The following is a 144,179-nucleotide window of genomic DNA, read 5'->3' on the forward strand; positions in this document are numbered from 1 at the left end:
GGCATAGACCCCACACACACACGGCATAGACCCCACACACACATGGCACAGACCCCACACTCACACGGCATAGACCCCACACACACACGGCACAGACCCCACACACACACGGCACAGACCCCACACTCACACGGCATAGACCCCACACACACACGGCACAGACCCCACACTCACACGGCATAGACCCCACACACACACGGCACAGACCCCACACTCACACGGCATAGACCCCACACACACATGGCACAGACCCAACACACACGGCATAGACCCCACACACACACGGCACAGACCCCACACACACACGGCATAGACCCCACATACACACGGCACAGACCCCACACTCACACGGCACAGACCCCACACACACACGGCACAGACCCCACACACACACGGCACAGACCCCACACACACGGCATAGACCCCACACACACATGGCACAGACCCCACACACACACGGCATAGACCCCACACACACACACGGCACAGACCCCACACACACACGGCATAGACCCCACACACACAGGGCACAGACCCCACACACACACGGCACAAGACGCCACACACACACACGGCATAGACCCCACACACACACGGCACAGACCCCACACTCGCACGGCACAGACCCCACACACACACGGCATAGACCCCACACTCACACGGCACAGACTCCACACACACACGGCACAGACCCCACACTCACACGGCACAGACTCCACACACACACGGCACAGACCCCACACTCACACGGCACAGACTCCACACACACACGGCATAGACCCCACACACACACGGCATAGACCCCACACTCACACGGCACAGACCCCACACTCGCACGGCATAGACCCCACACACACACGGCATAGACCCCACACACACATGGCACAGACCCCACACACACACGGCACAGACCCAACACTCACACGGCACAGACCCCACACACACACGGCATAGACCCCACACACACACGGCATAGACCCCACACACACACGGCATAGACTCCACACTCACACGGCACAGACCCCACAAACACACACGGCATAGACCCCACACTCACACGGCACAGACCCCACACTCGCACGGCATAGACTCCACACACACACGGCACAGACCCCACACACACACGGCACAGACCCCACACTCACACGGCACAGACCCCACACACACACGGCACAGACCCCACACACACATGGCACAGACCCCACACACACATGGCACAGACCCCACACACACACGGCATAGACCCCACACACACACGGCACAGACCCCACACACACATGGCATAGACCCCACACTCTCACGGCACAGACCCCACACACACACGGCATAGACACCACACACACATGGCACAGACCCCACACACACACGGCACAGACCCCACACACACACGGCACAGACCCCACACTCACACGGCATAGACCCCACACTCACACGGCACAGACCCCACACACACACGGCACAGACCCCACACACACATGGCACAGACCCCACACACACACGGCACAGACCCCACACACACACGGCACAGACCCCACACACACACGGCATAGACCCCACACACACACGGCACAGACCCCACACACACACGGCACAGACCCCACACACACACGGCATAGACCCCACACACACACGGCACAGACCCCACACACACACGGCATAGACCCCACACACACACGGCACAGACCCCACACACACACGGCACAGACCCCACACACACACGGCATAGACCCCACACACACACGGCACAGACCCAACACACACACGGCATAGACCCCACACACACACGGCATAGACCCAACACACACACGGCACAGACCCAACACACACACGGCATAGACCCCACACACACACGGCACAGACCCAACACACACACGGCATAGACCCCACACACACACGGCACAGACCCCACACACACACGGCATAGACCCCACACACACACGGCACAGACCCCACACACACACGGCATAGACCCCACACACACACGGCACAGACTCCACACACACACGGCACAGACCCCACACACACACGGCACAGACCCCACACACACACGGCATAGACCCCACACACACACGGCACAGACCCAACACTCACACGGCATAGACCCCACACTCACACGGCATAGACCCCACACACACACGGCACAGACCCCACACTCACACGGCACAGACCCCACACACACACGGCACAGACCCCACACTCACACGGCATAGACCCCACACACACACGGCACAGACCCCACACACACACGGCATAGACCCCGCACACACACGGCACAGACCCCACACTCACACGGCATAGACCCCACACACACACGGCACAGACCCCACACTCACACGGCACAGACCCCACACACACACGGCACAGACCCCACACACACACGGCATAGACCCCACACACACACGGCACAGACCCCACACTCACACGGCATAGACCCCACACACACACAGCACAGACCCCACACACACACGGCACAGACCCCACACACACACGGCATAGACCCCACACACACACACACGGCACAGACCCCACACACACGGCACAGACCCCACACACACACGGCACAGACTCCACACTCACACGGCACAGACCCCACACACACACGGCACAGACCCCACACACACACGGCACAGACCCCACACACACACGGCACAGACTCCACACTCACACGGCATAGACCCCACACACACACGGCACAGACTCCACACACACACGGCATAGACCCCACACACACACACACGGCATAGACCCCACACACACACGGCACAGACCCCACACACACACGGCACAGACCCCACACACACACGGCACAGACCCCACACACACACGGCACAGACCCCACACTCACACGGCACAGACCCCACACACACACGGCACAGACCCCACACTCACACGGCATAGACCCCACACACACACGGCACAGACCCCACACACACACGGCATAGACCCCGCACACACACGGCACAGACCCCACACTCACACGGCATAGACCCCACACACACACGGCACAGACCCCACACTCACACGGCACAGACCCCACACACACACGGCACAGACCCCACACACACACGGCATAGACCCCACACACACACGGCACAGACCCCACACTCACACGGCATAGACCCCACACACACACAGCACAGACCCCACACACACACGGCACAGACCCCACACACACACGGCATAGACCCCACACACACACACACGGCACAGACCCCACACACACGGCACAGACCCCACACACACACGGCACAGACTCCACACTCACACGGCACAGACCCCACACACACACGGCACAGACCCCACACACACACGGCACAGACCCCACACACACACGGCACAGACTCCACACTCACACGGCATAGACCCCACACACACACGGCACAGACTCCACACACACACGGCATAGACCCCACACACACACACACGGCATAGACCCCACACACACACGGCACAGACCCCACACACACACGGCACAGACCCCACACACACACGGCACAGACCCCACACACACACGGCACAGACCCCACACACACACGGCACAGACCCCACACTCACACGGCATAGACCCCACACACACACGGCACAGACCCCACACACACACGGTACAGACTCCACACTCACACGGCACAGACCCCACACACACACACACGGCATAGACCCCACACACACACGGCACAGACCCCACACTCACACGGCACAGACCCCACACACACACGGCATAGACTCCACACTCACACGGCATAGACCCCACACACACACGGCATAGACCCCACACACACACGGCATAGACCCCACACACACACGGCACAGACCCCACACACACACACACGGCACAGACCCCACACACACACACGGCATAGACTCCACACACACACGGCACAGACCCCACACACACACACACGGCACAGACCCCCCACACACACACGGCACAGACCCCACACACACACGGCACAGACCCCACACACACACGGCACAGACCCCACACACACACGGCACAGACCCCACACTCACACGGCATAGACCCCACACACACACGGCACAGACCCCACACACACACGGCACAGACTCCACACTCACACGGCACAGACCCCACACACACACACACGGCATAGACCCCACACACACACGGCACAGACCCCACACTCACACGGCACAGACCCCACACACACACGGCACAGACCCCACACTCACACGGCATAGACTCCATACACACACGGCACAGACCCCACACACACACGGCACAGACCCCACACACACACGGCACAGACCCCACACACACACACACGGCATAGACCCCACACACACACGGCACAGACCCCACACTCACACGGCATAGACCCCACACACACACGGCATAGACCCCACACACACACACACGGCATAGACCCCACACACACACGGCACAGACTCCACACTCACACACGGCACAGACCCCACACACACACGGCACAGACCCCACACACACACACACGGCATAGACCCCACACACACACGGCACAGACCCCACACACACACGGCACAGACCCCACACACACACGGCACAGACTCCACACACACACGGCATAGACCCCACACACACACGGCAAAGACCCCACACACACACGGCACAGACTCCACACACACACGGCATAGACCCCACACACACACGGCAAAGACCCCACACACACACGGCACAGACCCCACACACACACGGCACAGACCCCACACACACACGGCACAGACCCCACACTCACACGGCATAGACCCCACACACACACGGCACAGACCCCACACTCACACGGCACAGACCCCACACACACACGGCACAGACTCCACACACACACACACGGCATAGACCCCACACACTCATGGCATAGACCCCACACACACACGGCATAGACCCCACACTCTCACGGCATAGACCCCACACACACACGGCACAGACCCCACACACACACGGCACAGACCCCACACACACACGGCACAGACTCCACACACACACACACGGCATAGACCCCACACTCTCACGGCATAGACCCCACACACACACGGCACAGACCCCACACACACACGGCACAGACCCCACACACACACGGCACAGACTCCACACACACACGGCATAGACCCCACACACACACGGCACAGACCCCACACACTCATGGCATAGACCCCACACTCTCACGGCATAGACCCCACACACACACGGCACAGACCCCACACACACACGGCACAGACCCCACACACACACGGCACAGACCCCACACACACACGGCACAGACCCCACACACACACGGCACAGACCCCACACTCACACGGCATAGACCCCACACTCACACGGCATAGACCCCACACTCTCACGGCACAGACCCCACACTCACACGGCACAGACCACACACTCTCACGACACAGACCCCACACACACACGGCATAGACCCCACACACACACGGCACAGACCCCACACACACACGGCACAGACCCCACACACTCATGGCACAGACCCCACACACACGCGACACAGACCCCACACACACACACGGCATAGACTCCACACACACACGCGACACAGACCCCAGACACACACACGACACAGACCCCACACACTCCCGGCACAGACCCCACACACACACACGGCATAGACTCCACACACACACGCGACACAGACCCCACACACACACACGGCACAGACCCCACACACACACGGCATAGACTCCACACACACACACGGCATAGACTCCACACACACACGCGACACAGACCCCACACACACACACGGCATAGACTCCACACACACACGCGACACAGACCCCACACACACACACGGCACAGACCCCACACACACACGGCATAGACCCCACACACACACGGCACAGACCCCACACACACACGGCATAGACCCCACACACTCATGGCATAGACCCCACACACACACGGCACAGACCCCACACACACACGGCATAGACCCCACACACACACGGCACAGACCCCACACACACACGGCATAGACCCCACACACTCATGGCATAGACCCCACACACACACGGCACAGACCCCACACTCACACGGCATAGACCCCACACACACACGGCATAGACCCCACACACACACGGCATAGACCCCACACACACACGGCACAGACCCCACACACACACGGCACAGACCCCACACACACACGGCACAGACCCCACACACACACGGCACAGACCCCACACACACACGGCACAGACCCCACACACACACGGCATAGACCCCACACTCTCACGGCACAGACCCCACACACACACGGCATAGACCCCACACACACACGGCACAGACTCCACACACACACGGCACAGACCCCACACACACACGGCACAGGCCCCACACACACACGGCACAGACCCCACACACACACGGCATAGACCCCACACACACGCGACACAGACCCCACACTCACACGGCATAGACCCTACACACACACGGCATAGACCCCACACACACACGGCATAGACCCCACACACACATGGCATAGACCCCGCACACACACGGCACAGACCCCACACACACACGGCATAGACCCCACACACACACGGCATAGACCCCACACACACACGGCATAGACCCCACACACACACGGCATAGACCCCACACACACACGGCATAGACCCTACACACACACGGCATAGACCCCACACTCACACGGCACAGACCCCACACTCACACGGCACAGACCCCACACTCACACGGCATAGACCCCACACACACACGGCACAGACCCCACACACACACGGCATAGACCCCACACACACACGGCACAGACCCCACACACACACGGCATAGACCCCGCACACACACGGCACAGACCCCACACACACACGGCATAGACCCCACACACACACGGCATAGACCCCACACACACACGGCATAGACCCCACACACACACGGCATAGACCCCACACACACACGGCATAGACCCTACACACACACGGCATAGACCCCACACACACACGGCACAGACCCCACACACACACGGCACAGACCCCACACTCACACGGCACAGACCCCACACTCACACGGCATAGACCCCACACTCACACGGCATAGACCCCACACACACACGGCATAGACCCCACACTCACACGGCACAGACCCCACACACACGCGACACAGACCCCACACTCACACGGCATAGACCCCACACACACACGGCATAGACCCCACACACTCATGGCACAGACCCCACACACACACGGCACAGACCCCACACACACACGGCATAGACCCTACACACACACGGCATAGACCCCACACTCACACGGCACAGGCCCCACACACACACGGCACAGACCCCACACACACACGGCATAGACCCCACACACACACGGCATAGACCCCACACTCACAAGGCACAGACCCCACACACACACGGCACAGACCCCACACACACACGGCACAGGCCCCACACACACACACACGGAACAGACCCCACACACTCATGGCATAGACCCCACACACACACGGCATAGACCCCACACTCACACGGCACAGACCCCACACACACGCGACACAGACCCCAAACTCACACGGCACAGACCCCACACTCACACGGCACAGACCCCACACACACACGGCATAGACCCCACACTCACACGGCATAGACCCCACACACACACGGCATAGACCCCACACTCACACGGCACAGACCCCACACACACACGGCATAGACCCCACACTCACACGGCATAGACCCCACACACACACGGCACAGACCCCACACACACACGGCATAGACCCCACACACACACGGCACAGACCCCACACACACACGGCATCGACCCCACACACACACGGCATAGACTCCACACTCACACGGCATAGACCCCAGACACACACGGCATAGACCCCACACACACACGGCACAGACCCCACACACACGCGACACAGACCCCAAACTCACACGGCACAGACCCCACACTCACACGGCACAGACCCCACACACACACGGCATAGACCCCACACTCACACGGCATAGACCCCACACACACACGGCATAGACTCCACACTCACACGGCACAGACCCCACACACACACGGCATAGACCCCACACACACACGGCACAGACCCCACACACTCATGGCATAGACCCCACACACTCATGGCATAGACCCCACACACACGCGACACAGACCCCACACACACGCGACACAGACCCCACACTCACACGGCATAGACCCCACACACACACGGCACAGACCCCACACTCACACGGCACAGGCCCCACACACACACGGCACAGACCCCACACACACACGGCACAGACCCCACACACACACGGCACAGGCCCCACACACACACGGCACAGACCCCACACACACACGGCATAGACCCCACACACACACGGCACAGGCCCCACACACACACGGCACAGACCCCACACACACACGGCATAGACCCCACACACACACGGCACAGACCCCACACACACACGGCACAGGCCCCACACACACACGGCACAGACCCCACACACACACGGCATAGACCCCACACACACACGGCACAGACCCCACACACACACGGCACAGGCCCCACACACACATGGCACAGACCCCACACACACACGGCACAGACCCCACACACACAGGGCATAGACCCCACACACACACGGCACAGACCCCACACACACACGGCACAGACCCCACACACACACGGCACAGACCCCACACTCACACGGCACAGACCCCACACTCACACGGCACAGACCCCACACACACACGGCACAGACCCCACACTCACACGGCACAGACCCCACACACACACGGCACAGACCCCACACTCACACGGCACAGGCCCCACACACACACGGCACAGACCCCACACACACACGGCATAGACCCCACACACACACGGCACAGACCCCACACACACACGGCACAGACCCCACACACACACGGCATAGACCCCACACTCACACGGCACAGACCCCACACACACACGGCACAGACTCCACACTCACACGGCACAGACCCCACACACACACACACGGCATAGACCCCACACACACACGGCACAGACCCCACACTCACACGGCACAGACCCCACACACACACGGCATAGACTCCACACTCACACGGCATAGACCCCACACACACACGGCATAGACCCCACACACACACGGCATAGACCCCACACACACACGGCACAGACCCCACACACACACACACGGCACAGACCCCACACACACACACGGCATAGACTCCACACACACACGGCACAGACCCCACACACACACACACGGCACAGACCCCCCACACACACACGGCACAGACCCCACACACACACGGCACAGACCCCACACACACACGGCACAGACCCCACACACACACGGCACAGACCCCACACTCACACGGCATAGACCCCACACACACACGGCACAGACCGCACACACACACGGCACAGACTCCACACTCACACGGCACAGACCCCACACACACACACACGGCATAGACCCCACACACACACGGCACAGGCCCACACTCACACGGCACAGACCCCACACACACACGGCATAGACTCCACACTCACACGGCATAGACCCCACACACACACGGCATAGACCCCACACACACACGGCATAGACCCCACACACACACGGCACAGACCCCACACACACACACACGGCACAGACCCCACACACACACATGGCACAGACTCCACACACTCATGGCACAGACCCCACACACACACGGCATAGACTCCATACACACACGGCACAGACCCCACACACACACGGCACAGACCCCACACACACACGGCACAGACCCCACACACACACACACGGCATAGACCCCACACACACACGGCACAGACCCCACACTCACACGGCATAGACCCCACACACACACGGCACAGACCCCACACACACACACACGGCATAGACCCCACACACACACGGCACAGACTCCACACTCACACACGGCACAGACCCCACACACACACGGCACAGACCCCACACACACACACACGGCATAGACCCCACACACACACGGCACAGACCCCACACACTCACGGCATAGACCCCACACTCTCACGGCATAGACCCCACACACACACGGCACAGACCCCACACACACACGGCACAGACCCCACACACACACGGCACAGACTCCACACACACACGGCATAGACCCCACACACACACGGCACAGACCCCACACACTCATGGCATAGACCCCACACACACACGGCATAGACCCCACACACACACGGCACAGACTCCACACACACACACGGCACAGACCCCACACACACACGGCACAGACCCCACACACACACGGCACAGACTCCACACACACACGGCACAGACCCCACACACACACGGCACAGACCCCACACTCACACGGCATAGACCACACACACACACGGCATAGACCACACACTCTCACGGCATAGACCCCACACACACACGGCACAGACCCCACACACACACGGCACAGACCCCACACACACACGGCACAGACTCCACACACACACGGCACAGACCCCACACACACACGGCACAGACCCCACACTCACACGGCATAGACCACACACACACACGGCATAGACCACACACTCTCACGGCATAGACCCCACACTCTCACGGCACAGACCCCACACTCACACGGCATAGACCACACACTCTCACGGCATAGACCACACACTCTCACGGCATAGACCCCACACTCTCACGACACAGACCCCACACACACACGGCATAGACCACACACTCTCACGGCACAGACCCCACACACACGGCACAGACCCCACACTCACACGGCACAGACCCCACACACACACGGCACAGACCCCACACTCTCACGGCACAGACCCCACACACTCATGGCACAGACCCCACACACACACGGCACAGACCCCACACTCACACGGCACAGACCCCACACACACGCGACACAGACCCCACACACACACACGGCATAGACTCCACACACACACACGGCACAGACCCCACACACTCATGGCATAGGCCCCACACACACACGGCACAGACCCCACACACACACGGCACAGACCCCACACACACACGGCATAGACCCCACACACTCATGGCATAGACCCCACACACACACGGCATAGACCCCACACACACACGGCACAGACCCCACACTCACACGGCACAGACCCCACACACACACGGCACAGACCCCACACTCACACGGCATAGACCCCACACACACACGGCATAGACCCCACACACACACGGCATAGACCCCACACACACACGGCACAGACCCCACACACACACGGGACAGACCCCACACACACACGGCATAGACCCCACACACACACGGCACAGACCCCACACACACACAGCACAGACCACACACACACACGGCACAGACCCCACACACACACGGCACAGACCCCACACACACACGGCATAGACCCCACACACACACGGCACAGACCCCACACACACACGGCATAGACCCCACACACACACGGCACAGACCCCACACTCACACGGCACAGACCCCACACACACACGGCACAGACCCCACACACACACGGCATAGACCCCACACACACACGGCACAGACCCCACACTCACACGGCACAGACCCCACACACACACGGCACAGACCCCACACTCACACGGCACAGACCCCACACACACACGGCACAGACCCCACACACACACGGCATAGACCCCACACACACACGGCACAGACCCCACACACACACGGCATAGACCCCACACACACACGGCACAGACCCCACACACACACGGCATAGACCCCACACACTCATGGCATAGACCCCACACATACACGGCACAGGCCCCACACACACACGGCACAGACCCCACACACACACGGCACAGACCCCACACACTCATGGCACAGACCCCACACACACACGGCATAGACCCCACACACACACGGCATAGACCCCACACACACACGGCACAGACCCCACACACACACGGCACAGACCCCACACACTCATGGCATAGACCCCACACACACACGGCATAGACCCCACACACACACGGCACAGACCCCACACACACACGGCATAGACCCCACACACACACGGCACAGACCCCACACACACACGGCATAGACCCCACACACTCATGGCATAGACCCCACACACTCATGGCACAGACCCCACACACACACGGCACAGACCCCACACACACACGGCATAGACCCCACACACACACGGCATAGACCCCACACACACATGGCATAGACCCCACACACACACGGCATAGACCCCACACACACACGGCATAGACCCCACACACACACGGCACAGACCCCACACACACACGGCATAGACCCCACACACACACGGCACAGACCCCACACACACATGGCATAGACCCCACACACACACGGCATAGACCCCGCACACACACGGCATAGACCCCACACACACACGGCACAGACCCCACACACACACGGCATAGACCCCACACACACACGGCATAGACCCCACACACACACGGCATAGACCCCACACACACACGGCATAGACCCCACACACTCATGGCATAGACCCCACACACTCATGGCACAGACCCCACACACACACGGCATAGACCCCACACACACACGGCATAGACCCCACACACACACGGCATAGACCCCACACACACACGGCATAGACCCCACACACTCATGGCACAGACCCCACACACACACGGCATAGACCCCACACACACACGGCACAGACCCCACACTCACACGGCACAGACCCCACACACACACGGCACAGACCCCACACACTCATGGCACAGACCCCACACACACACGGCACAGACCCCACACTCACACGGCACAGACCCCACACACACACGGCATAGACCCCACACTCACACGGCATAGACCCCACACACACACGGCACAGACCCCACACTCACACGGCACAGACCCCACACTCACACGGCATAGACCCCACACACACACGGCATAGACCCCACACACTCATGGCACAGACCCCACACACACACGGCACAGACCCCACACTCACACGGCACAGACCCCACACACACACGGCATAGACCCCACACTCACACGGCATAGACCCCACACACACACGGCACAGACCCCACACTCACACGGCACAGACCCCACACTCACACGGCATAGACCCCACACACTCATGGCATAGACCCCACACACACACGGCACAGACCCCACACTCACACGGCATAGACCCCACACTCACACGGCATAGACCCCACACACACACGGCATAGACCCCACACACACACGGCACAGACCCCACACACTCATGGCATAGACCCCACACTCACACGGCATAGACCCCACACACACACGGCACAGACCCCACACTCAGGGCACAGACCCCACACACTCATGGCATAGACCCCACACACACACGGCATAGACCCCACACTCACACGGCATAGACCCCACACACACACGGCATAGACCCCACACACTCATGGCACAGACCCCACACACACACGGCACAGACCCCACACACACACGGCATAGACTCCACACACACACGGCACAGACCCCACACACACACGGCATAGACTCCACACACACACGGCACAGACCCCACACACACACGGCATAGACTCCACACACACACGGCATAGACCCCACACACTCATGGCATAGACCCCACACTCATGGCACAGACCCCACACACACACGGCACAGACCCCACACACACACGGCACAGACCCCACACACACACGGCACAGACCCCACACACACACGGCACAGAGCCCACACTCACACGGCACAGACCCCACACACACACGGCATAGACCCCACACACACACGGCATAGACCCCACACACACACGGCATAGACCCCACACACACACGGCACAGACCCCACACTCACACGGCACAGACCCCACACTCACACGGCACAGACCCCACACTCACACGGCACAGACCCCACACACACACGGCATAGACTCCACACACACACGGCACAGACCCCACACACTCATGGCATAGACCCCACACTCATGGCACAGACCCCACACACACACGGCACAGACCCCACACACACACGGCACAGACCCCACACACACACGGCATAGACCCCACACACACACGGCACAGACCCCACACACACACGGCATAGACCCCACACACACATGGCACAGACCCCACACTCACACGGCATAGACCCCACACACTCATGGCACAGACCCCACACACACACGGCACAGACCCCACACACACACGGCATAGACCCCACACACACACGGCATAGACCCCACACACTCATGGCATAGACCCCACACTCATGGCACAGACCCCACACACACACGGCACAGACCCCACACTCACACGGCACAGACCCCACACTCACACGGCACAGACCCCACACTCACACGGCACAGACCCCACACACTCATGGCATAGACCCCACACTCACACGGCATAGACCCCACACACTCATGGCATAGACCCCACACTCATGGCACAGACCCCACACACACACGGCACAGACCCCACACTCACACGGCACAGACCCCACACTCACACGGCACAGACCCCACACTCACACGGCACAGACCCCACACACTCATGGCATAGACCCCACACTCACACGGCATAGACCCCACACACTCATGGCATAGACCCCACACACACACGGCACAGACCCCACACACACACGGCATAGACCCCACACACACACGGCATAGACCCCACACACTCATGGCATAGACCCCACACTCATGGCACAGACCCCACACACACACGGCACAGACCCCACACTCACACGGCACAGACCCCACACTCACACGGCACAGACCCCACACACTCATGGCACAGACCCCACACACACACGGCATAGACTCCACACACACACGGCACAGACCCCACACACTCATGGCATAGACCCCACACTCATGGCACAGACCCCACACACACACGGCACAGACCCCACACACACACGGCACAGACCCCACACACACACGGCATAGACCCCACACACACACGGCACAGACCCCACACACACACGGCATAGACCCCACACACACATGGCACAGACCCCACACTCACACGGCATAGACCCCACACACTCATGGCACAGACCCCACACACACACGGCATAGACCCCACACACACACGGCATAGACCCCACACACTCATGGCATAGACCCCACACTCATGGCACAGACCCCACACACACACGGCACAGACCCCACACTCACACGGCACAGACCCCACACTCACACGGCACAGACCCCACACACTCATGGCATAGACCCCACACTCACACGGCATAGACCCCACACACACACGGCACAGACCCCACACACACACGGCATAGACCCCACACACACACGGCATAGACCCCACACACTCATGGCATAGACCCCACACTCATGGCACAGACCCCACACACACACGGCACAGACCCCACACTCACACGGCACAGACCCCACACACTCATGGCACAGACCCCACACACACACGGCACAGACCCCACACACACACGGCATAGACCCCACACACACACGGCATAGACCCCACACACTCATGGCATAGACCCCACACTCATGGCACAGACCCCACACACACACGGCATAGACCCCACACACACACGGCACAGACCCCACACACACACGGCACAGACCCCACACACACACGGCATAGACCCCACACACACACGGCATAGACCCCACACACTCATGGCATAGACCCCACACTCATGGCACAGACCCCACACACACACGGCACAGACCCCACACTCACACGGCACAGACCCCACACTCACACGGCACAGACCCCACACACTCATGGCATAGACCCCACACTCACACGGCATAGACCCCACACACACACGGCACAGACCCCACACACACACGGCATAGACCCCACACACACACGGCATAGACCCCACACACTCATGGCATAGACCCCACACTCATGGCACAGACCCCACACACACACGGCACAGACCCCACACTCACACGGCACAGACCCCACACACTCATGGCATAGACCCCACACACTCATGGCACAGACCCCACACACACACGGCATAGACCCCACACACACACGGCATAGACCCCACACACTCATGGCACAGACCCCACACACTCATGGCATAGACCCCACACTCATGGCACAGACCCCACACACTCATGGCACAGACCCCACACACACACGGCACAGACCCCACACACACACGGCATAGACCCCACACACACACGGCATAGACCCCACACACTCATGGCATAGACCCCACACTCATGGCACAGACCCCACACTCACACGGCACAGACCCCACACTCACACGGCACAGACCCCACACTCACACGGCACAGACCCCACACTCACACGGCATAGACCCCACACACACACGGCACAGACCCCACACTCACACGGCACAGACCCCACACACTCATGGCATAGACCCCACACTCACACGGCACAGACCCCACACACACACGGCACAGACCCCACACTCATGGCACAGACCCCACACTCATGGCACAGACCCCACACACACACGGCACAGACCCCACACTCACACGGCACAGACCCCACACTCACACGGCACAGACCCCACACTCACACGGCATAGACCCCACACACACACGGCATAGACCCCACACACTCATGGCACAGACCCCACACACACACGGCACAGACCCCACACTCACACGGCACAGACCCCACACTCACACGGCACAGACCCCACACTCACACGGCACAGACCCCACACACACACGGCACAGACCCCACACACACACGGCACAGACCCCACACTCACACGGCACAGACCCCACACACACACGGCACAGACCCCACACTCACACGGCACAGACCCCACACTCACACGGCACAGACCCCACACTCACACGGCACAGACCCCACACACACACGGCACAGACCCCACACTCACACGGCACAGACCCCACACACACACGGCACAGACCCCACACACACACGGCATAGACCCCACACTCACACGGCACAGACCCCACACTCACACGGCATAGACCCCACACACACACGGCACAGACCCCACACACACACGGCACAGACCCCACACACACACGGCATAGACCCCACACTCACACGGCACAGACCCCACACTCACACGGCATAGACCCCACACTCACACGGCACAGACCCCACACTCACACGGCATAGACCCCACACTCACACGGCACAGACCCCACACTCACACGGCATAGACCCCACACTCACACGGCACAGACCCCACACACACACGGCACAGACCCCACACTCACACGGCACAGACCCCACACACACATGGCACAGACCCCACACACACATGGCACAGACCCCACACACACACGGCATAGACCCCACACACACATGGCATAGACCCCACACACTCATGGCATAGACCCCACACACACACGGCACAGACCCCACACACACATGGCATAGACCCCACACACACACGGCACAGACCCCACACTCACACGGCACAGACCCCACACTCACACGGCATAGACCCCACACACACACGGCATAGACCCCACACACACACGGCACAGACCCCACACACACACAGCATAGACCCCACACACACACGGCACAGACCCCACACACACACGGCACAGACCCCACACTCACACGGCACAGACCCCACACTCACACGGCATAGACCCCACACACACACGGCATAGACCCCACACACACACAGCATAGACCCCACACACACACGGCACAGACCCCACACACACACGGCATAGACCCCACACACACATGGCACAGACCCCACACACACATGGCACAGACCCCACACACACACGGCACAGACCCCACACACACATGGCATAGACCCCACACACACACGGCACAGACCCCACACACACACGGCATAGACCCCACACACACACGGCATAGACCCCACACACACATGGCACAGACCCCACACACACATGGCACAGACCCCACACACACATGGCATAGACCCCACACACACACGGCACAGACCCCACACACACACGGCACAGACCCCACACACACACGGCATAGACCCCACACTCACACGGCATAGACCCCACACACTCATGGCATAGACCCCACACACACACGGCATAGACCCCACACACACACGGCATAGACCCCACACACACACGGCACAGACCCCACACACTCATGGCATAGACCCCACACACACACGGCATAGACCCCACACACACACGGCATAGACCCCACACACACACGGCACAGACCCCACACACACATGGCATAGACCCCACACACTCATGGCACAGACCCCACACACACACGGCATAGACCCCACACACACACGGCATAGACCCCACACACACACGGCATAGACCCCACACACACACGGCATAGACCCCACACACACATGGCATAGACCCCACACACACACGGCACAGACCCCACACACACACGGCATAGACCCCACACACACACGGCATAGACCCCACACACACACGGCATAGACCCCACACACACACGGCACAGGCCCCACACACACACGGCATAGACCCCACACACACACGGCATAGACCCCACACACACACGGCACAGACCCCACACACACACGGCATAGACCCCACACACACACGGCATAGACCCCACACTCACACGGCATAGACCCCACACACTCACGGCATAGACCCCACACTCACACGGCACAGGCCCCACACACACACGGCACAGACCCCACACACACACGGCATAGACCCCACACACACACGGCATAGACCCCACACTCACACGGCACAGACCCCACACTCACACGGCACAGACCCCACACACACACGGCACAGACCCCACACACACACGGCATAGACCCCACACACACACGGCACAGACCCCACACACACACGGCACAGACCCCACACACACACGGCACAGACCCCACACTCACACGGCACAGGCCCCACACACACACGGCACAGACCCCACACACACACGGCATAGACCCCACACACACACGGCACAGACCCCACACACACACGGCATAGACCCCACACACACACGGCATAGACCCCACACACACATGGCACAGACCCCACACTCACACGGCACAGACCCCACACACACACGGCACAGACCCCACACACACACAGGGCATAGACCCCACACACACACGGCACAGACCCCACACTCACACGGCATAGACCCCACACTCACACGGCACAGACCCCACACTCACACGGCATAGACCCCACACACACACGGCACAGACCCCACACACACACAGGGCATAGACCCCACACACACACGGCACAGACCCCACACTCACACGGCATAGACCCCACACTCACACGGCACAGACCCCACACTCACACGGCATAGACCCCACACACACACGGCACAGACCCCACACTCACACGGCATAGACCCCACACACTCACGGCACAGACCCCACACACACACGGCATAGACCCCACACACACACGGCACAGACCCCACACTCACACGGCATAGACCCCACACTCACACGGCATAGACCCCACACACTCACGGCACAGACCCCACACACACACGGCACAGACCCCACACACACACGGCACAGACCCCACACACACACGGCATAGACCCCACACTCACACGGCACAGACCCCACACTCACACGGCACAGACCCCACACTCACACGGCATAGACCCCACACACACACGGCACAGACCCCACACACACACGGCATAGACCCCACACTCACACGGCACAGACCCCACACTCACGGCACAGACCCCACACACACTCACACGGCATAGACCCCACACACACACGGCACAGACCCCACACACACACGGCATAGACCCCACACTCACACGGCACAGACCCCACACACACACGGCATAGACCCTACACACACACGGCATAGACCCCACACACACGCGACACAGACCCCACACACACACGGCACAGACCCCACACTCACACGGCACAGACCCCACACACACGCGACACAGACCCCACACACACACGGCACAGACCCCACACACACACGGCACAGACCCCACACACACACGGCACAGACCACACACACACACGGCATAGACCCCACACACACACGGCACAGACCCCACACACACATGGCACAGACCCTACACACACACGGCATAGACCCCACACACACACGGCACAGACCCCACACTCACACGGCACAGACCCCACACTCACACGGCACAGACCCTACACACACACGGCATAGACCCCACACTCACACGGCACAGACCCCACACACACACGGCATAGACCCCGCACACACACGGCATAGACCCCACACTCACACGGCACAGACCCCACACACACACGGCATAGACCCCACACACACACGGCACAGACCCCACACTCACACGGCACAGACCCCACACACACACGGCATAGACCCCACACTCACACGGCATAGACCCCACACTCTCACGGCACAGACCCCACACACACACGGCATAGACCCCACACTCACACGGCACAGACCCCACACACACACGGCACAGACCCCACACTCACACGGCATAGACCCCACACACACACGGCATAGACCCCACACTCACACGGCATAGACCCCACACACACACGGCATAGACCCCACACACACACGGCATAGACCCCACACTCACACGGCACAGACCCCACACTCACACGGCACAGACCCCACACACACACGGCACAGACCCCACACACACACGGCACAGACCCCACACACACACGGCACAGACCCCACACACACACGGCACAGACCCCACACTCACACGGCACAGGCCCCACACACACACGGCACAGACCCCACACACACACGGCATAGACCCCACACACACACGGCACAGACCCCACACACACACGGCATAGACCCCACACACACACGGCATAGACCCCACACACACATGGCACAGACCCCACACTCACACGGCACAGACCCCACACACACACAGGGCATAGACCCCACACACACACGGCACAGACCCCACACTCACACGGCATAGACCCCACACTCACACGGCACAGACCCCACACTCACACGGCATAGACCCCACACACACACGGCACAGACCCCACACTCACACGGCATAGACCCCACACACTCACGGCACAGACCCCACACACACACGGCATAGACCCCACACACACACGGCATAGACCCCACACACACACGGCATAGACCCCACACACACACGGCACAGACCCCACACTCACACGGCATAGACCCCACACACTCACGGCACAGACCCCACACACACACGGCACAGACCCCACACACACACGGCACAGACCCCACACACACACGGCATAGACCCCACACTCACACGGCACAGACCCCACACTCACACGGCACAGACCCCACACTCACACGGCATAGACCCCACACACACACGGCACAGACCCCACACACACACGGCATAGACCCCACACTCACACGGCACAGACCCCACACTCACGGCACAGACCCCACACACACTCACACGGCATAGACCCCACACACACACGGCACAGACCCCACACACACACGGCATAGACCCCACACTCACACGGCACAGACCCCACACTCACACGGCACAGACCCCACACACACACGGCATAGACCCTACACACACACGGCATAGACCCCACACACACGCGACACAGACCCCACACACACACGGCACAGACCCCACACACACACGGCACAGACCCCACACACACACGGCACAGACCACACACACACACGGCATAGACCCCACACACACACGGCACAGACCCCACACACACATGGCACAGACCCTACACACACACGGCATAGACCCCACACACACACGGCACAGACCCCACACTCACACGGCACAGACCCTACACACACACGGCATAGACCCCACACTCACACGGCACAGACCCCACACACACACGGCATAGACCCCGCACACACACGGCATAGACCCCACACTCACACGGCACAGACCCCACACACACACGGCATAGACCCCACACACACACGGCACAGACCCCACACTCACACGGCACAGACCCCACACACACACGGCATAGACCCCACACTCACACGGCATAGACCCCACACTCTCACGGCACAGACCCCACACACACACGGCATAGACCCCACACTCACACGGCACAGACCCCACACACACACGGCACAGACCCCACACTCACACGGCATAGACCCCACACACACACGGCATAGACCCCACACTCACACGGCATAGACCCCACACTCTCACGGCACAGACCCCACACACACACGGCATAGACCCCACACACACACGGCATAGACCCCACACACACACGGCACAGACCCCACACTCACACGGCACAGACCCCACACACACACGGCACAGACCCCACACACACACGGCATAGACCCCACACTCACACGGCACAGACCCCACACACACGCGACACAGACCCCACACTCACACGGCATAGACCCCACACACACACGGCATAGACCCCACACTCACACGGCATAGACCCCACACTCTCACGGCACAGACCCCACACACACACGGCATAGACCCCACACACACACGGCATAGACCCCACACTCACACGGCATAGACCCCACACTCTCACGGCACAGACCCCACACACACACGGCACAGACCCCACACTCACACGGCACAGACCCCACACACACACGGCACAGACCCCACACACACACGGCATAGACCCCACACTCACACGGCACAGACCCCACACACACGCGACACAGACCCCACACTCACACGGCATAGACCCCACACACACACGGCATAGACCCCACACACTCATGGCACAGACCCCACACACACACGGCATAGACCCCACACACACACGGCACAGACCCCACACACACACGGCATAGACCCCACACTCACACGGCACAGGCCCCACACACACACGGCACAGACCCCACACACACACGGCATAGACCCCACACACACACGGCATAGACCCCACACTCACACGGCATAGACCCCACACACACGGCACAGACCCCACGCACTCATGGCATAGACCCCACACACACGCGACACAGACCCCACACTCACACGGCATAGACCCCACACACACACGGCACAGGCCCCACACTCACACGGCATAGACCCCACACTCACACGGCATAGACCCCACACACACACGGCACAGACCCCACACACACGCGACACAGACCCCACACTCACACGGCATAGACCCCACACACACACGGCACAGGGCCCACACACACACGGCACAGACCCCACACACACACGGCATAGACCCCACACACACACGGCACAGGCCCCACACACACACGGCACAGACCCCACACACACACGGCATAGACCCCACACACACACGGCACAGGCCCCACACACACACGGCACAGACCCCACACACACACGGCATAGACCCCACACACACACGGCACAGGCCCCACACACACACGGCACAGGCCCCACACACACACGGCACAGACCCCACACACACACGGCATAGACCCCACACACTCATGGCATAGACCCCACACACACACGGCATAGACCCCACACACACACGGCACAGACCCCACACACACACGGCACAGACCCCACACACACACGGCACAGACCCCACACTCACACGGCACAGACCCCACACTCACACGGCACAGGCCCCACACACACACGGCATAGACCCCACACACACACGGCACAGACCCCACACACACACGGCACAGACCCCACACTCACACGGCACAGACCCCACACACACACGGCACAGACCCCACACTCACACGGCACAGACCCCACACTCACACGGCACAGGCCCCACACACACACGGCATAGACCCCACACACACACGGCACAGACCCCACACACACACGGCATAGACCCCACACACACACGGCACAGACCCCACACACACACGGCACAGACCCCACACACACACGGCATAGACCCCACACTCACACGGCACAGACCCCACACACACACGGCACAGACTCCACACTCACACGGCACAGACCCCACACACACACGGCACAGACCCCACACACACACGGCATAGACCCCACACACTCATGGCATAGACCCCACACACACACGGCATAGACCCCACACACACACGGCACAGACCCCACACACACACGGCATAGACCCCATACACACACGGCATAGACCCCACACACTCATGGCATAGACCCCACACACACACGGCACAGACTCCACACACACACGGCACAGACCCCACACACACACGGCACAGACTCCACACACACACGGCACAGACTCCACACACACACGGCACAGACCCCACACACACACGGCACAGACCCCACACACACACGGCACAGACTCCACACACACACGGCACAGACTCCACACACTCATGGCATAGACCCCACACACACACGGCATAGACCCCACACACACACGGCACAGACTCCACACACACACGGCACAGACCCCACACACACACGGCACAGACTCCACACACACACGGCACAGACCCCACACTCACACGGCACAGACCCCACACACACACGGCACAGACTCCACACACACACGGCACAGACCCCACACACACACGGCACAGACCCCACACACACACGGCATAGACCCCACACACACACGGCACAGACCCCACACACACACGGCACAGACCCCACACACACACGGCACAGACTCCACACACACACGGCACAGACTCCACACACTCATGGCACAGACTCCACACTCACACGGCACAGACTCCACACACACACGGCACAGACCCCACACACACACGGCACAGACTCCACACACACACGGCACAGACTCCACACACACACGGCACAGACCCCACACACACACGGCACAGACCCCACACACACACGGCACAGACTCCACACACACACGGCACAGACTCCACACACTCATGGCATAGACCCCACACACACACGGCACAGACCCCACACACACACGGCACAGACTCCACACACACACGGCACAGACTCCACACACACACGGCACAGACTCCACACACACACGGCACAGACCCCACACACACACGGCATAGACCCCACACACACACGGCATAGACCCCACACACACATGGCACAGACCCCACACACACACGGCACAGACCCCACACACACACGGCACAGACTCCACACACACACGGCACAGACTCCACACACACACGGCACAGACTCCACACACACACGGCACAGACCCCACACACACACGGCACAGACCCCACACACACACGGCACAGACCCCACACACACACGGCACAGACTCCACACACACACGGCACAGACCCCACACACACACGGCATAGACTCCACACACACACGGCACAGACCCCACACACACACGGCATAGACTCCACACACACACGGCACAGACCCCACACACACACGGCACAGACTCCACACACACACGGCACAGACTCCACACACACACGGCACAGACTCCACACACACACGGCACAGACTCCACACACACACGGCACAGACCCCACACACACACGGCATAGACCCCACACACACACGGCACAGACTCCACACACTCATGGCATAGACCCCACACTCACACGGCATAGACCCCACACACACACGGCACAGACTCCACACACACACGGCATAGACCCCACACACACACGGCATAGACCCCACACACACACGGCACAGACTCCACACACTCATGGCATAGACCCCACACTCACACGGCACAGACCCCACACTCACACGGCATAGACCCCACACACACACGGCACAGACCCCACACACACACGGCACAGACCCCACACACACACGGCATAGACCCCACACACACACGGCACAGACTCCACACACACACACACGGCACAGACCCCACACACACACGGCATAGACCCCACACACACACGGCACAGACCCCACACACACACGGCACAGACCCCACACACACACGGCACAGACCCCACACACACACGGCACAGACCCCACACACACACGGCACAGACTCCACACACACACACACGGCACAGACCCCACACACACACGGCATAGACCCCACACACACACGGCACAGACCCCACACACACACGGCATAGACCCCACACTCACACGGCACAGACCCCACACACACACGGCACAGACCCCACACACACACGGCACAGACCCCACACACACACGGCATAGACCCCACACTCACACGGCACAGACCCCACACACACACGGCACAGACCCCACACTCACACGGCATAGACCCCACACTCACACGGCACAGACCCCGCACACACACGGCACAGACTCCACACACACACGGCACAGACCCCACACACACATGGCATAGACCCCACACTCTCACGGCACAGACCCCACACTCTCACGGCACAGGCCCCACACTCACACGGCATAGACCCCACACTCTCACGGCACAGGCCCCACACACACACGGCACAGACCCCACACACACACGGCACAGACCCCACACACACACGGCATACACCCCACACTCTCACGGCATAGACCCCACACTCTCACGGCACAGGCCCCACACACACACGGCACAGACCCCACACACACACGGCACAGACCCCACACACTCACGGCACAGACCCCACACACACACGGCATAGACCCCACACTCTCACGGCATAGACCCCACACTCTCACGGCACAGGCCCCACACTCACACGGCATAGACCCCACACTCTCACGGCACAGGCCCCACACACACACGGCACAGACCCCACACACACACGGCACAGACCCCACACACACACGGCATAGACCCCACACTCACACGGCACAGACCCCACACTCTCACGGCATAGACCCCACACACACACGGCACAGACCCCACACACACACGGCATAGACCCCACACTCTCACGGCACAGGCCCCACACTCACACGGCATAGACCCCACACTCTCACGGCACAGGCCCCACACTCTCACGGCATAGACCCCACACACACATGGCATAGACCCCACACTCTCACGGCATAGACCCCACACACACACGGCACAGACCCCACACACACACGGCACAGACCCCACACACACACGGCATAGACCCCACACTCTCACGGCACAGACCCCACACACACACGGCATAGACCCCACACACTCATGGCATAGACCCCACACACACACGGCATAGACCCCACACACACACGGCACAGACCCCACACACACACGGCACAGACCCCACACACTCATGGCATAGACCCCACACACACACGGCATAGACCCCACACACACACGGCATAGACCCCACACACACACGGCACAGACCCCACACACACACGGCATAGACCCCACACACACACGGCACAGACCCCACACACACACGGCATAGACCCAACACATACACGGCATAGACCCCACACTCACACGGCATAGACCCCACACACACACGGCACAGACCCCACACACACACGGCATAGACCCCACACTCACACGGCACAGGCCCCACACACACACGGCACAGACCCCACACACACACGGCATAGACCCCACACACACACGGCATAGACCCCACACACACACGGCATAGACCCCACACTCACACGGCACAGACCCCACACTCACACGGCATAGACCCTACACACACACGGCATAGACCCCACACACACACGGCACAGACCCCACACACACACGGCACAGACCCCACACACACACGGCATAGACCCCACACTCACACGGCACAGACCCCACACTCACACGGCATAGACCCTACACACACACGGCATAGACCCCACACACACACGGCACAGACCCCACACACACACGGCACAGACCCCACACACACACGGCACAGACCCCACACACACACGGCACAGACCCCACACACACACGGCATAGACCCTACACACACACGGCACAGACCCCACACACACACGGCACAGACCCCACACACACACGGCACAGACCCCACACACACACGGCACAGACCCCACACACACACGGCATAGACCCTACACACACACGGCATAGACCCCACACACACACGGCACAGACCCCACACTCACACGGCACAGACCCCACACACACGCGACACAGACCCCACACTCACACGGCACAGACCCTACACACACACGGCACAGACCCCACACACACACGGCACAGACCCCACACACACACGGCATAGACCCTACACACACACGGCATAGACCCCACACACACACGGCACAGACCCCACACTCACACGGCACAGACCCCACACACACGCGACACAGACCCCACACTCACACGGCACAGACCCTACACACACACGGCATAGACCCCACACACACACGGCATAGAGCCCACACTCACACGGCACAGACCCCACACTCACACGGCACAGACCCCACACACACACGGCATAGACCCCACACTCACACGGCATAGACCCCACACACACACGGCATAGACCCCACACACACACGGCATAGACCCCACACACTCATGGCATAGACCCCACACACACGCGACACAGACCCCACACTCACACGGCATAGACCCCACACACACACGGCACAGACCCCACACTCACACGGCATAGACCCCACACTCACACGGCACAGACCCCACACACACGCGACACAGACCCCACACTCACACGGCATAGACCCCACACACACACGGCACAGACCCCACACACACACGGCACAGACCCCACACACACGGCACAGACCCCACACACACACGGCACAGACCCCACACACACGGCACAGACCCCACACACACACGGCACAGACCCCACACACACACGGCATAGACCCCACACACACACGGCACAGACCCCACACACACACGGCATAGACCCCACACACACACGGCATAGACCCCACACACACACGGCACAGACCCCACACACACACGGCACAGACCCCACACACACGGCACAGACCCCACACACACACGGCACAGACCCCACACACACACGGCACAGACCCCACACACACGGCACAGACCCCACACACACACGGCACAGACCCCACACACACACGGCACAGACCCCACACACACACGGCACAGACCCCACACACTCATGGCATAGACCCCACACACACACGGCACAGACCCCACACACACACGGCACAGACCCCACACACACGGCACAGACCCCACACACACACGGCACAGACTCCACACACACACGGCATAGACTCCACACACACACGGCATAGACCCCACACACACACGGCATAGACCCCACACACACACGGCATAGACCCCACACTCACACGGCATAGACCCCACACACACACGGCATAGACCCCACACACTCATGGCATAGACCCCACACACACACGGCATAGACCCCACACTCACACGGCATAGACCCAACACACACACGGCACAGGCCCCACACACACACGGCACAGACCCCACACACACACGGCATAGACCCCACACACACACGGCACAGGCCCCACACACACACGGCACAGACCCCACACACACACGGCACAGTCCCCACACACACACGGCACAGACCCCACACACACACGGCATAGACCCCACACACACACGGCATAGACCCCACACTCACACGGCATAGACCCCACACACACGCGACACAGACCCCACACACACACGGCACAGGCCCCACACACACACGGCACAGACCCCACACACACACGGCATAGACCCCACACACACACGGCACAGACCCCACACACACACGGCACAGGCCCCACACACACACGGCACAGACCCCACACACACACGGCATAGACCCCACACACTCATGGCATAGACCCCACACACACACGGCATAGACCCCACACACACACGGCACAGACCCCACACACACACGGCACAGACCCCACACACACACGGCACAGACCCCACACTCACACGGCACAGACCCCACACACACACGGCACAGACCCCACACACACACGGCACAGACCCCACACACACACGGCACAGACCCCACACACACACGGCACAGACCCCACACACACACGGCATAGACCTTACACTCACACGGCACAGACCCCACACACACACGGCACAGACCCCACACACACACGGCATAGACCCCACACACACACGGCATAGACCCCACACACACACGGCATAGACCCCACACACACATGGCATAGACCCCACACACACACGGCACAGACACCACACTCACACGGCACAGACACCACACTCACACGGCACAGACCCCACACTCACACGGCATAGACCCCACACTCACACGGCACAGACCCCACACACACACGGCACAGACCCCACACACACACGGCACAGACCCCACACACACACGGCATAGACCCCACACACACACGGCACAGACCCCACACACACACGGCATAGACCCCACACACACACGGCATAGACCCCACACACACATGGCATAGACCCCACACACACACGGCACAGACCCCACACACACACGGCACAGACCCCACACACTCAGGGCACAGACCCCACACACACACGGCACAGACCCCACACACACACGGCATAGACCCCACACACTCATGGCATAGACCCCACACACACACGGCACAGACCCCACACTCACACGGCACAGACCCCACACACACACGGCATAGACCCCACACACACACGGCACAGACCCCACACACACACGGCATAGACCCCACACACACACGGCACAGACCCCACACACACACGGCATAGACCCCACACACACACGGCACAGACTCCACACACACACGGCATAGACCCCACACACACACGGCATAGACCCCACACTCACACGGCACAGACCCCACACACACGGCACAGACCCCACACACACACGGCATAGACCCCACACACACACGGCATAGACCCCACACACACACGGCACAGACCCCACACACTCATGGCACAGACCCCACACACACACGGCATAGACCCCACACTCACACGGCACAGACCCCACACACACACGGCACAGACCCCACACACACACGGCATAGACCCCACACACACACGGCATAGACCCCACACACACACGGCACAGACCCCACACACACACGGCACAGACCCCACACACACATGGCACAGACCCCACACACTCATGGCACAGACCCCACACACACACGGCACAGACCCCACACACACACGGCACAGACCCCACACACACACGGCACAGACCCCACACACACACGGCACAGACCCCACACACACACACGGCACAGACCCCACACACACGGCATAGACCCCACACACACACGGCATAGACCCCACACACACACGGCACAGACCCCACACACACACGGCATAGACCCCACACACACACGGCACAGGCCCCACACTCACACGGCACAGACCCCACACACACATGGCACAGACCCCACACACACACGGCACAGACCCCACACACACGGCATAGACCCCACACACACACGGCACAGACCCCACACACACGGCATAGACCCCACACACACACGGCACAGACCCCACACACACACGGCATAGACCCCACACACACACGGCATAGACCCCACACACACACGGCATAGACCCCACACACACACGGCACAGACCCCACACACACACGGCACAGACCCCACACACACACGGCATAGACCCCACACACACACGGCATAGACCCCACACACACACGGCACAGACCCCACACACACACGGCACAGACCCCACACACACACGGCATAGACCCCACACACACACGGCACAGACCCCACACACACACGGCACAGACCCCACACACACACGGCATAGACCCCACACTCACACGGCACAGACCCCACACACACACGGCACAGACCCCACACACTCATGGCATAGACCCCACACACACACGGCACAGACCCCACACACACACGGCACAGACCCCACACACACACGGCACAGACCCCACACACACACGGCATAGACCCCACACTCACACGGCACAGACCCCACACACACATGGCATAGACCCCACACACATATGGCACAGACTCCACACTCACACGGCACAGACCCCACACACACACGGCATAGACCCCACACACACACGGCACAGACCCCACACACACACGGCACAGACCCCACACACACATGGCACAGACACAACACACTCATGGCATAGACCCCACACACACACGGCACAGACCCCACACTCACACGGCATAGACCCCACACACACATGGCACAGACCCCACACACACACGGCACAGACCCCACACACACACGGCATAGACCCCGCACACACACGGCACAGACCCCACACACACACGGCACAGACCCCACACACACACGGCACAGACCCCACACACACACGGCACAGACCCCACACTCACACGGCATAGACCCCGCACACACACGGCACAGACCCCACACACACATGGCACAGACCCCACACACACACGGCACAGACCCCACACACACACGGCATAGACCCCGCACACACACGGCACAGACCCCACACACACACGGCACAGACCCCACACACTCACGGCACAGACCCCACACACACACGGCATAGACCCCACACACACACGGCACAGACCCCACACTCACACGGCACAGACCCCACACACACACGGCACAGACCCCACACACACACACACGGCATAGACCCCACACTCACACGGCATAGACCCCACACACACACGGCACAGACCCCACACACACACGGCATAGACCCCACACACTCATGGCACAGACCCCACACACACACGGCATAGACCCCACACACACACGGCATAGACCCCACACACACACGGCACAGACCCCACACACACACGGCACAGACCCCACACACTCATGGCACAGACCCCACACACACACGGCACAGACCCCACACTCACACGGCATAGACCCCCCACACACACGGCACAGACCCCACACACACACGGCACTGACCCCACACACACACGGCACAGACCCCACACACACACGGCACAGACCCCACACACACACGGCACAATCCCCACACACACACGGCACAGACCCCACACTCACACGGCATAGACCCCCCACACACACGGCACAGACCCCACACACACACGGCACTGACCCCACACACACACGGCACAGACCCCACACACACACGGCATATACCCCACACACACACGGCATAGACCCCACACACACACGGCATAGACCCCACACACACACGGCACAGACCCCACACTCACACGGCATAGACCCCACACACACACGGCACAGACCCCACACATACACGGCATAGACCCCACACACACACGGCATAGACCCCACACACACACGGCACAGACCCCACACTCACACGGCATAGACCCCACACACACACGGCACAGACCCCACACACACACGGCACAGACCCCACACACACACGGCACAGACCCCACACACACACGGCACAGACCCCACACACACACGGCACAGACCCCACACACACACGGCATAGACCCCACACACACACGGCACAGACCCCACACACACACGGCATAGACCCCACACACACACGGCACAGACCCCACACTCACACGGCACAGACCCCACACTCACACGGCGTAGACCCCACACTCACACGGCATAGACCCCACACACTCATGGCATAGACCCCACACTCTCACGGCACAGACCCCACACACACACGGCATAGACCCCACACACACACGGCACAGACCCCACACACACACGGCATAGACCCCACACTCACACGGCACAGACCCCACACACTCATGGCATAGACCCCACACTCTCACGGCACAGACCCCACACACACACGGCATAGACCCCACACACTCATGGCATAGACCCCACACACATACGGCATAGACCCCACACACACACGGCATAGACCCCACACACACACGGCATAGACCCCACACACACACGGCACAGACCCCACACTCACACGGCATAGACCCCACACACACACGGCACAGACCCCACACACACACGGCATAGACCCCACACACACACGGCATAGACCCCACACACACACGGCACAGACCCCACACACACACGGCACAGACCCCACACACACACGGCATAGACCCCACACACACACGGCATAGACCCCACACACACACGGCACAGACCCCACACTCACACGGCACAGACCCCACACACACACGGCATAGACCCCACACTCTCACGGCACAGACCCCACACACACACGGCATAGACCCCACACTCACACGGCACAGACCCCACACTCTCACGGCACAGACCCCACACACACACGGCATAGACCCCACACACACACGGCACAGACCCCACACACACACGGCACAGACCCCACACACACACGGCACAGACCCCACACACACACGGCATAGACCCCACACACACACGGCATAGACCCCACACACACACGGCACAGACCCCACACACACACGGCACAGACCCCACACACACACGGCATAGACCCCACACACACACGGCATAGACCCCACACACACACGGCATAGACCCCACACTCACACGGCACAGACCCCACACTCACACGGCACAGACCCCACACTCACACGGCACAGACCCCACACTCACACGGCACAGACCCCACACTCACACGGCACAGACCCCACACTCACACGGCACAGACCCCACACACACACGGCACAGACCCCACACTCACACGGCACAGACCCCACACTCACACGGCACAGACCCCACACTCACACGGCATAGACCCCACACTCACACGGCACAGACCCCACACACACACGGCACAGACTCCACACTCACACGGCACAGACCCCACACTCACACGGCACAGACCCCACACTCACACGGCATAGACCCCACACTCACACGGCACAGACCCCACACACACACGGCATAGACCCCACACACACGGCATAGACTCCACACTCACACGGCACAGACCCCACACACACGGCACAGACCCCACACACACACGGCACAGACCCCACACACACACGGCACAGACCCCACACACACGCGGCACAGACCCCACACACACACGGCATAGACCCCACACACACACGGCACAGACCCCACACACACACGGCATAGACCCCACACACACACGGCACAGACCCCACACACACACGGCATAGACCCCACACACACACGGCATAGACCCCACACACACACGGCACAGACCCCACACACACACGGCATAGACCACACACACTCATGGCATAGACCCCACACACACGCGACACAGACCCCACACACACACGGCATAGACCCCACACACACATGGCACAGACCCCACACACACGCGACACAGACTCCACACACACACGGCATAGACCACACACACTCATGGCATAGACCCCACACACTCATGGCATAGACCCCACACACACGCGACACAGACCCCACACACACACGGCATAGACCACACACACTCATGGCATAGACCCCACACACACGCGACACAGACCCCACACACACACGGCATAGACCCCACACACACGCGACACAGACCCCACACACTCACGGCATAGACCCCACACACACACGGCATAGACCCCACACTCACACGGCACAGACCCCACACTCACACGGCACAGACCCCACACTCACACGGCACAGACCCCACACACACGCGACACAGACCCCACACACACACGGCATAGACCCCACACTCACACGGCACAGACCCCACACTCACACGGCACAGACCCCACACACACACGGCATAGACCCCACACACACACGGCACAGACTCCACACTCACACGGCACAGACCCCACACACACACGGCACAGACCCCACACACACACGGCACAGACTCCACACTCACACGGCACAGACCCCACACACACACACACGGCATAGACCCCACACACACACGGCATAGACCCCACACTCTCACGGCATAGACCCCACACACACACGGCACAGACCCCACACACACACGGCATAGACTCCACACACACACGGCATAGACCCCACACTCTCACGGCATAGACCCCACACACACACGGCACAGACCCCACACACACACGGCATAGACTCCACACACACACGGCATAGACTCCACACACACACGGCATAGACCCCACACACACACGGCACAGACCCCACACACACACGGCATAGACCCCACACTCTCACGGCATAGACCCCACACTCACACGGCACTGACCCCACACACACACGGCATAGACTCCACACACACACGGCATAGACCCCACACACACACGGCATAGACCCCACACACACACGGCACAGACTCCACACTCACACGGCATAGACCCCACACACACACGGCACAGACCCCACACACACACGGCATAGACCCCACACACACACGGCATAGACCCCACACACACACGGCATAGACCACACACACTCATGGCACAGACTCCACACTCACACGGCATAGACCCCACACTCACACGGCACAGACCCCACACTCACACGGCACAGACCCCACACACACACGGCACAGACCCCACACACACACGGCACAGACCCCACACACACACGGCACAGACCCCACACACACACGGCATAGACCCCACACACACACGGCACAGACTCCACACACACACGGCATAGACCCCACACACACACGGCATAGACTCCACACTCACACGGCACAGACTCCACACACACACGGCACAGACCCCACACACTCATGGCACAGACCCCACACACTCATGGCACAGACCCCACACGCACACGGCACAGACCCCACACTCACACGGCACAGACTCCACACACACACGGCACAGACCCCACATACACACGGCACAGACCCCACACACACACGGCACAGACTCCACACTCACACGGCACAGACCCCACACTCACACGGCATAGACCCCACACACACACGGCATAGACCCCACACACACGGCACAGACCCCACACTCACACGGCACAGACCCCACACTCACACGGCATAGACCCCACACACACACGGCATAGACCCCACACACACGGCACAGACCCCACACTCACACGGCATAGACCCCACACTCACACGGCACAGACCCCACACTCACACGGCATAGACCCCACACACACACGGCACAGACCCCACACACACACGGCATAGACCCCACACACACACGGCATAGACCCCACACACACACGGCACAGACCCCACACACACACGGCACAGACCCCACACACACACACGGCACAGACCCCACACACACACGGCACAGACCCCACACACACACGGCATAGACCCCACACACACACAGCATAGACCCCACACTCACACGGCACAGACCCCACACACACACGGCACAGACCCCACACACACACGGCATAGACCCCACACACACACAGCATAGACCCCACTCACACACGGCATAGACCCCACACACACACAGCATAGACCCCACACACACACAGCATAGACCCCACACACACACGGCACAGACCCCACACTCACACACGGCATAGACCCCACACACACACAGCATAGACCCCACACTCACACGGCATAGACCCCACACACACACGGCACAGACCCCACACACACACACGGCATAGACCCCACACACACACGGCATAGACCCCACACACACACGGCATAGACCCCACACACACACGGCACAGACCCCACACACACACGGCATAGACCCCACACACACACGGCACAGACCCCACACTCACACGGCACAGACCCCACACACACACGGCACAGACCCCACACTCACACGGCATAGACCCCACACACACACGGCATAGACCCCACACACACACGGCACAGACCCCACACACACACGGCATAGACCCCACACACACACGGCACAGACCCCACACTCACACGGCACAGACCCCACACACACACGGCACAGACCCCACACTCACACGGCACAGACCCCACACACACACGGCATAGACCCCACACACACACGGCACAGACCCCACACACTCATGGCACAGACCCCACACACACACGGCACAGACCCCACACTCACACGGCACAGACCCCACACTCACACACGGCATAGACCCCACACACACACAGCATAGACCCCACACACACGGCACAGACCCCACACACACACGGCACAGACCCCACACACACACACGGCATAGACCCCACACACACACAGCATAGACCCCACACATACATGGCATAGACCACACACACACACGGCGCAGACCCCACACTCACACGGCACAGACCCCACACACACACGGCACAGACCCCACACACACGGCACAGACCCCACACACACGGCACAGACCCCACACTCACGTAGCACAAGACGCCACACACACACACGGCACAGACCCCACACACACACACGGCACAGAACCCACACACACACACGGCATAGACCCCACACACACACGGCATAGACCCCACACACACACGGCATAGACCCCACACACACGGCACAGACCCCAGACACACACGGCACAGACCCCACACACACACGGCATAGACCCCACACACAAACGGCACAGACCCCACACACACACGGCATAGACCCCACACACACGGCACAGACCCCAGACACACACGGCACAGACCCCACACACACACGGCATAGACCCCACACACACACGGCATAGACCCCACACACACACGGCATAGACCCCACACACACACGGCATAGACCCCACACACACGGCACAGACCCCAGACACACACGGCACAGACCCCACACACACACGGCATAGACCCCACACACAAACGGCACAGACCCCACACACACACGGCATAGACCCCACACACACAAACGGCACAGACCCCACACACACACATGGCATAGACCCCACACACACACACGGCACAGACCCCACACACACACACGGCATAGACCCCACACACACACGGCACAGACCCCACACACACACACGGCATAGACCCCACACACACACAGCATAGACCCCACACACACACGGCACAGACCCCACACACACACACGGCATAGACCCCACACACACGGCACAGACCCCACAAACACACGGCATAGACCACACACGCACACGGCACAGACCCCACACACACACACGGCATAGACCCCACACACACACGGTATAGAGTCCACACTCACACGGCACAGACCCCACACACACACGGCATAGACCCCATACACACACGGCACAGACCCCACACACACACGGCATAGACCCCACACACACACGGCATAGACCCCACACACACACGGCATAGACCCCACACACACTCACACGGCATAGACCCCACACACACACAGCATAGACCCCACACTCACACGGCATAGACCCCACACACACACGGCATAGACCCCACTCTCACACGGCATAGACCCCACAGACACACGGCATAGACCCCACACACACACGGCACAGACCCCACACACACACGGCACAGACCCCACACACACACGGCACAGACCCCACACACACACGGCATAGACCCCACACACACACGGCACAGACCCCACACTCACACGGCATAGACCCCACAAACACACGGCACAGACCCCACACTCACACGGCACAGACCCCACACACACGGCATAGACCCCACACACACACGGCACAGACCCCACACACACACGGCATAGACCCCACACACACACGGCACAGACCCCACACTCTCACGGCACAGACCCCACACTCACACGGCACAGACCCCACACACACACGGCACAGACCCCACACACACGGCACAGACCCCACACACACGGCACAGACCCCACACTCACGTAGCACAAGACGCCACACACACACACGGCACAGACCCCACACACACACACGGCACAGAACCCACACACACACACGGCATAGACCCCACACACACACGGCATAGACCCCACACACACACGGCATAGACCCCACACACACGGCACAGACCCCAGACACACACGGCACAGACCCCACACACACACGGCATAGACCCCACACACAAACGGCACAGACCCCACACACACACGGCATAGACCCCACACACACGGCACAGACCCCAGACACACACGGCACAGACCCCACACACACACGGCATAGACCCCACACACACACGGCATAGACCCCACACACACACGGCATAGACCCCACACACACACGGCATAGACCCCACACACACGGCACAGACCCCAGACACACACGGCACAGACCCCACACACACACGGCATAGACCCCACACACAAACGGCACAGACCCCACACACACACGGCATAGACCCCACACACACAAACGGCACAGACCCCACACACACACATGGCATAGACCCCACACACACACACGGCACAGACCCCACACACACACACGGCATAGACCCCACACACACACGGCACAGACCCCACACACACACACGGCATAGACCCCACACACACACAGCATAGACCCCACACACACACGGCACAGACCCCACACACACACACGGCATAGACCCCACACACACGGCACAGACCCCACAAACACACGGCATAGACCACACACGCACACGGCACAGACCCCACACACACACACGGCATAGACCCCACACACACACGGTATAGAGTCCACACTCACACGGCACAGACCCCACACACACACGGCATAGACCCCATACACACACGGCACAGACCCCACACACACACGGCATAGACCCCACACACACACGGCATAGACCCCACACACACACGGCATAGACCCCACACACACTCACACGGCATAGACCCCACACACACACAGCATAGACCCCACACTCACACGGCATAGACCCCACACACACACGGCATAGACCCCACTCTCACACGGCATAGACCCCACAGACACACGGCATAGACCCCACACACACACGGCACAGACCCCACACACACACGGCACAGACCCCACACACACACGGCACAGACCCCACACACACACGGCATAGACCCCACACACACACGGCACAGACCCCACACTCACACGGCATAGACCCCACAAACACACGGCACAGACCCCACACTCACACGGCACAGACCCCACACACACGGCATAGACCCCACACACACACGGCACAGACCCCACACACACACGGCATAGACCCCACACACACACGGCACAGACCCCACACTCTCACGGCACAGACCCCACACACACACGGCACAGACCCCACACTCTCACGGCACAGACCCCACACTCACACGGCACAGACCCCACACTCTCACGGCACAGACCCCACACACACACGGCACAGACCCCACACTCTCACGGCACAGACCCCACACTCTCACGGCACAGACCCCACACACACACGGCATAGACCCCACACACACACGGCATAGACCCCACACTCACACGGCACAGACCCCACACACACACGGCATAGACCCCACATACACACGGCACAGACCCCACACTCACACGGCATAGACCCCACACACACACGGCATAGACCCCACACTCACACGGCACAGACCCCACACACACACGGCATAGACCCCACATATACACGGCACAGACCCCACACACACACGGCATAGACCCCACACTCTCACGGCACAGACCCCACACACACACGGCACAGACCCCACACTCTCACGGCACAGACCCCACACACACGGCACAGACCCCACACACACACGGCATAGACCCCACACACACACGGCACAGACCCCACACACACATGGCACAGACCCCACACACACACGGCATAGACCCCACACTCTCACGGCACAGACCCCACACTCTCACGGCACAGACCCCACACACACACGGCACAGACCCCACACTCTCACGGCACAGACCCCACACTCACACGGCACAGACCCCACACACACACGGCATAGACCCCACACACACACGGCATAGACCCCACACACACACGGCATAGACCCCACACTCACACGGCACAGACCCCACACACACACGGCATAGACCCCACACACACGCGGCATAGACCCCACACACGCGGCATAGACCCCACACACACACGGCATAGACCCCGCACACACACGGCACAGACCCCACATACACATGGCATAGACCCCACATACACACGGCATAGACCCCACACACACATGGCATAGACCCCGCACACACACGGCACAGACCCCACACTCACACGGCATAGACCCCACACACACACGGCATAGACCCCACACACACACGGCATAGACCCCACACACACATGGCATAGACCCCGCACACACACGGCACAGACCCCGCACACACACGGCATAGACCCCGCACACACACGGCATAGACCCCACACACACACGGCACAGACCCCGCACTCACACGGCACAGACCCCACAGACACACACACGGCACAGACCCCACACACACACGGCACAGACCCCACACACACACACACGGCACAGACCCCACACACACACGGCACAGACCCCACACTCACACGGCACAGGCCCCACACACACACGGCACAGACCCCACACACACACGGCATAGACCCCACACACACACGGCACAGACCCCACACACACACGGCATAGACCCCACACACACACGGCATAGACCCCACACAGACACGGCATAGACCCCACACACACACACACGGCACAGACCCCACACACACACGGCATAGACCCCGCACACACACGGCATAGACCCCGCACACACACGGCATAGACCCCGCACACACACGGCATAGACCCCACACTCACACGGCAAAGACCCCACACACACACGGCACAGACCCCACACACACTCACACGGCACAGACCCCACACTCACACGGCACAGACCCCGCACACACACGGCACAGACCCCGCACTCACACGGCACAGACCCCACACACACACGGCACAGACTCCACACTCACACGGCATAGACCCCACACTCACACGGCACAGACTCCACACACACACGGCATAGACTCCACACTCACACGGCACAGACTCCACACTCACACGGCATAGACTCCACACACACACGGCACAGACTCCACACACACACGGCATAGACCCCACACTCACACGGCACAGACCCCACACTCACACGGCACAGACCCCACACACACACGGCACAGACTCCACACTCACACGGCATAGACCCCACACTCACACGGCACAGACTCCACACACACACGGCATAGACTCCACACTCACACGGCACAGACTCCACACTCACACGGCATAGACTCCACACACACACGGCACAGACTCCACACTCACACGGCATAGACTCCACACTCACACGGCATAGACTCCACACTCACACGGCACAGACTCCACACACAATAGGCATAGACTCCACACTCACACGGCACAGACTCCACACACACACGGCATAGACCCCACACTCACACGGCACAGACCCCACACACACACGGCACAGACTCCACACTCACACGGCATAGACTCCACACTCACACGGCACAGACTCCACACTCACACGGCACAAGACCCCACACACACACGGCACAGACCCCACACACACACGGCATAGACCCCGCACACACACGGCACAGACTCCACACACACACGGCACAGACCCCACACACACACGGCATAGACCCCACACACACACAGCACAGACCCCACACACACACGGCATAGACCCCGCACACACACAGCACAGACCCCACACTCACACGGCACAGACCCCACACACACACAGCACAGACCCCACACACACACGGCATAGACCCCACATACACACGGCACAGACCCCACACACACACGGCATAGACCCCGCACACACACAGCACAGACCCCACACTCACACGGCACAGACCCCACACACACATGGCACAGACCCCACACACACATGGCACAGACGCCACACACACACGGCACAGACCCCACACTCACACGGCATAGACTCCACACTCACACGGCACAGACCCCACACACACATGGCACAGACCCCACACTCACACGGCATAGACTCCACACTCACACGGCACAGACCCCACACACACACGGCACAGACTCCACACACACACGGCATAGACCCCACACACACATGGCACAGACCCCACACACACACGGCATAGACTCCACACTCACACGGCACAGACCCCACACACACACGGCATAGACCCCACACTCACACGGCATAGACTCCACACTCACACGGCACAGACCCCACACACACACGGCATAGACCCCACACACACATGGCACAGACCCCACACACACACGGCACAGACCCCACACTCACACGGCACAGACCCCACACACACACGGCATAGACCCCACACACACACGGCATAGACCCCACACACACACGGCACAGACCCCACACTCACACGGCATAGACCCCACACTCGCACGGCACAGACCCCACACACACACGGCATAGACCCCACACACACACGGCACAGACTCCACACACACACGGCATAGACCCCACACACACACGGCACAGACCCCACACACACGGCACAGACCCCACACACACGGCACAGACCCCACACTCGCACGGCACAGACCCCACACTCTCACGGCACAGACCCCACACTCTCACGGCATAGACCCCACACACACACGGCACAGACCCCACACACACGGCACAGACCCCACACTCTCACGGCACAGACCCCACACACACACGGCATAGACCCCACACACACACGGCATAGACCCCACACACACACGGCATAGACCCCACACACACGGCACAGACCCCACACACACACGGCATAGACCCCACACACACACGGCACAGACCCCACACACACACGGCATAGACCCCACACACACGGCACAGACCCCAGACACACACGGCATAGACCCCACACACACGGCACAGACCCCACACACACATGGCATAGACCCCACACACACACGGCACAGACCCCACACACACACGGCATAGACCCCACACACACGGCATAGACCCCACACACACACACGGCATAGACCCCACACACACGGCACAGACCCCACACACACACACGGCATAGACCCCACACACACGGCATAGACCCCACACACACACACGGCATAGACCCCACACACACGGCACAGACCCCACACACACATGGCATAGACCCCACACACATGGCATAGACCCCACACACACACACGGCATAGACCCCACACACACACGGCACAGACCCCACACACACACGGCACAGACCCCACACACACACGGCATAGACCCCACACACACACGGCACAGACCCCACACACACACGGCACAGACCCCACACACACACGGCACAGACCCCACACTCACACGGCACAGACCCCACACACACACGGCACAGACCCCACACACACACGGCACAGACCCCACACACACACGGCACAGACCCCACACACACATGGCACAGACCCCACACACACACGGCACAGACCCCACACACACACGGCACAGACCCCACACTCTCACGGCACAGACCCCACACACACACGGCACAGACCCCACACACACACGGCACAGACCCCACACACACACGGCACAGACCCCACACACACACATGGCACAGACCCCACACACACACGGCACAGACCCCACACACACACGGCACAGACCCCACACACACATGGCACAGACTCCACACACACACGGCACAGACCCCACACACACACGGCACAGACCCCACACACACACGGCATAGACTCCACACACACACGGCACAGACCCCACACACACATGGCACAGACCCCACACACACACGGCACAGACCCCACACACACATGGCACAGACCCCACACACACACGGCACAGACCCCACACTCACACGGCACAGACCCCACACACACGGCACAGACCCCACACACTCACACGGCACAGACCCCACACTCACACGGCACAGACCCCACACTCACACGGCACAGACCCCACACACACACGGCACAGACCCCACACACACACGGCACAGACCCCACACTCACACGGCACAGACCCCACACACACATGGCATAGACCCCACACACACACGGCACAGACCCCACACACACACGGCACAGACCCCACACACACACGGCATAGACCCCACACACACACGGCACAGACCCCACACACACACGGCACAGACCCCACACACACACGGCACAGACCCCACACACTCACACGGCACAGACCCCACACACACACGGCACAGACCCCACACACACACGGCACAGACCCCACACTCACACGGCACAGACCCCACACACACACGGCATAGACTCCACACACACGGCATAGACCCCACACACACACGGCACAGACCCCACACTCACACGGCACAGACCCCACACTCACACGGCATAGACCCCACACACACACGGCATAGACCCCACACACACACGGCATAGACCCCACACTCACACGGCACAGACCCCACACACACACGGCACAGACCCCACACACACACGGCACAGACCCCACACTCACACGGCACAGACCCCACACACACACGGCACAGACCCCACACACACATGGCACAGACCCCACACACACACGGCATAGACCCCACACTCACACGGCACAGACCCCACACTCACACGGCACAGACCCCACACACACACGGCACAGACCCCACACTCACACGGCACAGACCCCACACTCACACGGCACAGACCCCACACACACACGGCACAGACCCCACACACACACGGCACAGACCCCACACACACACGGCACAGACCCCACACACACACGGCATAGACTCCACACACACGGCATAGACCCCACACACACACGGCACAGACCCCACACTCACACGGCACAGACCCCACACACACACGGCACAGACCCCACACACACACGGCATAGACCCCACACACACACGGCATAGACCCCACACACACACGGCATAGACCCCACACACACACGGCATAGACCCCACACTCACACGGCACAGACCCCACACACACACGGCACAGACCCCACACACACACGGCACAGACCCCACACTCACACGGCACAGACCCCACACACACATGGCACAGACCCCACACACACATGGCACAGACCCCACACACACACGGCACAGACCCCACACACACATGGCACAGACCCCACACACACATGGCACAGACCCCACACACACACGGCATAGACCCCACACTCACACGGCACAGACCCCACACTCACACGGCACAGACCCCACACTCACACGGCACAGACCCCACACACACACGGCATAGACTCCACACACACACGGCATAGACCCCACACACACACGGCATAGACCCCACACACACACGGCATAGACCCCACACTCACACGGCACAGACCCCACACACACACGGCACAGACCCCACACACACACGGCACAGACCCCACACTCACACGGCACAGACCCCACACACACATGGCACAGACCCCACACACACATGGCACAGACCCCACACACACACGGCACAGACCCCACACACACATGGCACAGACCCCACACACACATGGCACAGACCCCACACACACACGGCATAGACCCCACACTCACACGGCACAGACCCCACACTCACACGGCACAGACCCCACACTCACACGGCACAGACCCCACACTCACACGGCACAGACCCCACACACACACGGCATAGACCCCACACTCACACTGCACAGACCCCACACTCACACGGCACAGACCCCACACACACACGGCACAGACCCCACACACACACGGCACAGACCCCACACTCACACGGCACAGACCCCACACACACACGGCATAGACCCCACACTCACACTGCACAGACCCCACACTCACACTGCACAGACCCCACACTCACACGTCACAGACCCCACACACACACGGCATAGACCCCACACACACATGGCATAGACCCCACACACACACACGGCATAGACCCCACACTCACACGGCACAGACCCCACACACACACGGCACAGACCCCACACACACACGGCATAGACCCCACACACACACGGCATAGACCCCACACACACACGGCACAGACCCCACACTCACACGGCATAGACCCCACACACACACGGCATAGACCCCACACACACACGGCATAGACCCCACACTCACACGGCACAGACCCCACACACACACGGCACAGACCCCACACACACACGGCATAGACCCCACACTCACACGGCACAGACCCCACACACACACGGCACAGACCCCACACTCACACGGCACAGACCCCACACACACACGGCATAGACCCCACACTCACACGGCACAGACTCCACACACACACGGCATAGACCCCACACTCACACGGCACAGACCCCACACACACACGGCACAGACCCCACACACACACGGCACAGACTCCACACACACACGGCATAGACCCCACACACACACGGCACAGACTCCACACACACACGGCATAGACCCCACACTCACACGGCACAGACCCCACACACACACGGCACAGACCCCACACACACACGGCACAGACTCCACACACACACGGCACAGACCCCGCACACACACGGCACAGACCCCACACACACACGGCACAGACCCCACACACACACGGCACAGACTCCACACACACACGGCACAGACCCCGCACACACACGGCACAGACTCCACACACACACGGCACAGACCCCACACACACACGGCACAGACCCCGCACACACACGGCACAGACCCCACACACACACGGCACAGACCCCACACACACACGGCACAGACCCCGCACACACACGGCACAGACCCCACACACACACGGCATAGACCCAACACACACACGGCATAGACCCCACACACACATGGCACAGACCCCACACACACACGGCACAGACCCCACACACACACGGCATAGACCCCACACACACACGGCACAGACCCCACACACACACGGCACAGACCCCACACACACACGGCATAGACCCCACACTCTCACGGCACAGACCCCACACACACACAGCACAGACCCCACACACACACGGCACAGACCCCACACTCACACGGCACAGACCCCACACACACACGGCACAGACCCCACACACACACGGCACAGACCCCACACACACACGGCATAGACCCCACACACACACGGCACAGACCCCACACACACACGGCACAGACCCCACACACACACGGCACAGACCCCACACACACACGGCACAGACCCCACACACACACGGCACAGACCCCACACACACACGGCACAGACCCCACACACACATGGCACAGACCCCACACACACATGGCACAGACCCCACACACACATGGCACAGACCCCACACTCACACGGCACAGACCCCACACACACACGGCACAGACCCCACACACACATGGCACAGACCCCACACACACACGGCACAGACCCCACACACACACGGCACAGACCCCACACTCACACATGGCATAGACCCCACACACACACGGCACAGACCCCACACACACACGGCACAGACTCCACACACACACGGCACAGACCCCACACTCACACGGCACAGACTCCACACACACACGGCACAGACTCCACACTCACACGGCACAGACCCCACACACACATGGCACAGACTCCACACACACATGGCACAGACCCCACACACACGGCACAGACCCCACACTCACACGGCACAGACCCCACACACACACGGCACAGACTCCACACACACACGGCACAGACCCCACACTCACACGGCACAGACTCCACACTCACACGGCACAGACCCCACACACACATGGCACAGACTCCACACACACATGGCACAGACCCCACACACACACGGCACAGACCCCACACTCACACGGCACAGACTCCACACTCACACGGCACAGACCCCACACACACACGGCATAGACCCCACACACACACGGCACAGACCCCACACTCACACGGCACAGACTCCACACTCACACGGCACAGACCCCACACACACACGGCATAGACCCCACACACACACGGCATAGACCCCACACACACACGGCATAGACCCCACACACACACGGCATAGACCCCACACACACACGGCATAGACCCCACACACACACGGCATAGACCCCACACACACACGGCACAGACTCCACACACACACGGCACAGACCCCACACTCACACGGCACAGACTCCACACTCACACGGCACAGACCCCACACACACACGGCATAGACCCCACACACACACGGCATAGACCCCACACACACATGGCATAGACCCCGCACACACACGGCATAGACCCCACACACACACGGCACAGACCCCACACACACACGGCACAGACCCCACACACACACGGCACAGACCCCACACTCACACGGCACAGACCCCACACACACACGGCACAGACCCCACACACACACGGCATAGACCCCACACACACACGGCACAGACTCCACACTCACACGGCATAGACCCAACACACACACGGCACAGACCCAACACTCACACGGCACAGACCCCACACTCACACGGCACAGACCCCACACACACACGGCACAGACCCCACACACACACGGCATAGACCCCACACACACACGGCACAGACTCCACACTCACACGGCATAGACCCCACACACACACGGCATAGACCCCACACACACACGGCATAGACCCCACACACACACGGCACAGACTCCACACTCACACGGCATAGACCCCACACACACACGGCACAGACCCCACACACACACGGCACAGACTCCACACTCACACGGCATAGACCCCACACACACACGGCACAGACCCCACACACACACGGCACAGACTCCACACTCACACGGCATAGACCCCACACACACACGGCACAGACTCCACACACACACGGCATAGACCCCACACACACACACACGGCACAGACCCCACACTCACACGGCACAGACCCCACACACACACGGCACAGACCCCACACACACACGGCACAGACCCCACACACACACGGCACAGACCCCACACACACACGGCACAGACCCCACACACACACGGCACAGACCCCACACACACACGGCACAGACCCCACACTCACACGGCATAGACCCCACACACACACGGCACAGACCCCACACACACACGGCACAGACCCCACACACACACGGCACAGACCCCACACACACACGGCACAGACCCCACACACACACGGCACAGACCCCACACACACACGGCACAGACCCCACACTCACACGGCACAGACCCCACACTCACACGGCACAGACCCCACACACACACGGCATAGACTCCACACTCACACGGCACAGACCCCACACACACACGGCACAGACCCCACACACACACGGCACAGACCCCACACACACACGGCACAGACCCCACACTCACACGGCACAGACCCCACACTCACACGGCACAGACCCCACACACACACGGCATAGACTCCACACTCACACGGCATAGACCCCACACACACATGGCATAGACCCCGCACACACACATGGCATAGACCCCACACACACACGGCATAGACCCCACACACACACGGCACAGACCCCACACACACACGGCACAGACCCCACACACACACATGGCATAGACTCCACACTCACACGGCATAGACCCCACACACACACGGCACAGACCCCACACACACACATGGCATAGACTCCACACTCACACGGCACAGACCCCACACACACACGGCACAGACTCCACACACACATGGCATAGACCCCACACACATACGGCACAGACCCCACACACACGGCATAGACCCCACACACACACGGCATAGACCCCACACTCACACGGCACAGACTCCACACACACACACGGCATAGACCCCACACACACACGGCACAGACTCCACACACACACGGCACAGACCCCACACACACACATGGCATAGACTCCACACTCACACGGCACAGACCCCACACACACACGGCACAGACTCCACACACACATGGCATAGACCCCACACACATACGGCACAGACCCCACACACACGGCATAGACCCCACACACACACGGCATAGACCCCACACTCACACGGCACAGACTCCACACACACACACGGCATAGACCCCACACACACACGGCACAGACTCCACACACACACGGCACAGACCCCACACACACACGGCATAGACCCCACACTCACACGGCACAGACCCCACACTCACACGGCACAGACCCCACACACACACGGCATAGACCCCACACACACACGGCACAGACCCCACACACACGGCACAGACCCCACAGACACACGGCATAGACCCCACACACACACGGCACAGACCCCACACACACACGGCACAGACCCCACACACACACGGCATAGACTCCACACACACACGGCACAGACCCCACACACACGGCACAGACCCCACAGACACACGGCACAGACCCCACACACACACACGGCACAGACCCCACACACACACGGCATAGACCCCACACACACACGGCACAGACCCCACACACACACGGCACAGACCCCACACACACACGGCATAGACCCCACACATACATGGCACAGACCCCACACACACACGGCACAGACCCCACACACACACAGCATAGACCCCACACTCACACGACACAGACCCCACACACACGGCACAGACCCCACACTCACACGGCATAGACCCCACACACACACGGCACAGACCCCACACACACACGGCACAGACCCCACACTCACACGGCATAGACCCCACACACACACGGCACAGACCCCACACACACGACACAGACCCCACACACACGGCACAGACCCCACACTCACACGGCATAGACCCCACACACACACGGCACAGACCCCACACACACACGGCACAGACCCCACACTCACACGGCACAGACCCCACACACACACGGCACAGACCCCACACACACGGCACAGACCCCACACACACGGCACAGACCCCACACTCACGGCACAGACCCCACACACACGGCACAGACCCCACACTCACACGGCACAGACCCCACAGACACACGGCATAGACCCCACACACACACGGCACAGACCCCACACACACACGGCATAGACCCCACACATACATGGCATAGACCCCACACATACACGGCATAGACCCCACACACACACGGCACAGACCCCACACTCACACGGCACAGACCCCACACACACACACGGCACAGACCCCACACACACACAGCATAGACCCCACACATACATGGCATAGACCCCACACACACACGGCACAGACCCCACACACACACAGCATAGACCCCACACATACATGGCATAGACCCCACACACACACGGCACAGACCCCACACACACACACGGCACAGACCCCACACACACACGGCACAGACCCCACACTCACACGGCACAGACCCCACACACACACGGCACAGACCCCACACACACACAGCATAGACCCCACACACACACGGCACAGACCCCACACACACACGGCACAGACCCCACACACACACGGCACAGACCCCACACACACACGGCATAGACCCCACACACACACGGCATAGACCCCACACACACACGGCATAGACCCCACACACACACAGCATAGACCCCACACACACACGGCATAGACCTTACACTCACACGGCACAGACCCCACACACACACGGCACAGACCCCACACACACACGGCACAGACCCCACACTCACACGGCACAGACCCCACACACACGGCACAGACCCCACACACACACGGCACAGACCCCACACACACGGCACAGACCCCACACACACGGCACAGACCCCACACTCACGGCACAGACCCCACACACACGGCACAGACCCCACACTCACACGGCATAGACCCCACACACACACGGCACAGACCCCACACACACACACATGGCACAGACCCCACACACACACGGCACAGACCCCACACATACATGGCATAGACCCCACACACACACGGCACAGACCCCACACACACACGGCACAGACCCCACACACACACGGCACAGACCCCACACACACACGGCATAGACCCCACACACACACACGGCACAGACCCCACACACACACACGGCATAGACCCCACACACACACGGCATAGACTCCACACACACACGGCACAGACCCCACACACACACACGGCATAGACCCCACACACACACGGCATAGACTCCACACACACACGGCACAGACCCCACACACACACACGGCATAGACCCCACACACACACGGCATAGACTCCACACACACACGGCACAGACCCCACACACACACACGGCATAGACCCCACACACACACAGCATAGACCCCACACACACGGCACAGACCCCACAAACACACGGCATAGACCACACACGCACACGGCACAGACCCCACACACACACACGGCATAGACCCCACACACACACAGCATAGACCCCACACATACATGGCATAGACCCGACACACACGGCACAGACCCCACACACACGGCACAGACCCCACACTCACGCGGCACAAGACGCCACACACACACACGGCACAGACCCCACACACACACACGGCATAGACCCCACACACACACATGGCATAGACCCCACACACACACGGCACAGACCCCACACACACACGGCACAGACCCCACACACACGCGGCACAGACCCCACACACACGCAACACAGACCCCACACGCATGCGGCACAGACCCCACACACACGCAACACAGACCCCACACGCATGCGGCACAGACCCCACACACACGCGGCATAGACCCCACACACACACGGTATAGAGTCCACACTCACACGGCACAGACCCCACACACACACGGCATAGACCCCATACACACACGGCACAGACCCCACACACACACGGCATAGACTCCACACTCACACGGCATAGACCCCACACACACACGGCATAGACTCCACACTCACACGGCATAGACCCCACACACACACGGTATAGAGTCCACACTCACACGGCACAGACCCCACACACACACGGCATAGACCCCACACACACACGGCATAGACCCCACACTCACACGGCACAGACCCCACACACACACGGCATAGACCCCACACACACGCGGCATAGACCCCACACACACGCGGCATAGACCCCACACACACACGGCATAGACCCCACACACACACGGCATAGACTCCACACTCACACGGCACAGACCCCACACTCACACGGCACAGACCCCACACACACACGGCACAGACCCCACACTCACACGGCACAGACCCCACACACACACGGCACAGACCCCACACTCACACGGCACAGACCCCACACTCACACGGCACAGACCCCACACACACACGGCATAGACTCCACACACACACGGCACAGACCCCACACTCACACGGCACAGACCCCACACACACACGGCACAGACCCCACACACACACGGCACAGACCCCACACTCACACGGCACAGACCCCACACTCACACGGCACAGACCCCACACTCACACGGCACAGACCCCACACTCACACGGCACAGACCCCACACTCACACGGCATAGACCCCACACACACACGGCACAGACCCCACACACACATGGCACAGACCCCACACTCACATGGCACAGACCCCACACACACACGGCATAGACCCCACACTCACACACACGGCACAGACCCCACACACACACGGCATAGACCCCACACATACATGGCATAGACCCCACACACACACGGCACAGACCCCACACACACACACGGCACAGACCCCACACTCACACGGCACAGACCCCACACACACACGGCACAGACCCCACACTCTCACGGCACAGACCCCACACTCACACGGCATAGACCCCACACACACACGGCATAGACCCCACACACACACAGCATAGACCCCACACACACACGGCACAGACCCCACACACACACGGCACAGACCCCACACACACACGGCATAGACCCCACACACACACAGCACAGACCCCACACTCACACGGCACAGACCCCACACACACACGGCACAGACCCCACACACACACGGCACAGACCCCACACTCACACGGCATAGACCCCACACACACACGGCATAGACCCCACACACACACGGCACAGACCCCACACTCACACGGCACAGACCCCACACACACGGCACAGACCCCACACACACACGGCACAGACCCCACACACACGGCACAGACCCCACACTCACGGCACAGACCCCACACACACGGCACAGACCCCACACTCACACGGCATTGACCCCACACACACACGGCACAGACCCCACACTCACACGGCATTGACCCCACACACACACGGCACAGACCCCACACTCACGGCACAGACCCCACACACACGGCACAGACCCCACACTCACACGGCATTGACCCCACACACACATGGCACAGACCCCACACACACGGCACAGACCCCACACTCACACGGCATTGACCCCACACACACACGGCACAGACCCCACACACACGGCACAGACCCCACACTCACGGCACAGACCCCACACACACGGCACAGACCCCACACTCACACGGCATTGACCCCACACACACACGGCACAGGCCCCACACACACACACATGGCACAGACCCCACACACACACGGCACAGACCCCACACATACATGGCATAGACCCCACACACACACGGCACAGACCCCACACACACACGGCACAGACCCCACACACACACGGCACAGACCCCACACACACACGGCATAGACCCCACACACACACACGGCACAGACCCCACACACACACACGGCATAGACCCCACACACACACGGCACAGACCCCACACACACACACGGCATAGACCCCACACACACACAGCATAGACCCCACACACACGGCACAGACCCCACACACACACGGCACAGACCCCACACACACACGGCACAGACCCCACAAACACACGGCATAGACCACACACGCACACGGCACAGACCCCACACACACACACGGCATAGACCCCACAAACACACGGCATAGACCACACACGCACACGGCACAGACCCCACACACACGGCACAGACCCCACACTCACGCGGCACAAGACGCCACACACACACACGGCACAGACCCCACACACACACACGGCATAGACCCCACACACACACATGGCATAGACCCCACACACACACGGCACAGACCCCACACACACACGGCACAGACCCCACACACACGCGGCACAGACCCCACACACACGCAACACAGACCCCACACGCATGCGGCACAGACCCCACACACACGCAACACAGACCCCACACGCATGCGGCACAGACCCCACACACACGCGGCATAGACCCCACACACACACGGTATAGAGTCCACACTCACACGGCACAGACCCCACACACACACGGCATAGACCCCATACACACACGGCACAGACCCCACACACACACGGCATAGACTCCACACTCACACGGCATAGACCCCACACACACACGGCATAGACCCCACACACACACGGTATAGAGTCCACACTCACACGGCACAGACCCCACACACACACGGCATAGACCCCACACACACACGGCATAGACCCCACACTCACACGGCACAGACCCCACACACACACGGCATACACCCCACACACACGCGGCATAGACCCCACACACACGCGGCATAGACCCCACACACACACGGCATAGACCCCACACACACACGGCATAGACTCCACACTCACACGGCACAGACCCCACACTCACACGGCACAGACCCCACACACACACGGCACAGACCCCACACTCACACGGCACAGACCCCACACACACACGGCACAGACCCCACACTCACACGGCACAGACCCCACACTCACACGGCACAGACCCCACACACACACGGCATAGACTCCACACTCACACGGCACAGACCCCACACACACACGGCACAGACCCCACACACACACGGCACAGACCCCACACACACACGGCACAGACCCCACACTCACACGGCACAGACCCCACACTCACACGGCACAGACCCCACACTCACACGGCATAGACCCCACACTCACACGGCATAGACCCCACACTCACACGGCATAGACCCCACACACACATGGCACAGACCCCACACTCACACGGCATAGACCCCACACACACACGGCACAGACCCCACACACACACGGCACAGACCCCGCACACACACGGCACAGACCCCACACACACACGGCATAGACCCCACACACACACGGCATAGACCCCACACACACATGGCAAAGACCCCACACACACACGGCACAGACCCCACACACACACGGCATAGACCCCACACACACACGGCACAGACCCCACACACACACGGCATAGACCCCACACACACACGGCACAGACCCCACACACACACGGCACAGACCCCACACACACACGGCACAGACCCCACACACACACGGCATAGACCCCACACACACACGGCACAGACCCCACACACACACGGCACAGACCCCACACACACATGGCACAGACCCCACACTCACACGGCACAGACCCCACACACACACGGCACAGACCCCACACACACACGGCACAGACTCCACACACACACGGCACAGACCCCACACTCACACGGCACAGACCCCACACTCACATGGCACAGACTCCACACACACATGGCACAGACCCCACACACACGGCACAGACCCCACACTCACACGGCACAGACTCCACACTCACACGGCACAGACCCCACACACACACGGCATAGACCCCACACACACACGGCATAGACCCCACACACACACGGCATAGACCCCACACACACACGGCATAGACCCCACACACACACGGCATAGACCCCACACACACACGGCATAGACCCCACACACACACGGCACAGACCCCACACACACACATGGCACAGACCCCACACGCACACGGCACAGACCCCACACACACACGGCATAGACCCCACACACACATGGCATAGACCCCGCACACACACGGCATAGACCCCACACACACACGGCACAGACCCCACACACACACGGCACAGACCCCACACTCACACGGCACAGACCCCACACACACACGGCACAGACCCCACACACACACGGCATAGACCACACACACACACGGCACAGACTCCACACTCACACGGCATAGACCCAACACACACACGGCACAGACCCAACACTCACACGGCACAGACCCCACACTCACACGGCACAGACCCCACACACACACGGCACAGACCCCACACACACACGGCATAGACCCCACACACACACGGCACAGACTCCACACTCACACGGCATAGACCCCACACACACACGGCATAGACCCCACACACACACGGCATAGACCCCCCACACACACTGCACAGACTCCACACTCACACGGCATAGACCCCACACACACACGGCACAGACCCCACACACACACGGCACAGACTCCACACTCACACGGCATAGACCCCACACACACACGGCACAGACCCCACACACACACGGCACAGACTCCACACTCACACGGCATAGACCCCACACACACACGGCACAGACTCCACACACACACGGCATAGACCCCACACACACACACACGGCACAGACCCCACACTCACACGGCACAGACCCCACACACACACGGCACAGACCCCACACACACACGGCACAGACCCCACACACACACGGCACAGACCCCACACACACACGGCACAGACCCCACACACACACGGCACAGACCCCACACACACACGGCACAGACCCCACACTCACACGGCATAGACCCCACACACACACGGCACAGACCCCACACACACACGGCACAGACCCCACACACACACGGCACAGACCCCACACACACACGGCACAGACCCCACACACACACGGCACAGACCCCACACACACACGGCACAGACCCCACACTCACACGGCACAGACCCCACACTCACACGGCACAGACCCCACACACACACGGCATAGACTCCACACTCACACGGCACAGACCCCACACACACACGGCACAGACCTCACACACACACGGCACAGACCCCACACACACACGGCACAGACCCCACACACACACGGCACAGACCCCACACTCACACGGCACAGACCCCACACACACACGGCATAGACTCCACACTCACACGGCATAGACCCCACACACACACGGCATAGACCCCACACACACACGGCACAGACCCCACACTCACACGGCACAGACCCCACACTCACACGGCACAGACCCCACACACACACGGCATAGACCCCACACACACACGGCACAGACCCCACACACACGGCACAGACCCCACAGACACACGGCATAGACCCCACACATACAAGGCATAGACCCCACACACACACGGCACAGACCCCACACACACACGGCATAGACCCCACACATACATGGCATAGACCCCACACACACACGGCACAGACCCCACACACACACGGCACAGACCCCACACACACACGGCACAGACCCCACACACACACGGCACAGACCCCACACACACACAGCATAGACCCCACACACACACGGCACAGACCCCACACTCACACGACACAGACCCCACACACACACGGCACAGACCCCACACACACGGCACAGACCCCACACACACACGGCACAGACCCCACAGACACACATGGCACAGACCCCACACACACGGCACAGACCCCACACACACGGCACAGACCCCACAGACACACACGGCACAGACCCCACACACACGGCACAGACCCCACACACACGGCACAGACCCCACACACACACGGCACAGGCCCCACACACACACGGCACAGACCCCACACACACACGGCATAGACCCCACACTCACACACACGGCACAGACCCCACACACACGGCACAGACCCCACACACACGGCACAGACCCCACACACACGGCACAGACCCCACACTCACACACACGGCACAGACCCCACACACACGGCACAGACCCCACACACACAAACACGGCATAGACCCCACACACACGGCACAGACCCCACAGACACACACGGCATAGACCCCACACACACACACGGCACAGACCCCACACACACACGGCACAGACCCCACACACACACGGCACAGACCCCACACTCACACGGCATAGACCCCACACACACACGGCACAGACCCCACACACACACGGCATAGACCCCACACTCACACGGCATAGACCCCACACATACATGGCACAGACCCCACACACACACGGCACAGACCCCACACACACACGGCACAGACCCCACACAAACACGGCATAGACCCCACACACACACGGCACAGACCCCACAGACACACACGGCATAGACCCCACACACACACACGGCACAGACCCCACACACACACGGCACAGACCCCACACACACACACGGCACAGACCCCACACACACACAGCATAGACCCCACACATACATGGCATAGACCCCACACACACACGGCACAGACCCCACACACACACGGCACAGACCCCACACACACACGGCACAGACCCCACACTCACACGGCACAGACCCCACACACACACGGCACAGACCCCACACACACACGGCATAGACCACACACACACACGGCACAGACTCCACACTCACACGGCATAGACCCAACACACACACGGCACAGACCCAACACTCACACGGCACAGACCCCACACTCACACGGCACAGACCCCACACACACACGGCACAGACCCCACACACACACGGCATAGACCCCACACACACACGGCACAGACTCCACACTCACACGGCATAGACCCCACACACACACGGCATAGACCCCACACACACACGGCATAGACCCCCCACACACACTGCACAGACTCCACACTCACACGGCATAGACCCCACACACACACGGCACAGACCCCACACACACACGGCACAGACTCCACACTCACACGGCATAGACCCCACACACACACGGCACAGACCCCACACACACACGGCACAGACTCCACACTCACACGGCATAGACCCCACACACACACGGCACAGACTCCACACACACACGGCATAGACCCCACACACACACACACGGCACAGACCCCACACTCACACGGCACAGACCCCACACACACACGGCACAGACCCCACACACACACGGCACAGACCCCACACACACACGGCACAGACCCCACACACACACGGCACAGACCCCACACACACACGGCACAGACCCCACACACACACGGCACAGACCCCACACTCACACGGCATAGACCCCACACACACACGGCACAGACCCCACACACACACGGCACAGACCCCACACACACACGGCACAGACCCCACACACACACGGCACAGACCCCACACACACACGGCACAGACCCCACACACACACGGCACAGACCCCACACTCACACGGCACAGACCCCACACTCACACGGCACAGACCCCACACACACACGGCATAGACTCCACACTCACACGGCACAGACCCCACACACACACGGCACAGACCTCACACACACACGGCACAGACCCCACACACACACGGCACAGACCCCACACACACACGGCACAGACCCCACACTCACACGGCACAGACCCCACACACACACGGCATAGACTCCACACTCACACGGCATAGACCCCACACACACACGGCATAGACCCCACACACACACGGCACAGACCCCACACTCACACGGCACAGACCCCACACTCACACGGCACAGACCCCACACACACACGGCATAGACCCCACACACACACGGCATAGACCCCACACACACACGGCACAGACCCCACACACACGGCACAGACCCCACAGACACACGGCATAGACCCCACACATACAAGGCATAGACCCCACACACACACGGCACAGACCCCACACACACACGGCATAGACCCCACACATACATGGCATAGACCCCACACACACACGGCACAGACCCCACACACACACGGCACAGACCCCACACACACACGGCACAGACCCCAAACACACACGGCACAGACCCCACACACACACAGCATAGACCCCACACACACACGGCACAGACCCCACACTCACACGACACAGACCCCACACACACACGGCACAGACCCCACACACACGGCACAGACCCCACACACACACGGCACAGACCCCACAGACACACATGGCACAGACCCCACACACACGGCACAGACCCCACACACACGGCACAGACCCCACAGACACACACGGCACAGACCCCACACACACGGCACAGACCCCACACACACGGCACAGACCCCACACACACACGGCACAGGCCCCACACACACACGGCACAGACCCCACACACACACGGCATAGACCCCACACTCACACACACGGCACAGACCCCACACACACGGCACAGACCCCACACACACGGCACAGACCCCACACACACGGCACAGACCCCACACTCACACACACGGCACAGACCCCACACACACGGCACAGACCCCACACACACAAACACGGCATAGACCCCACACACACGGCACAGACCCCACAGACACACACGGCATAGACCCCACACACACACACGGCACAGACCCCACACACACACGGCACAGACCCCACACACACACGGCACAGACCCCACACTCACACGGCATAGACCCCACACACACACGGCACAGACCCCACACACACACGGCATAGACCCCACACTCACACGGCATAGACCCCACACATACATGGCACAGACCCCACACACACACGGCACAGACCCCACACACACACGGCACAGACCCCACACAAACACGGCATAGACCCCACACACACACGGCACAGACCCCACAGACACACACGGCATAGACCCCACACACACACACGGCACAGACCCCACACACACACGGCACAGACCCCACACACACACACGGCACAGACCCCACACACACACAGCATAGACCCCACACATACATGGCATAGACCCCACACACACACGGCACAGACCCCACACACACACGGCACAGACCCCACACACACACACGGCACAGACCCCACACACACACGGCACAGACCCCACACTCACACGGCACAGACCCCACACACACACGGCACAGACCCCACACACACACGGCACAGACCCCACACACACACAGCACAGACCCCACACTCACACGGCACAGACCCCACACACACACGGCACAGACCCCACACACACGGCACAGACCCCACACATACATGGCATAGACCCCACACACACACGGCACAGACCCCACACACACACGGCATAGACCCCACACACACACGGCACAGACCCCACACACACACGGCACAGCCCCCACACACACACGGCACAGACCCCACACACACACAGCACAGACCCCACACTCACACGGCACAGACCCCACACACACACGGCACAGACCCCACACACACGGCACAGACCCCACACATACATGGCATAGACCCCACACACACACGGCACAGACCCCACACACACACGGCATAGACCCCACACACACACGGCACAGACCCCACACACACACGGCATAGACCCCACACACACACGGCACAGACCCCACACACACACGGCACAGACCCCACACACACGGCACAGACCCCACACACACGGCACAGACCCCACACACACACGGCACAGACCCCACACACACGGCACAGACCCCACACACACGGCACAGACCCCACACTCACGGCACAGACCCCACACACACGGCACAGACCCCACACTCACACGGCATAGACCCCACACACACACGGCACAGACCCCACACACACACGGCACAGACCCCACACATACATGGCATAGACCCCACACACACACGGCACAGACCCCACACACACACGGCACAGACCCCACACACACACGGCACAGACCCCACACACACACGGCATAGACCCCACACACACACACGGCACAGACCCCACACACACACACGGCATAGACCCCACACACACACGGCACAGACCCCACACACACACACGGCATAGACCCCACACACACACAGCATAGACCCCACACACACGGCACAGACCCCACAAACACACGGCATAGACCACACACGCACACGGCACAGACCCCACACACACACACGGCATAGACCCCACACACACACAGCATAGACCCCACACATACATGGCATAGACCCGACACACACGGCACAGACCCCACACACACGGCACAGACCCCACACTCACGCGGCACAAGACGCCACACACACACACGGCACAGACCCCACACACACACACGGCATAGACCCCACACACACACATGGCATAGACCCCACACACACACGGCACAGACCCCACACATACACGGCACAGACCCCACACACACGCGGCACAGACCCCACACACACGCAACACAGACCCCACACGCATGCGGCACAGACCCCACACACACGCAACACAGACCCCACACGCATGCGGCACAGACCCCACACACACGCGGCATAGACCCCACACACACACGGTATAGAGTCCACACTCACACGGCACAGACCCCACACACACACGGCATAGACCCCATACACACACGGCACAGACCCCACACACACACGGCATAGACTCCACACTCACACGGCATAGACCCCACACACACACGGCATAGACTCCACACTCACACGGCATAGACCCCACACACACACGGTATAGAGTCCACACTCACACGGCACAGACCCCACACACACACGGCATAGACCCCACACACACACGGCATAGACCCCACACTCACACGGCACAGACCCCACACACACACGGCACAGACCCCACACTCACACGGCATAGACCCCACACACACACGGCACAGACCCCACACACACGGCACAGACCCCACACACACGGCACAGACCCCACACTCACGGCACAGACCCCACACACACGGCACAGACCCCACACTCACACGGCACAGACCCCACAGACACACGGCATAGACCCCACACACACACGGCACAGACCCCACACACACACGGCATAGACCCCACACATACATGGCATAGACCCCACACATACACGGCATAGACCCCACACACACACGGCACAGACCCCACACTCACACGGCACAGACCCCACACACACACACGGCACAGACCCCACACACACACAGCATAGACCCCACACATACATGGCATAGACCCCACACACACACGGCACAGACCCCACACACACACAGCATAGACCCCACACATACATGGCATAGACCCCACACACACACGGCACAGACCCCACACACACACACGGCACAGACCCCACACACACACGGCACAGACCCCACACTCACACGGCACAGACCCCACACACACACGGCACAGACCCCACACACACACAGCATAGACCCCACACACACACGGCACAGACCCCACACACACACGGCACAGACCCCACACACACACGGCACAGACCCCACACACACACGGCATAGACCCCACACACACACGGCATAGACCCCACACACACACGGCACAGACCCCACACACACACGGCATAGACCCCACACACACACGGCACAGACCCCACACACACACGGCATAGACCCCACACACACACGGCACAGACCCCACACACACACGGCATAGACCCCACACACACACGGCATAGACCCCACACACACACGGCATAGACCCCACACACACACAGCATAGACCCCACACACACACGGCACAGACCCCACACACACACAGCACAGACCCCACACACACACAGCATAGACCCCACACACACACGGCATAGACCTTACACTCACACGGCACAGACCCCACACACACACGGCACAGACCCCACACACACACGGCACAGACCCCACACTCACACGGCACAGACCCCACACACACGGCACAGACCCCACACACACACGGCACAGACCCCACACACACGGCACAGACCCCACACACACGGCACAGACCCCACACTCACGGCACAGACCCCACACACACGGCACAGACCCCACACTCACACGGCATAGACCCCACACACACACGGCACAGACCCCACACACACACACATGGCACAGACCCCACACACACACGGCACAGACCCCACACATACATGGCATAGACCCCACACACACACGGCACAGACCCCACACACACACGGCACAGACCCCACACACACACGGCACAGACCCCACACACACACGGCATAGACCCCACACACACACACGGCACAGACCCCACACACACACACGGCATAGACCCCACACACACACGGCACAGACCCCACACACACACACGGCATAGACCCCACACACACACAGCATAGACCCCACACACACGGCACAGACCCCACAAACACACGGCATAGACCACACACGCACACGGCACAGACCCCACACACACACACGGCATAGACCCCACACACACACAGCATAGACCCCACACATACATGGCATAGACCCGACACACACGGCACAGACCCCACACACACGGCACAGACCCCACACTCACGCGGCACAAGACGCCACACACACACACGGCACAGACCCCACACACACACACGGCATAGACCCCACACACACACATGGCATAGACCCCACACACACACGGCACAGACCCCACACACACACGGCACAGACCCCACACACACGCGGCACAGACCCCACACACACGCAACACAGACCCCACACGCATGCGGCACAGACCCCACACACACGCAACACAGACCCCACACGCATGCGGCACAGACCCCACACACACGCGGCATAGACCCCACACACACACGGTATAGAGTCCACACTCACACGGCACAGACCCCACACACACACGGCATAGACCCCATACACACACGGCACAGACCCCACACACACACGGCATAGACTCCACACTCACACGGCATAGACCCCACACACACACGGCATAGACTCCACACTCACACGGCATAGACCCCACACACACACGGTATAGAGTCCACACTCACACGGCACAGACCCCACACACACACGGCATAGACCCCACACACACACGGCATAGACCCCACACTCACACGGCACAGACCCCACACACACACGGCATAGACCCCACACACACGCGGCATAGACCCCACACACACGCGGCATAGACCCCACACACACACGGCATAGACCCCACACACACACGGCATAGACTCCACACTCACACGGCACAGACCCCACACTCACACGGCACAGACCCCACACACACACGGCACAGACCCCACACTCACACGGCACAGACCCCACACACACACGGCACAGACCCCACACTCACACGGCACAGACCCCACACTCACACGGCACAGACCCCACACACACACGGCATAGACTCCACACTCACACGGCACAGACCCCACACACACACGGCACAGACCCCACACACACACGGCACAGACCCCACACACACACGGCACAGACCCCACACTCACACGGCACAGACCCCACACTCACACGGCACAGACCCCACACTCACACGGCATAGACCCCACACTCACACGGCATAGACCCCACACACACATGGCATAGACCCCGCACACACACACGGCACAGACCCCACACTCACACGGCACAGACCCCACACTCACACGGCACAGACCCCACACTCACACGGCATAGACCCCACACTCACACGGCATAGACCCCACACACACATGGCATAGACCCCGCACACACACACGGCACAGACTCCACACACACACGGCACAGACCCCACACACACACGGCATAGACCCCACACTCACACACACGGCACAGACCCCACACACACACGGCATAGACCCCACACATACATGGCATAGACCCCACACACACACGGCACAGACCCCACACACACACACGGCACAGACCCCACACACACACGGCACAGACCCCACACTCTCACGGCACAGACCCCACACTCTCACGGCACAGACCCCACACTCTCACGGCACAGACCCCACACTCACACGGCACAGACCCCACACTCACACGGCACAGACCCCACACACACACGGCACAGACCCCACACTCTCACGGCACAGACCCCACACACACACGGCATAGACCCCACACATACATGGCATAGACCCCACACACACACGGCACAGACCCCACACACACACACGGCACAGACCCCACACACACACGGCACAGACCCCACACTCTCACGGCACAGACCCCACACTCTCACGGCACAGACCCCACACACACACGGCATAGACCCCACACTCTCACGGCACAGACCCCACACTCACACGGCACAGACCCCACACACACACGGCACAGACCCCACACTCTCACGGCACAGACCCCACACTCACACGGCACAGACCCCACACACACACGGCACAGACCCCACACTCTCACGGCACAGACCCCACACTCTCACGGCACAGACCCCACACTCTCACGGCACAGACCCCACACTCTCACGGCACAGACCCCACACTCTCACGGCACAGACCCCACACTCTCACGGCACAGACCCCACACTCACACGGCATAGACTCCACACACACACGGCATAGACCCCACACACACACGGCACAGACCCCACACACACACGGCACAGACCCCACACACACACGGCACAGACCCCACACACACGGCACAGACCCCACACTCACGGCACAGACCCCACACACACGGCACAGACCCCACACTCACACGGCATTGACCCCACACACACACGGCACAGACCCCACACTCACACGGCATTGACCCCACACACACACGGCACAGACCCCACACTCACGGCACAGACCCCACACACACGGCACAGACCCCACACTCACACGGCATTGACCCCACACACACATGGCACAGACCCCACACACACGGCACAGACCCCACACTCACACGGCATTGACCCCACACACACACGGCACAGACCCCACACACACGGCACAGACCCCACACTCACGGCACAGACCCCACACACACGGCACAGACCCCACACTCACACGGCATTGACCCCACACACACACGGCACAGACCCCACACACACACACATGGCACAGACCCCACACACACACGGCACAGACCCCACACATACATGGCATAGACCCCACACACACACGGCACAGACCCCACACACACACGGCACAGACCCCACACACACACGGCACAGACCCCACACACACACGGCATAGACCCCACACACACACACGGCACAGACCCCACACACACACACGGCATAGACCCCACACACACACGGCACAGACCCCACACACACACACGGCATAGACCCCACACACACACAGCATAGACCCCACACACACGGCACAGACCCCACACACACACGGCACAGACCCCACACACACACGGCACAGACCCCACAAACACACGGCATAGACCACACACGCACACGGCACAGACCCCACACACACACACGGCATAGACCCCACAAACACACGGCATAGACCACACACGCACACGGCACAGACCCCACACACACGGCACAGACCCCACACTCACGCGGCACAAGACGCCACACACACACACGGCACAGACCCCACACACACACACGGCATAGACCCCACACACACACATGGCATAGACCCCACACACACACGGCACAGACCCCACACACACACGGCACAGACCCCACACACACGCGGCACAGACCCCACACACACGCAACACAGACCCCACACGCATGCGGCACAGACCCCACACACACGCAACACAGACCCCACACGCATGCGGCACAGACCCCACACACACGCGGCATAGACCCCACACACACACGGTATAGAGTCCACACTCACACGGCACAGACCCCACACACACACGGCATAGACCCCATACACACACGGCACAGACCCCACACACACACGGCATAGACTCCACACTCACACGGCATAGACCCCACACACACACGGCATAGACCCCACACACACACGGTATAGAGTCCACACTCACACGGCACAGACCCCACACACACACGGCATAGACCCCACACACACACGGCATAGACCCCACACTCACACGGCACAGACCCCACACACACACGGCATAGACCCCACACACACGCGGCATAGACCCCACACACACGCGGCATAGACCCCACACACACACGGCATAGACCCCACACACACACGGCACAGACCCCACACTCACACGGCACAGACCCCACACACACACGGCACAGACCCCACACTCACACGGCACAGACCCCACACTCACACGGCACAGACCCCACACACACACGGCATAGACTCCACACTCACACGGCACAGACCCCACACACACACGGCACAGACCCCACACACACACGGCACAGACCCCACACACACACGGCACAGACCCCACACTCACACGGCACAGACCCCACACTCACACGGCACAGACCCCACACTCACACGGCATAGACCCCACACTCACACGGCATAGACCCCACACTCACACGGCATAGACCCCACACACACATGGCACAGACCCCACACTCACACGGCATAGACCCCACACACACACGGCACAGACCCCACACACACACGGCACAGACCCCGCACACACACGGCACAGACCCCACACACACACGGCATAGACCCCACACACACACGGCATAGACCCCACACACACATGGCAAAGACCCCACACACACACGGCACAGACCCCACACACACACGGCATAGACCCCACACACACACGGCACAGACCCCACACACACACGGCACAGACCCCACACACACACGGCATAGACCCCACACACACACGGCACAGACCCCACACACACACGGCACAGACCCCACACACACACGGCATAGACCCCACACACACACGGCATAGACCCCACACACACACGGCACAGACCCCACACACACACGGCACAGACCCCACACACACACGGCATAGACCCCACACACACACGGCACAGACCCCACACACACACGGCACAGACCCCACACACACACGGCATAGACCCCACACACACACGGCATAGACCCCACACACACACGGCACAGACCCCACACACACACGGCACAGACCCCACACACACACGGCACAGACCCCACACGCACACGGCACAGACCCCACACACACACGGCATAGACCCCACACACACATGGCATAGACCCCGCACACACACGGCATAGACCCCACACACACACGGCACAGACCCCACACACACACGGCACAGACCCCACACTCACACGGCACAGACCCCACACACACACGGCACAGACCCCACACACACACGGCACAGACCCAACACTCACACGGCACAGACCCCACACTCACACGGCACAGACCCCACACACACACGGCACAGACCCCACACACACACGGCATAGACCCCACACACACACGGCACAGACTCCACACTCACACGGCATAGACCCCACACACACACGGCATAGACCCCACACACACACGGCATAGACCCCCCACACACACTGCACAGACTCCACACTCACACGGCATAGACCCCACACACACACGGCACAGACCCCACACACACACGGCACAGACTCCACACTCACACGGCATAGACCCCACACACACACGGCACAGACCCCACACACACACGGCACAGACTCCACACTCACACGGCATAGACCCCACACACACACGGCACAGACTCCACACACACACGGCATAGACCCCACACACACACACACGGCACAGACCCCACACTCACACGGCACAGACCCCACACACACACGGCACAGACCCCACACACACACGGCACAGACCCCACACACACACGGCACAGACCCCACACACACACGGCACAGACCCCACACACACACGGCACAGACCCCACACACACACGGCACAGACCCCACACTCACACGGCATAGACCCCACACACACACGGCACAGACCCCACACACACACGGCACAGACCCCACACACACACGGCACAGACCCCACACACACACGGCACAGACCCCACACACACACGGCACAGACCCCACACACACACGGCACAGACCCCACACTCACACGGCACAGACCCCACACTCACACGGCACAGACCCCACACACACACGGCATAGACTCCACACTCACACGGCACAGACCCCACACACACACGGCACAGACCTCACACACACACGGCACAGACCCCACACACACACGGCACAGGCCCCACACACACACGGCACAGACCCCACACTCACACGGCACAGACCCCACACACACACGGCATAGACTCCACACTCACACGGCATAGACCCCACACACACACGGCATAGACCCCACACACACACGGCACAGACCCCACACTCACACGGCACAGACCCCACACTCACACGGCACAGACCCCACACACACACGGCATAGACCCCACACACACACGGCACAGACCCCACACACACGGCACAGACCCCACAGACACACGGCATAGACCCCACACATACAAGGCATAGACCCCACACACACACGGCACAGACCCCACACACACACGGCATAGACCCCACACATACATGGCATAGACCCCACACACACACGGCACAGACCCCACACACACACGGCACAGACCCCACACACACACGGCACAGACCCCATACACACACGGCACAGACCCCACACACACACAGCATAGACCCCACACACACACGGCACAGACCCCACACTCACACGACACAGACCCCACACACACACGGCACAGACCCCACACACACGGCACAGACCCCACACACACACGGCACAGACCCCACAGACACACATGGCACAGACCCCACACACACGGCACAGACCCCACACACACGGCACAGACCCCACAGACACACACGGCACAGACCCCACACACACGGCACAGACCCCACACACACGGCACAGACCCCACACACACACGGCACAGGCCCCACACACACACGGCACAGACCCCACACACACACGGCATAGACCCCACACTCACACACACGGCACAGACCCCACACACACGGCACAGACCCCACACACACGGCACAGACCCCACACACACGGCACAGACCCCACACTCACACACACGGCACAGACCCCACACACACGGCACAGACCCCACACACACAAACACGGCATAGACCCCACACACACGGCACAGACCCCACAGACACACACGGCATAGACCCCACACACACACACGGCACAGACCCCACACACACACGGCACAGACCCCACACACACACGGCACAGACCCCACACTCACACGGCATAGACCCCACACACACACGGCACAGACCCCACACACACACGGCATAGACCCCACACTCACACGGCATAGACCCCACACATACATGGCACAGACCCCACACACACACGGCACAGACCCCACACACACACGGCACAGACCCCACACAAACACGGCATAGACCCCACACACACACGGCACAGACCCCACAGACACACACGGCATAGACCCCACACACACACACGGCACAGACCCCACACACACACGGCACAGACCCCACACACACACACGGCACAGACCCCACACACACACAGCATAGACCCCACACATACATGGCATAGACCCCACACACACACGGCACAGACCCCACACACACACGGCACAGACCCCACACACACACACGGCACAGACCCCACACACACACGGCACAGACCCCACACTCACACGGCACAGACCCCACACACACACGGCACAGACCCCACACACACACGGCACAGACCCCACACACACACAGCACAGACCCCACACTCACACGGCACAGACCCCACACACACACGGCACAGACCCCACACACACGGCACAGACCCCACACATACATGGCATAGACCCCACACACACACGGCACAGACCCCACACACACACGGCACAGACCCCACACACACACGGCACAGCCCCCACACACACACGGCACAGACCCCACACACACACAGCACAGACCCCACACTCACACGGCACAGACCCCACACACACACGGCACAGACCCCACACACACGGCACAGACCCCACACATACATGGCATAGACCCCACACACACACGGCATAGACCCCACACACACACGGCACAGACCCCACACACACACGGCACAGCCCCCACACACACACGGCACAGACCCCACACACACACAGCACAGACCCCACACACACACACGGCACAGACCCCACACACACACGGCACAGACCCCACACACACACGGCACAGACCCCACACTCACACGGCACAGACCCCACACACACACGGCACAGACCCCACACACACGGCACAGACCCCACACATACATGGCATAGACCCCACACACACACGGCACAGACCCCACACACACACGGCATAGACCCCACACACACACGGCACAGACCCCACACACACACGGCATAGACCCCACACACACACGGCACAGACCCCACACACACACGGCACAGACCCCACACACACGGCACAGACCCCACACACACGGCACAGACCCCACACACACACGGCACAGACCCCACACACACGGCACAGACCCCACACACACGGCACAGACCCCACACTCACGGCACAGACCCCACACACACACACGGCACAGACCCCACACACACACGGCACAGACCCCACACTCACACGGCACAGACCCCACACACACACGGCACAGACCCCACACACACACGGCACAGACCCCACACACACACAGCACAGACCCCACACTCACACGGCACAGACCCCACACACACACGGCACAGACCCCACACACACGGCACAGACCCCACACATACATGGCATAGACCCCACACACACACGGCACAGACCCCACACACACACGGCACAGACCCCACACACACACGGCACAGCCCCCACACACACACGGCACAGACCCCACACACACACAGCACAGACCCCACACTCACACGGCACAGACCCCACACACACACGGCACAGACCCCACACACACGGCACAGACCCCACACATACATGGCATAGACCCCACACACACACGGCATAGACCCCACACACACACGGCACAGACCCCACACACACACGGCACAGCCCCCACACACACACGGCACAGACCCCACACACACACAGCACAGACCCCACACTCACACGGCACAGACCCCACACACACACGGCACAGACCCCACACACACGGCACAGACCCCACACATACATGGCATAGACCCCACACACACACGGCACAGACCCCACACACACACGGCATAGACCCCACACACACACGGCACAGACCCCACACACACACGGCATAGACCCCACACACACACGGCACAGACCCCACACACACACGGCACAGACCCCACACACACGGCACAGACCCCACACACACGGCACAGACCCCACACACACACGGCACAGACCCCACACACACGGCACAGACCCCACACACACGGCACAGACCCCACACTCACGGCACAGACCCCACACACACGGCACAGACCCCACACTCACACGGCATAGACCCCACACACACACGGCACAGACCCCACACACACACGGCACAGACCCCACACATACATGGCATAGACCCCACACACACACGGCACAGACCCCACACACACACGGCACAGACCCCACACACACACGGCACAGACCCCACACACACACGGCATAGACCCCACACACACACACGGCACAGACCCCACACACACACACGGCATAGACCCCACACACACACGGCACAGACCCCACACACACACACGGCATAGACCCCACACACACACAGCATAGACCCCACACACACGGCACAGACCCCACAAACACACGGCATAGACCACACACGCACACGGCACAGACCCCACACACACACACGGCATAGACCCCACACACACACAGCATAGACCCCACACATACATGGCATAGACCCGACACACACGGCACAGACCCCACACACACGGCACAGACCCCACACTCACGCGGCACAAGACGCCACACACACACACGGCACAGACCCCACACACACACACGGCATAGACCCCACACACACACATGGCATAGACCCCACACACACACGGCACAGACCCCACACACACACGGCACAGACCCCACACACACGCGGCACAGACCCCACACACACGCAACACAGACCCCACACGCATGCGGCACAGACCCCACACACACGCAACACAGACCCCACACGCATGCGGCACAGACCCCACACACACGCGGCATAGACCCCACACACACACGGTATAGAGTCCACACTCACACGGCACAGACCCCACACACACACGGCATAGACCCCATACACACACGGCACAGACCCCACACACACACGGCATAGACTCCACACTCACACGGCATAGACCCCACACACACACGGCATAGACTCCACACTCACACGGCATAGACCCCACACACACACGGTATAGAGTCCACACTCACACGGCACAGACCCCACACACACACGGCATAGACCCCACACACACACGGCATAGACCCCACACTCACACGGCACAGACCCCACACACACACGGCATAGACCCCACACACACGCGGCATAGACCCCACACACACGCGGCATAGACCCCACACACACACGGCATAGACCCCACACACACACGGCATAGACTCCACACTCACACGGCACAGACCCCACACTCACACGGCACAGACCCCACACACACACGGCACAGACCCCACACTCACACGGCACAGACCCCACACACACACGGCACAGACCCCACACTCACACGGCACAGACCCCACACTCACACGGCACAGACCCCACACACACACGGCATAGACTCCACACTCACACGGCACAGACCCCACACACACACGGCACAGACCCCACACACACACGGCACAGACCCCACACACACACGGCACAGACCCCACACTCACACGGCACAGACCCCACACTCACACGGCACAGACCCCACACTCACACGGCATAGACCCCACACTCACACGGCATAGACCCCACACACACATGGCACAGACCCCACACTCACACGGCACAGACTCCACACACACACGGCATAGACCCCACACTCACACGGCATAGACCCCACACACACACGGCACAGACCCCACACTCACACGGCACAGACCCCACACTCACACGGCACAGACCCCACACACACACGGCATAGACTCCACACTCACACGGCATAGACCCCACACACACACGGCATAGACCCCACACACACACGGCATAGACCCCACACACACACGGCATAGACCCCACACACACACGGCATAGACCCCACACACACACGGCACAGACCCCACACACACGGCACAGACCCCACAGACACACGGCATAGACCCCACACACACACGGCACAGACCCCACACACACACGGCACAGACCCCACACTCACACGGCACAGACCCCACACACACGGCACAGACCCCACACACACACGGCACAGACCCCACACACACGGCACAGACCCCACACTCACGGCACAGACCCCACACTCACACGGCACAGCCCCACACTCACACACGGCACAGACCCCACACTCACACGGCACAGACCCCACACTCACACACGGCACAGACCCCACACATACATGGCATAGACCCCACACACACACGGCACAGACCCCACACTCACACGGCACAGACCCCACACACACACGGCACAGACCCCACACACACGGCACAGACCCCACACACACGGCACAGACCCCACACTCACGGCACAGACCCCACACACACGGCACAGACCCCACACTCACACGGCATAGACCCCACACACACACGGCACAGACCCCACACATACATGGCATAGACCCCACACACACACGGCACAGACCCCACACTCACACGGCACAGACCCCACACACACACGGCATAGACCCCACACACACACACGGCACAGACCCCACACACACACACGGCATAGACCCCACACACACACAGCATAGACCCCACACACACGGCACAGACCCCACAAACACACGGCATAGACCCCACACACACACGGCACAGACCCCACACACACACACGGCATAGACCCCACACACACACAGCATAGACCCCACACATACATGGCATAGACCCCACACACACGGCACAGACCCCACACACACGGCACAGACCCCACACTCACGCGGCACAAGACGCCACACACACACACGGCACAGACCCCACACACACACACGGCATAGACCCCACACACACACATGGCATAGACCCCACACACACACGGCACAGACCCCACACACACACGGCACAGACCCCACACACACGCGGCACAGACCCCACACACACGCAACACAGACCCCACACGCATGCGGCACAGACCCCACACACACGCAACACAGACCCCACACGCATGCGGCACAGACCCCACACACACGCGGCATAGACCCCACACACACACGGTATAGAGTCCACACTCACACCGCACAGACCCCACACACACACGGCATAGACCCCATACACACACGGCACAGACCCCACACACACACGGCATAGACTCCACACTCACACGGCATAGACCCCACACACACACGGCATAGACTCCACACTCACACGGCATAGACCCCACACACACACGGTATAGAGTCCACACTCACACGGCACAGACCCCACACACACACGGCATAGACCCCACACACACACGGCATAGACCCCACACTCACACGGCACAGACCCCACACACACACGGCATAGACCCCACACACACGCGGCATAGACCCCACACACACGCGGCATAGACCCCACACACACACGGCATAGACCCCGCACACACACGGCACAGACCCCACATACACATGGCATAGACCCCACATACACACGGCATAGACCCCACACACACATGGCATAGACCCCGCACACACACGGCACAGACCCCACACTCACACGGCATAGAGCCCACACACACACGGCATAGACCCCACACACACACGGCATAGACCCCACACACACATGGCATAGACCCCGCACACACACGGCACAGACCCCGCACACACACGGCATAGACCCCACACACACATGGCATAGACCCCACACACACACGGCACAGACCCCGCACTCACACGGCACAGACCCCACACACACACACATGGCACAGACCCCACACACACACGGCACAGACCCCACACACACACACGGCACAGACCCCACACACACACGGCACAGACCCCACACTCACACGGCACAGGCCCCACACACACACGGCACAGACCCCACACACACACGGCATAGACCCCACACTCACACGGCATAGACCCCACACACACACGGCATAGACCCCACACACACACGGCACAGACTCCACACACACACGGCATAGACCCCACACACACACGGCATAGACCCCACACACACACGGCACAGACCCCGCACACACACGGCACAGACCCCACACACACACGGCATAGACCCCACACACACACGGCACAGACCCCACACACACACGGCACAGACCCCACACACACACGGCACAGACCCCACACACACATGGCATAGACCCCGCACACACACACGGCATAGACCCCACACACACACGGCACAGACCCCACACACACACGGCACAGACCCCACACACACACGGCATAGACTCCACACACACACGGCATAGACCCCACACACACACGGCATAGACCCCACACACACACGGCATAGACCCCGCACTCACACGGCACAGACCCCACACTCACACGGCACAGACCCCACACTCACACGGCACAGACCCCGCACTCACACGGCACAGACCCCACACACACACACACGGCACAGACCCCACACACACACGGCATAGACCCCACACACACACGGCACAGACCCCGCACACACACGGCACAGACCCCGCACTCACACGGCACAGACCCCACACACACGGCACAGACCCCACACACACACACACGGCACAGACCCCACACACACATGGCACAGACCCCACACACACGGCACAGACCCCACACACACATGGCACAGACCCCACACACACGGCACAGACCCCACACACACACATGGCACAGACCCCACACACACACATGGCATAGACCCCACACACACACACGGCACAGACCCCACGCACACACGGCACAGACCCCACACACACATGGCACAGACCCCACACACACGGCACAGACCCCGCACACACACGGCACAGACCCCGCACTCACACGGCACAGACCCCACACACACGGCATAGACCCCACACACACACGGCACAGACCCCACACACACACGGCACAGACCCCACACACACACATGGCACAGACCCCACACACACACATGGCATAGACCCCACACACACACGGCACAGACCCCACACACACACGGCACAGACCCCACACACACACGGCATAGACTCCACACACACACGGCACAGACCCCACACACACACGGCACAGACCCCACACACACACGGCACAGACCCCACACACACACGGCATAGACTCCACACACACACGGCATAGACCCCACACACACACGGCATAGACCCCACACACACACGGCACAGACCCCACACACACATGGCACAGACCCCACACACACACGGCATAGACTCCACACACACACGGCATAGACCCCACACACACACGGCATAGACCCCACACACACACGGCACAGACCCCACACACACATGGCACAGACCCCACACACACACGGCATAGACTCCACACACACACGGCATAGACCCCACACTCACACGGCATAGACCCCACACACACACGGCATAGACCCCACACACACACGGCACAGACTCCACACACACACGGCATAGACCCCACACACACACGGCATAGACTCCACACACACATGGCATAGACTCCACACACACACGGCATAGACTCCACACACACACGGCATAGACCCCACACTCACACGGCATAGACCCCACACACACACGGCACAGACCCCACACACACACGGCACAGACTCCACACACACACGGCATAGACCCCACACACACACGGCATAGACCCCACACACACACGGCATAGACTCCACACACACACGGCATAGACTCCACACACACACGGCACAGACTCCACACACACACGGCATAGACCCCACACACACACGGCATAGACCCCACACTCACACGGCATAGACCCCACACACACACGGCACAGACCCCACACACACACGGCACAGACTCCACACACACACGGCATAGACCCCACACACACACGGCATAGACCCCACACACACACGGCATAGACCCCACACACACACGGCACAGACTCCACACACACACGGCACAGACTCCACACACACACGGCACAGACTCCACACTCACACGGCATAGACTCCACACTCACACGGCACAGACCCCACACACACACGGCATAGACCCCACACACACACGGCATAGACCCCACACACACACGGCACAGACCCCACACTCACACGGCACAGACCCCACACACACACGGCATAGACCCCACACACACACGGCATAGACCCCACACACACACGGCACAGACCCCACACACACACGGCACAGACCCCACACACACACGGCATAGACTCCACACACACACGGCATAGACCCCACACACACACGGCATAGACCCCACACACACACGGCACAGACCCCACACACACACGGCACAGACCCCACACACACACGGCACAGACCCCACACTCACACGGCACAGACCACACACACACACACACGGCACAGACCCCACACACACACGGCACAGACCACACACACACACTCATGGCACAGACCCCACACACACACGGCACAGACCCCACACTCACACGGCACAGACCCCACACACTCATGGCACAGACCCCACACACACACGGCATAGACCCCACACACACACGGCATAGACCCCACACACACACGGCACAGACCCCACACACACACGGCATAGACCCCACACACACACGGCATAGACCCCACACACACACGGCACAGACCCCACACACACACGGCATAGACCCCACACACACACGGCATAGACCCCACACACACACGGCATAGACCCCACACACACACGGCACAGACCCCACACTCACACGGCATAGACCCCACACTCGCACGGCACAGACCCCACACACACACGGCATAGACCCCGCACACACACACGGCACAGACCCCACACTCACACGGCACAGACCCCACACTCGCACGGCATAGACCCCCCACACACACACGGCACAGACCCCACACACACACGGCACAGACCCCACACACACGGCACAGACCCCACACTCTCACGGCACAGACCCCACACACACACGGCATAGACCCCACACACACACGGCATTGATCCCACACACACGCGACACAGACCCCACACACACACGGCATAGACCCCACACACACACAGCATAGACCCCACACATACATGGCATAGACCCCACACACACGGCACAGACCCCACAGACACACGGCATAGACCCCACACACACACGGCACAGACCCCACACACACACGGCACAGACCCCACACACACGGCACAGACCCCACACACACACACGGCATAGACCCCACACACACACGGCACAGACCCCACACACACGGCACAGACCCCACACACACGGCACAGACCCCACACACACACACGGCATAGACCCCACACACACACGGCACAGACCCCACACACACACACGGCATAGACCCCACACACACGGCACAGACCCCACAAACACACGGCATAGACCACACACGCACACGGCACAGACCCCACACACACACACGGCATAGACCCCACACACACACAGCATAGACCCCACACACACGGCACAGACCCCACAAACACACGGCATAGACCACACACGCACACGGCACAGACCCCACACACACACACGGCATAGACCCCACACACACACAGCATAGACCCCACACACACACGGCACAGACCCCACACACACACACGGCATAGACCCCACACACACACAGCATAGACCCCACACACACGGCACAGACCCCACAAACACACGGCATAGACCACACACGCACACGGCACAGACCCCACACACACACACGGCATAGACCCCACACACACACAGCATAGACCCCACACACATACATGGCATAGACCCCACACACACGGCACAGACCCCACACACACGGCACAGACCCCACACTCACGCGGCACAAGACGCCACACACACACACGGCACAGACCCCACACACACACACGGCATAGACCCCACACACACACATGGCATAGACCCCACACACACACGGCACAGACCCCACACACACACGGCACAGACCCCACACACACGCGGCACAGACCCCACACACACGCAACACAGACCCCACACGCATGCGGCACAGACCCCACACACACGCAACACAGACCCCACACGCATGCGGCACAGACCCCACACACACGCGGCATAGACCCCACACACACACGGTATAGAGTCCACACTCACACGGCACAGACCCCACACACACACGGCATAGACCCCATACACACACGGCACAGACCCCACACACACACGGCATAGACTCCACACTCACACGGCATAGACCCCACACACACACGGTATAGAGTCCACACTCACACGGCACAGACCCCACACACACACGGCATAGACCCCATACACACACGGCACAGACCCCACACACACACGGCATAGACCCCACACACACACGGCATAGACCCCACACTCACACGGCATAGACCCCACACACACACGGCATAGACCCCACACTCACACGGCATAGACCCCACACACACACGGCATAGACCCCACTCTCACACGGCATAGACCCCACAGACACACGGCATAGACCCCACACACACACGGCATAGACCCCACACACACACGGCACAGACCCCACACACACACGGCACAGACCCCACACACACACGGCATAGACCCCACACACACACGGCACAGACCCCACACTCACACGGCACAGACCCCACACACACACGGCACAGACCCCACACTCACACGGCACAGACCCCACACACACGGCATAGACCCCACACACACACGGCACAGACCCCACACACACACGGCATAGACCCCACACACACACGGCACAGACCCCACACTCTCACGGCACAGACCCCACACACACACGGCACAGACCCCACACTCTCACGGCACAGACCCCACACTCACACGGCACAGACCCCACACTCTCACGGCACAGACCCCACACACACACGGCACAGACCCCACACTCTCACGGCACAGACCCCACACTCTCACGGCACAGACCCCACACACACACGGCATAGACCCCACACACACACGGCATAGACCCCACACTCACACGGCACAGACCCCACGCACACACGGCATAGACCCCACATACACACGGCACAGACCCCACACTCACACGGCATAGACCCCACACACACACGGCATAGACCCCACACTCACACGGCACAGACCCCACACACACGCGGCATAGACCCCACACACACACGGCATAGACCCCACATATACACGGCACAGACCCCACACACACACGGCATAGACCCCACACTCACACGGCATAGACCCCACACACACGCGGCATAGACCCCACACACACGCGGCATAGACCCCACACTCACACGGCATAGACCCCACACACACATGGCATAGACCCCGCACACACACGGCACAGACCCCACACTCACACGGCATAGACCCCACACACACACGGCATAGACCCCACACACACACGGCATAGACCCCACACATACACACACGGCACAGACCCCACACACACGCGGCATAGACCCCACACTCACACGGCATAGACCCCACACACACATGGCATAGACCCCACACACACACGGCACAGACCCCACACTCACACGGCATAGACCCCACACACACACGGCACAGACTCCACACACACACAGCATAGACCCCACACATACACACACGGCACAGACCCCACACTCACACGGCACAGACCCCACACACACACAGCATAGACCCCACACATACACACACGGCACAGACCCCACACACACACGGCACAGACTCCACACACACACGGCACAGACCCCACACACACACGGCACAGACCCCACACACACACAGCATAGACCCCACACATACACACACGGCACAGACCCCACACACACACGGCACAGACTCCACACACACACAGCATAGACCCCACACACACACGGCACAGACTCCACACACACACAGCATAGACCCCACACATACACACACGGCACAGACCCCACACTCACACGGCACAGACCCCACACACACACAGCATAGACCCCACACATACACACACGGCACAGACCCCACACACACACGGCACAGACTCCACACACACACAGCACAGACCCCACACTCACACGGCACAGACCCCACACACACACAGCATAGACCCCACACATACACACACGGCACAGACCCCACACACACACGGCACAGACCCCACACTCACACGGCACAGGCCCCACACACACACGGCACAGACCCCACACACACACGGCATAGACCCCACACTCACACGGCACAGACCCCACACACACACGGCACAGACCCCACACTCACACGGCATAGACCCCACACACACACGGCACAGACCCCACACACACACGGCACAGACCCCACACACACACGGCATAGACCCCACACACACACGGCATAGACCCCACACACACACGGCATAGACTCCACACACACACGGCATAGACCCCACACACACACGGCACAGACCCCACACACACACGGCATAGACCCCACACACACACGGCACAGACTCCACACACACACGGCATAGACCCCACACACACACGGCACAGACCCCACACACACACGGCATAGACCCCACACACACACGGCATAGACCCCACACACACACGGCATAGACCCCACACTCACACGGCACAGACCCCACACACACACGGCATAGACCCCACACACACACGGCACAGACCCCGCACACACACGGCACAGACCCCGCACTCACACGGCACAGACCCCACACACACACACACGGCACAGACCCCACACACACACGGCATAGACCCCACACACACACGGCACAGACCCCGCACACACACGGCACAGACCCCGCACTCACACGGCACAGACCCCACACACACACACACACGGCACAGACCCCACACACACACAGCACAGACCCCACACACACACACACGGCACAGACCCCACACACACACGGCACAGACCCCACACACACACGGCACAGACCCCACACACACACGGCACAGACCCCACACTCACACGGCACAGGCCCCACACACACACGGCACAGACCCCACACACACACGGCATAGACCCCACACACACACGGCACAGACCCCACACACACACGGCATAGACCCCACACACACACGGCATAGACCCCACACACACACGGCATAGACCCCACACACACACACACGGCACAGACCCCACACACACACGGCATAGACCCCGCACACACACGGCATAGACCCCGCACACACACGGCATAGACCCCGCACACACACGGCATAGACCCCACACTCACACGGCAAAGACCCCACACACACACGGCACAGACCCCACACACACTCACACGGCACAGACCCCACACTCACACGGCACAGACCCCGCACACACACGGCACAGACCCCACACTCACACGGCACAGACCCCACACACACACGGCACAGACTCCACACTCACACGGCATAGACCCCACACTCACACGGCACAGACTCCACACACACACGGCATAGACTCCACACTCACACGGCACAGACTCCACACTCACACGGCATAGACTCCACACACACACGGCACAGACTCCACACACACACGGCATAGACCCCACACTCACACGGCACAGACCCCGCACACACACGGCACAGACTCCACACTCACACGGCATAGACCCCACACTCACACGGCACAGACTCCACACACACACGGCATAGACTCCACACTCACGCGGCACAGACTCCACACTCACACGGCATAGACTCCACACACACACGGCACAGACTCCACACTCACACGGCATAGACTCCACACTCACACGGCACAGACTCCACACTCACACGGCATAGACTCCACACTCACACGGCACAGACTCCACACACACACGGCATAGACTCCACACTCACACGGCACAGACTCCACACACACACGGCATAGACCCCACACTCACACGGCACAGACCCCACACACACACGGCACAGACTCCACACTCACACGGCATAGACTCCACACTCACACGGCACAGACTCCACACTCACACGGCACAGACTCCACACACACACGGCACAAGACCCCACACACACACACGGCACAGACCCCACACACACACGGCATAGACCCCGCACACACACGGCACAGACCCCACACTCACACGGCACAGACTCCACACTCACACGGCATAGACTCCACACTCACACGGCACAGACTCCACACACACACGGCATAGACCCCACATACACACGGCATAGACCCCACACACACACGGCATAGACCCCACACTCACACGGCATAGACCCCACACACACACGGCATAGACCCCACACTCACACGGCATAGACCCCACACACACACGGCACAGACTCCACACACACACGGCATAGACCCCACACACACACGGCATAGACCCCACACACACACGGCATAGACCCCACACTCACACGGCATAGACCCCACACACACACGGCATAGACCCCACACACACACGGCACAGACCCCACACACACACGGCATAGACCCCACACACACACGGCATAGACCCCACACACACACGGCATAGACTCCACACACACACGGCATAGACCCCACACACACACGGCACAGACCCCACACACACACGGCATAGACCCCACACACACACGGCATAGACCCCACATATACACGGCACAGACCCCACACACACACGGCATAGACCCCACACTCTCACGGCACAGACCCCACACACACACGGCACAGACCCCACACTCTCACGGCACAGACCCCACACACACGGCACAGACCCCACACACACACGGCATAGACCCCACACACACACGCCACAGACCCCACACACACATGGCACAGACCCCACACACACACGGCATAGACCCCACACTCTCACGGCACAGACCCCACACTCTCACGGCACAGACCCCACACACACACGGCACAGACCCCACACTCTCACGGCACAGACCCCACACTCACACGGCACAGACCCCACACACACACGGCATAGACCCCACACACACACGGCATAGACCCCACACACACACGGCACAGACCCCACACTCACACGGCACAGACCCCACACACACACGGCATAGACCCCACACACACACGGCATAGACCCCACACTCACACGGCACAGACCCCACACACACACGGCATAGACCCCACACTCACACGGCACAGACCCCACACACACACGGCACAGACCCCACACTCACACGGCATAGACCCCACACACACGCGGCATAGACCCCACACACACGCGGCATAGACCCCACACTCACACGGCATAGACCCCACACACACACGGCACAGACCCCACACACACACGGCATAGACCCCACACACACACGGCATAGACCCCACACACACACGGCATAGACCCCACACACACACGGCACAGACTCCACACACACACAGCATAGACCCCACACATACACACACGGCACAGACCCCACACTCACACGGCACAGACCCCACACACACACAGCATAGACCCCACACATACACACACGGCACAGACCCCACACACACACGGCACAGACTCCACACACACACGGCACAGACCCCACACACACACAGCATAGACCCCACACATACACACACGGCACAGACCCCACACTCACACGGCACAGACCCCACACACACACAGCATAGACCCCACACATACACACACGGCACAGACCCCACACACACACGGCACAGACTCCACACACACACAGCATAGACCCCACACACACACGGCACAGACTCCACACACACACAGCATAGACCCCACACATACACACACGGCACAGACCCCACACTCACACGGCACAGACCCCACACACACACAGCATAGACCCCACACATACACACACGGCACAGACCCCACACACACACGGCACAGACTCCACACACACACAGCACAGACCCCACACTCACACGGCACAGACCCCACACACACACAGCATAGACCCCACACATACACACACGGCACAGACCCCACACACACACGGCACAGACCCCACACTCACACGGCACAGGCCCCACACACACACGGCACAGACCCCACACACACACGGCATAGACCCCACACTCACACGGCACAGACCCCACACACACACGGCACAGACCCCACACTCACACGGCATAGACCCCACACACACACGGCACAGACCCCACACACACACGGCACAGACCCCACACACACACGGCATAGACCCCACACACACACGGCATAGACCCCACACACACACGGCATAGACTCCACACACACACGGCATAGACCCCACACACACACGGCACAGACCCCACACACACACGGCATAGACCCCACACACACACGGCACAGACTCCACACACACACGGCATAGACCCCACACACACACGGCACAGACCCCACACACACACGGCATAGACCCCACACACACACGGCATAGACCCCACACACACACGGCATAGACCCCACACTCACACGGCACAGACCCCACACACACACGGCACAGACCCCACACACACACGGCACAGACCCCACACACACACGGCATAGACCCCACACACACACGGCATAGACCCCACACACACACGGCACAGACCCCGCACACACACGGCACAGACCCCGCACTCACACGGCACAGACCCCACACACACACACACGGCACAGACCCCACACACACACGGCATAGACCCCACACACACACGGCACAGACCCCGCACACACATGGCACAGACCCCGCACTCACACGGCACAGACCCCACACACACACACACACGGCACAGACCCCACACACACACAGCACAGACCCCACACACACACACACGGCACAGACCCCACACACACACGGCACAGACCCCACACACACACGGCACAGACCCCACACACACACGGCACAGACCCCACACTCACACGGCACAGGCCCCACACACACACGGCACAGACCCCACACACACACGGCATAGACCCCACACACACACGGCACAGACCCCACACACACACGGCATAGACCCCACACACACACGGCATAGACCCCACACACACACGGCATAGACCCCACACACACACGGCATAGACCCCACACACACACGGCATAGACCCCACACACACACGGCACAGACCCCACACGCACACGGCACAGACCCCACACACACACACGGCATAGACCCCACACACACACAGCATAGACCCCACACACACACGGCACAGACCCCACACACACACACGGCATAGACCCCACACACACACAGCATAGACCCCACACACACGGCACAGACCCCACAAACACACGGCATAGACCACACACGCACACGGCACAGACCCCACACACACACACGGCATAGACCCCACACACACACAGCATAGACCCCACACACATACATGGCATAGACCCCACACACACGGCACAGACCCCACACACACGGCACAGACCCCACACTCACGCGGCACAAGACGCCACACACACACACGGCACAGACCCCACACACACACACGGCATAGACCCCACACACACACATGGCATAGACCCCACACACACACGGCACAGACGGCACACACACACGGCACAGACCCCACACACACGCGGCACAGACCCCACACACACGCAACACAGACCCCACACGCATGCGGCACAGACCCCACACACACGCAACACAGACCCCACACGCATGCGGCACAGACCCCACACACACGCGGCATAGACCCCACACACACACGGTATAGAGTCCACACTCACACGGCACAGACCCCACACACACACGGCATAGACCCCATACACACACGGCACAGACCCCACACACACACGGCATAGACTCCACACTCACACGGCATAGACCCCACACACACACGGTATAGAGTCCACACTCACACGGCACAGACCCCACACACACACGGCATAGACCCCATACACACACGGCACAGACCCCACACACACACGGCATAGACCCCACACACACACGGCATAGACCCCACACTCACACGGCATAGACCCCACACACACACGGCATAGACCCCACACTCACACGGCATAGACCCCACACACACACGGCATAGACCCCACTCTCACACGGCATAGACCCCACAGACACACGGCATAGACCCCACACACACACGGCATAGACCCCACACACACACGGCACAGACCCCACACACACACGGCACAGACCCCACACACACACGGCATAGACCCCACACACACACGGCACAGACCCCACACTCACACGGCACAGACCCCACACACACACGGCACAGACCCCACACTCACACGGCACAGACCCCACACACACGGCATAGACCCCACACACACACGGCACAGACCCCACACACACACGGCATAGACCCCACACACACACGGCACAGACCCCACACTCTCACGGCACAGACCCCACACACACACGGCACAGACCCCACACTCTCACGGCACAGACCCCACACTCACACGGCACAGACCCCACACTCTCACGGCACAGACCCCACACACACACGGCACAGACCCCACACTCTCACGGCACAGACCCCACACTCTCACGGCACAGACCCCACACACACACGGCATAGACCCCACACACACACGGCATAGACCCCACACTCACACGGCACAGACCCCACGCACACACGGCATAGACCCCACATACACACGGCACAGACCCCACACTCACACGGCATAGACCCCACACACACACGGCATAGACCCCACACTCACACGGCACAGACCCCACACACACGCGGCATAGACCCCACACACACACGGCATAGACCCCACATATACACGGCACAGACCCCACACACACACGGCATAGACCCCACACTCACACGGCATAGACCCCACACACACGCGGCATAGACCCCACACACACGCGGCATAGACCCCACACTCACACGGCATAGACCCCACACACACATGGCATAGACCCCGCACACACACGGCACAGACCCCACACTCACACGGCATAGACCCCACACACACACGGCATAGACCCCACACACACACGGCATAGACCCCACACATACACACACGGCACAGACCCCACACACACGCGGCATAGACCCCACACTCACACGGCATAGACCCCACACACACATGGCATAGACCCCACACACACACGGCACAGACCCCACACTCACACGGCATAGACCCCACACACACACGGCACAGACTCCACACACACACAGCATAGACCCCACACATACACACACGGCACAGACCCCACACTCACACGGCACAGACCCCACACACACACAGCATAGACCCCACACATACACACACGGCACAGACCCCACACACACACGGCACAGACTCCACACACACACGGCACAGACCCCACACACACACAGCATAGACCCCACACATACACACACGGCACAGACCCCACACTCACACGGCACAGACCCCACACACACACAGCATAGACCCCACACATACACACACGGCACAGACCCCACACACACACGGCACAGACTCCACACACACACAGCATAGACCCCACACACACACGGCACAGACTCCACACACACACAGCATAGACCCCACACATACACACACGGCACAGACCCCACACTCACACGGCACAGACCCCACACACACACAGCATAGACCCCACACATACACACACGGCACAGACCCCACACACACACGGCACAGACTCCACACACACACAGCACAGACCCCACACTCACACGGCACAGACCCCACACACACACAGCATAGACCCCACACATACACACACGGCACAGACCCCACACACACACGGCACAGACCCCACACTCACACGGCACAGGCCCCACACACACACGGCACAGACCCCACACACACACGGCATAGACCCCACACTCACACGGCACAGACCCCACACACACACGGCACAGACCCCACACTCACACGGCATAGACCCCACACACACACGGCACAGACCCCACACACACACGGCACAGACCCCACACACACACGGCATAGACCCCACACACACACGGCATAGACCCCACACACACACGGCATAGACTCCACACACACACGGCATAGACCCCACACACACACGGCACAGACCCCACACACACACGGCATAGACCCCACACACACACGGCACAGACTCCACACACACACGGCATAGACCCCACACACACACGGCACAGACCCCACACACACACGGCATAGACCCCACACACACACGGCATAGACCCCACACACACACGGCATAGACCCCACACTCACACGGCACAGACCCCACACACACACGGCATAGACCCCACACACACACGGCACAGACCCCGCACACACACGGCACAGACCCCGCACTCACACGGCACAGACCCCACACACACACACACGGCACAGACCCCACACACACACGGCATAGACCCCACACACACACGGCACAGACCCCGCACACACACGGCACAGACCCCGCACTCACACGGCACAGACCCCACACACACACACACACGGCACAGACCCCACACACACACAGCACAGACCCCACACACACACACACGGCACAGACCCCACACACACACGGCACAGACCCCACACACACACGGCACAGACCCCACACACACACGGCACAGACCCCACACTCACACGGCACAGGCCCCACACACACACGGCACAGACCCCACACACACACGGCATAGACCCCACACACACACGGCACAGACCCCACACACACACGGCATAGACCCCACACACACACGGCATAGACCCCACACACACACGGCATAGACCCCACACACACACACACGGCACAGACCCCACACACACACGGCATAGACCCCGCACACACACGGCATAGACCCCGCACACACACGGCATAGACCCCGCACACACACGGCATAGACCCCACACTCACACGGCAAAGACCCCACACACACACGGCACAGACCCCACACACACTCACACGGCACAGACCCCACACTCACACGGCACAGACCCCGCACACACACGGCACAGACCCCACACTCACACGGCACAGACCCCACACACACACGGCACAGACTCCACACTCACACGGCATAGACCCCACACTCACACGGCACAGACTCCACACACACACGGCATAGACTCCACACTCACACGGCACAGACTCCACACTCACACGGCATAGACTCCACACACACACGGCACAGACTCCACACACACACGGCATAGACCCCACACTCACACGGCACAGACCCCGCACACACACGGCACAGACTCCACACTCACACGGCATAGACCCCACACTCACACGGCACAGACTCCACACACACACGGCATAGACTCCACACTCACACGGCACAGACTCCACACTCACACGGCATAGACTCCACACACACACGGCACAGACTCCACACTCACACGGCATAGACTCCACACTCACACGGCACAGACTCCACACTCACACGGCATAGACTCCACACTCACACGGCACAGACTCCACACACACACGGCATAGACTCCACACTCACACGGCACAGACTCCACACACACACGGCATAGACCCCACACTCACACGGCACAGACCCCACACACACACGGCACAGACTCCACACTCACACGGCATAGACTCCACACTCACACGGCACAGACTCCACACTCACACGGCACAGACTCCACACACACACGGCACAAGACCCCACACACACACACGGCACAGACCCCACACACACACGGCATAGACCCCGCACACACACGGCACAGACCCCACACTCACACGGCACAGACTCCACACTCACACGGCATAGACTCCACACTCACACGGCACAGACTCCACACACACACGGCATAGACCCCACATACACACGGCATAGACCCCACACACACACGGCATAGACCCCACACTCACACGGCATAGACCCCACACACACACGGCATAGACCCCACACTCACACGGCATAGACCCCACACACACACGGCACAGACTCCACACACACACGGCATAGACCCCACACACACACGGCATAGACCCCACACACACACGGCATAGACCCCACACTCACACGGCATAGACCCCACACACACACGGCATAGACCCCACACACACACGGCACAGACCCCACACACACACGGCATAGACCCCACACACACACGGCATAGACCCCACACACACACGGCATAGACTCCACACACACACGGCATAGACCCCACACACACACGGCACAGACCCCACACACACACGGCATAGACCCCACACACACACGGCATAGACCCCACATATACACGGCACAGACCCCACACACACACGGCATAGACCCCACACTCTCACGGCACAGACCCCACACACACACGGCACAGACCCCACACTCTCACGGCACAGACCCCACACACACGGCACAGACCCCACACACACACGGCATAGACCCCACACACACACGCCACAGACCCCACACACACATGGCACAGACCCCACACACACACGGCATAGACCCCACACTCTCACGGCACAGACCCCACACTCTCACGGCACAGACCCCACACACACACGGCACAGACCCCACACTCTCACGGCACAGACCCCACACTCACACGGCACAGACCCCACACACACACGGCATAGACCCCACACACACACGGCATAGACCCCACACACACACGGCACAGACCCCACACTCACACGGCACAGACCCCACACACACACGGCATAGACCCCACACACACACGGCATAGACCCCACACTCACACGGCACAGACCCCACACACACACGGCATAGACCCCACACTCACACGGCACAGACCCCACACACACACGGCACAGACCCCACACTCACACGGCATAGACCCCACACACACGCGGCATAGACCCCACACACACGCGGCATAGACCCCACACTCACACGGCATAGACCCCACACACACACGGCACAGACCCCACACACACACGGCATAGACCCCACACACACACGGCATAGACCCCACACACACACGGCATAGACCCCACACACACACGGCACAGACTCCACACACACACAGCATAGACCCCACACATACACACACGGCACAGACCCCACACTCACACGGCACAGACCCCACACACACACAGCATAGACCCCACACATACACACACGGCACAGACCCCACACACACACGGCACAGACTCCACACACACACGGCACAGACCCCACACACACACAGCATAGACCCCACACATACACACACGGCACAGACCCCACACTCACACGGCACAGACCCCACACACACACAGCATAGACCCCACACATACACACACGGCACAGACCCCACACACACACGGCACAGACTCCACACACACACAGCATAGACCCCACACACACACGGCACAGACTCCACACACACACAGCATAGACCCCACACATACACACACGGCACAGACCCCACACTCACACGGCACAGACCCCACACACACACAGCATAGACCCCACACATACACACACGGCACAGACCCCACACACACACGGCACAGACTCCACACACACACAGCACAGACCCCACACTCACACGGCACAGACCCCACACACACACAGCATAGACCCCACACATACACACACGGCACAGACCCCACACACACACGGCACAGACCCCACACTCACACGGCACAGGCCCCACACACACACGGCACAGACCCCACACACACACGGCATAGACCCCACACTCACACGGCACAGACCCCACACACACACGGCACAGACCCCACACTCACACGGCATAGACCCCACACACACACGGCACAGACCCCACACACACACGGCACAGACCCCACACACACACGGCATAGACCCCACACACACACGGCATAGACCCCACACACACACGGCATAGACTCCACACACACACGGCATAGACCCCACACACACACGGCACAGACCCCACACACACACGGCATAGACCCCACACACACACGGCACAGACTCCACACACACACGGCATAGACCCCACACACACACGGCACAGACCCCACACACACACGGCATAGACCCCACACACACACGGCATAGACCCCACACACACACGGCATAGACCCCACACTCACACGGCACAGACCCCACACACACACGGCACAGACCCCACACACACACGGCACAGACCCCACACACACACGGCATAGACCCCACACACACACGGCATAGACCCCACACACACACGGCACAGACCCCGCACACACACGGCACAGACCCCGCACTCACACGGCACAGACCCCACACACACACACACGGCACAGACCCCACACACACACGGCATAGACCCCACACACACACGGCACAGACCCCGCACACACATGGCACAGACCCCGCACTCACACGGCACAGACCCCACACACACACACACACGGCACAGACCCCACACACACACAGCACAGACCCCACACACACACACACGGCACAGACCCCACACACACACGGCACAGACCCCACACACACACGGCACAGACCCCACACACACACGGCACAGACCCCACACTCACACGGCACAGGCCCCACACACACACGGCACAGACCCCACACACACACGGCATAGACCCCACACACACACGGCACAGACCCCACACACACACGGCATAGACCCCACACACACACGGCATAGACCCCACACACACACGGCATAGACCCCACACACACACACACGGCACAGACCCCACACACACACGGCATAGACCCCGCACACACACGGCATAGACCCCGCACACACACGGCATAGACCCCGCACACACACGGCATAGACCCCACACTCACACGGCAAAGACCCCACACACACACGGCACAGACCCCACACACACTCACACGGCACAGACCCCACACTCACACGGCACAGACCCCGCACACACACGGCACAGACCCCACACTCACACGGCACAGACCCCACACACACACGGCACAGACTCCACACTCACACGGCATAGACCCCACACTCACACGGCACAGACTCCACACACACACGGCATAGACTCCACACTCACACGGCACAGACTCCACACTCACACGGCATAGACTCCACACACACACGGCACAGACTCCACACACACACGGCATAGACCCCACACTCACACGGCACAGACCCCACACACACACGGCACAGACTCCACACTCACACGGCATAGACCCCACACTCACACGGCACAGACTCCACACACACACGGCATAGACTCCACACTCACACGGCACAGACTCCACACTCACACGGCATAGACTCCACACACACACGGCACAGACTCCACACTCACACGGCATAGACTCCACACTCACACGGCACAGACTCCACACTCACACGGCATAGACTCCACACTCACACGGCACAGACTCCACACACACACGGCATAGACTCCACACTCACACGGCACAGACTCCACACACACACGGCATAGACCCCACACTCACACGGCACAGACCCCACACACACACGGCACAGACTCCACACTCACACGGCATAGACTCCACACTCACACGGCACAGACTCCACACTCACACGGCACAGACTCCACACACACACGGCACAAGACCCCACACACACACACGGCACAGACCCCACACACACACGGCATAGACCCCGCACACACACGGCACAGACCCCACACTCACACGGCACAGACTCCACACTCACACGGCATAGACTCCACACTCACACGGCACAGACTCCACACACACACGGCATAGACCCCACATACACACGGCATAGACCCCACACACACACGGCATAGACCCCACACTCACACGGCATAGACCCCACACACACACGGCATAGACCCCACACTCACACGGCATAGACCCCACACACACACGGCACAGACTCCACACACACACGGCATAGACCCCACACACACACGGCATAGACCCCACACACACACGGCATAGACCCCACACTCACACGGCATAGACCCCACACACACACGGCATAGACCCCACACACACACGGCACAGACCCCACACACACACGGCATAGACCCCACACACACACGGCATAGACCCCACACACACACGGCATAGACTCCACACACACACGGCATAGACCCCACACACACACGGCACAGACCCCACACACACACGGCATAGACCCCACACACACACGGCACAGACTCCACACACACACGGCATAGACCCCACACACACACGGCATAGACCCCACACACACACGGCACAGACCCCACACACACACGGCATAGACCCCACACACACACGGCATAGACCCCACACACACACGGCATAGACCCCACACTCACACGGCACAGACCCCACACACACACGGCATAGACCCCACACACACACGGCACAGACCCCGCACACACACGGCACAGACCCCGCACTCACACGGCACAGACCCCACACACACACACACGGCACAGACCCCACACACACACGGCATAGACCCCACACACACACGGCACAGACCCCGCAGACACACGGCACAGACCCCGCACTCACACGGCACAGACCCCACACACACACACACACGGCACAGACCCCACACACACACAGCACAGACCCCACACACACACACACGGCACAGACCCCACACACACACGGCACAGACCCCACACACACACGGCACAGACCCCACACACACACGGCACAGACCCCACACTCACACGGCACAGGCCCCACACACACACGGCACAGACCCCACACACACACGGCATAGACCCCACACACACACGGCACAGACCCCACACACACACGGCATAGACCCCACACACACACGGCATAGACCCCACACACACACGGCATAGACCCCACACACACACACACGGCACAGACCCCACACACACACGGCATAGACCCCGCACACACACGGCATAGACCCCGCACACACACGGCATAGACCCCGCACACACACGGCATAGACCCCACACTCACACGGCAAAGACCCCACACACACACGGCACAGACCCCACACACACTCACACGGCACAGACCCCACACTCACACGGCACAGACCCCGCACACACACGGCACAGACCCCACACTCACACGGCACAGACCCCACACACACACGGCACAGACTCCACACTCACACGGCATAGACCCCACACTCACACGGCACAGACTCCACACACACACGGCATAGACTCCACACTCACACGGCACAGACTCCACACTCACACGGCATAGACTCCACACACACACGGCACAGACTCCACACACACACGGCATAGACCCCACACTCACACGGCACAGACCCCACACACACACGGCACAGACTCCACACTCACACGGCATAGACCCCACACTCACACGGCACAGACTCCACACACACACGGCATAGACTCCACACTCACACGGCACAGACTCCACACTCACACGGCATAGACTCCACACACACACGGCACAGACTCCACACTCACACGGCATAGACTCCACACTCACACGGCACAGACTCCACACTCACACGGCATAGACTCCACACTCACACGGCACAGACTCCACACACACACGGCATAGACTCCACACTCACACGGCACAGACTCCACACACACACGGCATAGACCCCACACTCACACGGCACAGACCCCACACACACGGCACAGACTCCACACTCACACGGCATAGACTCCACACTCACACGGCACAGACTCCACACTCACACGGCACAGACTCCACACACACACGGCACAAGACCCCACACACACAAACGGCACAGACCCCACACACACACGGCATAGACCCCGCACACACACGGCACAGACCCCACACTCACACGGCACAGACTCCACACTCACACGGCATAGACTCCACACTCACACGGCACAGACTCCACACACACACGGCATAGACCCCACATACACACGGCATAGACCCCACACACACACGGCATAGACCCCACACACACACGGCATAGACCCCACACACACACACGGCATAGACTCCACACACACACAGCACAGACCCCACACACACACGGCATAGACCCCACACACACACGGCATAGACTCCACACACACACGGCATAGACTCCACACACACACAGCACAGACCCCACACACACACGGCATAGACTCCACACACACACAGCACAGACCCCACACACACACGGCATAGACCCCACACACACACGGCATAGACTCCACACACACACAGCACAGACCCCACACACACACGGCATAGACTCCACACACACACAGCACAGACCCCACACACACACGGCATAGACCCCACACACACACGGCATAGACTCCACACACACACAGCACAGACCCCACACACACGGCATAGACCCCACACACACACAGCACAGACCCCACACACACACGGCATAGACTCCACACACACACAGCACAGACCCCACACACACACGGCATAGACTCCACACTCACACGGCATAGACTCCACACACACACGGCATAGACTCCACATACACACAGCACAGACCCCACACACACACGGCATAGACTCCACACACACACAGCACAGACCCCACACTCACACGGCATAGACTCCACACACACACAGCACAGACCCCACACACACACGGCATAGACCCCACACACACACAGCACAGACCCCACACACACACGGCATAGACTCCACACACACACAGCACAGACCCCACACTCACACGGCATAGACCCCACACACACACGGCATAGACTCCACACACACACGGCATAGACTCCACACACACAGCACAGACCCCACACTCACACGGCATAGACTCCACACACACACAGCACAGACCCCACACACACACGGCATAGACCCCACACACACACAGCACAGACCCCACACACACACGGCATAGACTCCACACACACACAGCACAGACCCCACACACACACGGCATAGACCCCACATATACACGGCACAGACCCCACACACACACGGCATAGACCCCACACACACACGGCACAGACCCCACACTCACACGGCATAGACCCCACACACACACGGCATAGACCCCACACACACACACGGCATAGACTCCACACACACACGGCATAGACTCCACACACACACGGCATAGACTCCACACACACACGGCATAGACCCCACACACACACAGCACAGACCCCACACTCACACGGCACAGACCCCACACACACGGCATAGACCCCACACACACACGGCATAGACCCCACACACACACGGCATAGACCCCACACACACACACACGGCACAGACCCCACACACACACGGCATAGACCACACACACACACGGCATAGACCCCACACACACACGGCATAGACCCCACACACACACAGCACAGACCCCACACTCACACGGCACAGACCCCACACTCACACGGCACAGACCCCACACACACACAGCACAGACCCCACACTCACACGGCACAGACCCCACACTCACACGGCACAGACCCCACACACACACGGCATAGACCCCACACTCACACGGCACAGACTCCACACTCACACGGCACAGACCCCACACACACATGGCATAGACCCCACACACACACGGCATAGACCCCACACACACACGGCATAGACCCCACACACACACGGCACAGACCCCACACACACACACGGCATTGACCACACACTCACACGGCATAGACCCCACACACACGGCACAGACCCCACACACACACGGCATAGACCCCACACACACACGGCATAGACCCCACACACACACGGCATAGACCCCACACACACACGGCAGAGACCCCACACACACACGGCACAGACCCCACACACACACGGCATAGACCCCGCACACACACGGCATAGACCCCGCACACACACGGCACAGACCCCACACTCACACGGCACAGACCCCACACTCACACGGCACAGACCCCACACTCACACGGCACAGACCCCACACACACACGGCATAGACCCCACACTCACACGGCATAGACCCCACACTCACACGGCACAGACCCCACACACACACGGCACAGACCCCACACTCACACGGCATAGACCCCACACACACACGGCACAGACCCCACACACACACGGCACAGACCCCACACACACACGGCACAGACCCCACACACACACGGCACAGACCCCACACTCACACGGCACAGACCCCACACTCACACGGCACAGACCCCACACACACACGGCATAGACCCCACACTCACACGGCATAGACCCCACACTCACACGGCACAGACCCCACACACACACGGCACAGACCCCACACTCACACGGCATAGACCCCACACACACACGGCACAGACCCCACACACACACGGCACAGACCCCACACACACACGGCACAGACCCCACACACACACGGCATAGACCCCACACTCACACGGCATAGACCCCACACTCACACGGCACAGACCCCACACACACACGGCACAGACCCCACACACACACGGCACAAGACCCCACACACACACGGCATAGACCCCACACACACACGGCACAGACCCCACACACACACGGCACAGACCCCACACACACACGGCATAGACCCCACACACACACGGCATAGACCCCACACACACGGCACAGACCCCACACTCTCACGGCATAGACCCCACACACACACGGCATAGACCCCACACACACGGCACAGACCCCACACTCTCACGGCATAGACCCCACACTCTCACGGCATAGACCCCACACTCACACGGCACAGACCCCACACACTCACACGGCACAGACCCCACACGCACACGGCATAGACCCTACACGCACACGGCACAGACCCCACACACACACGGCACAGACCCCACACACACACGGCATAGACTCCACACTCTCACGGCATAGACCCCACACACACACGGCATAGACCCCACACGCACACGGCACAGACCCCACACACACACGGCATAGACCCCACACACACACGGCCTAGACTCCACACTCACACGGCACAGACCCCACACACACACGGCACAGACCCCACACACACACGGCACAAGACCCCACACACACACGGCATAGACCCCACACACACGGCACAGACCCCACACTCTCACGGCATAGACCCCACACTCACACGGCACAGACCCCACACTCACACGGCACAGACCCCACACACACACGGCATAGACCCCACACTCACACGGCATAGACCCCACACTCACACGGCACAGACCCCACACACACACGGCACAGACCCCACACTCACACGGCATAGACCCCACACACACACGGCACAGACCCCACACACACACGGCACAGACCCCACACACACACGGCACAGACCCCACACACACACGGCATAGACCCCACACTCACACGGCATAGACCCCACACTCACACGGCACAGACCCCACACACACACGGCACAGACCCCACACACACACGGCACAAGACCCCACACACACACGGCATAGACCCCACACACACACGGCACAGACCCCACACACACACGGCACAGACCCCACACACACACGGCATAGACCCCACACACACACGGCATAGACCCCACACACACGGCACAGACCCCACACTCTCACGGCATAGACCCCACACACACACGGCATAGACCCCACACACACGGCACAGACCCCACACTCTCACGGCATAGACCCCACACTCTCACGGCATAGACCCCACACTCACACGGCACAGACCCCACACACTCACACGGCACAGACCCCACACGCACACGGCATAGACCCTACACGCACACGGCACAGACCCCACACACACACGGCACAGACCCCACACACACACGGCATAGACTCCACACTCTCACGGCATAGACCCCACACACACACGGCATAGACCCCACACGCACACGGCACAGACCCCACACACACACGGCATAGACCCCACACACACACGGCCTAGACTCCACACTCACACGGCATAGACTCCACACTCACACGGCAGAGACCCCACACACACACGACATAGACCCCACACACACACGACATAGACCCCACACACACACGGCATAGACCCCACACTCTCACGGCATAGACTCCACACTCTCACGGCATAGACTCCACACGCACACGGCACAGACCCCACACACACATGGCATAGACCCCACCTGTAAGCCATCGCCACCTCGGTACCATTGATGCAGACAGGGGTGAGTATGATACTTTGCTTCTGAAGTCAATGCATCAGCTCCTTAGTTTTGCTGATGTTGAGGGAGAGATTGTTGTCGTTACACCACTCCACTAGGTTCTCTATCTCCCTCTTCTCCTCTGACTCATCGTTGTTCGAGATCCGACCCATTGTGTTTGTGTTGTCAGCAAACGTGTAGATGGAGTTGGAGGCAAATTGTGCCACAGAGTCGTGAGTGCATAGGGAGTATAGTAGGAGGCTAAGTACGCAGCCTTGGGGGGGCCCCGGTATTGAGGACTATCATGGAGGAGGTGTTGTTGTTTATTCTTACTAATTATGGTCTATGGGTCAGAAAGTTGAGGATCCAGTTGCAGGGTGAGGAGCCAAGTCCTAGGTTTCGGAGTTTTGATATGAGCTTGGCTGGGATTATGGTGTTGATTGCAGAGCTGTAGTCAATGAATAGGAGTCGTACGTAGGAGTCCCTGTTGTCGAGTTTCTCCAGAGATGAGTGTAGGACTAGGGAGATGCGAATTATAGTGGATCAAGGCATTCTGGAAACATGGAGTTGATGTGTCTCATGACCAACCTCTTGAAGCACTTCATAATGATAAATGTAAAGGCCACCAGATGGTAGTCATTGAGGCACATTGCTTGGTTCTTCTTTGGCACCGATATGATTTTGGTCTTCTTGAAGCAGGTGGGAACTTCGGAATGGAGTAGGGAGAGCTTGAAGATATCCGAGAACACACCCGCCAGTTGGTCCGCACAGGATCTGAGTGCATGACCCGGGCCTCTGTCAGGACCCATTGCTTTCCGAGGGTTCACTTTCAAGAAGGCCAATCTGACTTCGGAAGCTGTGATGGTAGGTATGGGTGTGTCCGAGGCTGCTGGCGAAGTTGACAATGGTTTGCTGGTTTCCTGCTCGAAATGAGCACAGAATGCACTGATTTCATCAGGGAGGGGTGCGCTGCTGCTGGAGATTCTACTCGCCTTTGCTTTGTAGCCCGTAATGTTGTTTAAGCCTTGCCACAACCAACGAGAGTCTGTGTCGTTAGTCTGTGACTCTAGCTTAGTCTGGTATTGTCTCTGGGCATCCCTTTTTTTCAATATAAATTGAGAGTACCCAATTCATTTTTTCCAATTAAGGGGCATTTTGTAAGGGCCACGAAGAATCCAGCATGAGTTTTAAGGATACAAAGTAATAACATTTATTTACTATAACATATATACATAACAGTAGCAGTAACTTCCCTTGCTACATACTCCTTCCTGCTGGTTCCTGAACTGGCCCGCTTTATTTATACTAGGAGTTTACTAGTGGTTTCTCCGCCCCCCTCATTGGGGAAGTTCATACTCCCACAGGATTGTGGGATAGTCATTAGTCCCCAGCCAATGGTAAGTAGGCACGTTATAACATCCCTCCCCCCCAAAGTCCAAGGAATCCACAAGGACCCTGGCGAAGGAGGGCGTCGGACTCGTTTGGCCGCAGGCCGGACACCATTTGCATGCGGCGCTGGATCAGGCGGTGTGTAACGAGACGGAGACCGGTGCTTCCGTGATGAACAGCGCAACGGTTGTACATCCACGGCCCGTGGACCCGAGGATTCCCCCTCTGATGCATCCTGTGTCTCCATCTCGGAGTCAGAGTCTGCTGCCTCCGTCATGTCAGCGACTCTATCTCCATTCCGTTCTGTAACGACCTGCGCAGGTTTCGAGTGAGGCACCAGTGGAAAATTGTGAGGACTACCTTCCCTTGTCTCTGGTCTCTGCGGCTGTAGAAATGAGCTCCGGGGGCGGGGAATCTTTTGAGGGGATAGTCTTCTGGACCGAACGTGGTCTACATGTTTTCGCTGGAGACGGCCCTGGGCTTGCACATGGTAAGATATAGGGCCCGTTTGGCGAAAGATTACACCAGGAACCCATTGGGCACCACCAGCAAAATTCCGAACGAACACTGGGTCACCGGGCGCAAACTGCCGAATCGGGCGGTGCCGAGAAAATCCCTGTCCCTGCCGTTCTTGTGTGCGGCGTACTTTTGCGCCAATGTCCGGGAAAACCATACTAAGGCGGGTGCGAAGTCTCCGGCCCATTAGGAGTTCTGCGGGAGCTACCCCAGTCACTGCATGGGGGGGTGGTCCTGTACGTAAACAAAAAGCAAGCCAGTCTCGTGTCCATTGATCCGGAAGACTGCTTCTTTAGGCCTCTTTTGAATGTCTGCACTGCGCGCTCTGCCAACCCATTTGAAGCCGGGTGGTAAGGGGCAGTGCGGATATGGCGGATGCCGTTCATCTTTGTAAACCTAGCAAACTCCTCACTCGTGAATGGAGTGCCGTTATCCATGACTAGCACCTCGGGGAGGCCATGCGTACTAAGCGATAAACGCATCTTTTCAATTGTTGCGCAGGACGTTGTCCCCTGCATCTTATGCACCTCTAGCCATTTGGACTGGGCGTCAATTAGTAGAAGGAACATGGATCCTTCAAAAGGGCCTGCGAAATCGGCATGCAAGCGTGCCCAAGGCCGCCCTGGCCATTCCCAGTGATGTAGGGGCGCGGCCGGCGGAAGCTTCTGATGCTCCTGGCAAATGGAGCAGTTATGGGCCACCTTCTCAATGTCGGTGTCGAGGCCTGGCCACCAGACATAACTCCGGGCCAACATTTTCATTTTGGTCACGCCTGGATGCCCATTGTGCAAGTCTGATAATATCAGCTCCTGGCCTTTTTCCGGGACAATCACACGCGTCCCCCACAGGAGGATGCCGTCGTCCACGCTAAATTCTAACAGCTTGGAGGAAAATGGCCGCAACTCGCCTGGGAGCTGTCTATGCTGCCCACCATACAGGACTATGTGCCGAACCTTTGACAGGACTGGCTCCGTCTGGGTCCACTCACGGATCTGTGATGCCGTGACAGGCAAGGTGTCCATACATTTTCGGGTTGCAACCACCTCAACGGTCGTGGGGGTCGACATGGGGCCGGTCGATAAAGGCAATCGGCTCAGTGCGTCGGCATTTGCTATCTACGTACCTGGTTTGTACTCCAGAGAATACTCGTATGCAGCAAGCAACAAAGCCCAGCGCTGGATCCGTGCAGAATGGGCGGTATTGGCTTATCATAGAATTTACAATGCAGAAGGAGGCCATTCGGCCCATCGAGTCTGCACCGGCTCTTGGAAAGAGCACCCTACCCAAGGTCAACACCTCCACCCTATCCCCATAGCCCAGTAACCCCACCCAACACTAAGGGCAATTTTGGACTCTCCTCTCTGAAAAGTCCCAGCAGGGGCTTATGATCAGTCACAATAGTGAAATGGCGGCCGTACACGTACTGTTGGAAGCGTTTCACCGCAAAAACCACTGCCAGGCCCTCCTTCTCGATCTGCGCATACGTTTTCTCCGCTGCAGTCAATGTGCGGGACGCGAAAGCTATCGGTCGCTCGGCCCCGTTCTCCACCTTGTGGGACAGGACGGCCCCGATACCATACGGGGATGCATCACATGTGACGAGCAAAGGCTTTCCCGGATCATAGTGGGTTAGTAACCCAGACGACGACAATTGTTGCTTTACCCGCCGGAAAGTGGTTTCTTGCGGCTGACCCCAAACCCAGGTGTGATTTTTCTTTAGCAGAAGGTGCAAAGGGGCCAGCGTAGTTGCCAGATTGGGGAGGAACTTCCCGTAATAGTTTACGAGACCGAGAAAAGAACGAAGATGCGAAGTGTCAGTCGGGGCGGGGGCATGTTGAATTGCACGCACCTTCTCTGCGACGGGGTGCAGACCTTCGCAGTCCACCCGATAACCGAGGTAGACTACTTCCTTTGCCTGAAATACGCACTTTGTGCGACGTAAACGGACTCCAGCCTCCGAAAGGTGTCTAAGTACAGCCTCCAGATTTTCCAAATGTTCCTGCTCTGACGTCCCTGTAATCAAAACATCATCTAGGTAGACAGCCACACGTGGTAAACCTCTCAAAATGCCCTCCATAACACGCTGAAAAATTACGCAGGCAGAGGATACTCCAAAGGGCAACCGTGTATATTCATACAGGCCCCGGTGTGTATTAATCGTTACATAAGGTCGGGAGGCAGGGTCCAGCTCGAACTGCAGGTAGGCGTGACTCATATCTAATTTTGTGAACGAGAGTCCACCTGCAAGTTTCGCGTAGAGATCCTCTATGCGAGGCATTGGATATCGGTCGAGTCGGGAAACCGTATTCACTGTAAGTTTATAGTCGCCACGCAAGCGAACTGTGGCATCTGGCTTCATTACAGGTACAATTGGTGCTGCCCAGTCAGCAAAACGGACGAGCCTGATAATACCCAAACTCTCCAAACGAGTGAGCTCCTCTTCTACTTTCTCGAGCAAGGCGTAAGGCACTGGGCGCACCCGGAAATAGCGCGGCGTGGCTCCTGATTCAACTTGGATACGGGCTACGGCCCCTTTTATTTTCCCCAAACCAGGCTGGAATACATCTGGGTATCGTCCTAGCACCTCAGTCAACCCTTCAGAAACTGTTGGGAGGATGTGCTGCCATTGCAACCGCAAATGGCGCAACCAGTCCCGACCCAACAGGCTGGGCCCCTGGCCACGCACCACGATAAGTGGGAAACGCCCCTCCTGGGTCATTGTAGTTCCTGCAATGTCCAGTGGTTCCCCCGTGTAGGTGGCCAACCTGGCCTGTGAGTTGGTTAATGTAAGGGTCTGTATACCCTGCTTGATGCGGTCGAATGTCCTCTGGGTGATCACGGAGACCGCTGCACCAGTATCCAACTCCATCCGAAGCGGGTGGCCATTGACCCGTACTGTCACCTTAATGGGGGCCACACGGGGAGCTGCCACACATTGCAGCTGCAGGCAGTCGTCCTCCGTCTCCACGTCCTCAGGAGTAGTCGCCGCAGGTTCATCCACATGGAAGGTACGGCCTCTGGGCTGGCCCTAGTTACGGCCCCTGGGCTGGTCCCAGTTTCGGTCGGAACGACGGCGTCTCTGGTGCCCCCAGGACCGCCGTCCGCGACGGGGTCGGCGCCTACAAGTCTGACATGGACATGGCTCCTCATCCATTGGCTCTGGAGAAGGCTCCCTTTGGGGAGGAATGTCCGACGGCCACTGGTGTCGGTCCGGACAGTTCCTCGCCCAAAGTACCGCAGGAGTGCGGGGGGACGTTTTTGGACGGAAGGGGTTGCGCCCCAAGGCATGCACTTCCATTCCCTGTAGTTCCTGTACTCCTCGCTCTGCGCTCTCTCGGGACAATACTATTTGAATGGCCTGTTGAAAAGTCAATGTTGGCTCAGCTAACAACTTTCTCTGGGTGGCCGCATTGTTAATACCGCAAACCAAACGGTCGCGTAACATTTCTGACAAGGTCTCACCATAGTCACAGTACTCCGCAATCCTGCGTAGCCTGGATAGAAAATCGGCAAGGGATTCTCCAGGGGTCCTCTCAGTGGTATTAAACCGGTAATGCTGGACTATCGTGGACGGGGCTGGGTTAAAATGTTGCCCCACTATATTCACAAGTTCATCAAACGTTTTGGTGTCCGGCGCAGCTGGGTACTTAAGGCTCCTAATCACCCCAAACGTATGCGGGCCGCAGGCGGTGAGCAATATGACCACCTGGCGCTCGGTTTCGGTGATATTGTTTGCCCGGAAATAGTAACGCATCCGTTGTGTGTACTGGTTCCAGCTTTCCAGCACAGCATCAAAAACATCCAAACGTCCGTACAGAGGCATGGTGTAATAGAAAACAACTTCCAACCTGTATACAACAAAAATCCAGGGAGGTGGTTTCAGCAGTGTAGCAGCTATTCACTTTAACCTTCATCGCCAGTTTTGTAAGGGCCACGAAGAATCCAGCACGAGTTTTAAGGATACAAAGTAATAACACTTATTTACTATAACATATATACATAACAGCAGCAGTAACTTCCCTTGCTACATACTCCTTCCTGCTGGTTCCTGAACTGGCCAGCTTTATTTATACTAGGAGTTTACTAGTGGTTTCTCCGCCCCCCTCATTGGGGAAGCTCATACTCCCACAGGATTGTGGGATAGTCATTAGTCCCCAGCCAATGGTAAGTAGGCAGGTTATAACAGGGCAATTTAGTGTGGCCAATTCACCTACCCTGCATATCTTTGGGCTGTGGGGGCGAAACCCACGCAAACACAGGGAGAATGTGCAAACTCCACGCGGACAGTGACCCAGAGCCAGGACAGAACCAGGGAGCTCGGCACCATCAGTCAGCAGTGCTAACCACTGCGCTCCTCTCTTGGCATCCCTGGTGGCTTTGTGCAGGTCGTGCCTGGATTTCTTGTATAGGTCAAGGTCGCCTGCCTTGATTGCCTCAGACCTGGCTCTCAGTAGGGGTGAATCCCCCGATTAAACCATGGTTTCTGGTTGGGGAACGTACGCCCTACCTTCTTTGGCATGCAATTTTCTACACACTTGCTGATGAAGTCTGTGACGGTGGTGGCACACTCGTACAGGTTGGCCATTGAGTTCTTGAATATGGACCAGCCCACTGTCTCCAAGTAGTCGCGTGGGAGCTCTTCTTTTGCCTTGGAGCAGCATTGCATGACCTTCTTGACCGGGTTCTCCCGCTTATGGTTCTGCTTGTATGCTGAGAGAAGGAGCGTTGTCTTATGGTGCGATTTTCCGAAGTGCAGGCGGGAGATGGATCGGTAGGCACCCTCGATGTTTGTGTAGCAGTGGTCAAAGATGTTGGCGCCCCTGGCGGGACAGGAGATGTGTTTTGGCAGTACACTTTGAGGTTGGCCGAGTTGAAGGCCCCGGCCACAATGAACAAGACCTCCGGGTGTTCCGTTTCACTGTTATCATGCTATTAACACAGCATTTCTAAATCCTGTTAACAGTTTGGTCACAGTAGTTCAATGATCAGTACGGTCACTTAAATTTAAACCAACGTATGTCATTGTATGGTCAGATCATTCGAGTACTTTCTTGTTTAACATATCCATGAAGTCAATTCAATGGTCTCTATGCCTCAGTGAAAGATTTCAGCTCACAGCTTGTGTATTAAAAGTTCATTTAAATGTCACAGCGGTTCCTCAAAAACATGCTGGGCCAATTTCTGATGATTGGTCAATTTACAAAGTTGCCTCCGCAGTAAAGCTGCTGAGACTTTAATGCTTATGTTCGTGTTGCTGGACTGGCAGCAAATTCTACACTGGAGGGCTTGGTGGAAGAGTTGGAAAAGTGAAGCAATGTCCTGCAGCTGGTTTCTGCTTCAGGCCATGAAACTCATTGGTAGATCCAATTATTTGATTTTGGCTGAATTTTTTTTGCACTGAATTTTTCCAAATAGGAATTTTGTTTGGATTTTTTGCTGACATTCTCACTCACCCAGCTGTTAACAAATTTAACCCTTTCTCTCCTGCACACTAAAGGATGTTGATGATAGCCACTGGGGCCTTTTTCGAAAGCTGTTCAGTCCACATTATGGTTTAAACTGCTCGGCACAACATCGAGGGCCGAAGTGCCTGTTTTGTGCTGTACTGTTCTATGTTCTATACCTCAACAGGGTGGGGAGGGTGGAGCGCAAAGACGCCCCAGACACATAGACACATGTTCGGGAGGCAGTGGAAAAGATAGTAGCAGAGTTCAATGTCAAGGGTATAATAGAATTTACAGTGCAGAAGGAGGCCATTCGGCCCATCGAGTCTGCACCGGCTCTTGGAAAGAGCACCCTACTCAAGGTCAACACCTCCACCCTATCCCCATAACCCAGTAACCCCACCAAACACCAAGGGCAATTTTGGACACTAAGGGCAATTTATCATGGCCAATCCACCTAACCCACACATCTTTGGACTGTGGGAGGAAACCGGAGCACCCGGAAGAAACCCACACACACACAGGGAGGATGTGCAGACTCCACACAGACAGTGACCCAAGCCGGAATCGAACCTGGGACCCTGGAGCTGTGAAGCAATTGTGCTATCCACAAAGCTACCGTGCTGCCCTAGATAACCTGGATGTAGTGCAGTAAAATGTTCAACCATCATGCAAAGGTCAGTAGGGGCTGTTTTGGTAGACAGGTGCTAAATGGGTTCTGTGCTAATAAACCATGCCTGTTTGACAGGTTGATTTTAGCATTCAATATTGGCCCAAATTGCTGATTACCACTATTTGAATTTACCTACAAGTGCTAAATCCAAGACATCTGCAGGTTTAGCACTCAAGGAGTCCTGGTTCACAGCTCCCTGAAGGTGGACCGCAGGTGGACAGGGTGGTGAAGAAGGCATTCAGCATGCTAGGTTTTATTGGTCAGAATATTGAATACAGAAGTTGGGACATCTTGTTGAAGTTGTACAAGATATTGGTCAGACCACACATGGAATACGGTGTTCAGTTGTGGTCACCCTATTATAGGAAGGATATTGTTAAACTAGAAAGAGTGCAAAAGAAATTTACAAGGGTGCTACCAGGACATGATGGTCTGAGTTGTAAGGAGAGGCAAGGACTTTTTTTCCCTAGAGCATAGGAGGTTAAGGGGTGATCTTATAGAGGTCTATAAAATAATGAGGAGCATATATAAGATAGATAGTCAACATCCTTTCCCAAAGCTAGAGGAGTCTAGAACTAGAGGGCATAGGTTTCAGGAGAGAGGGGAGAGATATAAAGAGACCAGATGGACATTTGTTCACACAGAAGGTTGTGTGTATCTGGAATGGGCTGCCAGAGGCAGTTGTAGAGGTGGGTACAATTTTTTTCCTTTAAAAAGCAGTTAGACGGGCAGGGTGGGTATAGAGGGATATGGGCCCAATGCGGGCAAGTGGGACTAGCTTAGTGAGAGAAACTGGGCAGCATGGACAAGCTGGGCCAAAGGGCCCATTTCCTTGCAGTAAACATCTATGACTCCAGTGTTGATCAGACATAATTTTGGTGAAGCGGTGAGCTCCATCCAGCCGCAACCACTGAACTTGTCTAGTGGTTGGTTGACACATGCACACCTGCAGGATTCAGGATGTTTCAGCAACCAGAGGAAAGAGTGCCACTGAAGGTTCTGATGAAAGATTTCCAGTGAACGTAATACTGTAACTTCAGTGAGCTCTACCCACTGGTGCTGCTCTGCCTAGCCTCTTGCCCTATTCCCATTTCTCCTGCAGATCAAGGGAGACCCCTCTCAAGATACTGATGACTCAATTTCTCCTGACAATTCGTGCACAATAGTGTAGCAAAACACTTACTCTTTTAATGTGAAATTTTGGCAAATTGTCCCGATGTGTTTCATGAGGTCTTTACAAACTAACAGCAACAAGCACACAGTAAAAGGTGATATGCCTTTAAGTAGCACTCCTAATTTGCAGGAATGACTTGCTCACTCCTGTTCAGCAGGTTGCTGTTGGGAGAGGTCATTAAATAAAATGTCATCTACCAAATTGGCAAATAACAGTTTTAATGAGTGCAAGCAAGCAATTGAATTTAATTGTTGTTTGTGGGAAGCCAATTACCTCAGTCCCAGGATACTGCTGCAGGAGTTGTTCAGGGCCGAGGCCCAACCATCTTCAGCTGCTTCGTTAATGACCTTCCCAGCATCATAAGATCAGAAGTGGGGATGTTCACTGATGATTGTACAGTATTCAGTAGCATTCGCTCAATCTCTTCTGACTAAGAAGCTACAGGCATAAGCATGCATTCTTACTTCCTCCCCTCCTCTCACCAAAGCTCACAGAAATGCCTAACTGCCAGAAGAAATAATTCAGCAAATAACCTGTAAATGGTTCATGATGACGTTTAATAGCATTGTTGGAGCATTTTAACATTGTATTAAGCTGTACAAGGTTAAGAGAAGGGATAGGCTGGAGTGCAGAGTAAAAACGGTACCATGGCATCGAATTAGCATGGTAAGATTTGGATTTGGATTTGGATTGTATTTATTGTCACGTGTACCAAGGTACAGTGAAAAGTATTTTTCTGCGAGCAGATCATTAAGTACATGAAATGAAAAGGAAATAAAAGAAAATACAGAATAGGGCAACACAGGGTACACAATGTAACTACATAACAACGGCATCGGATGAAGCATACAGGGTGTAGTGTTAATGAGGTCAGTCCATAAGAGGGTTGTTTAGGAGTCTGGTGACAGTGGGGAAGAAGCTGTTTTTGAGTCTGTTCGTGCTGTTCTCAGACTTCTGTGTCTCCTGCATGATGGAAGAACTTGGAAGAGTGAGTAAGCCGGGTGGGAGGGGTCTTTCATTATGCTGCGTACTTTCCCCAGGCAGCGGGAGGTGTAGATGGAGTCAATGGATGGGAGGCAGGTTTGGGTGATGGACTGGGCTGTGTTCATGACTCCCTGAAGTTTCTTGCGATCTTGGGCCGAGCAGTTGCCATACCAGGCTGTGATGCAGCTAGATAGGATGCTTTCTATGGTGCATCTGTAAAAGTTGGTAAGGGTTAATGTGGACATGCCGAATTTCCTTAGTTTCCTGAGGAAGTATAGGCGCTGTTGCGCTTTCTTGGTGGTAGCATCGACGTGGGTGGACCAGGACAGATTTTTGGAGATGTGTAACCCTAAGAATTTGAAACTGCTAACCATCTCCACCTCGGCCCCGTTGATGCTGACAGGGGTGTGTAAAATACTTTGCTTTTTGAAGTCTAATGTGATTCATGTCGTAATCTTTCTGCCCTGCATGCTGCCAACAATTGTTAGGTGTGCACATGTACAAATCCCTTTATAAATATGATGCCCAGTTGCACTTCCCATCGAATGGATGTATGCTCATCACAGACACTATTTTTGAATTTTAGTTGGTGTTACAGAGCAGAATTTCTCCCTCTACCACAACCACTTGCATTTGTATAGCACCTTTAATAAAGTTTCAGCATATATTTCAAGTATGCCAGAGAGAATAAATGGATTCACTTGGTGTTTGTGTGTTGCCATAGCTAAGAAACTTTCTTTACCTAACTTCAACATATTGCGGTCATTTAATTTCTAGTTAGTATGTCATGCACAGCGCGAAGTATATCGTAACAATAGGAGTCTCCTGGCTCAGCAGGAAGCTAGCAGATAGCTGGGCCATAAGTGGGACACACTGGAGGCAGCAGTTCATGTGATGGAAACAGCCCAAAGAAAGTTGGGAGATAGATGGGGTCAGTGGTGGGGAAAGGGAGTGCATTTGGCCTGGGAAAACCCTGCAATGGTGCGTAGGTTCCAGATCTCCCAGTGTCATGAGACAGGTGGCTACCTGAAATAGGCTTGTGGATGTATTCCTACGCAATGCAAATGAGGTGCTTGACAATTACCTAATGATTTCTATCAGATCAGTTCCCACAGGAACCTGCAGATGTAATCCTGCTGAAACCATCAGGATCACTCCCCACAAATTTTCAAGGCCTCTGCCATGTGTGCAGTCTGATGACTCTGGGTTCTTGTGGTAATGGGCCGGGATTTTTAGGATGGCGGGGCTGTCCTTCCCATCATCGGATGTTTCGGCGGGGAACATCGTCCACCCTGCAGGGGTTTCACACTCCAACGAGTGTTAATTGGCTGGAGGCGGGGCTTCCACTCCTCAGTCCTACCCCAGAGAGCAGCCGGCCAATCTGATTCGCCAGCAGCTCTCTCGTCCTTGTAGTGTCAGAAGCTGCAGTGGACAGGACTGGGACTGCAGAGCCTAAGTCCCGGGACTCCAAGAAGCTTTAGGTTTTGAGGGTGTCAGGGCAGGGAGGTTAGGGCAGGCCTTGGGAGATGGGCAGGGGTGGGTTCGGGTGTTGGTGGAGAGGCAGGGGGGAGACTGTGGACTTACTGCTACGGGACTTTAAGGGGGAGGGGCACCCAATGTTAAAGGGGGTGGCTGATGGAGGCACCCCACCTCCCTTTTCCACCCGAGGCCTTAACCCGATTATATTTGGGCTTCCCAACACCCCGGAATTCTTCTTGCCAGCCTAATTGAGGGTTGGGTGGAAAACATTCCTTAAGTGGTCAATGATTGGCCATTTAAGGGACTCAGTTTGGTATAAGAGCTGGTCAGCCAGTCAAGGCCCCCCCCCCCCTATCCCAGTGTCAAATTGCGGGAAGGTTGGTATGGGCAGAAACCTAGTGGGAAGCCTATCCAAAGAATTTATACGCAGCCCCCATCTACGATAATTAGCTTTTAGCGCATCGCTCCTTCATCAGGTGAGTCCCCTGATGAAGGAGCGATGCTCCGAAAGCTAGTGATTCCAAATTAACCTGTTGGACTTTACCCTGGTGTTGTAAGACTTCTTAAAGTGCATTTGAAGGCAAGGGGGCTTGTAAAACGCGGTCTGCTACCATCTTCCTGCCCAGCCGCCACTTATCTCCTAATTTGCAGAGTTGGGTGGATGCTGGCATCAGGCGGTCTGCTCATTCTTGTGCCTGATGAGACCCTTTTTAAGTGCGTCATCCCATCTCTGTCGCCATTTTACCTGTGGCTGGCGAGGAGAGGCCAAGTGGGTAGCCCAGCAAGTTTTACTGGGCGAATTGGTCTCAGGCAAGAAGTGGGACCTCATTTTTTGGGTCCTCTGCACTCATCTGTTACCCCCCGCCCCCCCACCCCCACCCCCAGGTTTATAGGCCCCCCCTGACATAGGTCCCCTACCTCTCTCACACCTCCTCACTGGGGCCTACCAGCCAGGCCCTGCCAGTACACCAGATTATCTTCAATCTGGCTTTCATAACTTCCTCTTCTTTGGGTAGTGCTTCTTTGACTGTGCTCCCAACAATGACCACTGCTCAAACCTGGCGCTGCTGGGACTACAGAGCTGCTGGCCAATTAGATTGCCGGCAGCTCTCTAAGGCGGGACCTTCTCCTCTGGCTGAGTTTAAAATGGCCGTGGGACAGTTGGCACTTTTGTGGCATCTCCCAATCAATCGTTTAGTCGGTTGGAGGGGCTGGGAACACAGTGCCTTATTAGAACCAGCCCGATGCGTTGAACTGACTCATAATTATGAGCTAATATGAGTAAATTTAAAGAGATGACGGGGGAAAATGATCGAGGAAGCAGCAGCCAAAGAGAAAATGCTGGAAAATCTCAGCAGGTCTGGCAGCATCTGTAGGGAGAGAAAAGAGGTAATGTTCCGAGTCCAGATGACCCTTTATCAAAGCTCTCTCCGTATAGATGCTGCCAGACCTGCTGAGATTTTCTAGCATTTTCTCTTTGGTTTCAGATTCTTGCATACACAGTAATTTGCTTTTATCCAGAGAGGAACCAGCAGAAATGCATATAATTGCTAACTAATAACCACACTGAACATGTGAAATTTGACATCATCATCTGGTACAGCTTTATTTATGTAAGCATTTCTAATGATCACTGCATTTCCAACTGTCCTAAATAAGCAGAGTACATCATATTAAAAAAAATAGGTTGATTATATACCTTTTGGTTGTTGGTGTTATAATTCTTCAAACAAAATATTCCATATCTCACAGACCCATCCACCTCCCCTTTAATTTAGCACTTATCACTCCTACAAGTGTAATTGATTTGATGTGTTTTCCCAGTTTATAAATAATCCAGCCTTATATAAGTAATTGTGAGAAGAAAGAAACTAATATCATGCTGCAGCTTGAATTAAACATCAATGCCATGCAATTTGTCCGGCAAAGACTGAAACTGGGGTGGGATTCAGGTACTTTGGGACCCTCCTTTCAAACCTGACAGAATTAGTAATGCAATTCAGGCCAGCTTCCAATATGACGGAACACAAATGGATGAGTCTGTTATGTGCTATGAGGCCATGTATTGAGGAAAATGTGCCATTTGTACTCCAGGAATGCAAGTTGCAAGAGAGACCTGAATGTTCTGAACTTTCAGCATTGTTAACATCTTCGGGGAACACTTCAAATTTAACAGAGAGATTTCTCTGCTGAAGTTGATCATAGAGCAATAGACTGCATTACAGAACCAGGTTATTTGTGTTACAAATTGCCCTTGATGCAATCATAGTACCGAAAGAGGGTGCAGATATTTACCTGTCCTATTGGTGATGTCACAATATCCTGCAGCCTGTTTTCTTGCTCCATTGTCAGTCATGGTTTTGGAGCAAACCACCCTCTCAGAAAGTGGGCGCTGTAAAATTTTAAAGACCTGTGACTCAGCAGGCTGTACACATAACAGAGGGTTTGACAATTTGTGGGCTGCAATCATGGTTGTTACATCTGAGTTGCACCTGCAGGTGCCCTCAGGTGTTGATCCTAACAGAAGTCATGAACTTATTGGGCTGGCACTTTATTTGCACGGGGAGGCCTATCTCAGGTGCACAGTCCTTTCATAACACTGGAAGATCCAGTACCTGCACCCTGCACACCATTGTGGGGCTTGCTCAGACAAAACATCAACTACCACAACACCACCTCCACCCCATCCACCATTGACCCCACCCAATTCCCCCCTGTCTGTTACAACATCCACGGAGGTCACGGGGTGTGGATCATCCGATTTCCCCGTGACCTCCACAGAATACAACCTTCCCTGGTACCGGGGCGGGGCTTCCCCTTTATCACGGGGACCCCTCATAGTATAAAAACCCCGACCTGCACAGAGACCCTTTGGGGTGTGGAGAATATTTGTATATTGAGAATAAACCAGTATCGTAGCATCCAGCCTACCATTCCATGTGTGTTCTCTCTGTGCAGATTCTACACTGTCCATCTTTCTTTGCGGTTGCTTCCATCACCTGAACCTCCTCAGTGTGCCCAGCTGGAGGTCGGTCCATCCCATTTCTCCCAGCAATGCGGCAGTTTCCTCTTAAGAAAGGAAATTGGGAAATTCCACTGTTCATGTAGCAATGGCCTACTGAGAGATTTAATTTGTACTTTGCACAAGATACTAACTAGAAATTAAACACACACAATAAATATATTGAAATTGAGTTATGTAACATTCCTAGCTATGACAATGCACAAACACTATGTGAGTCCATTTATTCTATCTCGCATATTTGAAATACACACTGAAACTAAACTAATATGCTGAATGACTAATAAATGAATAAAAAAGAGAAAGTGGAGTATGAGAGAAAGCTAGCTAATAACATAAAAACAGATAGTAAACATTTCTACAAGTAGTTAAATCGGAAAAGAATAACCAAACCTAACTGTTGGTTCTCCAGAGCATGATTCTGGGAAATTTATCAGGAAACCAAGGAAATTGCAGAGGCATTGAACAAGTATTGTGGGCAAGAATTTCCAGTCCCATCCACGACGGGACCTGAAATCCTCGCCCTTTAAGGCAACACACGTTTTGTTGGCCTGTCACAGTTTCCGTCCTGCCTACGATGATACCCTGGTGGGCGGGGCTGGAAATATAAGGCTTTTATGTTTGTATCGCTGTGGGAGACTTAGAAACATCCCACAGATATTTGAAAATCAAGAGGTGAACAGGAGGGAAGAATTTGAAGCCATCACCATCACCAAGGAATAGTTCTTGGGAAAACAAAATGCTAACCTGATGGCCTGCATTCTAGGATCTTAACAGAAATGGTGGCAAACATAGTAGATGCATTTGTTATAATCTTAATGCATTAGATTCTGGATAGATCCCAGTGAATTGGAAAATACTTAATGTAACACTTTTATTCAAGAAAGGAAGGAAACAGGAAGCAGGAAATTACAGGCCTATTGGTCTAACAACTGTCATAGGGAAATTGCTAAAATCCATGATTAAGGAGGTTATAGCAAGATACTTAGAAAATCATAATGAAATCAGGCAGAGTCACATGGTTTTGTTAAAAAGAAATCATGGGCCAAATTTTACGCTCTCCCCAGGTGGGTTCTGAGGCAGGAGGAGAGCGTTAAATTGAATGGATTAGATTCTCTCTGGGAACCCGCCCACCCAAATCCAGATCAATTTCACACATCAACCACGCCCCTCTGCGGAGAATTGCGTGCCGCCGTCGGGGCGGCGTGGCCCGTTCGCGGGGATTCTTCTGCCCGGCCCAGGGCTGGGAGAATCCCGCCCCCTGCTCTTTCACCTATTAGGGCCCTTAAGTGACCAGTTAATGGCCACTTAAAGGTCTTATCACACCCAGCCTCAATTTTTAAACTCGTGGGTGCAGGTAGAGTGGAAAATTGGCAATAAAAAGTTTCCCCATCTCAGGCAGGAAAGGGGAGGGCATCTCTCTCTGAAGATCCCCTCAGAAACGGGGCACTCTCCCCTCCAGGTCATTGGAGCTCCAGGGCCCTCTTCCCTCTCAGTCTACCCCTGATGCTGTGATCACCCCCTTCACGACCCCCCCATTGTGTCCCCACCCTCCGTCCCCAGGGACCCCCCGAACGTACCTATCCAAAAGGCTCCGGAGCTTAGTTCCAGGAAGATAACTGCAGAACCACTTCTGACCACAGCAGCGATGTGCCAGGCCTGGTTGGGGAGCAGCCTATCAATCTGATTGGTCGATAGCTCTCATGCCTGGGTCTTCCTTCCAAGGACAGAAGTCCTGCCCGCTGCTAATCGACACTCAATTAAGTGTTAAATGGCAGTGAGAGTTCGAAAGTCAGTGGTTATGCAACGTGCGCCAACTCTCTGGATGGTCACTGCCGATCGCTTGCCATCCTTAAAAGTCTACCGGATGTTTAACCAATTCATTAGAGGACTTTGAGGAAGTAACAAGCATGGTGGCTAAAAGGGAACTTGTAGATGGGGTGTATTTGGATCAGGTGCCACATCAAAGGCCACTCCACAAGATAAGAACACATTGTTATGGGCGAGGCGTTTTCAGAACCCCAAAATGTATCATGGAGTTCAACCAACCTCTCCCTTTAATGGATTTGTTGCTTTTCCTAGCACACGGCTTTTCCCTAAGTGTGGGATTACAATTATGGACACGTGGGTTTTTAAACACAAAACACTGTTTATTCCATGAACTCAACTTAACATCTTAAATAAACATTGGCTCTCTTAATACCCCTTACTTCAAAGATAACTCAGAAAATATTGCAACAGTAAATACTTCCTTAAAATGTTCCTTCAAACTTCCAAAAGACTTAACACCTTTAAACAGTATCACATCAGGTTAAAGGCTTTACTTTAAATCACCCAAATGATCCAGAGATAGTCTTTCATGCAGAGATCCAGCTCACAGCAAAAACACAGGCACACACGAACTGCTTTTCCAACAAAACCTGCAAAACTAAACTGCAAAATGGCTGACTTGAGCTCAGCCCCACCCACTCTCTGACATCACTGTTTGCTTAAAGGTACATTGCTTAAACATCCATGTCTTAAAGGTACCCTCACATGACACCTCCCCCCAAGAAAAAAAATAAACCATCAACTTCAAGATGGTTTCATTTTTCACTTTTGCACCATCCACTAAGAAATGTATACAGTAAATATACATTTTCATTTAAAGAAAAGAACACACTCAAACAGGTATAATAATATTATCCATTTTTCTTCGTTCTTCTTCCTCCAACCGAAATCCTTCTCGATTGACAGTCTCTTTGAACAAAGTCTCTGCATGATCCATCCATTCCTCTACTCCTCGGCATTTCTCTTTAGAATCAGATACTTTAGTTCAATCTGACCACAGAGTCCCTTGCAATTCTCCAATACAGGAGCATTGGTAATCACAGCTTTCAGGCAGTCAAATGCCTGTTGAAAGTCCGCTGTCCATTGACATTTTTTAAGTTTCTTTAGCAAGTCCATCAGTGGAGTAATCACGCCACAAAATATTTGCACAAATGTTCGATAAAATCCACTCATACTAAGAAATCGCATTATTTCCCTTCGTCTTGAGGGTATCGGAATCTCCTCAAGGAAAGTTATTTGGGCTTCTCCAAATTCACTTTCGGCTAGTTTCATCACCAAACCCGCCTCCTGAAGTCGATCGAAGAACTCCATACGATGTTTTAAATGTTCGTTCCCTGTCTGGAAGTTGGAAATAAAAGCAGATTGTCCCAATTTCTCAATGCAATCCCTCAAACGTGGGACAGGATAAGAGTCCGTTCTTGTAACTGCATTCCTCTTTCTGTAGTCCACACACAACCGTTGGGTACCGCCTGGTTTAGGTACCATCACTATGGGTGAGCTCCATTGGCTGCAACCCACTTCAATTATGCAATTCTTCAGCATACTCTCAATCTCTCTGTTAACCTGTGCCAATTTTAAAGGATTATGTCTATATGGATGTTGTTTGATAGGAACAGCATTTCCCACATCTACATCATGTATAGCCATTTTAGTACCTCCCAATTTATCTCTACAAACTTGCCCATGTGATATCAATAACTCTTTCAGGTCAGTTCGTTTTTCCTCTGGAAGGTATCTTAACAATTCATCCCAATTTTTGAGAACATCCTCATTTTCCAATTTAATTTGAGGTATGTCAAATTCACAGTCATCTGGATTTGGTTCGTCACTTTGAGTTAGAATCATTAAAACCTCCTTTTTCTCTCCTTCCCTTTCAAAGTACCTTTTAAGCATATTCACATGACACACTCGGTCAGCCTTCCTTCTATCTGGTGTTTTACCACATAATTCACCTCACTTAATTTCCTTTCAATCTGATACGGTCCACAAAACCTAGCTTTTAAAGGCTCACCTACCACTGGTAACAACACTAAAACTTTATCCCCACTGATAAAACTACGAACTTTGGATTTCTTGTCCGCTACCCGTCTCATCACATTTTGTGCAACTTTCAAATGTTGTCTAGCCAATTCACCTGCTCTATTTAATCGTTCCCTAAAATTTGACACGTAATCCAATAGTGTAATTTCAGATTTCTCACCCACCAATTTAAGTGGTCCTCTTACCTCATGACCAAAAATTAGTTCAAAAGGACTAAATTTGGTAGACTCATTAGGTGCATCCCTAATTGCAAACAATACGAATGGGATTCCTTTATCCCAATCCTCTGGATATACTTGATAATATGCCCTCAACATTGTCTTTAATGTCTGATGCCACCTTTCTAATGCTCCCTGCGATTCTGGATGGTACGCAGTTGATTTAAATTGTTTTATTCCTAAGCTATCCATAACTTCTTTGAATAACTTTGAAGTAAAATGTGTTCCTTGATCCGATTGAATTTCTGTGGTTAGTCCATATCTGGTAAAGAATTTAAGTAACTCCTCCACAATCCTTTTAGCTGTAATATTATGTACTGGAATGGCCTCTGGAAACCTAGTAGACACATCCATTACAGTCAAAAGGTATCGATTCACACTTTTTGTTTTAGGAAGTGGTCCTACACAATCGTTAGGACCCTTGTAAAAGGTTCCTCAAATGCTGGAATGGGTATTAAGGGCGCTGGTTTTATCACTGCTTGAGGTTTCCGTATCACTTGACATGATTGACAAAATTTAGCTACATCTTTATGTAGTCCAGGCCAATAAAAAAATTTCTGGATTTTAGCTTGAGTTTTCCTTATTCCCAAATGACCTCCCACTGGTACCTCATGTGCAACTCACAACACCTCCTTTCTATACCCTACCGGCAATACTACTTGATGAACTTCTGCCCACTTTTCATCCGCCTGCATATGTACAGGTCTCCATTTTCTCATCAAGACATCATTTTTACGGTAATAACACTCTGGTATACTCTCAGATTCCTCTTCCCTATATGCATTCTGATGTATCCATTTTATTTCTACATCTTTCTGTTGTAACTCCGCCAATTTTCCTGAACTACAAACATCCGCCTCATCCTCCACCTGTTCTTGTTCTTTTTAAACCATCTGATCAAAAATTGTTTCTGATAATTGCACTTCAACTTCATCTTCACTCTTTGATTTCTCCTCTTGTCTTAACCTGTGACTTTGCAACCTTGATACTACACAATCCGGAAAAATACGGAAAAATCCCAGGACATTCGTCCTTCAATCCTTCAGTTGACTGATTTTCCACTGGCTTATCAACCACAGTAGGCATCACTCCCACCTGTGATCCAGCTATATCATTACCCAAGATAAACTGTATTCCTGGACAAGATAGTTTATCTATTACTCCTACTACCACTTCACCACTCTTCACTGGACTTTCCAACCTTACCTGATATAATGGAACGCTACTCCTCTCACCCTGAATTCCACATATCACCACCTTTTCTGGCAACATTCTTCCCAAACTAATTCATAATCATCTGCCATTTCCGCTGCTAATCTTGCAGTTTTAACCCTCTGTTCTACCACATGAGTTCTCACGACATCAGGAATTGAATTTTTAAACTCCTCCAAAAGTATAATTTCTCTGAGAGCTTCATATGTTTGGTCTATTTTCAAAGCCCTTATCCACCTATCAAAAATACTCTGTTTGACCCTTTCAAACTCTATGTAAGTTTGACCAAATTCTTTCCTTAAATTTCTAAACCTTTGTCTGTAAGCTTCAGGCACTAGATCATATGTACTTAAGATGGATTTCTTCACCTCCTCATACGTTCCAGATACCTCCTCCGGTAGTGATGCAAACACTTTACTAGCTCTACCTACCAGCTTTGTTTGAATCAGTAACACCCACATGTCCTGTGGCCATTTCATTTGTTTAGCTTCCTTCTCAAATGAAATGAAAAAGGCTTCCACTTCCGTCTTGTCAAACCTTGGACATATTTAAATAGATTCCCACCAAGCCTTCGACTATGACATTCTTTCTCACTATCCTCATCACTATCATCCAGCTGTACGTTTCCCTTTACATCTGCCAATTTTAACTGATTGTCATGTTGCATGGCCATTTTCTGAAGTTCAAACTCCCTCTCTTTATCTTTTTCCCTGATCTGTATCTCCCTTTCTTTTTCTTTTTGTTCTGCTAGGGCTATTCTTTCTTTTCTCCTTTCTTCTCTCTCCTTTTCTTTTTCCTCTCTCTCTCTTTTTCTTTCTTTTTCCTCTCTCTCTCTTTCTCTTTCTTTTTCCTCTCTCTCACTCTCGTATGCCAGCCGCTTTAATTCTTTCTCATGTTCCATTTGTTTAATTTGCAACTGAATTTTTACCATTTCCAATGAGTCAAACTCTATCTCAGGCAACTTTAAATGCTTAACCACTGCCATAATTACCTCACCTTTTCGCATTTTGTCAGGTAATGTTAACTGCAATGTTTTTTGCCAAATCTAACAGTCTGCTTTTCGTTTCTGTCCGTAAAGTACTACGTGTGACATTCTCCACCCCCAAAAACTTCTGAGCCTCTGAAAGAGCCATTGTTCACAACACTCTCCCCACTTAAACTCAAATACCACACCGGAAAAGCAACAATCCTTCACTGCCTTTAAGTTCACAAAAGCCAATCCAATAGATAGACTTTTATCCCGGACGAGCCCCCAATTTTTATGGGCGAGGCGTTTTCAGAACCCCAAAATGTATCATGGAGTTCAACCAACCTCTCCCTTTAATGGATTTGTTGCTTTTCCTAGCACACGGCTTTTCCCTAGGTGTGGGATTACAATTATGGACACGTGGGTTTTTAAATACAAAACACTGTTTATTCCATGAACTCAATTTAACATCTTAAATAAACATTGGATCTCTTAACACCCCTTACTTCAAAGATAACTCAGAAAATATTGCAACAGTAAATACTTCCTTAAAATGTTCCTTCAAACTTCCAAGAGACTAACCACCTTTAAACAGTATCACATCCGGTTAAAGGCTTTACTGTAAATCACCCAAATGATCCAGAGATAGTCTTTCATGGCAGAGATCCAGCTCACAGCAAAAACACAGGCACACGCTAACTGCGTTTCCAACAAAACCTGCAAAACTAAACTGCAAAATGGCTGACATGAGCTCAGCCCCATCCACTCTCTGACATCACTGTTTCCTTAAAGGTACATTGCTTAAACATCCATGTCTTAAAGGTATCCTCACATGACAACATGGTAAAGTAGGTAACATATTAGCAAGGATTGGTTGGCTACAGGAAACAGAATAGGGAGAAATGAGTCTTTTTCAGGTTGGCATGCTGTAACTAGTGGAGTGCCACAGGGATCAGAGCTGGGCCTCAATTATTTACAATCTACGATTTGGATGAAGGGACCAAAGGTACACTAGATGAATTTACCAATGATACCAAGATAGGTGGGAAAGTAAGTTGTCAAGAGGAGGTAGAGTCGGCAAAATGTTAAGGGAGTGGGCAACAAATTTGGCAAATGGAGTATAACGTGGGAATATGTGAACTTGTCCATTTTGGCAGGTATAGAAAAGCAGTATACTATTTTAATAAAGAGAGTTTGCAGAATTTGGTGGTAAAGAGGGATCTGGGTGTCCTGGTACATGAACCACAAAATGTTACCATGCAGGTGCAGCAAGTGATTAGGAGGACAAATGCAATGTTGGCATTTATTGCAAGGAGAATGGGTATAAAAGCAGAGATGTTTTACTACAACTATACAGGACCTTGATGAGACCACATCTGGAGTACTGTGTACAGTTTTGATCTCCAAATTTGAAAAAAGATAAAATTGCAGTGAAAGCAGTTCAGAGAGGTTCCTATACTTCAGTCCTGGGATGAAGGGCCTATCTTATGAAGAAAGGTTGAACAGGTTGGACCGCCTTTTGGAGTTTAGAAGAATGAGTGGTGATCTTATTGGAACATGTAAGATCCTGAAGGGACTTGTTTTTGTGGATACCAGGGAAATGTTTCCTTTTGTGGGGAAGACCAGAACCAAGGGTCACAGGTTAAGAACAAGGGATTTCCCTCTTAAGATAACGATGAGGATTTTTTTTTCTCTCGTTGGGTAGTCTGTGGAATTCTGTTCCCCAGAAAACAGTGAAGGCTGGGTCACCAAACGAATACAAGGCAGAGTTAGATAGATTTTTGATAGACAAAGGAGTAAAAGGGTTATGGGGGTCAGACAAGGAGGTGGAGTTGAGGCCACAACCAGACCAGCCATGACCTTATTGAATTGCAAAGCAGACTCGAAGGGCCGAATGGCCTACTCCTGCTCCTACATCCTATATCCCCAACTTTATCTAGTCTATCAGACATTTCTGTAGATCTACTTAGTGTAAAAATACACATATATTAAACAGATTGAAGTTCATAAATTAGCACTGCCAGTTAAAGATCTGTTTAGAAAATTTGGAAAATGTTTCAATGTTAATACTTATTAATCAGCAGCAGTTTCAGTTAACTCTAAATACAGAACTTATAACACAACACACACTGCTCATTTATTGGGTTGGCGGTTCTTGAAAATGATTCACAGTATTGTTTGCTAGAACTAACAAATCGCGCACATCTTAGCGACGCAAAGCAAATCTGTCCCGGAAATGTGTGCAAGCGAAACCATTTAGCAATGTAAAATGAGCTGTAATGTGAAAATGCGCACCACTTTTAAAGCAAATTGCTATGCAGTCTGAGGCATTACTGGTCGATTTTGACAGGTAATTGTTTCTTCTCTTCTCTCTATTTTTGTTTTCCACCAAAGACAACATTTTGCTTTCAATGCTCGACAACCAGTAAAGGTGAAGAAGGAGGAAACATGCAAGCCACAAACGGCCGCCTCCGCCATTTTCCTATGAAATATAGGAAAGGGTTCCCATGTAAGATATGGGTAATGAAATCATAAAGCTGTTGGCCTGAGTTTTATGCTCCCCCAGTGGGTTTTGAGGTTCAGGTTGGGATTTGGGGGGGGGGGGGGGAGGGGGGGGAACGTGAAATTGAATGGACAGGATTCCCTCCGGAATCCCATCTGCCCCAACACAGATGCAATTTTAGTGGGGTGTGCAGGTTCTCGGACAGGAATCCCACTCTTGCCTCTGCTAAAGCCCTTAAGTGATCCGAATCGGGGCAAGAACAGAATTTAGATCTTGCCAATTTTGAGTGAACCATCTTGACTTATGGCTGCATTCTTTAATACTGTTTAACTTTTTCACCACAACTTCAAAACTACATTTATTTTGTTTTAGGTTTTACAAATATCATTTGATAATAATAATCTTTATTAGTGTCACAAGTAGGCTTACATTAACAATGCAATGAAGTTACTGTGAAAATCCCTTAGTTGCCACACTCCGGCGCCTGTTCGGGTACACAGAGAGAGAATTCAGAATGTCTAATTCACCTAACAACACTGTCTTTCGGGACTTGTGGGAGGAAACCTGAGCACCCGGAGGAAACCCACGCAGACACAGGGAGAACGTGCAGACTCCGCACAAACAGTGACCCAAGCCGGGAATCGAACCTGGGACCTTGGCGCTGTGCAGCAACAGATGATAACCACTGTGCTACCATGCCATTTGGTATCAATTTGCATAAATACTTTCATTCCATTATATTCAACTACAACATTAGAAACATCATCAATTTTTATTTACCACAGGGTAATTTAGTACTTGAATTGCAGAATACATAATTCCTTTCTCTTCTTCAATGGCAAAACTTCTGATTTTTTCTTTAGACAAAAGGACTAATTAAATGATAAACCTCACGAAACATTAAAGAATTTTAAGAGAATTTATTAAAGAGTGAAAACTGTTTGAAAAAAACTCCTAAGGTTGAAATTATTTTTTGTTCGCTTTGCTGCAGCCGTTAATCTTATGTAACAGTTTTTTTGGCATTGATCCAACATATGAAGTAATTAGACAAGATTTTTCACTTTGAATTAAACACTGTTGTATGGATTAATGCACATGGAGCGCCATGCCAGCTGACCCACTGATTACGAGGTAGAGCCATACTAAGCTTTAGCTTTGTATATATCAAATACTCACATTATAAAGCACATTCTTTGGTGTCATCAGTGACCAGGCGCCACCATCAATAGTGTAGTATTAATCTAAAGATGTGAATTACGCTCATCCTATACAAAATGCAAACCTCCCTCCTAGCAATCCTTCAAACAGATCCAATAGTGGTTATTGGCAGACTGCAAGTTGAAAACAAGATTGCGAGAAAACATTTGGAAATCATTCTTCCAAAATCGAAGCATCAACACAGGAGGGGTTATTGATGTACAGGACTAGGAAAGATCAATCTATCTATTTTAGCATACACTCTTATGTTGAAATAACCAAAATGTTGCAATAATTATGCTGCTGAAATCTCAGAAAAAGTCTCAGGATTAGAGGGGTTTAAACTGTCCTTCAGTGTTCATGCAAGAATGGCAAATCAGCAGCCCATTTTACACCCTGCCCAATTTGCTTTCCTATTGAAGGGCAATTTCATCCAGCTGGAAAATTACAGCAGCTAAACTGACCATTTAACCAATCAAAGATGAGGCGTCCATTCTAATTATACTCCCTTGCTGGCTCCAAATGACCTTTAATATTTTCCTTTTCTTCAAACGACTATCCAAGCTCTTTGCAAATAATCAATTCACATTGGTGGATGGCAACCTTTTAGCAACTACTCTGGTTGCTTCAAAAGCAGTTAATGAAAGATAATTCCACATTTTAATCACCTGTGGTGCAAGGAAGTATTTTCTTGACCTCTTAACATCTGCTTTATTTCTTTGGTGATTATCTAAAATTCAGATCTTTTCGCTGACGAACAATCATCACTATTTATTTCATCATGACCATTCAAAATCTTGAGGATCTCTATCAGGTCACCCATCAACATTCTTGGCTCTAGTGATGAAAGTCTTAATTTCTCAAGTCTGTCTTCAGACCTGTAACTCCTCATATTTGACAAAACAAATGTTTTGTTGGTATTATCCTTCCTATCACTGGATGGCCAACTATAGGTTGTAACAAGGTGATCCTAATGATCACCAATGCAAAACTTTGATAACCTATTACAATTTCTCTCCAGAACTGGCATTAACGATGCAGGGCAATGTAAAAGCCAGGGATTCGCCATTCATTGACTTATTACCAGAAGGATGGAGGGAAATAGAGTATTGCTGCCTTTAAAATATTGCAGTCATGAAAAGTGCAAATGTAACATTTTACTTAGATGATAGAAGGCACAGCAACTTCAACAACACCCACATTTTACACAGGAGTTGGTAACTTTGTCTTGGTAATTAAACTCTCTATAACATTCAACCACTGTACTTCAATTTGCCATTATATCGATACACCTGTATCATTGCTTAACAATCTCTCACATCCAACTTTGATGCATTCACTCTCAACAAAATCTTCACTCTCTCCTATCCTGTAATTCTCTTGTTTATACTCTTTTTTTCATTTTAAATCCAAGGGACACAAAGTTGCGGATTAGCAATCCATCCCCAAACCTGGTTAGACCATAATAAGCTCAAACAAGCCTCAAATTATTCTGCCAAAAGCAAAGCACTACTCTGGAATCATCCGAGAGAGTGAATACAACATCAATCTCCTTTCGCCACAACCAAACCACTCTTAAAATCCTTTTTCCCTGCCACGAAACACTAACCAATAATGAGGTGTGAAGAACTCAGGCATTTCCTCATCTTCATGGCAAAGATCGAGGGCTGGATTCTCTGTTTTTGGGACTATGTCCCCACGCCGTCGTAAAACCTATGGACTTTCACGCCAGAAAAACTGACATGAAAAGGCCGCATATTCCTAGCCCTGCAGGGGGCTAGCAGGGACACGGTGTAAAACTAGCGACTTTAGCTGCAGATACAGGCCCCAGGCCCCCGCACTTCCGGGTCGGAGGCCACGCATGTGCACTGCGGCAGCCTCCAGCGGCCGCACCACGCTCCATGGCAGACTCAGAGCACGGTGCTGGACATTCAAAATAGACCCCCTGATTGGCCGCGTGCCCGAACCTGACCGCCCGCGCAAACTTTGCCCGGCCGCGTATAAGGCTGACCTGCCCTCCAATCGGCCTTCCCCTGACCAGGGCGTCCGCGGACTGAGTCCGCAGCCGCCATACGAGTATCCCGACCAGCAGGACCACATTAGATCCACGCCTTCGGGACTTCGGCCGGTCGGGGGCGGAGCAGGCCTCCAGCAATGGCCGCGGGTAGGTGATATGCGGCGCGGCGTGCTCTCCGAGTTTGTCGCTTTTCGGGGCCCGCAGAATCAGGGAACCGGACCAGATTCCGAGCTGGGAAATTCGCCGTCGGGGTGCGGAGAATCCAGCCGCATTTATTCAACTAGGTCCACATCTTTCCCTTTTCCCTTGCTAACCAAGCCAACCCACATCTCCTGTGAGTCCATCTTATCGAGTTTAAAACCCCCACCTCTTTCTATTTTCTCCTCTTCTCCGCCCACCTGAACCTCCCGCCATGCTACCCCTCCACCCCACCCCTCCACAACTACATGTTATCTCCAGGCTTGCGGAGCAGACTCAATGGGCCGAATGGACTGCTTCTGCTCCTACATCTTATGGTCTTATGAGACTGACCTCCTTAGTCTCTTTCCCACTGAGCTCCTGAGACCCAAGTTCCAGCTCTGGTATCGATCTGAGCAGACATTATAAATAATTTTCTGTCATCAGACCCTGTCCTTCTCCTTTTCAAAACCACCACTGGATTCCTTCTCTAAAAATACATAATACTCAATCCCTCTTCCAACTGCCTCCAACTGCATACTCCTCTCCAAAGTCCTTGCAAGTGTTAGCATTCAGACCTCTGCATGTCATCTTATTTGAATCTCTCCAGCCAGAATATCGCCCCTCTGAATGTACCAAAGCTGTCTTAAACAAAGTCATGAATGAAATTCTCTGTAACTGTGACCATGTTGCCATATGTCTCTTCATGCTCTTCCACCTCTTTGCAGGCTTTGACATGGTCAACCACAATATCCTCTTCCAGTTCTTTGTTCAGCTTTGTGGGACTGTTATGGTTTGGTTCAAATCTTACCTATCTGTTCAAAGCCAATGGGATCTCTTTTAATGTGCACACCATCACCTCCGGGGCTCTGGAAGGATTCTTCCTCGATATTTTTCTTCTTGCCAATTTCCTCTTGGAAATATACAAATACAGAATCTCTACAGTGCAAAAGGAGGCCATCAAGTCTGAACCAACCCTCCGAAAGAGCACCCTACCGAGGCCCAATCTCACGCCCTATCACCTTAACCCCACCCAATCTTTGGACAGGAAGGCAAATTTGGCATGGCCATTTCACCTAACCTGCACATCTTTGGACTGTGGGGGGAAACCGGAGCACCCGGAGGAAACCCCTGCAGACGTGAGGAGAATGTGCAACCTCCACACAGACTGACACCCAAAGTCAGAATCGAACCTGGGTCCCTGGCCCTGTGAGGCAGGAGTGCTAGCCACCGTGCCACCATAGGTCAATTTTAATTGGTATGCTGCAGGCACATGGCTCTACCTCTCCACCACCTGATTCCACTTTCCACTACCTCAGTGTTATCAAAGTATCAGTCTTGGATGGACTACAGTTTTCTCCAGCTAAACATTGAGAATATTAATGTCTTTTGTCTTTCTCCCTGACCATGAACTCAGTAGCCTTGCCACTCGCACTGTCCACTACCCCAGCCACTGCTTCAGACTGCTTGGCAATTTACTTGACACCAAGTTTAGTTTTGGCCCCATATCTTTCCAGTACAAAAGCCACCAGCTTCCATTTCTTGAACATCATCTGCACTTGCTCCCACATCAGCCAGTTGACCACGAGAACTCTCATTGGAATCTTTGTCACCAATATCGTCCTGGTCTGCCTCCCATTCAACACACACGATAATTATTAATACTAATAATAATCTTTATCATTGTCACAAGTAAGCTTACATTAACACTACAATGAAGTTACTGTGATAATCCCCTAATCGCCACCTCCGGTGTCTGTACCGGGGCACTGAGGGAGAATTCAGAATGTCCAATTCACCTAACAAGCATGTCTTTCGGGACTTGTGGGGCGAAACCGGAGCAGCCGGAGGAAACCCACGCAGACACGGGGAGAACGTGCCGAGTCCGCAAGACAGTGAACCAAGTGGGAATCGAACCCGGGACCCTGGCACTGTGAAGCAACCATGTTAACCACTGTGCTACCGTGCCGCCCATAGCTGATCGAAAGGTCAGCAGCCCTCATCATATCCTGCATGTTCTCACAGCCATCACATCTGTCCTCTCCAAATATCTCCCATTACTTTTCATTGGCTCACTGTCACTTAATGTCTGAAACTAACATTTTACATCCTTGTGTTTAAATTTCTCCATTCATCTTGCCAGCCTCTACCAACATTATAATCATAACCTGCAAACCCAACTATTTAATACAAATTCTTACACACCATGCCACCCCTTTGTTTCACCATGAGTAAACATACCTTCAGTATTCCAGATGATGCTGTCTGTAAATCCCTCCCTTTCACATCTTATCCTATTCACATTGCCATCTCCTTTACCTCCTTAAAGACCCTTCTAAAAACACGCATATTTGACCAACGTTTTAGGCCGCACGATCATGTTAAATGTACGCAGTACCAACCATGGTTCTGGCGGTAGCATGGTCCCCTTTGAGATAGTAGGTTATGAGTTAAAGTCCCTGTTCAGAGTCTTGAATGCCTAATCTGGGCTGATATGAGGGGGTGCTGTCCTATTGAAGGTACCTGCTTTGTTGAGATGTTAAACTGAGGTCCAATCTACCCAATATTCAGTTAGGTGCCAGCTATGGTTCTGAGGTAGGCAACTCCAAGTCAGAAAGGTATGGGTTTGTTCAACTCCAGAGGTTGAGCTCATGATCGAGGCTGACACTAATGGACTGAAGGAGTGCTGCCTTGTCAGAGGTGCCATCTTTTGAATGAAGTGTTAAACCAAGACCCTGGGAGACTTCCGGTGGCGGCTATGAAGGAGTAAATCGCACATTTGGTGGCTCCCGCTCGGGTCGGACTTTTGGACCTTTCCCCCCGATTTTCTACCGGACTTGAACTGTAAAGCTGAAGACAGAGGCAATTGTGTACTGAATTCCCACATCGGTGCATGGAGAGAAGGACTAGAAGTGCTCGTAAAGGCAGAAATAGAAAGGCAGAGAAGGCTTGGGCTGAAGCTGCAGCGGGAGGCAGCATGGCGGAGGACCGGACCTCTGGTTTGTCGACCCAGCGGCCAACGGAGCAGCTGATGCAAGTTATTCAGGAAGGCTTTGCTAAGCAGAAACGGGACTGCTTGGACCCGATAAAAGAGTCAATTGAGCGGCTGGATCTTAGATTGGATACCCAAGATCGGGCGATCCAGAAGGTGGAGAAGGCGCTGGCTGAGCAGGAGGAACATCAAACTATGGTGGAGTTGGAGGTGGGGTTGCTGAGAGACCAGCAGAAGAAGCTCCTGGAGAAGGTGGAGGACCTAGAGAATAGGTCCCGCCGACAGAACTTGAGAATCGTTGGGCTCCCTGAGGGGTCTGAAGGAGCGGACGCTGGGGCATACATCGCAGATATGTTTGAGAAGCTGCTGGGGGATGGGGCATTCTCCCGACCCTTGGAGGTGGACAGGGCTCACATAGCACACGCAAGGAAGCCGCGAACGGGAGACCCCCCGAAGGCAATGGTGGTGAGATTCCACAGGTACTTGGATAAGGAGCGCTTTCTACAGTGGGCCAAACAGACACGGAGCTGTAAGTGGGACAATAGTATCCTGCGGGTCTACTAAGACTTGCGTGTGGAGGTGGCCACGAAAAGAGCAGGCTTCAACCAGATTAGGTCAATCCTTTTTAAGAAAAAGGTGAAGTCCTGTCTGTTGTATCCGGCCCGTCTCTGGGTCACGTACGAGGAACAGCACTTTTATTTCGAGTCGCCTGAGGATGCGCTGGACTTTGTGAAAAGGAAAGGACTGGTGGTGGACTGAGAACTTTTGAACTTTGCTGCAGCGTTCATGGTTTTTTTTCTCTTTTTGTTTCTCTGTTTTTAAAAAAAAAATCTCATTTTTTGTTTTGTGGAAGCTGTTTGTAATGCCTTCTATATTGATTTGGGACCAGTGGCAGAGCTGAGTGAGTTAAGGTTTTCATTTGCACTGTTGGGGGATGGAGGTGAGCTTGTTTAGATTTTGGTATTTTTCTGTCGGGCAATTGTGTGGGGATTGTTTGATGTTGGAGTATGTTTGTAGGGGAGGGGGGGAGGAAACAATAGGTGGGAGACTATCCGGCACTAGGGATGGGGGCCACCAAGCTAGCTGGGCGGGCTAGCTCACGGATGCGCAGTGGGGGGTTCAGTTTATCAAAAGGGCTGGGTTACAAAGTGTTGTTATGAGGGGGGGGGGGAAATGTTCTGCTGACGAGTGAGGGACTTGGGCCAAGGGACAGAGAGGAGGTTGGGGGCGGAGGCTGCCTGGGGGCGGGCCGGTGGAGGCACGGAGCCTGGGCTGGAGGCGGGCCCAAAAAAGGGGATGGCTGATCGGTGAAAGGGGGGTGGCAATGAGCCCCCCAACTAGGCTGATCACCGGGAATGTTCGAGGGTTAAATGGGCCGGTCAAGAGGGCACATGTGTTCGCGCATCTTAGTGGGCTGAAGGCGGACGTGGTAATGTTGCAGGAGACAAACCTTAGAGTAACTGACCAGGTTAGATTGAGGAAAGGCTGGGTCAGTCAGGTCTTTCACTTGGGACTGGATTCAAAGTCCAGAGGGGTCGCGACCCTGATCAATAAGCGGGTGGTGTTTGAGGCGGGTAGAATAGTTTCAGATGTGGGAGGTCGGTACATTATGGTCAGTGGGAAACTGGTAGGGGTGTAGGTGGTATTAGTAAATGTGTATGCGCCAAATTGGGATGATGTGGAGTTTATAAAGAGGATGCTGGATAAGATACCGGACCGGGACTCACACAGGTTGGTCGTGAGAGAGGGGACTTCAACACAGTTATTGACCCTGGCTTGGACCGGTCAAGCTCGAAAACGCGTAGGGTGTCAGCAATGGCAAAGGAACTAAGAGGGTTCATGGAGCTGATGGGGGGAGGGGTGGGTCCATGGAGATTTGGGCAGCCGAGGGTGAAGGAGTTCTCCTTCTACTCACACGTGCATAAAATGTACTCCCGGATTGATTTCTTTATTTTGAGCAGGGCCTTAGTGGCAGGGGTGGTGGATACGGGGTACTCAGCGATCACAATCTCAGACCATGCTCCGCACTGGTTGACCTGCAGGTTAGTAAAGACAGTAACCAGCGCCCGCACTGGAGGTTCGATGTGGGACTTTTGGTTGACGAAGGGATGAGTGAGCGGCTGAGGAAATGTATTCAGAACTACCTGCAGGTCAACGACACGGGAGAAATTTCAGCAGCGATGGTCTGGGAAGCACTGAAGGCGGTGGTCAGAGGGGAACTGATCTTGATACGGGCCCATAGGGAGAAGGTAGACAGGGCAGAGACGGACCGACTGGTAAAGGAGATACTGCAGATCGATAGGAGGTATGCGGAGACCCCAGAGGCAGGGCTTTTAAGGGAGCGGCGGAGGCTACAGCCAGAGTTCGGCTTGTTAACGACAGATGGAGCAGCTGAGAAAGGCGAGTGGGGTGATCTATGAGTATGGAGAGAAGGCCAGCAGAATGCTTGCACAGCAAGCTTAGAAAGAGGGAGGCAGCCAGCGAGATAGGGAAAATAAATGATGGAGATGGGAACCTGGCTGGAGATTCAGCAGGGGTGAATAAGGCGTTTAGGGACTTCTACAGTAGGCTGTATAGGTTGGAACCCCTTACGGGGCCAGAAGGGATGAGGCCCTTCTTGTGAGGGGCTGAATTTCCCAAAGGTGGACGGGGAGCTGGTAGAAGGGCTGGGGACACCAATCGGGTTGGAAGAGATAGTGGCGGGTCTGAAGGCCATGCAGTCGGGTAATGCTCCAGGGCCGGACGGGTACCCAGTGGAGTTTTATAAAATGTTCTCTGGGATATTGAGGCCGGTGTTGATGAGGATGTTCAATGAGGCAAGGGAAAGAGGAGTGCTGCCCCCGATGATGTCACAGGCCACGATTTAGCTGATTCTGAAGCAGGGCATGAACCCGGAGCTGTGTGGGTCCTACAGGCTGATATCCCTGTTGAATGTGGACGCCAAACTGCTGGCCAAAATTGTGTCCTCCAGGATTGAACATTATGTTCTGGACGTTATTGGGGAGGACCAGATGGGGTTTATTAAGGGTAGGCAGTTGGTGGCCAATGTAAGAAGGCAGTTAAATGTGATCATGATGCTCCCGGAAGGTAGGGAGGTGGATGCCGTGATCGCAATGGATGCAGAAAAGGCTTTTGATCGGGTAGAATGGGATTATTCTGGGAGGTACTGGGATGGTTCAGATTTGGGTGGGGCTTTATTGACTGGGTCAGGTTGCTCTATCCGGCTCCTGTGGCAAGTGTACGGATGAATAGGACATCATTGGACTACTTTAGACTGCATCAGAGGACGAGACAGGGATGCCCTCTCTCCCTAATTGTTCGCGCTAGCTATAGAGCCATTGGCAATTGCTCTGAGAGCCTCAAGGGGCTGGAATGGGCTGGTCCGGCAGGGGCGGGAGGGGGGGGGGGGGGGGGGGTTTAGAGCACAGAGCCTCGCTCAATGCAGGTGACCTGCTTCTGTATGTATCGGACCCATTAGAGGGGATGGAGGAAATCATGAGGATTCTAAGGGAATTTGGCCGGTTTTCAGGGTATAAGCTAAATATGGGGCAAAGTGAGATGTTTGCGATCCAGTCGAGGGGACAGGATAGGCAGCTGGGGGGAGCTGCCATTTAGATTAGTAGGGGGAAGCTTTAGGTACCCAGGCATTCAAGTGGCACGGGAATGGGACCGGCTGCATAAATTAAATCTGGCCCGGCTAGTAGACCAAATGAAGGATGATTTTCGGAGATGGGACGCGCTCCAGTCATTAGCTGGGAGGGTGCAGGCGGTGAAGATGACGGTCCTCCTGAGATTCCTGTTCGTGTTTCAATGCCTCCCATCTTTATTCCGCGATCCTTTTTTAAACAGGTCAACAAAGTGATCTCTGGCTTTGTTTGGGTGTGCAAGTCCCCGCGGGTAAGGAAGGGGATGCTTGAGCGGTGTCAGGGAGAGGGCGGGCTGGCGCTGCCAAATTTTAGTAACTATTACTGGCCAGCGAATATAGCCATGATCAGGAAGTGGGTGATGGGGAGGGGTCGGCATGGAAGCGTATGGAGGTGGCTTCATGCAAGGGCACCAGTTTGGGGGCATTGATAACTGCGCTTCTGCTGTTCCCGCCGGCACGGTACTCCACCAGCCCCATGGTTGTGGCGGCCCTGAGAGTCTGGGGGCAATGGAGGAGACATGTGGGAGCAGAGGGAGCATCGGTCTGGTCCCCAATCTGTAATAATCATCGGTTTGCCCCGGGAAGTATGGATGGGGTTCCGGATATGGTGGAGAGCAGGGATTGAGAGGATGGAGGATATGTTGATAAAGGGGAGCTTTCCGAGTATGAGGGCACTGGTGGAGAAGTTTGGGTTGGCGAGGGGAAACAAATTCAGGTATCTGCAGGTGCGGAACTTCCTACGTAAACAGGTGTCAACCTTCCCACTCCTACCGCTAAGGGGGATTCAGGACAGGGTAGTTTCCAGAGGGTGGGTAGGAGAAGGGAGCGTCTTGGACATTTACAAGGAACTTATGGGGTCAGAGGAGGCGCAGACTGAGGAGCTGAAGTGCAAGTAGGAGGAGGAGCTGGGAGGAGAGATAGAGGATGGTCTATGGGCGGACGCATTGAGTAGAGTCAACGCGTCCGCAACATATGAATGAATGAATGAATGAAAATCGCTTATTGTCACAAGTAGGCTTCAAATGAAGTTATTGTGAAAAGCCCCTAGTCGCCACATTCCGGCGCCTGTTCGAGGAGGCTGTTACAGGAATCGAACCGTGCTGCTGGCCTGCCTTGGTCTGCTTTCAAAGCCAACGATTTAGCCCTGTGCTAAACAGCCCCATGCCAGGCTCAACCTGAATTCAAGGTCGTTCACCGGGCTCACATGACAGTGGCCCGGATGAGCAGATTCTTTGGGGTGGAGGACAGGTGTGCAAGATGTGCGGGAAGACCAGCGAACCATGTCCACATGTTCTGGGATTGTCCGAAGCTGAGGGGATTTTGGCAGGGGTTTGCAGATGTCATGTCCATGGTGTTAAAAACAAGGGTGGCGCTGAGTCCAGAGGTGGCGATTTTCAGGGTGTCGGAAGACCCGGGAATCCAGGAGGAGAAAGAGGCAGACGTTCGGGCCTTTGCTTCCCTGGTAGCCCGGAGACGAATACTATTAACTTGGAGGGACTCAAAGCCCCTGAAGTCAGAGACCTGGCTATCGGACATGGCTAGCTTTCTCTGTTTGGAGAAAATCAAGTTCGCCTTGAGAGGGTCACTGTTAGGGTTCGCCCGGAGGTGGCAACCGTTCGTTGACTTCTTCGCAGAAAATTAATCGTCAGCAGAAGGCCGGGGGGGGGGTTCGGGTTAGTTTAGCCTAAAGTAGGGGATTAATAAAGGTGGGACCTGTCAGGGAGGGAGACGGCTTTTGCACTATGTTTATAGTTTCATGTACATTGTTTTTTGTGTTGTTGTTATAATACCAAAAAATACCTCAATAAAATTGTTTATTAAAAAAAAACAAGACCCTGGATAGAATTCTTCAGCCATTGGGATCCTCTTTTCCCATAAGACCATAAGACCCATAATATATAGAAGCAGAATAAGGCCATCGGCACATCGAGTCTGCTCCACCATTCGATCATGACTGCGGGTTTCCTGGCGGCTTGGAGTAGCTTCAATCGGAAATCCCATTGACAAGTCGTGGGAGTAGAGAATCTCGCCACCTCCAAGAAACACATGGCTGGGGAACCAGAGAATCAAGCCCCCATCTACCTTCTGAGATAAAGGGTGCTATTGTACGGCCTCGTTGCACCTGACTCGGGATGTGATGAGGTTGTTAAATCTCGCGAGAGGCCTCTTGCGAGATTTGCAATGCTTGGGATGCACAAGATTTGCAATGCTTGGGATGCCTCGTGAGATCTAATGAGATCTCACAAGATGTTGCAATCTGGATCCTGCCCTCACTGGGAGGGATCAAGATTTGTATATTTAAGGGAGCAGTTAGTCTCACTTTTCTTTAAACAAATATTTTTATTCTCCTCCTTTTTCACATTTTCTCCCGCATTTACACCCATCAACAATAAACAATAATCAGCAAAATATGTCAGTCCCCATAATAACAACGATCTCATCCACCCACCAACCCCCAAACATCAGCCCGCATGTTTACATAAACAAATGACAAAAAGGAATCAGGGATTACCCATCGTCACCCTTAATCTACACAGCCCCCCTCCCACCCACCCCCCTCCCACCTCCCACCCCCACCCCCCCCCCCCAACTAATGTTCGATGTTATCCAGTTCTTGAAAGTGCATAATAAATAGTGCCCATGACTTGTGAAACCCCTCCGAGCTTCCCCTCAGTTCGAACTTAACCTTCTCAAGGGTCAAGTATTCCAACAGGTCCCCCCGCCATCGCAGGCAGGGCACAGGGTGGAGAGGCTGCTCTCCATCCCAGCAGGATCTGCCTTCAGGCGATCAACGAGGCGAAGGCTATGATATCTGCCTCCGCTCCCGTTTCCAACCCCGGCTGTACTGACACCCCGAATATGGCCCCCTGGGGACCCGGGTCCAGTTTCACACGCACCACCTTGGAAATTACCCTAAACACCTCCTTCCAGTACTCCCCTAGCTTTGGACAGGACCAAAACATATGAATGTGATTCGTGGGGCCCCCCCCGCAACGCTCACATACATCCTCTACTCCTTCAAAAAAATCGGCTCATCCTCGCCCTCGTGAAGTGTGCTCTATATACCACCTTCAGCTGTATGAGCCCCAACCTCGCACATGAGGTGGAGGCATTCACTCTCCGGAGAACCTCACACCAGACCCCCTCCCCTATAACCTCTCCCAGCTCTTCCTCCCACTTTGCTTTGATCCCTTCCAGTGGTGCCTTCTCCTCTTCCAAAATAGCTCCATACACCGCTGACACTGCCCCCTTCTCCATTCCCCTTGTCGTCAACACCTCCTCCAGCAATGTGGAGGCCGGTTCCTCTGGGAAGCTCTGTATCTCCTTCCTGGCAAAATCTCAAACCTGCATGTACCTAAACACTTCTCCCTGCTCTAGCCCATACTTCGCTTCCAGCTCCCTCAATCCTGCAAACCGACCCCGAAGAAACAAATCTTTTAGCGTCTTAATCCCCTTCTCTTCCCATTTCCGAAAACTTCCATCCCACCTCCCTGGCTCAAATCTGTGATTCCCCCGAATCGGCATTTCCCTTGACCCTAAACCCAACCCGAGGTGTTGGGAAAACTGCCTCCAGGTTTTCAATGAAGCTATTATTACCAGACTCCCTGAATATTTTCCCGGAGCTATCGGGAGCGGCGCTCTTGCTAATGCCTTCAGCCCCGACCCCCTGCACAAACTCTCCTCCATTCTGACCCACTGAGAATCAATCCCTCTGACCCAGCTCCGCACTTTCTCCACATTCGCCGCCCAGTAGTAGTACAACAGGTTCGGGAGACCCAAACCCCCTGCCTGCCTTCCCCTCTGTAGCAGCACCTTTCTCACTCTGGCCACCTTCCCTCCCATATGAATCTCCCTGAAAAAAGACTTTGGCAGGAAAATCGGTAGGCATTGAAAAATAAACAGGAATTGCGGCAACACATTCATTTTAACCGCCTGTACCCAACCCGCCAGTGACAGAGGAAGGCCGTCCCACCTTGCCAGATCTGCTTTCACTCTCCCCACCAAACTAGTGATGTTGTACCTGCGAAGCCTCCCCCACTTTGTTTTGATCCCTTCCAGTGGTGCCTTATCCTCTTCGTCCCACTTTGCTCCCGGGCAACCTGCACCCCCAGATACCTAAAATGAGTCCCTGCTCTACGGAATGGCAGCCCCCCCCCCCCCCCCCCCCACCCCTGCCCCCACCCCCGGCCGAGACACCACAAAGTACTCACTCTTGCCCAACAGTTAGTCTCACTTAAGTATGGCTGCACAGAGTCTCCAAAGGCCCGGGATCGAATGCCCGTGTCTGGGAGATCTTGACATGGTGCCATTTAGCATTGGTTCACATTAATGTGGACCAGGTGTAACGGTACTTGGGGGATCTCCCAGGCCATTTGAGGGCCCCAGGTTGTAGTGCTCTGTGCAGGGTGGTACACTGACACTACTGCTGCCACCTGGGTATCTTGGCCTGCCAGCCTTGCACCTTGGCACTGTCACCAAGGCACCCGAGCAGTGCAACACTGGCACTGTCAGGGTGTCTGGGTGGTGCTGCCAGGATGCCTTGGGCATTTCCAGGGTGCCAGGCTTGCAGTGTCAAGGTGCCCAGATGGCAGTTTGCCGGTGTTGGGGATCAGGCCCTGGGGTGCTCTGCCCTTATGATGTAGGGTGAGGGGGGCTTGAGGACCACCTAACAAGTAAAATGGGGCTCAGGAGGGTCCAGAGGCTGCAGTGTGGCGGGAGGGGTCGAGAGATTGGGGCGGCATTTAAAAATGTTGCCCCGATCTCTTCCTGTACCGACGAGCTAAGCTCATCAGTGTAGGAAATGAAGGTAAGTGTGACCTCGGCGATGCATTCCTCGACGAGGCCAGAAAAAAAAAGTCCAGTTTGAAAGCGGTGTCATTCTCGCCGCTGCTAACCGCACCCGAAACGGGACTCTGCTTTTTTTTCCCATTAAATCGTGCCCAAGATTTTCTGCTGGTGGCCAGGTCAATACTATCCCTCCACCAACACCACTAACTGAAGGTTATCTTATTGCCACTAGTTGAACATTACTGTGTGCAAATTGCTTTGGTTAAAAGTAATTATACTGAAAATACATCATTGACTCTAAGTCCTGAGGGTGTGTCAACTGTTATATAAATACAAGTCTCCCTTGACTTATTTGGTTCATCCATTATTTTTCCCTTACAACATTTTGATGCACGTTGAAATATTTTTCTAATTTAAAGAGCTACATAGATATTAGTTGTTATTGGCTTGGAATAGGATTTAATTGTATTAAATGCATTTGAATTGTTCCACTACTTTATATGTCAAGCTTTAATTTCTAGTATGTTGCTGTGACAAAGGTTCAAAGTAAAGGCACTCATTCCATCATTTATTTATTGTTGAAAGAAACGGGGTTAATGTTTCAGTTCAGTAGTTTTTCAACAGAAAGCTTTTGACGAAAGGCCTGACATGGTTGACTCTGTTTCTTTCCACAGATGCTGCCTGGCCTGATGAGTTTTGCCTGTATTTTTTAAAATCTTATTTCAGATTTCCAGTGTCCAGAGTGTCATAATATCCACTCATGTATGTAATGAGATGCAGACAGGCAGTGATTGACACATAGGATGACCAGTAAGCATACAACACAGCACAGTCAATCACCAGACAGGACACTACCACTATAAAGCCAGAGGAAACTAGGTTTACCGCTCTCTCGGGACCCAGCTACTGAGACAGTCAGAGTCCACGAGCTGGCAAGCACAAACACCATGTGGTAGCTAGTAAGTCTGGTCAGGCTACTACAAGG

Source organism: Scyliorhinus torazame, chromosome 11 (genome assembly GCF_047496885.1).
Source record: "Scyliorhinus torazame isolate Kashiwa2021f chromosome 11, sScyTor2.1, whole genome shotgun sequence".
NCBI classification, from domain to species: domain Eukaryota; kingdom Metazoa; phylum Chordata; class Chondrichthyes; order Carcharhiniformes; family Scyliorhinidae; genus Scyliorhinus; species Scyliorhinus torazame.